Below are 109,342 nucleotides of genomic sequence, written 5' to 3'. Positions count from 1 at the left end.
ACTAAAGGCCCGGAAAGGTCCAGCAGAGAGAGACATGTAGCTTCTGTTTCTAGTGTGAATTCTTCCTCAGAGGCGAGCTACTGGAGAAAGACAGATAGCCTTTTCTAGAACCGGATCTGGTTAAGATGTTGGTTTTTGCTGTCTTTTTGGTCATAGTCCCACATAAGCATTGTGAAAGAAAGGCTGATGCTGGTAGCCGGGAGTTTGTCAAAGGCTAGCGAGGATGAGACTCACAGGAGTCCCTCACCTCCTTGTGTAGCCTGGCCTAAAAGAAGTAGGCAAGACCTATAGAAGAGTCTTTTCTCTCCACAAATTTCCCAACAAGGTACATCATAGACAATTTCAACCTTATCTTCTAAAATTTTGTCCACTCTTTTATCTGAGAAGCCACTGATAAGCTTAAAATAAGGTACTCAAACTGTCAAAATGGGCATCATGACTGAATCTTTAATGTCTGCCAGGGATGGTGTGGTCATGTTTGTCGGAGTCCTCCTGTTATTGCAGAGATCTTGGTATTGCATCAGCTTTGCAAAGTCTGTGGGCTCCCCGAGGTGCTCTGGTTCAGTTTCACTTTTCAGCTGTTGGCCCTCTTTGGGGATTTTTTGTCAGTGTTAGATACTCTGCTTGACTTTGCCTGTGGACTTTTCAATAGTAAATAGTGAGCACCTGTTCCTTCCTGGTTTTACCATCCTCAGACTGGTCAGAAAACACGTATTACTTGAGATAAGTGAAAGAGTTCTCTGAGGATCCCTCCTACAGCCTTCTCCACCTTCTGCATGTCCCTTGTCAGAATTTCTGATGCACCCTAAAATCTCAGAACACCTGAACCAAACTAGAAATAGAAGTTTCTCAGACACTGGCACAATGTTTTGGGTTCCTGGATTCTGTACATTCTGTATGTTCTGTACATTGTTGTACATTCACACTAGACGTCTTGTCCCAGGTGCCTATGCTGGGACTACTACTAGGTCCTGTTCTAGCAGAAGCACTTGACAGCCAGTGTCTGGGACAGGCTCCCTGCAGCACCATGCTCTGCAGCACTTACTGCGGAGGAAACTCCAGTAAGAGTTCCCCTTGGGCAGGCGAGGTGATAGAGGCCTGGAGATCGGTCCTCCCTTTTTCTTTGCTAGAGTTAGTTAGGAAGTAGCTGTTTAGCAGCTGTTTTCAGGAGACCCAGCCATTACCTACCTCTTTCTCTACCTCAATTAGACACTCCTCAGTGTTGTTTAGTTAGACTTGTGTTTTGTTGAGTTTGGTGTTTTTTTTTTTCCTTGTGGGCAGACATCATCTTCCATAGCCTTGGTGCTACCATAGCCCTTCATCCCCAGGTCAGACTTTCCCAGGGGAACTGCTCAGGAAACATCAGTTCAGCCTCTGCAGAAGCTAACAAAACAGTCCAGGTTTAGCCACTTTCAGACCAGATTTCTCAGTTTTGGGACAAACAGCCAAGGTTGTTTGTCTGATTCAGGGTCTTTTTTTGCCAGACACAATGTTAATGGGAATGCTATCTTGTGTCCCTTCACATTTTCAGTCAGAAGAGTATTGAGGGTAGATTCCTAATCCTAAAATCATTGATGACCAAAGTAATTTTCATTCAGCGAGAAGCTGTAAGACTAGAACTTAACTATTGTGCATTTTTGTGATATGTGTGTGTAGAAGGGGAAGACAGGTCATGGGTACTGTGAGTGTATAGTGTCACCTCCTGCAGTTCTGAAGTGGTCATTTTGTAGCAGATATCTGGGCTTATTAGCAGCTGGACCTGTGCAAGAGCTATTCACCTGCGTATCTGCTGCTGCACAGTTTTCTGCCAGAAAATGGAAAAGTTGTGTGTCATTTTTATATCATAATTTGATGACACTGCATCATGTTTAAAACATCTAGATGTTAGCGTTTAAGATGAATCAATGTATGCCCTAATTTGGAGGATAATTTCTTCTTTTTGTCTTGGTTTACTCAGAAGTTTTGTGTTTGTGGAAGGGTTCTGAAAGCAGGAAAATGTATATCCACCTGACAAGTATATGAATGAAAGTGGGGAAACATCTACCAGCAAGCAACTCAACCCCCTCTACCTTCAAGAAGAGGAAAATAAATAAAATTTTGTTGAAATAGAAGGTTTTTCAAAGTTAGTTTGTCCTCAACTGGAGTGCTGCAATGGATGGCTATAAACTCTTCAAAGGGATAGGCAAGGAAGGAGAGGCGGTGGGGTAGCCCTGTATGTTAGGAATGTTTTGATTGTCTAGAGCTTAATGATGGTGACAGTAGGGTTGAGTATTTACGTGTAGGAATCGGGGGAAGGCCAACAAGGCAAATATCATGGTGGGAGTCTGTTATAGACCACCCAACCAGGATGAAGAGGCAGACAAAGTATTCTGTAAGCTGTTGGGAGAATTTTCACGATTGCTAGTCCTTGTTCTTGTGGGGGACTTCGACTTACCAGATGTCCGCTGGAAATACAATACAGCAGAGAGGAAACAGTCTAGGAGGTTCCTGGAGTGTGTGGAAGATAACTTCCTGGCACAGCGGGTGAGGGAGCCAACCAGGGAAGGTGCTCTGCTGGACCTCTTGTTTGCAAACAGAGAAGGACTTGTGCGTGATGTGACGATTGGAGGCCATCTGGGGCATAGCAATCATGAAATGATAGAGTTTTTGATTCTTGGAGAAGTATGGAGAGGGTTCAGCAGAACTGCTACCTTGGGCTTCCGGAGGGCAGACTTTGGCCTGTTTAGGAGCCTGGTTGACAGAGTCCCTTGGGAGGCAGTCCTGAGGGGCAGAGGAGTCCAGGAAGGCTGGGCATTCTTCAAGAAGGAAGTCTTAAAGGTGCAGGAGCAGGCTGTCTTCATGTGCCAAAAGATGAGCCGGTGGGGGACAAGACCGGCCTGGCTGAACAGAGAGGTTAGGCTGGAACTCGGGCAAAAAAGGAGGGTTTATGACCTTTGGAAGAAGGGGCAGGCAACTCAGGAGGACTACAAGGAGGTTGTGAGGTTATGCAGGGAGAAAATCAGAAGGGCCAAAGGCCAGCTGGAACTTAATCTGGCTACTTCTGTAAAAGACAACAAAAAATGTTTCTACAAATCCATTAGCAACAAAAGGAGGGGTAAGGAGAATCTCCATCCTTTATTGGATGCAGGGGGAAACATAGTGACAGAGGATGAGGAAAAGGCTGAGGTACTTAGTGTCTTATTTGCCTCAGTCTTTAACAGTCAGAACAGTTGTTCTTGGGGTACCAAGCCCTCTGAGCTGGGAGACAGGGACAGGCAGCAGAATGAAGCCCCCATAATCCAAGAGGAAATGGTTAGTGACCTGCTACACCACACAGACATGCACAAGTCTATGAGGCTGGATGGGGTCCACCTGAGGGTACTGAGGGAGCTGGTGGAAGTGCTCACCAAGCCATTTTCCATCATCTCTCAGCAGTCCTGGCTAACCGAGGAGGTCCCAGTTAATTGGAGGTTAGCAAATGTGACTCCCATCTACAAGAAGGGCTTGAAGGAGGATCCGGGGAGCTACAGGCCTGTCAGTCTGACCTCGGTGCCAGGGAAGGTTATGGAGCAGATCATCTTGAGTGCCATCATGCGGCACGTACAGGATAACCAGGTGATCAGGCCCAGTCAGCAAGGGTTTATGAAAGGCAGGTCCTGCTTGAGTAACCTGATCTCCTTCTATGATAAGGTGACTTGCTTAGCAGATGAGGGAAAGGCTGTGGATGTTGTGTACCTGGACTTTAGTAAAGCCTTTGACACCAATTCCCACAGCATTCTCCTAGAGAAATCAGCTGCTCATGGCTTGGACGGGTGTACTCTTCGCTGGGTAAATAACTGACTGGATGGCTGGGCCCAAAGATATGCAGTGAATGGAGTTAAATCCAGTTGGCAGCCGGTCACAGGCGATGTTCCCCAGGGCTCAGTATTGGGAACAGTTCTGTTTAATATCTTCATCAATGATCTGAACGAGGGGATCGAGTGAACCCTCAGTAAGTTTGCAGACGACACCAAGTTGGGCAGGAGTGTACCCTCTGCTGGAGGGTAGAAAGGCTCTACAGAGGGATCTGGAGAGGCTGGATTGATGGGCCAAGGCCAACTGTATGAGGTTCAACAAGGCTCAGTGCTGGGTCGTTGCACTTGGGTCACAACAACCCAATGCAACACTACAGGCTTGGGGAAGAGTGGTTGGAAAGCTGCCTGGCGTAAAAGGACATGGGGGTATTGGTTGACAGCTGGCTGAATAGGAGCCAGCAGTGTGCCCAGGTGGCCAAGAAGGCCCATAGCATCCTGGCTTGTATCAGGAATAGTGTGGCCAGCAGGATCAGGGAGGTGATCGTCCCCATGTACTTGGGCCTGGTGAGGCTGCACCTCGAATACTGTGTTTAGTTTTGGGCCCCTCACTACAGGAAGGGCATTGAGGTGCTGGAGCATGTCCAAAGAAGGACAACAAAACTGGTGAAGGGTCTGGAGCACAAGTCTTATGAGGAGCGGCTGAGGGAACTGGGGTTGTTTAGTCTGGAGAAGAGGAGGCTGAGGGGAGATGTTATTGCTCTCTACAACTGCCTGAAAGGAGGTTGTAGTGAGGTGGGGGTCAGTCTCTTCTCCCAAGTAACAAGTGATAGGACAACAGTAAAAGGCCTCAAGTTGTGCCAGGGGAAGTTTAGATTGGATATTAGGAAAAATTTCTTCACCAAAAGGGTAGTTGGGCACTGGAACAGGCTGCCCAGGGATGTGGTGGAGTCCCCATCCCTGGAGGTATTTAAAAGATGTGTAGATGTGGTGCTTAGGGACACGGTTTAGTGGTAGACTTGGCAGTGCTAGGTTAACAGTTGGACTTCATGATCTTAAAGATCTTTTCCAACCTAAACAATTCTATAGTTCTATGAATCTATGAGTCTGAAAGTTTTGGTTGTTGATTGGGGTGCTGTAGAGGTCTGTTTTCTTCCAGCCTACAGGTAGCTGCTATGATCTTCTTTCATTTGTGCACTGCTTAGGCTGCCAAGTCATAGGTATCCATGCATAAGTGCTGTGTGCTATCACTTTCTTATCTTAAATAGCTAATAACTCTTGGCACCTTGGTGTGTACAGCCTTCCCCCAACACACACCTCTGGTGTTTAACTATCAAATATCCCTCCCCTTCTCCCTTCATACTTTCCCTTTCAGGCAATGAGGAAGGTGGGGCATGGATAAGCCACTTGCTCCTCAGCAGGTGCCTCCTTAAAGTTTGCAGAGGTACTTCGTGAGTCACTGGCAACTGTTGCCTCTAATGCTGAAGTGACATCTGCATCTGACTTGTACGCAGCTGGGAGCACGATGGGATCATACTGGAGTGCTCATGAGGTAAGAGTGAGGAAATTCAGACCATAATTCATTAGAAGCTGAAGATGACCTGAGGTGGGTTTGTGATTGGGATTCTGGTGCCTAGAAGAGGACTTGGGAACTGTTAATCCAAATTCATATATGTATTTACTTATTTATGTCAGGCTGACTGATAGCTTTGCTGATATTGGCTGCCCTGTGGAGGCACTTTTGGTGCTGGAAGGAAGTTCAGCTGCAGTGAGTGATCGATGTGGAGGCTGGGAAGCAGTCTGAGGTGCCTCATATAAGAGCTTGCTGTGATTTGGGCTGAATCTGTGGTTTGATGCAAGCATTATGTATGTTGGGCTCTTCCATAGCACAGTATCTGCCAGCTATGACTATTGTCACATACTGTGCCCCCATAGCTATGCTACCAGCCGCCTGGTAGTGGTGTACACAGGAAAGTCACTGACTAAAAACAGTGATTAATCATGGACACAAAGATGATCCTAGTTTGACATTTGTGCATGGCTGACACCCAAGAAAATATTGACCTGCCTTTGTTCATAATTTCTGAGACTACTTTTTTTATTATTTACTTTTTCTGTGGAACATAACCAGGTGGGAAAAGCCCTAAAATTGCTTGTTGGGCTCCAGGGAGTCACATATTCTGTCCTCTCCTCAGCTCTGAAGTTAATCTGCTCTTTGACTACAAGCAAGTTATTAAATCATTCTATGCCCTGCTTCCCCTGCGGTAAAATGGAGATTATAGGGCTTCTCTCCATAACATTGATGTGTGTTAGCATAAGTGTGCATTGATGCTTGGAGACCTCAAATGTGGGATCCCCATGGCTTAACAAATAAAAAGCATGTATGTCTAACAAAATTGGTTAAAGAAACACTAAGGATCTACAGGTTCATTCTTTTGAAAGGAGAGGGGAGTAATGAACAGAGTCTGGCAATGGTCTTTGTGTGGAAACTGCATGTACAAAGCAAGGAATGGGACTGTCCTCTCTCCTCATCCCTCTGCCCTTAACCACTGAAGCAACCTCATGAGAAAAAGTAGAAGCTTCTTGGTGACAGGGGGCAGGATAATTGTTTCAGCTGGAACCTGAATCCAGACAAAAGATATTAAAACATGCCCTCCTGTTTTGGAGTGAGACATAAAATAGGGACCAAGGTCGGCTTATTGTAATTCAAGAGTGATAGGGGAGTTTGCATCCAACTTCTCAGCTGGGTCAGTTCCTAACTGGAAAATGAAGAGGAGTGACATAATTCCCCTAATGGATTTAATGGAGTCTTTTTGCTAGCAGAGAGTGGGAGAGGGATTAGGTAATGACCTTCAGTGAAGGGATAGCTAAAGTTTCAGGTATCTGCAAGTATTAATAATTTGTTTGGGTGATGTCTAGTTATTTGTCTTTCCTTCTGTGCTTGGCATTTCAGCTAATGATCTTTTTGCAAATATCCAGCATCTGGTTTGGGTGGGGAAGTTTTGTTAACATCTCTTCCTAAGTTGTTTTCTTTGGTGCAGATTCGGCTGCATTTGTGCTGGTGGTGCCTCACCAAACAGTTTCATTCTCCTCTGGGGTCATGACTCTTTTGAACATAACTAAGACATTGAAATCTACAGCATTGTGATTATACGTTTTACCACAAATTGTTTCTGTTTCCTAACAGTTCTTTGTATCCCCTCATTCTCCTCTTCTTGACCACAATAGCTGAACACCTCACAACCTTTCATGTATTTGCTCTCCACCATTTCTGGGAGCAGTTCCTGATAAAGATTTTAAATGCAAAGTTGGAATTTTTACTAAATAAAATTATCTGCTTTCCATGTGAAATTTCAACTGTTCAAGAGAATTGAAAATTTATTTTGGTTTTGTCTACAGATGTTTAATGGAGGGGTTTCTTATGCACACTCATTCTTTGCTAGCTTATTTTTCCAGCTTAATTATTGATAAAGATTTCTTTTAAATTAAAATATCCTGCCATGTAATGCAAACATTAATTGTATTTAAAACCATTTTACCGTGCTATCCACTCTGCTGTTATTTCTCCCATCAATAGCCTGCACAGAGGGAGGAATATTTCCTCTTTTTCTGCCTTTTTTTTTTAACTCTACGTAGACATGGTTTTAATTTCCAAAGCAGTGCAAGTAGTTCATCTTTCAACTTTGCTGCATGGCTTTGAAAATTGCATCATGCACTTATGAGAGGGCATGTTTTATGAAGCATAAACAATTTAAAATTCATGAAGATAATAACTTTGTCATTTTTGCAGAGTGAAGAATGCCCATGCTGCTCACTCTCCGTAAAAATCATAAGAATGAGAAATCTGACAAAGGCAGATATGTGTGAGTATCACAGTCTTTCCTTGCAGTTCCCAGAAGTTCAGTTGTGAAAGTAGAGTATAAGCAAGCACAGTAACTTGTATCTGTACATGAAGTGTCACCATGAAACCAACCATGGTTTCAAATATTGATGCATATTTGAATTCAGACTATTCTTAGAATACACTTTTGTATTAACAATATATTCCAGTTTACAGAATGTTACTATTAGTGGAAATATAAATGTCTACTGTGGTATACTGTAAAGTATCTTAACTGCTAACAAGCTTCAGAGCCAGTTTTGCTGAACAATTTCAGCTGTTAATTCTCAGTTGCAGTTTTTGATGTGCTGCAATGCAGGCTGCATCTCTGCTTCTCGACAAAAATGCCGGCACTGAAGTTAAGTGGCTGCAAGAACCTGTGGGGTAACATGGGAGCTTTGGTATCATCTTCTGTACCTGTCTATTTTTTGCAGACAGTAGAAACACATACAGGTACCTCTGAATTTCTATTTGCTTAAAGGAAAAAAAAAAAAAAGAGGAGCATTATATAGCTTATTGAACAACTTTTTTTCTGTCAATTGTTTACTGAAATGTATTTGAAATACCAGGCTTTCAAGGCAAAACCAGTACTATTGAAATGTTTCTGGGGACTTGGTGGAATGGGTGGAAGTTTAAGTGAAAAGAGGGAATCTCAGCGGTTACTTAGGTAGGAGAAAGTGGGCTGAAGGTCAACTCAAATACCTGCCTCAGAGAGAAAGAACAAGACAGGAACACAATGGAAAGGAAGTGAATACATACCTTTTCGTATTAACTAAGACCAAGTGAAGTCAGCAAGAGTATTTGCCTCCATAGAGATTACTATTCAATTCTTGCTTTTCTACTGTTGAGCCTAGCACAGGAATATTGCCTTTTCTTGAAAACAGCATTTCTTCAGAGAAGAACGAAAGGATGGGTCAGCTCCTTCTCTGTGTTTTTAATCTCAGCTGAGCTGTTTTCTGGCATAAATGATACCAGCACAAGGAAACGCCTAAATTGCCCTGACAGGCAATAGCATGAAGATAACCACCTACAGAGTTGATAACCTGATAATTTGCCTTTGGTCTTAAAATCAGGGATGTTTATTTCTTTCTCAGCATTTTATAATGATTGGAAATGACAGCCTTTACATTCTTAAGGACCAAAGAACTTCCAGAAATCCATAGCTATTTATCTTAACTCTTTATCTTTTATTAGTCTTTATCCTGTATCTTTATTTTGAGCAGAGGTTTGACTGCCTCATTGCAGGTATGAAGCTATATCACTGGAGATTTGCTTCCAAAGCCAGATTTGGAGGAAGGTCTTTGCTGGCAAAAGCCAAAAGAAGCAGTGCTAGGTGTCAGGGTCTGAGAGAAGCAGCTTCAGCTATTATGCATCCCAGTTGCCTTTCTTTATCATGCAACAAGAGCACCACATTTTATTTTCCCTCTGAGAATCAAGAGCAAGTTACCTGTGGCACAGCAGAGAGCCAGTGAGATTTTATCTGCACCGTACCTGTATGTTCTCTCAGAGCACTTAATTTTGTCAGTGGATCCATGCCAGGTGGTGTGATACACATCACAAGAAAGAAGACTGTGTTAAAAAGCATTAAATTGAACTCAAAAAACAGTGTGAGACTGTAGTAGGAACCTTTACATGGCGGCCCTTCCATTCTTGACAAAAATGTTGTGCAGAGAGGTTTTAATACCTAAACGATGAGAGAAGTCCTTAGAGGAAAAGATCCAAAGCCACCCGTTAAAAACCTCTGCCATGGCAGAGAGAGGTATTGGCATGAACAGCAAAGTTCACTTTGTAGTCTATACCAAGTTCAGAGTGGTTTAGGCTGAAGTTCATTTATGGGCAGTGAGACAAGTGGAGACTTTGAAAGCAAGTTGGGGAATCCTATTTAATGCATTTCATTGCACATGAATAGAGTCACTTGAATGTAGCAACAATGATTTAAGAAGAAAGTTAAGATAACTAGTTAGGTCTACATATCTGTATTTCTGTACCTATTTACTTTCCTAAAACTAGTCGTTGCTCAAAAATGAATTTTTAAAAAATATTTTTGTGGGAATGTATTTGCCATGTAATTTGGCACTTATTCAAATATTTGTAAATAGTTGAAAGATATTTAGCTCAAATTATATTTTAGGAGAAGCAGAATCTGTTGTATTTCCCACTTGCAGTTATTTGTTTTAGCTACTATTTATGTACAACTTAAAGTTTTTAAGAGAGACAGAGTTGAGGACAGAGAGCTGGAAAATGGCACAGAAATAATTCAAACTGCAAAGAGCCATCAGCACTTTGCTGGAGTCAAGAGTCTGATTAGACCAAGCTATGGTTTATGGAAGACAGCCTGTCAAAGATGAGTACGCGTTGCTCTTCTTCAGCTGCAGCACTGTGCAGCTAAAGTGTCCTTGTGCAGAGGGACTGCTACCCACAACCCACAGCATCCATTCCTCCTTAGATCTTGCACATGTCATATAGTATAGGACGTGGGTTTTTATTACAGGATAGCTGTGGCAATCGTCTATAATCATGATCTCCTGACCTTTTCCCTTTGTGTCAGACAAAAGATTGTATTTGTACATGGTGTGAGCATAATAACAAGAATTAGGCTACTAGTGTGTGTTGAAATCTGATACAAACAAGGCTGCCTCACAAATCAGAAGGTTTTGCTTCTACATTATGTAGGTTATCAGGCAACTACAATCTGAGTAGTACATACCATTCCCACAACACTGCTGTTGCAATTTCTGGGCAAGTTTGAGTTTGGCTAAATTTTCCCTATCAAAAGTCATAAGAATAGTGATACCAGACTGGTCCAAATGTTCATCTGGATCCACAGTACATCCCCAGAACTGACCTATAATAAATGCTTTTGGGCAGGGCAAACAGCAAGGCATGCTTTTCCCTGTCCCACTCTCCCAAGAGATCTGTGATTCAGGAGGTCTGTGGCTCAGAGATCTGGCTCCTGAGTCAAAAGTAATGCTTGCATTTTATTGCCGTACCCAAAATGCTTGGCACTTGGAAGCCACTAAGGGATTTTACTTTGATATCTTTCAGCTCGCTTTGCACTGGACAGGAACACAGATGCTCTTTCTCAGTGTCATAGGAAAACATCAAGCCCAGTTTCAAGGTGTTATTCTTTGGGGAGATCTTTATATTTATATTGCTAATTAAATAGTTACAGATATTTCTTTATTCCCTTCTTTGCCTTGCATGGGCAGCAGAAATGCCTACTTGGGAAAAGCTGGCCCTTTTCAGGCTGGCCTGAGAAGGCCTTTTCTGCACATTAGTTAGGGTTAGCTCTTACACAAAGACAACTACCCCTTTGTATTTATTCCAAAAACGACAGAAAACTTATCATTAACAGCTGCATGACTGCAGCTGTCTCTTGCATTAAAACTGCAGAAGCTTTGTGGCTTTCACAAACCTTCATAAACACATCCATCATTCCTGCAAAATCTGGATTCACTGCCTGGATGGTGCTGTTTCTCTGCAACTGTACAGGATGGCATGAGGAGATTTTGGAGAGAAGTGTTTAATTGCCCACACTCTGAACATTGGTCATCCAAGCAGGCTGGCTTGAGGCAGAGGCAAAACAGGGAGCTATCGGCAGCATCAGGAACAAGAGTCACAACCTGAGGTGACTGGGCTCTCCACGTTCCTGTATCCTCATTGCAGTGCACAGGGACACAAGAACGGCTGCACTGGATCAGACCAAAGGTCTCTCCTGCCCTGTGTTTGAGAGTGGCCAGAGACAGGTGCTTGGGGAGGAGTATAAGAGTAGGGCAAAAGTATATAATGCTCTCTGCCCAATGTGCTCTCCCAGCATTTGATCACTTCAGAGCTGGTAACTTCCCAGGCCAAATACAGTTTTTCTATGAATGCAGCAATACCTCCAGTCTCCTCTCGAACCTAGATAAACTCTATGCATCAGCAACAGTCTTTGTCCAGCCTCTGGTTTCCATGTCACAAAAACCTTTGCTGCAATCTCAGTGCCTCATCCTTGTAATGGCAAAAATTAGTTTTTGCCTCCACTGCTGAAAGGCTCTGAATTTGTTCTGCCCTCCAATGACTTCCCATGATCTTCCCTTACCTTCCTTGTCAGTTGACATAGTGGAGATTGACTTTCAGAACGCTTCCCACGCGTGGGAAAGGATTGGTTGTTGCAAAACTCTTGTTTGCTAAGCGCTAGTCCACCAGCGAAGTTGACTGGAAGAGGGCGTAGCTTTCATCTCCAAGTCCCCCACCCATTTCTTCACAGATCCCCTTGAAGCCACCTTTATGCAGGGCTCTGCATTTCCACCATTAACCATGGGAGACTTTCTTTCTGGAGACACTGCTCTGATGGCCAAGTACCACTGCCTTTCACCCACTGAGTGCCGATTATAACAAGAATAAGACCCACGCAGAGTAGATCTCGTTTTCAGCATGGCTGCCCAGACCTGCCTCGCTGTGCACGGTCCTGTCAGAGCACACCGGGTGTTCGCTGTTCCCAGAGGCTGCCACAGCAGTCACAGCAGGGCACAGGCTGCCTCGTGAAGCTGGCAAATCTGGTTTAGCATGGCCCTTTTCTCGGTGGCAGAGTTCACTGGTCTTCCAGGAGGGAAAATAAATATCTTCTACACTGCAAATTGACTCCTATGGAAGAGAAACCTGTTTGTTTCATGGGCTACAAGTGAAATATAAAATTACATTTTCTAGGTACATGTATTTCACAGAAATAGTCTCTTCAGGAGACAAAAAATGTCTTTGAAAATACTGGCTTGCTCTACTTTGTATTTAGCAAAGTCCAAGGCTCCAGAAAACTTTTCCTGGAATGGCCTACAGCTACTTTTTTTTCTTCAATATGACAAGCTAATCTCAATCAGCATTCTCATTAGATAAAACCTTCGACTTGTCTTTAACTATAGTGTCAAATCTGGTTCTTGTTAAATCTGGGCCTTGTTGCTATGTAATTTCAAAGCAAACTCCCAATACTACACTGCCCATTGATTTTAAAAGCTGGAAGGCGGTATTACTAATGTTTTTCCTTCTATCACCTAAATCCTGTGTAACACCATCATAATAACAAATTCCCTTTTGTTGCCATGTTCTCCAAAGGAAACTATTGTGTGCGGAAAGGACTGATTGAAGACGTGCACACAACAAGCTGCATATACTACTACTTACCTTTTTCACTGACTGTAGCACCGATGTGAGGGGGCAGCAACAAAGAGGGTAGGCAGGTAGCACGGGCAGTACCAGCAGGCAGCTGCCTGGGCTGGCCAGCACTAATGGCATCTTTTCTTTTAGGGTGATAGCACTTCCCTGTGAAAATGGATGTGGTCACTGGCTTTTGCCATGGTTGACAGAAATGCTGGGACATGGTCTTTTGAAGAAGAGCACTAGTGTCTTTGCAAGGCATCTCATCTAAGTTCCTGGTGCCACTGGCTGCTCAGACAGGCTGTGTTTGCATTAACAGAGAGAAATCCTAAAAGCAGCCCAGGACAAACACTTGGCAATAGGAATCTGCACAAGGACAGAGAAGTAGTTACGTGGATATCTGCCAAGTTGCAACAAGGCCTGTAAACAAGGATTTCCTCACTGGTTAAGAAACTGAAATAAACAGGTATAAAAGCAATTGTTAATCACCAGAAGCTCCTCCCTGTGATGTCATATCCTGAAGCAGGGCTTTTCTTACTGTAATTGTAAGCTGGTTAGATCAAGATCAAGAGCTAATTGCACAGCTACTAAGGTACCTGTCCAAATGGAGCCCTGGTCCTGATGTTTATAATAACAAAGTCATAACCACAGTTAATAATATGAGTAACAAATTAATGGATAATCTCAATGAATATGATAGGAATCAACTTCACAGTTGCTGTTGTTAACAACCTCTGCTCCTTTCCATTCAATCTTCTGTTTGGTTGTCGTGGTTTAACCCCAGCCAGCAGCTAAGCACCACACAGCCGCTCACTCACTCCCCCCCGGTGGGATGGGGGAGAGAATCAGAAGAGTAAAAGTGAGAAAACTCATGGGTTGAGATAAAGACAGTTTAATGGGTAAAGCAAAAGCCGCACGCACAAGCAAAGCAAAGTAAGGAATTCATTCACTACTTCCCATCGGCAGGCAGGTGTTCAGCCATCCTCAGGAAAGCAGGGCTCCATCACGCGTAACGGTTACTTGGGAAGACAAACGCCATCACGCCGAACGTCCCCCCTTCCTTCTTCTTCCCCCAGCTTATATACTGAGCATGATGTCATATGGTATGGAATAGCCCTTTGGCCAGTCTGGGTTAGCTGTCCTAGCTATGCTCCCTCCCAGCTTCTTATGCACCTGGCAGAGCACAAGAAGCTGAAAAGTCCTTGACTAGTGTAAACTCTGCTCAGCAAGAACCAAAACATCAGTGCGTTATCAACATTATTCTCATCCTAAATCCAAAACACAGCGCTCTACCAGCTACTAAGAAGAAAACTAACTCTATCCCAGCTGAAACCAGGACAGGTTTTATCCACTCATGTTACCCAGCTCTGCTCCCACTCTTCCTCAGCTCATTGCTAGCATCTAAAGACATGCAAAAACCTAGTTTCCCTCAGATCACCCATTTTGTGTTTTCTACTCTAAGAGATTATTTCGAGGTTTTTCTCTTTCCCAAGTCTTTAATGTATTGTTGGCAGAAATGCCATGATGGAGTGTATTGTATAAAGTGTAGTGTATATTGTATTGTATGCAATTGTATTGCATTGTATACATAGTAAGAAGTGTGAAGATGAAAAGCCTGTGCTCTGCTTTCATAGTATCATAAGCTGCCACTAAAAAGGACAATGCTATGTATAATCAAGGAGCTCATTAATATGTTATTTGTTTAGGGATCTTGGTCAGGGCACCTCCTTACAGCTCCGGAAGTAATTGCATCTCTACTGCTAGGTGTCAACGGTTTGTATGTAGATACACGTGCACCTTCTTGCAGCCATGCTGGCTTCTGTGTACTTCTGTGTGCAAGAACAGAAAGCTGTTCTGGTGGTTAAAGGTATTATGTGTGATGTTCCCCCATGACTTCCTCCAGACTCTTGGTGTAACCTTAGAGAAGATGAGTTTCCTCAATACGTTAGTTCCCCATCTCTAAAGCAAGGAATGCAGGAAGGGCATTAGAAGCCCCACAGGGGCATTAGGAGGATGAACTGTTTACTGGCTGAAGGACTGGTAAAAGGAGTAAACAACCTTAGATAAATGTTAGGCTTATCTCTGGCTCAATGGCAAAGGTGAGAGCAGCTACCGTGCTCTAATACCATACCAGCACAGCTGGTATTGCAGCTGTTGTCCTTCATTGAACAGGAATGATCTTTAAAGCCTTTTGTGATGGTACATGTTCCTAGTAGACTTCATTATCCTCTTGTTTAGAGGAGACTTCTAGTTAACAAGTAGTTGAAACAGGTTTTAAAATGTTTTATAATTTTTTAAAATGTCAAAACCTGTTTTAAAACAGGTTTGAAAAGGGTGGAGGCAATGGAAATGAATAAGGGAAAAGTGTGGGTGGAGAAGAGAGGCTGAAATGAGTAGGTGATAATGGCAGCTATGTAGAACCATGCAGTGCTTTGAGAGGACACAGGTCCATGCAGTCATTCATGACACTTCACTCCACTTCTACCACTTGGCTTGCAGAGTTAAAAGGCAGTGGCAGACTCTGCTCATGACATGACTTTCTAGTTTGCATTTGGAAAGCTCCAGCAGAGGTGGATGGATGTTTCTGCAAGAGCTGAGACACATTTCATGAAGTGCTGTGCTAATAAATAACATAGATAGCACAAGACTAGTATGCAGTTTCTTTCAAACTGATGTAAGCAACTTCAGCAGTTGTCAACAGATAATGATGATGAAGTATGTGCTTTGACTTCTGAATAGGCTTTCTGTACTTACAAACTTCTTTGGGCTGAGCTGTGTAACACCTCACCACTTATGAAACTAGGTTGGCTACTTGTATATCTGTGAAACTAACTTTCTTATTGTGTGCTAACCTGATGTATGTAGAGTATTTGGTGGTTAGGATTCTCTCTGATACTGCTAAGAAGATGATGGTTTTTCTAGCAGGGAGCAGTGCTGGGCATCTGCTCCTAAGTGCATGAAAGAGTTGATGTCTCATGAACCTGTGGGGATAAACTGAGACCCTGAAAATACAATGAAGAGTGGTGGGACTTGCTCTCTCTACACTGTTCACCCTTTCCAGCCCTCCCATTTGGAGCAAATCTGCTGTCCTTCAGTCCTATACACTGTTTGCACTTATTTTTAGACAACAGACATTTCTTTTGTCTGCTGGGCAACTACAGCTGTCTCTAATATCTCCAGCTCTAAGAACTTGTTTTGTAATCACAGTAACAGGTCAGATTTGAGTGTAATAACAGGCAGTTTGGTACTGTGGGATACATGCTGAGAGGCAGCGTGACCAAGTGGGTAACGTGCTGGAAAAGGTCTCATGACATGTTAGCTCCAGTCCTAGCTCTGCTCCAGGCTGCTAAGTCACTCTGGGCAAGTGCTTCCATTTAAATTTATCTTGCTTCTCTATCTGCATTTCCCCATCAATAAAAGAGTGATAACGATCCTTTCCTCTTTTATAATCTGCTTTGACATCCCATGATTAAAAGCATTATACAAAAAATAACTACTGTTATTAATATTTCCACATGACCCACAAGACGAGTGCCTTATCAGTAATTATGTCATTCTTTCTCTAGCAGTCTCTTGGTTTTCATTCCACACTTTCTTTAAACTTGTGGTGTAACCCATGTGGCAACGAATAGGTGTTGCTTAAAGCAATTTGTGCAATCAAGTTTTGTATGATTTATCTTTCAAGTCTTCTGATACTGTGTGAATGTGAAACATCTTCCAGTTTTTCAGCATGCGTTTGATAGTTTCCCCCTTACTGTCCACAGCAGGGAAGAAATGACTTTAAAATCACAAATGCAGATGTCTATAATTCTTGTAAGTAATATTATGATATTTTTAGACTTACTACTGCAATTTTAAAATGCAGAATATGTGCATATACCTGTAGATAACAATTTATTGGTAAAGGTGGTTATAAAATAATTTCTTTAGCTCTCTCCCCCCCAATATTTTCTAAATTCTTCCATTGTTTTTTAACATTTGAAAAAGATAATATTAACTTTGCATAGTTATTTCCTCAGATGCTGCCAGAGAAGCAGGTAAGAGAGAGAATATCTGTTTCTTCAGCAACTGTATCTATCAGTTATGGAATACTGATATACATGTGGTTTAGAGAATTCATTCATTTATGGTCTGGGATATCTCTTTGTTGTACGTACTAGCTATGAATCATGATTTAGAAGACAGGCATTCGATATATTCAGAGTATCAAAGAAGCTCTAAACTTGTGACTTATAGTCTTGTATCTAGATAGAGCTGTGGTGGGATCTCTGTTCAGTCCTTCATCCTCTCTGAACACAATAGACCTATAGACAACTTGAGAAGTTAGTCCAGTCTTTACCAAGGCTGTTCACCCTTAATAAGGCCAAAACCAAAGTCCCTCAACCTGATGAGCCACATGTAACACCAGCTCAGTTAGCAACCAGCGAGGCCTCAGTCTCAACATAACCCAAAGCAAGAATGCAAGTAGAACAGAATAGAATAGAATCATTTAGGTTGGAGAGGACCTTTAAGATCATCAAGTCCAACCATAAACCTAACACTGCCAAGTCCACCACTAAACCATGTCCCTAAGCACCACGCTACCCGTCTTTTAAATACCTCCAGGGATGGGGACTCCACCACTTCCCTGGGCAGCCTGTTCCAATGCTTGGCAACCCTTTTGGTGAAGAAATTTTTCCTAATATTCAATCTAAGCCTCCCCTGGTGCAACTTGAGGCCAATAGATGCAGACAGGGACAAAGATATCTGAATCTGAAAACAAGCAGTTACAGCCAGGCCACTGCATGAAGAATAACAATTTATGGCCCAGAACTATAACGTTTCAGGACTTACCTGGTAACTTATACATACAACATAGATTTAGATAATTTTTGGACCAGATCCCAAATACACAATGTTAAACCTAAGTGCAGGTGATGAGATTTATCACTGACATCTCTTTGCATACACTCCCAGCCCTGGACAGGAACAAGTGGATGCTCAGTGTCTCCCATGTTCCAGTTCTCTTCCACTCTATTCCTCCCTCCACCATAAAAGGCTTTAATTATTACCAGCTATTAAAATTAAACATGGCCAGATTAAAGAGGATTGCTTAGACAGCCTGGCATATGAGAAAGAGCTGAAAGAATTGAGTTTGCTAATTCAACGACAGCAACAAAAAAGACTGTTAAACAACAGGGTCATAGTCAGTTCTGTAATGTCCAAATTATTGATACAAAGAGGACAATGATCAGTGGCTCTGTGTGGCCAGAGGGAAATAAATAAATAAAACCTGTTCCAGCTCTAAGAGATTTTATAGATTTTCTAGGTAACTCATTTCAGAGGGTACTGGTACCCAGATACATATCAAAGAGTGACAGACACGGTAAACTTGATCCTGCTTTAGGAGAAGAGGACCAGCCCAGGTGAACCTACAAGGTGTCATATGGAGTTGCTGCCACATGACGTCCATGTTTATGCTGGAAGGCAATAAACAGGATAATCATGTCACATCAATTACATTGCATGGAAACCAACTAACCAGTCTCCCTGCCAGCTTTGACTGTCAGGGAAGGAAGTGATAGGACATCCTTATACTGTACACCAGCCCAAGAGATCAGTTCCCAGATATCTGGGTGCTGCCTCCAAAACAATTGCAAACCTCCTTCTTTGACTTGTATAAAGTAAGACTGTAAGTTCATTGGAAAAGTTGCCACCTTCCCTTTCCAAATGCATACAGCATCCAAATAACAAGGCCTAAATCCATACCTAGAGCCTCTGTGTACTGTCCCAATATAATCATCAAAAGGAAACAATACAAAAAGCAACACAATATAATGCATAGATGCCCACAGACAGCTGTGCTACAACTTTTACCATCCACCCCAACTCCTCCATGAAGCAACAGGGGACAAATTATATTACCTAAGTGGCATTTTGGGTATGTGTAGCTGTTCTTGGAAGATTTGTACATGCTAACAGAGGCACAAATGTCATTAGATCACCATTATATATGCTCTCTTTTGGTAAAGTGGAACGAGAAATCATATGTTTCCATAGGTACACCTGTTTTTCAACTTTTCATAAGCATTGCCACTATTTCACTGTTCCCACTCTCAGAGTGTCAGCCAGTAGGAACTAAAAAGCAACATATTTTGGCCAAGAGGTATTATTAAGAGGTCAGACTTCCTTTGTTCACCTCAGACCCTCTTGCAGTGGTATGTGGTGCAATCTCACATCTATCACTGGAAAATATTTTGTAGAAAGTTATTCGTTTACATTTAAAGATAAACTAGCTGAAAATTACATCTTGGCCAGACATCAATACTGTTGATGCAGACACTGTGGGCAGTTAGAACTGCTGGGCATCTGAAGAAACCATTATCAAATGGAAACACCATGGAAATAGACTTGGAAACAAGCTGCGAGCAGTACACAGAAGTGCCTCAGATTTCAAAGAAAATGGGAGTGGGAACAAAATCAATACCAGAAGCAGCTGAACCAACAGATTAACACTCACAAATTTTCTTGCTTCAGAAAATATTCCCAAGAATGTTATTCACCCAGGAAGGGAATAGAAACAAAAATGTTTTTAACGTGTAGCTAAAATTAATATATTTTTTTTGCCTTAAACATCATTATTTTGACTCAGAAATGCCTCTGACATGCTTTATAAAACCATGTAGTTATGGTACTTTTTCTCACATTCTTGTCCAGGGGGATTTTTCTGAAAAAGCAGGAGCAATACATCATGGGAAATGTAATCTTCTGCAGGAACTGAGGCTAAGCTGCAATACCAACAGTGCACTGCAGCAGTAATTCCAATTTGCATTTTTTGATTGAGATTCAGAGTTTTGAAATCAAAACTTTGCTATTCAATAAACAAAGTTTGTGGCAGGGACACTTCTAGATATCTTTTCTTTCAAGTAAAATTTGGTACTGAATGGAAAGCTACCAAAAAGCTGTAGCTCAGTATGATAGTGAGGACAAGGTCAGCTGACTGGCATGAGGTGTTCCTCTCTTACTGAGTTTGGAGTTTCTGAAAACCAGAAAGTATTTGCAAATATGAGTGAAGTTAAAAATATCCCAAAGTCTCACTTAAAGGAAGCAACTGGCTCTGATAATCCATAGGAGTTTATTCTAGATTCTGTACACAAAAATAAGAGTAGATACCTGTAGACATTCTTTGGTTTTTTTTATGGTGGGGATGGAAGAGTTATGCTAAGGAAACAGCTTGGAAATAGTAAGGCACATTGTCATAACTAAGTAACTAAAGTAGGGTGCAATAAGCCACCTCATTCCCTCACATGATGGTTTGCAGCAGCCAATATGAAGGTATAGACATCAATGTTGATGAGTTAATTTGGTAAGAAAAATTCCATAACATACTGGAACAACTCACTGAAAGCAAGAGTGTTTACCCCACAATGTAAATGGGTCTTCATGTGCCTGAGAATTCAGCCCGAAGTCTGTAAATGTCAGTCACCTTTTTGTGAACTAAATTTTGGAGCTACAGGGCATAACGCACAGGTGAAGATTAGAGTTGGATTGGTTTGGTTTATTTGTTAAGAGTTCATTCAGCTTGAATTAAAAGCTTACATTGCAGCAATGGTTCGTCCTGACATAAATACTATGACTTGGATGTGTTGCTAATATGCGCTTTGCTTTTGGCAGCCAAGCCTTCCTATTTTGTAAGTCTTTTCTAGAGAGATACCACCATCAGTTTCTCTCACATCAAAGTAAGCCACAGATAAACACACAGCCTCCAGACTGTCTTTTATCACAAGACTACAACTAATCCTATTTTCACAGTGAAATTAAATGAGCTCATGTTCTAGCTGGAGTCCTCCAGGACTCCCAACTGATCTCGCAGTCTACAGCAACTTTCCTGTGAGTAAGAATGAATGAAAGCATTAAGGATAGATATATCTGACTCACAAGGAGCACTTATACCCAAGACCCCTTTTGTCTAGTTTTCATTCTTGAACTGAAAGGGAACTCTTTAAAAAAGGGTAGTCAAGACTGGTCCTGAACAAACAGGAAAAGATGAATACCTTTGCCATGCAGACATTCAAAAAGATTGCCAATTTAATAGCAGAATGCACATGGGAGAGAAGCCATAGTCTCACGTGGACACTCTCATGTGTCTTTTCAGCAATGCGGACTATCATCACATTAAATCTAGCCTCTCTACTTTACATTGTCCTCCCACATAATAACGAATCACATCTGGTTTCTTTGTCCCTATCTACAAAGTACTCAATGTCCTTAGTTCAGCAAAAAGGTTGCCTGAAGCTTCTCTCTGGAGACCATTGCTGATAAATGTCCTCAAGCTCTGTGAATCTCACCTGTGGGCAAGGCTTTCCCTGGCACTGCTCTGAGTCTTCAGAACAAACCTCCATGGGGACTAAGACATACCACAGGCCTTATCACATTGTGCTTTTAGTGTACAGCTCACCTCAGCAGCATTCATCTAGATGCGTGTGAAAGAGCACTAAGAGAGCACAGATGCATAAAACAAAACAGGTGTCTGCTCAGAGTGTACGGGAAAGAATGAATCACTGATTACAGATATATCAGTCACACCGCTTAATGCATAACTGGATGAACTGCAGATATTGCTGTCTTGATGAAACAGGAACAACCAGGACAGAACTAGAACAGATTCTGCAGGTTGTTTAACATTGTATAAGAAAATCTATTGGGAATCAATGAACAAAAATGCATTTAAATGTATTTTTCACAATAAAATACCAAAGATGAGAAGCTGTGCTGCCTTCTTCTCATCAAAGGATTACCTCAAAAATCCTGAAGCAAGTCCTGCAGTAAGTAAACGTCTGTATCAATTTTCATATTCTTTATGAACTTCTTTGAATGTACCACATAACCACTAATAGTCCTGTAAACACAGGTCTGCTGATATTCAATTTGTGGTTACTGTTCAGTGTCAAGCAAAGCATACTTTGGTCTTAAACTCAATACATCATTGTGCAATGGTAAGCAGGATACAGAGTAAAATATGGTCCCTATCAGGATGATAAAAAACGCCAAGGTAAAATAACTTTTAAGAAGATGTGGGAGACTGTAAGCATGGGAAAAGGCACTGCTGTCTCACACAAAAACTCTGGCAAGCCTTGAGAGACAACTCATCAACACCCTGTGACGCTGCCTGGCATAGCTGTGCTCACCTGGCCAGGAGGCTGTTTGCCTCAGCTTGCAGCTGGAGGCAGTTCCTGGGAGCCCACCCCAAAGTAGCCCCCATGTATTATGAAGATTTAATGCCATACTTATAGGTAACTGTGCAACCTTGTGTTACATTAACACCTCTCTTAGAAATCAGAAGTTTCTTCACTATCAAGGCTCAGAGTTTAAATTAGTAAGATAAAGTGCATTACCATTTTTGCGTATTTGTTGATGGTGAAGGGATGTGACTGCATGTTGGGTGAGACAGTCGGCTCATTACATGGACTGGGCTACAGCTAAGTGGAGGCAGCAGACCAGAGGGGGAAGATCCTTCATACCCAGACCCTCTTTAGCCCTTCTATTCCCTTCTCAAGAGCAAAGGACAGAGTTAGCTCCTTATCTAAATGCTCAAAGAGTTAAATAAGTATTTTACCCTTTAAAAAGGTTCTCTTAAAGTTTAAACCTTTTTCTTCTCCATTACAGAAATCTGCCGATTTGCTGATTGCAAACAGGGGACATACCAATAATGGGTTTTGTTAAGTAAAACTGTCTCTGCATATTTTTTTTTCTTACCAGTTGTCTTTATTGCAGTAGCTTCTTTGAATCTCCATTAATGACCAGAGCTCCCACCTGCAAGAGGGAACAAATAGTAGTGAGTGCTATCGAATAAGGACCTGTAAGAAAAGTAATAGAAACAACATCTCCTTTTTGCAGCTTGCTGTTTATACAGTGCTATAAGGCTATGCTCTAAGATATTTATAGTAATCTGTTAGTTACAATATATCTTTTCAAATACAGTTAGTCAAACTGATTGCTATGTAAGCCTGTCCTTGCCCACTGCTTCCCCTGAGACTGTCCGGACCAAAACCGTCAAGAACTGCAAAGATCCAGTGTGGAATGAAACATTTTGCTTCAGGATCCAGAGCCAAGTAAAAGTAAGATGCAGAGTGCATTTGTTTTTCTTTTGGGGTGGAGATCTCATTGTGTGATTGGTATGTAGGATACCATAAAAATAAATATGTGGGCAAGGGGATGTGGAGTAGCATAAAAGATAACCAAGACATTTCGCAACTGTTCATATAATGTTTTGTGACTTTTCACTTTTTTTTTTTTTTTTAAATCACTGCTTTTCAAGAGTAAAGGTGAGAATTTCAGAGTAAACTGAACAGCATAGAAGACGTATTAGCTAGGTAGTGGAAGTATCACAGTGCTGTACTTTTTTGCTATTCCTTTGGAACGACCTGCAATAAAAAAAAAATCACAAAATAACATGTTAAAGTTTGCAAAAGAAGACCAGCTGGGCTTTTACCATGATGATAAATGTTAGAGCTTAAGAAGATTTGCAAGTCCCCCTATCCACTCCCTCCAAAAGACAGCATCAACATTAGAGTCCAGAAATCCACAAAGATCAGTGATAGGCCAAGTAAGCCAAGCTTATGTCACACCTGGAGCAATCAAACTCTGCTTTACAACTTGCACCCTTCATTTCCTAGTGCTGGTGGCAGAGCAGGACAAAAGCACTTCTGCCAGGTGCCAAATCAGCAGGCCAGTCCCCTGGCTCTCTTGAGCATCGATAAACTCCTCCAAAAGAGCATTCAGAATAGCTCAAAGTGTGGCTACACTGCAGGGTCTCCAGTGAACAATCCCTCTTGCCTTTGTCTGCAGAAGTTGTCCATGATACAAGTTCTCAGGCTTCCTTCCACGGAGTTAGGTGGTACTGGTCCTGTTTGGTATGGCTTTCGGCTTTAACACATCTGTCCATCTGTGGCCTACATCCAGTGCTTTCCCTGCAGATCTAAAAAAATTCCAACCTCTTTCAAAATACCAGTGAGTCACAATTTCACTGAGCCCTGCAGGTTTATCGGGAAGGCAAAAGACAAGGGACAAACATTGCAGCATGGAAACAAACACCCACTGATCTGCAACTCTTGCACCAGAATACCTGCTCCTTGCAATGGTTCGTGGCTGACAGGTCTTTCAAAACTGCAATACCACATATAACAGCTGAAAAAACCATCTTGGCCACAGGAAGCTATTTGAACTAGTCCTTCACAGAGTAGTATTTGGGAAGACCTTATGTTTACTTTGCAGTACGTTTACAGCAGGAGACAAGACATGTGGCATTAGCCCCAGTAATTTTCAGTGTGTGGCCACAGCAGCAGTGGTTGCTGTGGCTTCAGTGTGGGCTGCACAAAATGTGTCCTGGGGATCTGGGACAACCAAAGCACTCCGGTGTGTCTGTCACTGCTGCCTTGCTGCTGTCTGGACTCAACAGACGAAGTTAAGGCTTTCACAGGTTTCTCTGCATACACTGCAATTGCTCTGCTCACCCTCTGAGCAGAGACAGAGTCTGCTGGTCTGGTTATTTTCTCCTTGCCTGTCTTGTGTATCGTTGAGGTATTCAGCTTGCTAAATAATGGGAGACAGAGCTCAGTAAAACCATATAATACACTGTCTCTATGGAACCAAAAAACTTGTTTGGGTATGTCGGGCTGGTTCCCATTAGGAACGGGAGTGTTTACTGAAAGGCATCTGTTTTAATGAACATCTTACAAAGCACAGTCAGTGAGGAAGGGCTTCCCAGGTTGGTGCTGTGGGCAGCGCTCCCCCAGCTGCAGGAGAGCCACCCTGCCTAGAGCTGGCGACATGCAGCTCCGCCAAGGGCTGGCTCTGCTTGGCACCTGGCTCCCAGCGATGCTGCCCTCATATCCTCTGTCAGGAGGGCCTAGAAACGGTGAACTGCCCAGAGCCCCAGCTGCTTCCCACATAGCATCCCAGTGGTACAGGCAGTCGTCTCTCTTAGCCAGCCAGCACTCTGTGCATGCCCCTCCTGGCTAGCTGGGAGTAACTGAGGGACTTCAAATCAATTGGTCACTAAGAAAATAAGCCAGCCATTTTAGCCAAATAAGGACAATCTGTTGCAGTATCACAGCTACGAAAACTGATCTGCTCTTCAGTGTAAGCCTGCCTTCTACAAACTGCAAACTATTGCTTTTAAACATATCCCCTCTATCACCTTCCATAATCCTTTACAGGCTATTTATGGCTGGCCTGTAAATCAAGTTGTTGTGACTGCTTCTCTTTGCCTCTTGTCGATATGCTTCTCTTAGCAAGCGTGGTGGGCAGGAACCCACTGTTGACCTTGTCAGCCCCAAACAGAACTGTTTTTCTGTCTGAAGCACAACGTGATACATTTATGTATATGTTCTTAAAGGGCAGCAGCCTTTCTGTCTTCTGACAGCAAACTGCAAACTCAAGTTCGCTACAGCTTGCCGTATCTCACTTGCTGGTTTCTTACAGAAATGATGGATGTCAAAATTGAATACTTGGATTGTGGATCATCTTCCTTTCAGTATATTTGTATATTCAATCACTTATCAGATTTATTTATGGACCTTCCTGTGATTCCTTATGAACTTTTAAGACAACAAAGCTCACATGCTCACTCTTTTTTGTGCATGTGTTTGTGTGTGAGACCATGTGCCTATCTTTGTGTCTTTAATAAGCATCGAACCTCTTTGCAAGTTTCAGTTATATCTGATGGATAAGTAAGAATCTCTGAGCTAAGAGGTCCCTGCAATTTACGTGAAAATGAGCTGTTGAATATATGGAGAGAGGCCTGAATTATTTCCCCACTGAGAAAACAGCCATTAATGTTAATTTGCTCAGCACTGTGGGAGGCACCTCTGAGCCAGTCCATGTGCGGCAACCAACCAGGCACAGCAGGGCCTGTCCATCCAAATAGGCAGGTGGCAAAGGAGGCAGAAGAGGAGATTTGTGCGGTGGGAGGAAGGAAGAGGAGATTGAGAGGTGTAGGATATAATCCAATGGAAATAGGCCTTTGTTCTGCTGCTTTCTGTGCATTTTGTCACCAATTTAACAAAACCACATCAGTTTCTGTAGATTCCGTGGTAATTATCTCCATGTGATCTGTTTAATAATTTTACAGGATATAATTATGCAATCATGCAGTAGTTATATGCCACTTCCTTAACATATTTTAGTCACTGCTTATATCCAAGGATTAATTTTTTTTCACCAATAGCAATAAAGTCCTGACCACTAGATGGTTTCCTACATTTCAAGGAAAAGTGGTGACCTCAAACCAAATTAGAGGTCAAACATGTTTTTCAATATGGGAGCTATATATTCAATGATTCTATTAGCCTTTGTCATTTAAATTACTCTGCAGGGGAAAATCAGCAACAAAGCCAACTACTTTAGGTTCAGAATACATTTCTTCAGCTCTGTGTGGGTAAAAAGGTTATGCATGCTCTCTCACTTCTCCCCATCCTTTCTCTGTCTTCCTTAACATGCTGAGCACGTCATCTTGTGCCTCCGTAAGGTCTCAGAATAGAGATGTGCCTAATCCTATACCTCTATTCACAGAATATTCTTGAGCTGAAAGTCTATGATGAAAATGCAATCACTAAAGATGACCTCCTCTTCACTGTCCTCTTTGATGTTGCTAAAATCCAGCTTGGAGAAACTGTTCGCTTGACTTTTCAGTTAAATCCAAAGGTGAGGAATAAAACTGCGTTGGCCACAGGAAGGAAATAAATTTTTGGTATTCCCTCCTAAATAGCTTCTTGTAACACAACTGTAGGTGGGAGGGTTTATTTCCTATTGGTTTGCACTTCATGTATCCTATAAAATACCTCACAAACCATGTTCAGCAAAGTGGACAAGGTTTACCTCCCTACCTTGGACATAATCCTGAAGGTTTTTGCTAGCTCCTCAAACCTCTTAGCAGGGTTTTTCTGAGACCAGAGTTCCCTTTTTTCATCTTTTTTGACTCTGTTGCTCAAATAGGTTTTGTTGGAGACAAAAGACTTAATCCCTGTTGCACAAAGTTTCTCTGTTAGAATTTCTTTTCCTGGGACCAGCATTTGTGAGTTTGGGCATACTCTGGCACAAATGTTGGAGTATTCACTTAAAAACTGATATCTTGCCCTGTATTTCTTTTATGTATACCTGAATATAACAGAAAGATCCATGCTGAGGTGCTAAAACCCATGATGGCCAATTACTGTACCTATCTCATTACTTCAGTGTGCCTGAATGCATACATGATGACTTCAACATGGGATCTGGATGTCTGATTTAGATACTTTTGTACATATGCTCTTTCACTGACTTTTCTTATAGGGTATCTATTAGTATTTAGCTCTACAGTGGTATTGGCAGGCAGTCTATATTAACTTGTCTGGTGACTTCCCAATGTATTGTCCATGTTATAGGAGTCCTTTTGATCAGAAGAATTGAGAATGCCCTCTGCTGTCCAAAAGTATCAGTCTTCCGGTAATGTTACACAACAAAACCAAGGCTTTAGACAGTTTTAAGCCAACAGGTATTGCATGCTTAGGACTGGGCATTGCCTGTGTGACCATTTTACTCTGCCTCACCACCAAATGGACAAGTGCAGTCCACCTGAGAACTGACGGTTAAACGAAGGAGGAAGAATACTTTCCAAAATCACTCTAACTCAATTGCTTTCACTCCTCTGAGCATACCCTAGAGCAGTAGGGAAATTTGATTTAAAGAGCCATTGCAGGAGTCAAAATAATCATTGACAACCATAGCTAGAGAGAAAGAAAATGAATTCAAATGCTTATAATGAATTAATCTTTTACAGACACAAGAGATGCTGGAGGTTGAGTTTGCATTGGAGAGTATGTGAGTAAAACCCATATGGGGACTGAAGAACTGTACTTTGCAAAAGCAAGCAGTCAAATATATGCTAGGATTTACTTAATATAGTTTAAAATGCTCAGCATCACAGCAATAGCTGGTGTTTATCAAGTTAGTTGCATATCGGCTAAAATACCGTGTTCCTTATCTACCAAGAATACTCCTGGATACTAGTTTATCCCATTATTTGCTGGAAGAGGGGGAAGGATAATAAGAACTGCAGTCACTGTGCTTATGACTACTATTGTTTACCATTATCATAAAAAAAAATAAGGAAGCCACATTTCAGATGTCTCCCAAAATTAAAAGTCAGTGACGTATTTGAGACCATGCTGGACAAGGCAACCTTTAAGGAAAGTGTTATTCCTTGGTGTTCGTTTAAGGACGTATTTAGGTCATATTAGTTCTGGTTGCATTTTTTTTCCTCTCTTTCAGTCCAGTCCCTCCTGAAAAGCTCGTCACTAATGGTGTATTAGTGGTAATTTTAAACTATTTCTCTTCTATGTTCATTTTCATGCTAGTGATGGGAGTGGTGAATCTGGCAGGTGCCCCAACACCTCACTGCAGGCAGAGCTGAAGGGGAGGGAGATGGTGTGTTGGACACTGGCAGCCATCCTGTTGTGCTGCTCCCTGTGGGAGGATATACTAGGAAAGACTGAACACAGTCATTGGGGATACCCAGAGACCTGTCCACCATCACCAGCTGATAGCAAGCCCCTTGACAAAGCCTGAAGTGCTGCTTCCTTGACTTACTGCCTCTGTGTCATTCCCTCTGGGCACTTCTCTTGGGATACCCCACAGCCATCTTGTTTTTCCCACCTCTATAGGATGATATGGAAGTTGCTTTCTTGACTGCCCCTAACTCACTATTTAGAGGAGGTAGCACTTGGCTGTCCAACTTCACCAAAGCAGGGCTGCGAGGACAGCCCTGTGATTTGTCTGACCCATCAGTCTACCTCCCATTCCCTTCCCTGTTATTTCCCCTCCCTTCCCAGCCCAGTCTCCGTGGATGGACCACAGCACCACAGCCATTTTCCTTTCAGCTGAAACCTGGTACATCTTCAGAGTGCCAAGGTCTTTCTCTTATCAGCCTAACAAACACAGGGTGGACAGTTTTCCAGACCCTAGGGACCCAGGTGACCAGAGATAGGTAGCAGTGAAGTGACTCAGATATGGCATGTTTTGTATACTTAATTCTCTCATCATTCATCCCTGCTCCAGTCTCGTGAAATTTCCTGCTTGGAAGTCCTGGTGGACAATAGACAGATGAAGAAAGAACCTTCAGGTTAGACTTTAAACTAGAACCAAAAACTCTTATTTTACAGTAAACTGAAAATTTCTCTTTTTTTTTTTTTTTGTCATTTTCTTATCTGGTAATTTCCCTACATTGTTATTACAATTAGAGCACAGGAATTGGATGATTAGGAGTATATACAGGATCATAGATCCAACAATTACAGTGTCTATGCTAATGAACTATAAAAAATGAACTTTGAAATTAGAGTGAATGATTAGAGTGATAATGAATCTTATTAGTGCTGTAAAATAGAAGTAAATACATATTTCTGTCTCAATAATTTACATTTTTCCCAATTTGCCTGTATGTCTGAGTTTTTAAAACAGCTACTGCTGCTTTATAGATTCTTTGTTTTCTTTTTCTTTTTCTTTTTTTCTTCCTGTAATGTTCCATTTGTATAAATAGAGTCTGAGAGTTTTTAAGCATTGTTGAATGTTTTGTATATTAAAATGACAACTTCTGAATGCCCATTTAATGTTCTATTTCTGACATCACAATCATTAACTTCTCTGTATGCTTTTCATCTTTTTTTTTTTTAGAAAAAGACTTTTTATTTACAATGAAGGGATCCTACGAAGAGAGCCAGACCCTGTCACTGCGCTCTCCCCGGCAACTCGCAGGGCCCTTGGACTTCCATTACATCAAGTACAACCTGTCAGAGCTGCACATGGCTCTAGCAGAGAAGAAGCCTCGTTTCTACTTGGTATGTGATCGTTAGCTTGAGTAAGCACAGTAAACTCATGGTTTTCCATACTTGACTGAGGCAAATGGAAAGAATTTATATTTTTAATTAAAAGCCATTTCTCATGATCTTCTGCTCTGGAAGAGCACTGTACCCCCTAAGACACCTGAATATTAGATGCCAACTTGGAAACTGCTGGACAGTGACCCCATTTGAAAAAATAAGTTGGTGACAATGCTTTTTTGTGGTGTATACATTAAATATTTTTCTATGTTATCATTTACTTTTCAGTGTACCTTAGGTGAAGAGAAAAAAGACTGCCATGCATCCCTCACTATTCCTCTGGATTCACTTCCCTTCAAGGAGAAAGTAGCAGTGGCAAAGGTGATCAATATCAATTTTTTAGAATAAACATGAAGCTGTGGACCAAAGATCAGTGGGCATGAGTTAATTAGATTGGTGTGAAGTAGGGGTTTAGATATATAACTGCTAGTGCCCTTACATTCCTAACAGAGAGGGTTATAGACCTGTACATTTTCATATGAACCAAGTAGAAACAAAAACCACAGCCAAACGTTTCAGAGAGGGATTTCTGTGACCACCTGGAGGACTAATGCAGGTCAGAGCAAATGTAAACAATGAGGCAAGATGGGCCACACTGGCAGGGCTGGTGCTGGTTTTTACTGTATAACTGCTCTGTGTATCTTCAGATATTGTGTTCTTTTTCTAGGATGAAACAATTGATTTACATGTGAAGTCAAATGACTGGTAAGAAATTCTGTCTTTGCGTTTTGTGATTGTGGAAAAAAGGTGCTGCCCAGCTTTTTTGCCTTCTTATCTTTTCCTGTAACTAAGGGAGAAAGTATTTAGTCAATGATTATATTTACCCCTATTCACCCCATGTTAGTTACCCATGTCCAGAAGGTGAATGTTGTCAACTGTGCTGGGTGAAATTTCCTGTTACACTACTATGCAGGAGTTCAGTTTGGATGAGGAGAATAATCTTTTCTGGCTGCAAAATCCATGGAGCTACGAGTTTAGAAAAATATGTGTTTATACCTCACTTTCCTTACTTGTAAAGAATCTAGAGTATTTGTATGTCTAAAACCCAGAGGTCTTCAGGCAACAAATCCTAAATATTCCACTGTTTATAGTATCTGTATATGGATTGCAGTATTTATATAAGACTCTTCTCAAAAATCAGTGTAGCAATAAACAATATGTCTGTGGTTTTTTTTCTGTAAAATTTTACAACTTTTTAACTTCCTCAGCCTTTTCTCTACCTTGTCTATACCATCTGTGATGTGCTTTTGTGGGGCTGCAATAGCAGCTTTTCTAAGTCTAATAGTAGAGTTTATGACTTGTAAGCATGGATCCAGACATTAATTGTAAGTGATCATGCACATCTTATTTAACCCTGGACTTTGTTTGAGGTCAAGAAACTTAGATGTTCGCTTGGAGTTTGATCTGTGTATGGAGGAGAAAAATTTCCTACAGAAACGGAGGAAGTTTGTGGCTTCTGCTCTGAAAAAAGCACTTCATTTAGAGCAAGACCTACAAGACCATGAGGTATGGGGAGCATCATAGGGACTGGACTGTGCTGTGTAACAGGAATGTGTTATGCTTGTAGTTGTTCAAATATTGTTCCTTAACCAGCCCTGATGCTTTACATGGGGCATTGAATACATCAAGAATGTTTAGATGAAACAACATAAGAGCATGTGTAGTATCAAACCCACTTGCTACATGTTTGCTCAGTAACAGAATGTCATAAATCAGCATTATTTCCCTGCCTTATCTCTTTTTCATCTGTGAATTATAGACTTGGATAGTCCTACTCTCTTAGCTGAGCACTCAGTCACCAAGGCCCCATAAGGTATTTTATATTATCAGATTTTGGAGGGGGAAAACCTAGCAGTTAAAGTGATACATAACGCTGACTGATGAGGATGTTTCTTATCACAGACTCTCTCCTCTGGTGCTCATCATCTCAGCTGTATTGTCACTGTAACAGCACAAAGACACTCAACATTTTTCTCTTGTCTGTCTGAGTTAGGGTTTGTATTTGTTCACGTCCATGCTGGCATGGGGATGGTTGGTGCTTTAGGGAAGGAACATGGTCTGTGATCAGGCACTTCAGAAATGAAGAAGTTTTCATTTTGAGAGGTTTTTCTTCACCTGTGCTTTTCCCTTTGTCCAGGACAGCTGGACCAAAGACATATTAAACATCATATGACAGAATGGCTTTGGATGCTATAAATGATGTGCCTGCTCAACAACTGATCACATCAGTATATTATTTCTCATTAGCACACTAGTTTCAGTGGAAAAAAGCAGTTTCTTAAGTATAAGAATTTTTTAGGGGAAGTACTTCTAACTACTAATTTTCCAACAAGTGAATTCTTCTTTGTAGTCAAGTAAACCCAAATCAGAATACTTTGCTTTGACCTGAAATGCATGATTTGAATCTGGTCAAAGAAGCACTGCTCAGTATTTCCTTGATGCAATTGCCTGGAAACGTGTTTGGGAAATGTCATTCGCCTCCTCTCCTCTCAGTGGGTTTCTTGGAGGAATTTATCTTCCTGTAGCACAATTTAAATTTCCATGCAATTTGCTTTGTGGTTCATCACTGCAATTATATACTCTAGGCACTTTATAGGAAAAGTAATCTAGTCATTATACTTCACTTACAAGAGGATGAGCTTTGCTGGTTCTCAGAATAGAACTCTCATGAGATGATATTCCACTAAGGAAAATGCAGTTTAATATTGAAATGCCTTGCAACAAGTTTTGAACTGTTTTGGTAAGCCAGCATGTAACATTTTAGAATCAAAATTGATTGATTTTGATCAAAAAAGTAAAAAATAGCAAATTGTCAGACCTCTTTTTTTTTTTTTTTTAAATTATTTTTCTGTGCAAAATACCAGGTTTTCATCTTTTTCTCCCCTGCTTTGGGAAATGGGGAAATATTGGAATTTCTTGTGGGACAGAAATGCTGTAATTTGCTCAGCTCTGACCACATGCACTGGTAGACTAAGTCGTTGCTTACCACTGCTGTGTTGATATTTAAACAGGTACCAGTTGTAGCAGTCATGACAACAGGAGGTGGTACCCGGGCACTGACATCTCTGTTAGGAAACCTGTTGGGTCTTCAGAAGCTGGGTCTCTTAGATGCTATTTCATACATCACTGGGTCATCTGGTTCAACATGGTAAGGAGATCCTGAACAAAGACATAATTTGTCATCTCTATAGTCTGCTGTGCGAGAGATTTATTCTCTTCATTTTGGTAAAGGAAGGTGTACTACTTCAGTCTCGAGCTTTTTTATTACTGCATTGGGAACACATTGCCTGAGCCAGTGTATGGCCTAGGCAGTGCTTACGGGGAATAATATTTTGCTTGATCCTTTGTTTCATCTCTGGGATCTTTCCTAGTGAGTGACCCTGGTGCAAATCACAGCCTTGTGCATAAACCTACATAGCACAGAGGGGCTTTTTGCAAGTCCTCAGGTTTCACTAGGATTTGGGGGGATCCTCTAAATTAAAAAATCTTCTCTCTTCAATAATAAACTGAGCCCAAAAGATGTTTTTAATGAATCTCAGCTAGTTCATTTGATGTGGTCCTTAAATACAAGTCTAAAAAGTGAAAGTGTCTTGAGCATATGACAACATACTTTCTTTTCCCCAGGACCTTGTCACATTTGTATCAGAGCACTGACTGGTCACGCAAGGATCTGTCTAGGCTGATTGGTGAAGTCCGCAAACATATGACCAAGTGCAAGCTAAGCTGCTTTTCCTTGGAGAGCTTGAAGTACTATGACAAGGAGCTAAAACTGCGGAAGCAAGAGGGATACCAGATCTCTAGCATTGATTTTTGGGGGCTTCTGCTGGAAAAAGCATTAAGTGATGGGGTAGCGTGTCTATGTTTACCCTAACAACTACTGAATATTGTTGTACGGAAAATGAAGGTCCAGGGACAGATGCTAGCCTGAGAGCATGCAAGCATTATCCAGCAGATGATTTCTGCTGATGAACAAAGTGGGTTTGTCCCCACATATCTCTCAACACATAATGAGCAGCCCAAGGAGCATTCTGTAGAGCAGAAAACCTATGTCTCCTCCTAGCAGTATGGGTATCTGAGCACCTAACAGCAGAGTCCTGCTCTTGGTTTCTTTTGCTTTGTTCCTCCCTGTGAGAACTTAAATAATCCATGTAAAGTGGATGCATTTACTGGGAAGAACAAGAGGCCATTGTACCACAAAGTGTCCTCCAACTCACCCGTAATTAAATAAGCTTAAGTGGATGTGTAAATGTTTAGATCGTTCTTTAGTTAAGAAAATGTCTGGAGACAAAATGAGTGGAGAGAATAAGAAAATGAAGATGGAAACAGGTATTTATTTTGCTGTAATCTTGCAAGCCTATACACCATACCAAGAAGGTCCCTTGGTTTTGATCTTTCTCTGTTTCTGGTCAATTCACAGAAAAACAACCACAAACTCTCAGATGAGCGACAGGCATTGAATCAGGGCCAGAATCCCCTACCTGTCTACATGATCCTCAACATCAAAGAAGACTACAGCCTTTCAGAGTTCAAAGGTGATGGCAAAACTGAGCTTTATCTGGACTTGGTGTTCAATTGATCTGCATTATCAGTTGTTGCATGTCCTGCAACCCCTTGCACTGCTGAACCATAACATTCATAACCAGTTCCTTTTCCTCCTTAACTTCCTCTTCCATTTCTAGACTTTGTGCCTAGGCTCTGGGAAGAACCCATCTTCTATGGGACAGGAGAACTCTGGGGGAGGTGCTTAAGGACAGACAAGGTACTCCCAAGTCAAAGTCTTAGCTCCACATGTGGGGTAAATTAGGCTGACGCCTTTGGTATAAACTTCACTTATGTCCTATCTGGAGAAGCTCGTTGGAAAGTTCTGAATTAACAAACTGGGGAACTGTTACTGAGTGAGCAGCTGAAACCAGCTGAATGATAACTTCTTGCACTGAGGAAGGCCAGTCTGTGATCACGCTGCTGATAGGGTTTGTCCTGCAGCTACTTCTTGGTAATTTTAGAACCCTTCCTGCAGGGAGGTAGGGATAGGATTGAGATGTAAAAGTTCATTTTGTGCCTCTGCAGAATGGGTGGAGTTCACCCCTTATGAGGTCGGATTCTTAAAATACGGTGCCTTCATTCGTGCAGAGGATTTTGGCAGCAAGTTCTTCATGGGCCGTCTGATGAAGAAGCTCCCTGAATCCCGCATCTGTTTCATGAAAGGTGATGTGCTGCATTGCGGAGATTTGAATTGCATAAATATGTACTTTATTTTTAATATAATACAGACCCTGCATATTGCAACCAGTGCCCTGCAACATGCAGGACTGAAGCAAAGTGTACAACATGTTGTTCTCACCTCTGGCTGAATTCCTTAGACACTGGAGATGGGCTAAAAAGTACTTAGAGGAAATTTCAAATAACACTATTCTCTGTTGCTTTTGTCTTGAATGGTGACTCTCATGCCTGAAGTTTCAGGGCTGCTTAAAGAGGTTAGGTTTGTTTTGAACAAACAGCAGAGTTCCACATGGAAAACATTTGTATTTTGAAACTGGAATCTTAAAACCAAATTTGTCTATGAATGGCATGATTTTATAACAAAGAGCAACATTGTTACTGAGTTCGTTATAAAATATGGCAATTTTGAGTAGTTTTCTGAACTGTTACTGATATTTTTGCAAGTTTAACAGTATTCTAAATCCTTTGTAATTTTGCTAGCATGATTAAATCAGTGAGTTTTGTCATCCTTATTTCAGTAAGGTGGGCAGCTCCCAGTAATGCATGAAAGACAGCTTTGCAGTTTTTATGCAATTCTTGTTTTAATTTTGCGTGATGTTAGAACTTTCTACCAGACCCCTTTGTATGCTGGTTCTCTGGGGTGAAGCTGTCTGCACAAGAGCCCATCTGCTCTTAAAGTCTGAACAACAGATGTGTTACATGTAAATAAGCACGACACACAACAGGACACCAAGGATACCAGTAAGAAAGGATTTACTTATGGACTGAAAAATCCATACAACCAGCAGCACCATGTGGTATTCCTTATTTGGTGTGCAAACAAGTTGTGTACCTCAATGTATGATGCAGGAGGAGTCCAGAGTCATATTGGTACAATCATGAGAAAATAGCTGGGCATAAGGACCAAAGATTGTGCTTAGCTGCACAGACACTAAATGTCAGAGCTTTAATGGCTATGATTAGAACTTTTAGTGATGTCATGAGTTAAGAAAAGAGGTGGCTGAGGAAAAAGAGGAAAAGACTCAGAAGATAACACAGGATCCAAGAGTATAAATAGGTCTGAAAAGAGAAGGACAAATTCATGGAAGGTAGTCCCACTGGTGGCTCTGAAACACAGTAGTTCAGATTCAGCCACCAGCACTAGAGGTACCAAATCCAGAACCTTGAGATGCTGGAGAGTACACCAGAGAAAGATCCCTTCATACTTTCCATTTTCTTGTGTTCTTCCACTAAGCACTCTGTGCTGACCACCAGAGGTAGGAGGTAGATTACAGAGCTAGATGAGACTACAGAGCCTTCTTCTAACATTGTGCCTCCGTTGCAGTTTTGCAATGACAGTGGTGTAGTGTGTTCATAGCCGAGGTGGCCAGGTAGCAAGCACACCCAACACATCCAGTCTGAGTTGAGCTCTGTGTTCTCACCCTCAGCACCTGAATTAGGCTGGTGACCCCAGAGCCATAGGTGTATCTTTAGGAAGGATAGAGTGGAGAGTTAAAGCAATGTTGCCATCTAGTGATACAACACGTAATGCCCTCCTGGGTTGCAATTAAAATGCACTATGAGTTACAGTGTGATAGTTTAAGGATAAAGTCAAAGTGTCATTTGCAGGGAGAGGTAAGGCCTTTTATAACAGCAATAGCTAGAGCTGGAAAGATTGGATGAGCTTATGGAGATACAAGACCCTCAGGTTTCCAGAAGAAAGGCTGGGGTGCATGAAAGCTTGTCTGCTATTTTCAACTCTGTCAGCCTAGTAAAAGATACCATCTCTCCTCATAGCTCTTACTTCAGCAAATATAGGTACCATGAAAATTCAGTTTAAGAGGTTATGGAAACATTGCTGTGTAATTACGACCAAGTTCTGGGAGGACAACAGTGTTTGGAAGACATTAAAATGCATGAGCAGAGCGTAAATCCTGGGGCTTGGGGAGCCGGAGTTATGGAGTGAGAAGGCACCAAGTGAAGACAGGAGAAATGAGAGGAGTTGCCCTCTCACAGCAGGCCTGGACAGAAGCTTCTCAAGCTGCAGGGAAATGAGGTGGTATTGGTGGAAACTGGCCAGTAATTATCTGCAAATGAACTCTGGTTGCCACCTAAGTGTAGAGCCAGAAAGCCCCTGTCTGATTTCTTAGTTATGTATTTCTAGCGTTTCTCAAGGGAGTGCCATTCTTATGTGGACTTCCTATGAAGCAGAAGACCCTTCGCTTCTTGTCCCACTTCACAAACAAGCCATGTTTAAAAGGGAATTGTATTTCTGTTACTAATTTATGGAATGCATAATTATTATATTGTGCAATTCAGCTTATTGCATCCTTTGCGATGTACAGCTTTTCCAAAGCTTTCACTGGTAGAGATTTTCAAGGCAAAGCTCAGCACTGCCTTCTCTGGCAGAGTTCCTCTCAGGGCCTGCAGCAGAGCTGTGGAGGAAGAAATACTTTTCAAGATCCAAGAAGCTTTTGGAGATTTCTGCACTGGGGAGACATTTTTAGGTGTTCTTATAAGTGGGAGGGCAAAAGTGGAAGAAGGACTATGGGGATGAGAATAACAAGGAGAGGAGTCTCACTCAAAAGAACTTGTGGCAAAAGAAATCTTACAAGGGACAGTGAAGATGTCTTATTTTAGAGGACTACTCTGAAGACTATCCCAAATTGTGCTCTAACCACTTGAATCTTGGCTGTTCAGGATCAGTGTCCAAACCTTTAACTGAGTATATGGTTGTATATGGCATACTTTGTAGACCAAACCCTTATTTTATGGGAAATGGTGTGGTTTTATTCTCTGATGACAGTTTCTTATAGATCAGAAAATGTTGGTTTGCAGTGTATCAGCAATAGCTGTATGTGACAACAAATTCCAGTTGCTAAAGGCCTGGCACGATGTTTAAAACTATTTAGGTTCGTCTTTGAGGACAGAATGTGAGCTGCCGCAAAAGGACTTCATACAGTCTTTGGTGAGAGTTTGGAAACCTTGAGGCTTTCCGATACCCCTTTCAAAATTGAAAGGTTATTTTTTTAAAGGGATGTTTTGTATTAAAATATTTTCAAAGCAGTTTCCCTGTTCTCTACTATTGCACAGGCCTGTGGAGCAATGTCTTTTCCTACAACCTCTTGGATGCCTGGCATTCATCAGATCCTACAGGAAGGTGCTCACTGAGGTGTACTCAACACAGAACTGTTGATGTCGGTTGGTTACATTTCTGTTTCTGCTTTACTTGTTGTCTTATGAATCTTTAAATGAATGTTACATTCAGATGCATATAGTGTGAAATCCTTATTAAGGCTTTTTAAGTCTTAAAACTGAGGCCAATGCTGCACTGCTTTCCTGCCCCCCCCCCCCCCCCCCCCAACGTGGCATGTTACAAGTGATATATAATTAGGTTTCCTCTCTGAATTCATTCATAGCAACATTATTTGCATTAGTCTCCTTTGGAATGAATTTATGCAAGTGATGATTTGCCACCAGATATAAACCTACTGAAGCTTTTTAACAGATCATCTTTGCCAGGGGCCTTTCAGTGAACCTACATGTTGTAACAAATATCTCAGTGCTGTGTTCTCTGTCTGCCTTGGCAGATGGTACTTTTTGTATGTTGTTGTTGAAGACTTGGATATATCAGTTATGTGGAACTCCATTTCAATTTTCTTTGATCTTGTAAACCTGCGTTCTCCTTAGAGGTGTTGGCTCTCCTTCCTGTGTCCAAATGTGGTTAGCGAGTTTGGTTTATGGGCTTTTCATCACTTTCTCCATGGAAGTGTTGCAGAACTCTGAGCTCAATAAACGCCTGTGATAGAAAGTCATTGGCCCTCTTTGCAGTCTCATGAGGTGCCATTTAGCATAACTCTTTTTCTCTGTTCTTTTCTGGGTGTCTAAGTCTCCTGACAGCATTTTTTTTCCAAAGCTGGTTTGGACTAATTTTGAAAGAAACTGGTCCAGATTCTCAGCCTACCCTGACCTTCACACAGGGAATCCGCCTATGACTTCTGTCAAGCAGTAGATCACTTTTTCCAGCTTTAGGAAGATTGTTGACACTTCGTTTTTCATGGAATATGCTTTACTGAAGATTGACTTTCTTCTTGTTCCTACTTTGACATTGATTTGATTGTATGTTGCCATGTCTTATTAGGATCTTCTTTCCTCTAGCTAATATTAGATGCCTTTTGGTATTTTAAGTATTGCAAAGAACTGTATCAAAACAACAACTTGTTCATCTCCTCTACCCTTCAGAAGGAGATGAGCCTTCCCCACCATGCAGGAGCCATGAGTTGGAGACTTACTTAGTCACCCCTGAATGTGGCATCATGGGCTTCATTCGGCAGGTCCTGTCCGAGCGGGTGATGATTTCAAAGTTCTACAACTTCCTGAAGGGATTCCAGGTGCACAATGAATACCTTCAGAGCAAAAGCTTCTATATATGGAAAGGTAAATACCCCTGAATATTAGTTTTTATCTGCTTAGGTGGTTGATGTTTTCATCAGTGAAGAGAAGGGAGAGGATGAACAGGATTTATTCTTCACTTTGGAAACAAAAATTTCAAGATAACTAGTTAAATTTCATCCAGTCAAATCAGCTCCAAGAACTCCCTTGATTCCAGGGAAGGGCAACTACTGCTCATCAGGGACTGAAGAAGAGCAGCACAAGAAGTGAAGGAGCTCTGTCTTTTTATCTTGGACAGGTCTTTCTTTTCTGTGTTAAGGTTGAGCTTCCATAGTGTGTCAGGGTCTTGGAAAGCAAAAGTGATGGGGAGAGAAGAGACATTTTTTCTTCCTTTATTAGCAAACCACAGATATATTACTTCATCAGTGAATCACTTATCATTACAAATATTTCTTTTTAGATACTGTACTAGAGAATTTCCCCAATCAGCTGACAGAAACAGCAGAGTTCATGTGCCTGGCAGACACAGCGGGATACATCGATATCAGCTACCCACCGCTCATGAGGCCAGAGAGGAAAGTGGATGTTGTCCTACACTTAAACTATTCTTCTGGATCACAGACATCGGTGCGATGACCACTCTATTTTCTTCATAATGACTGCTGTCTTTTAGCCCTTTTATCCCTCTTTAACTCCTAAGGAGTCAGAATAACTTATGTAGAAGAAACTGATTCTGGGAGAAAAGGATTCGTGGTGTACAGCTCCCATTTAGTAGATGTCTATGTCTCTCCATGATGCTGGTATACCATGGCAAATCCACTAATAACAGAAGTAGTATCAGTTTTCTACATCTTTTATTTTAATCAACCCTCTGATAGGTAAATGCTGTCTCCTAGACCTGTGTGCTCCTGGGATCTCAATATGGCTATCAAGGCTACACTCCATATGGAGTGTTTCTCTGGAACTAGTACCACCACTGATGAACTTGTTTCATTTGTCTTGTGATATCCATCTTAAAGATATTCACATGCAGTTGAATTAGAAGTAATTTGTCCAGTTGTCTTTAGAACTGTAACTGGATTTTTTTGTTTGTTTGTTTTAAATTGTGGAGAAGAATTGTCCTTTTATGCCGTATCTGCTGTTTCAAATACCATCTAACAACCTGGTCCATAATTCCAGTTACTAGGTATGGATAAGACAGAAGTTCTTGAAAACTAAAATTTTCATACGCGCCACCAGATTCAGGAATAAAAATCCTGTTTTCAAAACTGAGTTACACACCCACAAGATTAAATTAACATTTCAGTCAACATGATGTTTGCTCCCAGATGCCTACATCACTTTTCACAACCATCTTGAGGCATCTAAGGCAGAGGATTTTAAATATTTTATGCCAAGTCAACAAAACGTTTGTACCTTTGTGAATCCATATTTAAAAACCATACCATTTCTGGTTCCTGTCTGTTCTGCTCATTTCAGGATTTTCTCCAGTAAGGGGCATGTTTCTGTGTTCTAAGCGGCTAGGCCACCCTTATCTGCAGCCATGAACATCTTATTTATCTTGCAGAAAAAGGCAGAGCAGGAGGATGAGGCAGGACAACCATCAGCAGTGCAAGTTGGAGGCTGGGTTCTTGAACTGTTGTTCTGTTACTAACTAGAACTTAATATCTTGCACAAGAGACAAAGGCCAGAAGAAATACTGACGGCAAATGCTGCTCCTTCATCTTTGTGAAGGGCCTTTGTGCATTAGGAAAAGTTGGGGGGGCGGCAGAATTTCTGATCTTTTCTTTTTTTCTGTCTGAATGCAGCCTTTGGAAGAAGCCTCCAAGTACTTCCTAAAGCAGGGAATCCCATTTCCCAAAATCCACCTAAGTGAAGAAGAAAAGAAAAATCTGAAGGAGTGCTACATCTTTGAAGACGCAGAGACCCCAGAGGCACCAACAGTGGTATTTTTCCCACTGGTGAATGACACCTTCAGAAAATACAAAGAGCCTGGTAAGCCATGGGACAGAGACAGTCCTCCCACCGCCTGGCCATCCTTTGGCCGTGTTGGGATTGGAGGCGTGGTCTGGCGTGGTCTAGCGTGGTCCCCTCCCTCCCCTGCTGTGGCTCCCATGGGAGAGAAATGCAGGTGTCCGGGTAGTGAGGAGTAACATTGTGCCCCATCTGTAAAGCGGGACACGGGACCACATCTATACTCCATCAATGACCTTTCTTTATTTGTCAGGTGTAGAGCGCAGTCCCATTGAGATGGCACAGGGCAACGTGGACGTTTCCAGTGTTTTTTCCCCGTACTGCATAAACACCTTTACCTACACAGAGGAGGATTTTGACAAGCTGGTAGAACTGACCAGCTACAACATTCAGAACAACAAACACCTGATCCTTCAGGCTTTGAGTTCAGCTATAGAGCAGAAACGACAGCACAAAAAATAAATGCTGTCCTGAGTTTCAGAAAGATATCCAAATAATATTTTTTCCTGCAGAAGAATCAAGACCTGTTTGTGAATGAACATGACAGACTTGGGAAAGTACAAAGACTTGTCTCAGCCTGTGGCTCCTCTCCTCCATGTGGTGATCCCAGATAAACTGATCAAACAAAGTTAAGATTAGTCTCGTGCTTTGTTTATGTTGGATTTCACTGTGGTGAACATCTTTTTCATATACATACATGTATATGCAGTAAATCAAAGCCTAGTAAATATGGGGCTTATTGACGAGTTATTTAAATGCATGAATGTGGGACAGCAATACCAATTCTTTCAAAATTTACTGTACTAGTAGAAGTTATATGTGAAGTGAAGACAAATGAGTTACAGATATTTAATTTATTCCAAAACTAGTGCAACAGAAAAATACATAATAAATGTGGACCATTTCAAAGAAAAGAGAAAACTATATTTTCCTATAGAGTCAGCAAGAAATTTTGTTGGAAATAACATGCAAAACTAAACATAAAAGATATAGAACATCTGAGATTTCACATGGAAAATACAAATTTTCTATACTTCTGAATTTGCAAGTTTTATTACACCAGCAATATTTAGGTTTGGAAAATCCCTTGGAAGTGACTGTTCTAAACCCTGTTATGAGTCAGGATTGGCTGTTCTGGTCAGTGTGTAAGTAGTTAACCCAGGGTTGTGCTTTTCACTGAACACTCATGGTATTTAGAGGATCCAGCTCAGCATCTGCATCCCATTAATTTCAACAGGTTTAACAGTATTTCTTGTTATTATAGGATGGGATGCTGTGAGAATAAAAACATAAAAAACTGAGAGACATTCAGATTTTGTGGTAAGAAGGCAAGCTCTAAGTGCTTTCCACTGATATCCATGGCTTGTTCATGGGTAATTGCATAACTTAGTCCCTGACTGTATACAGTCAACACACAGTCTATGCAACTACTGTAAATAGCACAAGGCAATTTGTTGAAACTGCTTAATTTTGAGATGAAGACCAAAATAATTATTTGCTTTATGAAGGATTTTAATAATACAAATACTCTGTAAACCTGTTTCATTACAACAGAGATGCTAACCTAAAAAAAGATATAATGCTTCAGTCAGTATCAGCTGTCCTTAATTACTTCAGATTTAAATGAAACACAGTAACTTGTCTGTGCTGAAGTAACATGTATTGGCACACACAGAGCTATGCATAATGCAGTCATAGCCAAAACAGAAAATAAATCCTTAATTCAAAATTAAATTTGAACCTCTAAAAGGCTGAAAATTTCTCTTCCCTCTTGCTATCATCATTTGTCTCTCTCTCTTCCTTCAAGCGTTCCTTGATGGCTTTAAGCCTTTGTCGTCTTTAGTCTCCCACACTGACTTCCAATGACCTCAGGCCCCTCAGGGATGGTGTGTTCTTGCCTCAGCTGCTTTTCCAGGCCCTCACACCTCCATCCAGTTTGAAGCCCTGGTTCAAATCTCCAGTGTGCTGCAATGGCTGTTTACTTGCCAGTGCTCATCAAGGGCTCCTCTTTGTGATCTCTGCTGCTGAGTCACGCAGTGCCTTTTGGCATTGCCTCTCCTCTGCCCCAGCTGTAACTCTCTCTCAGCCTTCCCTGTTTATCATTATGGCAAACCCATTTGGGGTGACACATACATTTGCTACTTCTCCCACCCGACCATCTTCCAGCTGGGGTTTCGGGCATCTTCAAGAGCTGCCGTCCAAGGCTGTCAATGACACCAAGTTTCAAGAACCCTGCCTTTCTCTCCCCATCCCTGCCCTTAACTGTATCACTTTGCTTCCCTTGCTGTCTTTTTGTTTGTTAGTTTCTTTTTAACAGTGGGAAGACCCATTTATTCCAGGCGTGCCACTAAGGCATCCCTTGCTCTGCTGTACGCTCTAGGGGCTGAGCCTGTCCCACCTGCTGGCGGTCTGGCCAGGCCCACATGATAGCTCCTAGTGGTGCTTTCAGCATGGGTAAAGCTCTTGGACAAGAACTGGATCTTGTCAATTCTCCCCTTGCAATCCTCAGACATCCATGACTTTCTTCTTTTAGATACACCCACAGCCACCTGAGTCCCACAGCAAGGTCCTTGCTGTGAGTCTGAAAACACCTATATGTCCTGTGTTACTGTAGACCCTGGAAAAGGTCTGGCTTAATCCTCCATCCAGCCATCCTTCTCCTGGGGCACTGGGGGCCTTCACTCATAGGTATTGTAGCAATCCCACACGTAATGTTCTTGAGGAGGGGAAGGACATCAGCCCTATCATGCCATCTGCAGTTGGTTTCTTCCTCTCTGAGATATTGTAGAGGTGTCTCCAGGTGACTGCTCCGCAACAATGGCCTGTTCTGAATCCTATCTAGTCAGCACTCCTGGTCCATGTTTAGTAGAGGTGCTTTTTTTGTGACTTAGGGGGTTGGTTAATTTGTTGGGCTCAGCTTGCTTTTTATCATTAAATTTATTAATTAGTTGCACAGAACACTTGCAGAAGATCCTGGTCATCAGTTCTTGCAGGCCAGCATGGAGGCTTTGTGTGGCTTTGTCTTCTGGCGTTTTTTGTTCTGGTTCAGCTGCTAATGGGGTGTGTTGCACATGCTCAGCCTCTGGGCTGTGCTGAGGCATTGAAAGAATGTAGGTAACAGCTGCAGATGTGGGCATTTAAAAGCCCTTTTGGTTTTGCAGGTTGGGAGTGTCCATTTTTACAGGAAATAGGAGTAATTTCATGGAATTATCTGTTCAAGGGAGGAAACAAACTAGGGGGGGAGAAGCATTGCAAAAATCCAGGCCCACGCTGTATCACAATATTGGCACTGACAGGAGTTAGCATAATTTTTCCTAAATGTTTTAAAAGACAGAACTCTTGGTAGCTGTGGTAACAGGAACTACAAACACTAACATGGTGACCTCCTTAATTGTAATGAATATGTTCTGCATTTTTTCCGTGTCTTGCTTTTCCTTCTTACCTATTCATTATCTGTAGGTAAGTGAAGGGATTAGCATGCAATTGCACCTTTGCCTCAGCCCTTCTGATTATCACAAAGGTGCATCGAGAACTGGGCAGCTTGGTGAGGTGAGTCAGCCTGTAGGAACCTAAGAAAAGCAGCAGTGGGGTTTTTGAACCCTCTGCGAGGCATGTGAGTACTGAGACAGTCCTGTCGGGTGAGTGCCGTTGAGGAAGCAGAAGTTAATGGGATGGTTGGCAGCACCATTTTACACTGTTCTGTAGCCCAAAGAGTGATCAAACAGAAGATTACTGCAAACAGTTTGAGTGAAGCGAGCTATTCATTTGTGAGACTACAGGTTGCACCACATGAATGACGGGAAATGCGTCTGCCACAGCGGATACAGGAGAATGTGGGTGGTAGAGGAGGACTTCCGTCTGAGAAACCCTGTACCAAAACCTGTTCACATGTAAAACTCTGCTGGGTATGTGCAATATCCCACTGTCTTACTAGATTGATAATGCTGCAGGGGAGGCCATCAGGGCCTCATTTCCAGCAGGGCTGGTTTCCTCATGCCCTGATCATGGTATGCTGGTCAACAGGTAGCAATGGGTGAGAGCTGTGTGTCTTTCATGCCATTGAACTTTTATACCTTTAAGCTCCTCCTGAAAGTCTGTCCCTTGCAAGGTTCCCACTGTAGCCCAGCACACCTGCAGCATAAAGCACTTCCCCAGCACTCCTCCCACCCCACCAGCTCTTGATATCAAAACTCTGGGATGTCTTGTCATGTCTCCAGTTTCTTCCTCCTTGGGTCCTGAGGTCTCCTTTGCACTCCCTTCAGCCCACTATTGCTTATCCCCTTTTCTCCATGCAGTTTGGTGTATCACCCAGCTGTCATGGCCTGATCCCAGCTGCCCTAATGCTTGTGGTATTCATGCTTGTTCCAAATACGACCACACCACCATCATTCAGAACTGAAGCTTCTGGAGTTACCACTGCAGTATGGTGGAGACATGTGAGACAAAGGGGAAAGATTAAGAAAAGAGATGGTATAAAAAGCAAGGGAGGGAGGAAGGGGAGAAGGAAAAAAAAATTTGTATAATACCCAAATAAAAGTGAAAAAGGGAATTATAGTTATGTGGTATTGAGATGGACCAAGGAAGGAAACGAATATTTCGGAAAGCCAAGAAGTCAGTGGGAAAGAGAAGATGGCAGGGAATGGAAAAAAGAAAGAGGAAATCAGGAACAAAAAGGTGGTGGAGACAAACATTTAAGATGGAAATAAAGGTATATCCCTCCTCTAGTTTCTTCAAAGCAGTCTTGATAGACTGTTCCATTAAAAAGAAGAGCAACTGAAAAAACCTAATCCAGAAAACGTAATGGCATTAAATCCTACTGCCGAGATTCTGAACGCTATGGGCTTGCAGATGCCTGATATGCATACTATGACTGTGTATTGGATTTGCATGGCAAGGGTTTGGTAGTGGGGGGCTACAGTGGTGGCTTCTGTGAGAAGCTGCTAGAAGCTTCTATGTCCAATAAAGCCAATGTCAGCCGGCTCCAAGACGGACCCGCCACTGGCCAAGGCCGAGCCCATCAGCGACGGTGGTAGCACCACTGTGATAACATGTTGGGGGGGGGGGGGGGGGGAGGAAACTGCACAACTGCAGCCAGAGAGAGGAGTGGGAATATGTGAGAGAAACAACTCTGCAGACACCAAGGTCAGTGAAGAAAGAGGGGGAGGAGGTGCTCCAGGCGCCAGAGCAGAGATTCCCCTGCAGCCCGTGGTGAAGACCATGGTGAGGCAGGCTGTCCCCCTGCAGCCCATGGAGATTAATGGTGGAGCAGACATCCACCTGCAGCCCACGGAGGACACCACACCAGAGCAGGTGGATGCCTGAAGGAGGCTATGACCATGTGAAGAGCCCATGTTGAAGCAGGCTCCTGGCAGGACCTGTGGTCCCATGGAGACAGAGGAGCCCACTCTGGAGCAGGTTTGCTGGCAGGACTTGTGACCCCGTGGGGGACCCACACTGGAGCAGTCCGTTCCTGAAGGACTGCACCCCATGGAAGGGACCCATGCTGGAGCAGTTTGTGAAGAACTGTAGCCCATGGGAATGACCCATGTTGGAGAAGTTCGTGGAGGACTGTCCCCCATGGGAGGGACCGCACACTGGAGCTGGGGAAGAGTGTGAGGAGTCCTTCCCCTGAGGAGGAAGGAGTGGCAGAGACAACATGTGATGAACTGATTGCAACCCCCATTCCCTGTCCCCCTGCACCACTCCGTGGGGAGGAAGTACAGAAATTGGGAGTAAAGTTAAGCCCAAGAAGAAGGGATGGGTGGGGGAAAGGTGTTTTAAGATTTGGTTTTATTTTGGATTACCCCACTCTGATTTGATTGGTAATAAATTAAGCTGATTTCCCCAAGTCGAGCCCATGACAGTAATTGGTGAATGATGTCTCCCTGTCCTTATCTCGACCCATGAACTTTCCCTTATATTTTCTCTCCTATGTCCAGTTGAGGAGGGGAAGTGATAGAGTGGCTTTGGTGGGCACCTGGAGTCCAGCCAGGGTCAACTCACCTCAGAGTGCTTTCTAGCTCCCAGCTCTCTCTTTTTTTCTCTGCCCTTAAACATTGGGAAAAGACAGTCCCTCGGTCCCTAGCAGTACAACTTTTCCTGCCAGCTGCTGCTTATTGCACCCTTCTCTCTCTCAACTAATAACCTGTAAATTAGTTGTAAATACATGAAATGTTTGCTTCCCTCCTATTTCCTTTCTCCTGTTGAGGTAATGGAGCATCCTTAGAGGCTGATAACTATCAGGTAAGAGGCTGCAAGTTTCTACATATATTAATATGCACTTTTAAATCTTGAGTAATTGATAGTTATTTCTTTAATTTTGCAATTTCTGCTACTCTGCTGGCTGGCATCCAAAATTTTTCCAACCAGTCTTGAAATCAAACCATGCTCCAAATTCCTCCTTGAGCTGCAGTTGTTTTGGTTTGGTATCTGCTTTGTAAACATATGATGTAGTTTATTTTTGAGATTTAACAGATGATATGATATCCTAGAATTTGTTACAGATTAAATGTTTTGGTCCTATGTGCAGAAAAGTATTCAGAAAATCCTTCATAGACCCTTAAAAAAATACCCTTTCGAGTCACTCAAGCTCTGATCCATGACTGCTGCTCATACAGGAGCTGATGGCCTGTAACCCACAGCTGGTTTGGGGCATGGGAGGAAGCACCGTACTGGTCATACTGCCCTCCTGCTGGTTTCCAGCTCATGAGAAGATGATAAACTTGCATGTAGTCTGCAGATATGTGTAGAGTGAACAGTGATTCAGAAAACTTTGGGAACCACTCTTCTAGTTTACTGTACTCCTGGGAAAGCTTCTCCAAGTACAGAAAACATTTCACAGTGAGACAACTCCAGGCACAGAGAACTTTCTCGCTGTACAGGTAACCATTGAGGACTGCACATTTGCAACATGCATAAAATCTGAGAGACATAAAACGGAGCATAAATCTCCACTTCAATTAGGCTGCTCTAAGACCGGTATGGTAAGTGTTGGTCTTTATCCAGTGCATCAGTAACTGTAACATGAAAGAAACATAGACAAGCATTTAACTGTGAGTGCAGTGATGTAAAAAGTCATTAATGATGCCAGTCTTTCTACTGGGAAAGTAATAACTTTCTGTATCAATCAGAGCTGTGTACTAGTTACATGCTGGATGCATACAATACATGTAATGGATATAAAGTGCCGTACTTTTCTCAGTATGATCATCATGTCCTAACAGGAATATGTTCTAGTACTTTTAAACTCTTTGGTTAAAGACTTGCTTTAAAATTAATTTTCCAGAAGATTCTTTCTTTTACCTGTGACAGAGGTAAGACAACAGAGAGCAGTAGTGCCCCTGCCTCCTGTGAGTTTCCTCTCCTGCTCCGCATCTCCTTCCTTCACTAACTGCACAAGTGATGGTGTAAGACACCACTCCTCCTGCAGGAAGAGGACGTAGCAGAGCCAGAATGCCCGTCTGACTCTGCTCTCCAATGCTGGTTTTTGTATAGAAGTATCTATATGTCTCAGAGCAGTGAGGCAGTCACAGGCAGTCCTGGTTGTGTTTCTAGCTTGCCAGAATAACCCCAGGCTAATTTTGCCTGGCCTGTTCAAAGGCTAGGCAAGCATATACTGTTGCAAGGCATTTAGGGGGACACTGACTATCAGCAGTTTCGGTCCAGTCCAAGACAACGATAAAACAAATCACAAAGCTATATTTGAACATGTTGAAAAATGTTAACTTTGTCATGGAGCTCCATTTCTCCACAGCCTATCTCTGCAGTCAGATGTAATACAGGTACCTTTCCCAAGTGATTGATACTTCTACAAACAGGGTTGTAGTGTGAATAAGAAACCTAAGTATTAGAGGGAGTGTGAGGTCTAGCAAGCACTAAAGGACAAGAGTAGTGTGCTGTTTGCTGCCAGGGCAACTACAGTTGGATCTTTGAAGCAGGTAGGTTATTTTGTTTCATCTATCCTTAAATTACTGAAATATGAAATGTAAAGAAATAATCATTCCACTTGGAGCCTCTGCTTTTCATTCTATAAATTAAGACCATCCAGCTTTATACATTCAGATTTTAAATTAGGTAACACTAGGTCAGTTGTTAATGAGAGCCTCAGAGTTTTCTTTCTTTATGGCGTTCCCTGTGGACTCACTCAGGTGGGAGCTGAAGGCCATACAGATCATTCCAGATGGCCAAGCATGCATATAATGGGGAATTAACTCCGCAGACGTGGAAGTCTGTATACAGAACCTGCCTGTTCTTCTCCACGGGTTTCCTTGAGGACAGGGAATCTCAACTTTCTTAAGATTTGTCACCTTTAGAAGAGTTTCTAGGTGAACATCACCACATACGCTAATGGTCCTCTGAACTAATCAGCCTTGGGAAAACTGGCCTGGTCTAATAACAAGTATACCGGTATTTTTAGTGTCCCATGGCAGGTCTTCCAAGGTCAGACAGGTCTTTTTTTCTGGTGAGGCTAAAAAAAAAGATGAATGATTGTTCTCTGAATTAAGCTGCAAGAGGAGTTCTCCAGGATGCAGCTCAGAGAGGCCGTGAACTGAGGCCAAAAATGCTCTTGTACTTCAAGTGTGGGCAGAGCTATTTTTCATGCTGGAAATGCAGATGCTATGACACAGTGTACTGTTACTGGAGCTGCTACTTTGTTATTCATTTGTTTTCCTGTGTTTGAAGATGATAATTTCCGCTGGGTATGCCTGGAGATGTTCATGTGCTCTTTTGTTCATGCCCTTTGATTGAACAAAATCTCTGTAAAGTAAAACTAATAAGACTAAACCACTGGATACTATATTCCATTCATCTTGACATGAGTTTCCTGGAGTTGCCATGTAAAGTTCATTTGCCTTTCTCTGGAAAATGCATGAAAGCGTAACTCTTATCTGCTTTGCACAGCTATTATATATTTCCTTGCTCTTTTTGTCAAATTTAAGGTATTGCCAGGTGCAGTAGTAGTCCTGGGTAATGCTTGTAGCCATAGGCATTGAGCTCAAGATCTCTGCTAACCCTTGCAAATGTCCCCCTCCTTCTCCCCTGCCATCCTATCACACACAATCTGGTACTGTTACTCCATGCCTCTCACTCACCTCCCCTACCTACTGATCACCTCTGCAAACCAAAGATCCAGCCCTGTGCCCATGCCTTGGCCTTGTTCCTCTGGGAAGAACAAACTGGAGCAGCCTAGGAGGAGCTGGAAGCTGCTGGTCCCTGCAATAACCTGTTAGGTGTGTGTGGGGGTGGCCATTTCCAGGGGGACTGCTGCGTAGTGCAGGGCAGCACCTCTTTGCAGGCAGCGAGTTCGGGTCCCCCTGCCTATATGGAGGCTTTGACCAAAGTGGACAAGTGTGTGTCTGCACACAGGCAGGTCACTGGTAGTTATTTACACACGGAGGTTTTTTCCAGGGCTTAGTTTCCCCCACACAGGAGCTGCCATCGCTCTCTGCTCAGTCCCCGTGCCACAGATGGGGAAGAGCTGAGTTTGAAGGAGCAGGCTCCAGTGGTGGTGCCCTCTGTGCTTCTCTGCTTGACTGGATGGCCTGGGACTCTGCTCACCACAGAAAAAGGGTGGCAGCATTGTAGGACCCAAGGAGCAAGCACAGGCTGGGAGAGGTTCCCAGCCAGAGGAAGGTACCGCATCCCTTTTGGCTGTTGTGCTTGCCCCATAAGATCCTTCCCTGGAGCAGTCATCCTTGGCGCTCCACTGTCTTCGGCAATGGGAGGGGAGTCCTTTACTTATAGAGATGAGATGGGTGGGGCCTCAGGTCATTTTATAAAATAACTTGTCATTGACTCCTACAGGAGTAAATCCTGCAAACATGTCTCAGGAAGTGCTGCCCGTGAAGGTGCCAGAAACACTCTATTACCTGAATCCAGGGAAGGCCATGATGCCATCAAATGCAAAAGCACTACAGGTAAGAAAATGGCTTTAAAAGTTTGCTTAAGGTCCACTGCATTTGACATGCATTTGACAGAAAACAAAATCCTGCTTTGTGAGTGTGCTTATATACAAGCTACTGTACAAACTTACTGTCTGATGGGACTAGGTGGCAATGTCTCTGCCTGAAGGAGTTTAAGATGAAATGTTCTCTGTGTGGCTATCAGTGGCAAAAGTCCTTCAGACTCCACTGGAGCCAAAGATCTCAGCTTCATAGGCAAAATGAGAGAAGTCAGCATAGCAAGGGGACAGAAAAAGAAGATAAAGTGGAAAAAATAAACAGGGAAGGAAACCATTTTTAGGGGACTGAATTGTCAGCCTGAATCCAGACCCATACTTAAAAAATCCTTTTTCTTCCATAATTAAATGCTACTTTTATTAAATAATAATATTTCTGTATCAATAGCAAAATTTTGACATGTGTATTAATGTGATAACCCCATTTTTTGTTATTGGAAAAGGGATAAGGACAGGATAGAGAATAGGGATAGGGAACTGAATTTTATTTCCACATTCTCATTTTTGTTCTGAATTTTCCATTTTGCTTTGCATTCTCTGGGTCATGTCAAGATTTGCATTTAATTTTAACTGTGGTATGTTATAGATTGTTCTGTGTGCTGTTTGACTGGACAAAGGCATATTGCTTCAGGAAGTACTCTGGAAACAGAAACATAATACTTTCGACATTTTTTATAGGAACTGTCCTTTAATGGTGTTTTTCTACAAAGCATTTCAAAAGGGGCACCCTACATTGTAGAAGTATTTTGGAACTTCTATTTCCTGAAAAAAATTTAAATGTTAGATTTAAAATTTTGCAATTGCAACATGTTTCATGCTCTGGGTTCAAACACGGAGAAGAGATTCTGGGATTTTTTAAACCGAGATTTAATGCTCCTGAAAGAAGAAGCAGCTTGCGAAAAGATCACATTTGACACAAAAATCAAACCTTTATTCACAGAATAAATGCAGAGGCAGCTTTTGGATATCTCACAGCTGAAATGCCTCTTCCTTCATTGAAAGGGTACCCATGGCATGAATTTTGTACCAGTGTGTGCCAAACAGCGCGGTGGTTTGTTCATTATGCAGAGCACTGTAACATAGCTGGGTGTAACCAACAGCTGTTCTAATTGGGGTTTCAGCATAAGTTATTTCAAGTAGGAATTAATTATCTACCCTGATAATGCTGCTGTTGTTGTTTTAATGTTATCATTTATAATTTCTTTCTTTCTTTCTTTCTTCAGGATGAAGACTCAGACATCGATTCTTTGGGAGATGGTGAACCGCAAGAAGAAAATGAAGAAAGTACTGTACCAGACAAAGGTGATTTCAAGGTATTATGAACAAGAGAATTTTGAACCAAAGAGGGCTGAGGGTTTGGTTTTGCTCAAAAGGAGAGAAGGCTCAGGTAGATAAATAATGATGGCATTTGAAGTGTTACAAGGGAAACGTCCTTAAGTTTATTGTTTGGGTCATTTTATTCCACTTATATTTGTGATTTTCAGAATTTCTTGTTGTATTTCTCTGTTATGTTTTATTGGGAGCATGCAGAATATCTACTGTTTTAATCCCTCGCTTACTTGTACAAGAAATCCATTGGTGAGCTTTCTGTTCCACAATGCTTTTTGTAACTGAAAGGGCCAAAAGTAACAGTGATGCATGTTCTGCTGTGATGGCTTTGGCAGTGCAATCTCTATCTTAACAATTTATGGAGGACTCCTGGATTATTGAACCCTGATTTTTCACCACTTCTGTGCTCCATCAGAAAAAATCTATAATGGGATTCTGTGAAAGGAGTGATGTTTGAATGTGCTAGAGCTATTTCTCTTGTTTGAAGATCAGTAGTAGGTTTATTTTTGTTAGAAATTACTGATTTTGATAGGGGTTCTCGTTCTGCTACTTTGCTATCTGTGCAGTAAGTACAAGCATTGTTTCCTGTGAGGATTAGAGAAGTTGAAATGTGACTCGCATAACAATGTTGTCCCAAGACTGGCTTCTGAGCCAGATAATTCTATGGAAATTTGCATTATAATCCATGCAGAAAACTTATGCTGAGACAAAATGAAGCTGAAAATGAGCTTTATCTGGAAGTTGAAGTAATACTGTAAACAGGCAGACAGGTGAGCTTTTTGATAAGCTAGTTACCAGATAGTCCTGGTACAATTTAGGCACCGAGAAATTAAAACAAATTCTTATTCGCATTCAGAGTATTTTTACTTTTTCACATACACTTTGCAAAGTTTAGCTTTTGTGTTTGCCCAGTATTAGGATTTTTATTAAAAAACAAACAAACAAACAAACAAACTGTGGCATTAAAAGATTATACTGTATTTTCTCAGGGTATATTCAATCAGCCTTGGGTCTTTGTGGCATTTCATCTTGCAAATATTTAGCTTATAATGTCTGGTATCTCCAGCCTGTGGAGATACCGAAATTCTGGACCATGTATAGGATGAAGAACTTTGTAGATACTAAAAACAGGCCAAAAACCTGTTGATCAGACTTGATTGAAATTGATCAGTCTTTGCAGTAACATTTGCTCCTTACAAGGGGTAAGGAACCCAAAATCATGATGAGGGAAAGCAAAGAGATTTGAATGCCTGGGTTATAGTTACCTATGATAATTACGCATATAACAGGTAACTTCTTGTCTCCATTTCTTATTCCCACACAGCGATGTGTTTGTTTTTCCATTATCTGCTCAGGATATAGGCTTAGATCAAAGACATTTAAGGGTCATGAAATTTTGAGGGAGCAGGGATGATGGTCGTGGACCAGAAGAATCATCTTCTGTGTAGGGAACCATAACCTTCTTCTAGACCACTATATTGCCCCTGTCTCTCACTGAAGGATTATTTTTCACATTTCAAAATTCATGACAATCCATTGGTGATGGACTAAGTTGTTGTTCTTGCATCTGGCTACATAGTCACTGTTTTTTTTCTTCTATGATCAGAACATAGCACTCTTTCCTATGCACTTGCATGATCGTGACTTGATTGCTGCAGCATATCATGTGTTTATGTGAAGAACACATACACGCTCTTATCTTCTGCTCAGTTTTTCTCAAAGGTAAATTTTTCATCACTGAAACTACCAGAAGACTTAAATATGAGGGTCTCTGCCTGCTAAAAGGGATCATCTGTTAGAAACATACCACAGCATATCCCAGCAACTGCATGTGCCTTTACGCCAACTTGTTGATTTTTATCTGCATTAAGAAATATATATTATTCACGCCTTGACTGGTACTTTGCCCCATGCTAAAGCAGCAGGCAGAGCCAGCTCTGGTATTTCAGACATCAGTGCTTATATTAAAATATTTAAGGATTGCAGCAGGTCTCATACAATAATTAATGTGAGGGAAGGGGAGGGGATAAATTGGATGCATAGTTCTAAATTCAGCATGAGCAATGTCTTAACAAGGCTAAGATGCTTTATACCTCAGGTCAAGTGGTACCTCATTTCCCTGCCAGGCAAGGGCTCCTTGTTCTTGCAGCGTTTGCGCAGCTGTGAGAACAGCAGCCCTTTAACAGAAGAGGGGCAGGTTAAACTCTCAGCCTTGTGCAAAGCAGGAGCTCTGGCTTCTGCTGGGTTTTGGAAGCTGCAAGTGGCTCCTGAGATCATGGGAAGAGTGCGGACCTGCCACACTGCATGGTGAGGTTAGGAGGAGGTTGCAGCTGCTGCCTCTGATAAAGGTGGGACTCCACCATGTGAACCAAGAGCTGAGGCAGGAGGGCTGGGTCCCTACTGGTGCTGCACATGGGGTCCCTGTCTCCCACAAGGGCAAATGCCTGCTCTCAGGAGCACCTCCAGCCCCAGGCTCAGCAGCAACTGAGGAGGAGGCAACAACCCCTGAGCCACCCCCAGCCCGAGGTGCTTGCAGGAGCGTGGCACCAGCAGTGGCTCTGCTCAGCTGCAGAAGCTGTTCTGAGCCCAGGTGCCTCCCATGCCACCCTGAGTGATGGTATGGGGATGCCTAAAACACAGATTACTGAAATGATGTGCTCCAGCATGCCTCCCACTTCAAAAATAAACCTTGCAAAGCCAAAGGATGCCACTTCCCATCATAACTTTGAAATATGATTTGTCTTATCCATATTTGACATAAAAAATGTAAAACATCTGTGTCTGATGCAGACCTCTAGATTCCCCTGAGAATCAGCAGTCAGAAACAGAGATTTTCAGGGTGTGATGCACACCCTGTGGTAATGTCTACCTTAGGATGAGACTCCAGAAATGCCTAACAGCTGTCAGATGTAAACACCTATTTTACAGCTATCTGGAATCAGGTGTGATGAGTCTCAACCCTCAGATGGTTAATGCTCAGTCTAGTTTCTTTCTCTTTTATTTGTTCTGGTTGGAAAGGGCAAAGCAGTATAAGAGTGCTCTGTCTTTTCACGGATGGACTACACTGGCTACAGTTCTACATATATATTCAAATAATTTTGAACATGCAGCTGAATGCTCTATGTTTTCAAATGGACCTATTTTTCAAAATCAGAAAAAATCTGGCTGTTAAACATCTGAAAACACTGAAAGATGGAGGACAATGTTAACAGTACTGAAACGGCTATGCAACTAGCTTGAGTTACCAGTCAAATAATAAATCTCTGCAGAAGCTGGGATCACTGTGGACTGAGGATGTTGTGTTGATCAATATTTGAAGTTCTGCTTTTTGGAAATGTGTTTCAAGCACATTATCAAGTGCACAGTCTTATTCCTCAGAAGTGTTCGGAGTCCTATGATGGATATATGTATGAGGAAGCAATGATCTGAAGGACACAATTCTTGTGGCCTTGCATATACCCATCATGCTCCTGTGGGCACAGATAAATTTTCCCTGCTGAAACCAGGGTTACTGTGACCATATGCATGGAAGGGGTGTTTCCATCCAGCTGTGTGAGTTTTTAATTCACCGATACCCAACCAAGACTTCTGCTAATGCTGGTGAAAAGGTGGTCTGATTAGAAGAAGTTATGTTACTAATAAAAAACATGAAACACACGGGTTGTAAAAAACAGCCGGTGGCAGCAGTGATCCTCAGCACCCTCCCAGCCCCTGTGCAGCCCTGCAACCATTGATGGAAGTGCCACAGCCCCAGCGCCTGGAGGAGGTGAAGGAAGGAAGCAATTAGAGTGACTGCTTTTCCGGCTTGGAGCCCAGGTTTGTCCAGAATGAGGAAGAGCTTCAGAGACATGGCGAAACACAGCAGCCGACTGCGCTCAGCCCAGGCAGCGTGCCACAGTGGGGTCCCCTGGCACATCCCACAGCAGTGGGAGATAGGCTCCAGCAGGCTGGGGCAGGGCTTGGCTGAGTGATGTTCACAGCCTGAAGCATCCCGATTACAAATGTAAAAAACTTGAGGATGCACATTCTCTAAGAAGACCTGACTCTCAGACAGCTCAGGATAGGCACTTCTTCACACACTACCAGCTCTATATACATCGTAAGCAGCAAGGTATTTTAGTTCTTTTGATTTGGTCCCTGGCTACCATCTAGTTAAATTAGCACCTGGAGTTGAAGAAAGGAGTGCCCTGGTGACATCCTGTGAGTGATTTCATCTCAGCAGAATGCTTCACCGGGCCAGGAATGCAGGAGGACCTTAGTCAAGGCAGGGAAGCTATCTTTGCCAGGAAAGGCTGCTGTGCCAGCAGATGACATAGAAACGGATAGAGGCATTATTATTGGGTGACTGCAGGAAAAATGTGTGGGTGGAGAGGAAGCTCTTTTCATGGTTTTCATAGATAACACAAAATTTTTCAGGTTGGCCTGTAGAAATGGCCTTTTTCAACTGTTGAAAAAGTAAATTGATTGTCCTCAAGGTATTTTTAAATCTCATCTGATCTTTGCAGGATGGCTTGTGGAACAGCATGCAGTGCAGTTGCACTGAAATAGGTAATAACACCAGCACAATGTGGCACATAATTTTCTCTGCTTCCTCATCACAAGTTTTCATCCAGCATGGCAAAGGTAGCCTCCTCACCAGACCACATTTCATGTAGAAAAGCAATAGCTGAGCACCTGCTTGGAGGACAGCTGCTTTTTGGTGATGATACAGTTTTCACACACACTGAAGATGAATTTCAGGATCTCTTCATTAGCATTTTTCTGTTAGTTTATGATTGTTTTGGAATAAATACCAATCTAAAAAGGGCAACAATCAAGACCGAGAATGTGTTGGTTGCCCCTGGAGGTTCAAGAGTAAATTCTCCTCTCTGGATCAGTGGTGTAGGATGACTGCTCTCTGTTTTGGGAAGGCAGCTACAATATTCTGACAACTGATTGAACATCTATGGTAAAACAAGGAGCTAACACTGAAAACCAAAATATGCCTTGACCCAGCGTACATTTGACTGTACTGTTGTGGAATTGTGAGACTGGGGTAATCTACTGTAGGGATGGTGCAGTGGTGAATGTCTGTACCACTGATATCGCAAGCTGGGAAGATGCTACTAGCAATAGGCCATGCTGGAAGAGTCTGTTAGAAGAAGAAGCCTAGAGGCTGAAGAAAGGTACTGAGAGAAAAGCAAGTAAAAAAAAGGTAAAGAAGAATAGCTATCCTCTGGTCTCATGGACTCTTGTCTCATTAAGGAGTATTGTCATTTTGGAGCTCCACAGCCACTTGTGATGTGACAGGATGTATTATACAGCTAAACTAGTGGAGTAATTTACAGCAGTGCTTCTCAAGATGCATGCCAGACATACCTACATCTGAATATAAGCGTGACTTTAAAGAGGGCTGGGATAGACCTAGGAAAGCACAAATCTGCCAGGAATGCAGACAGCCTGCATACCCAGAGTGCTCAGGACAGAGAAATTTCTGTGTTCAAATTCTTACTCACCCAGGTGGGAGAAAGTTGGAATCATTCACGTGACAGAGGAATCCTTTACTTCCACCAATGTAGTAACTTTGTGTCAAGTATCATACCATGTTATTCTTTTTTATGGGAAGTGGTGGAAAATTGGAAGAAGAGACTATGAGGTCTGCTCTACGTTTGATGGAGCTGTTGTTTGGAAAATCCCAGTAAAACTTTGTTTGCCTGGGAGTACAGAGAAACTAGCAGTGTACACCCTGCTCGTGCACTGGCATCGCAGTGTGCTATATTGCATGCCGGTGTGTTATACGTGTGTGTGCATGAAGCACACATGAACACAATTTGAGAAGCACTGAATGGAAGACAAGCCAACAGACTGACAAGCAGTGAAACAGTCACAGAATGACCACATCAGTATTGATTTTATCAAAAGCAAAGCTACAATGTGACAGTGTTAAATGGTTGTTGTAATATGTCCTTGTTAGCCCCAGGGCAGGACACTGCTAGGGGTCTTCTACCACTCAAGGCTGTGGTGGAAACCTCTCTGTATGTGGAACTTCATGACAAAGCAGCAGCCTTTTTTTTGTTAAAGAGATCATAATAGGTTTTAAGTAAAGGGAATAACAGAACTTCTGTCCTTTGCTTTATGCATGCATAGCTGCTCTTTTCTTTGTATAACTAGACCCTAGTACATCATGTTATGGTTGTCACTGTTGCTATTTAAATACATTTCTTTTGTTTTTTATGTTACTGGAATTAATTAAAACAGTAAATCCTCCTGGGAGCAGTAGAACTAGTGAGGCCTGATCACTGGGTGATTTCTGCTCTCCTTCTTGTCTTCTCTACGGCCACCGGCACGTGCTGAGGCTGCCAGGACAGCTAATGCCTGGCTGCTGCCTCTTCCTCAGGTAACTGGCTGGTAGTATCTGCCTCTCCCCCAGGGCAACCACAGATCCTGATTTCTGTAGCTTCTGTGAAGACACTGATTTTTTTTTTGTGACACTTCGGTAAGTCTTTTTGTGAAACCTGTGTCTCTCAAAATTGATTTCCCCACACCAGATGGGGAAATTTGACTTACACATTAGAAAATCGTTACATGGGAACCAGGAGACAGGTTATCAGATGGCAGAAATGGTGTAATAATCATTAAAAAAACTCCAACCCACTGCACTTCCTTAATGTCTCCTAATTAAGAATCTCAAACTGCTTTGCAAATATTGAATCCATCGGTTCTCACTCAAGTAATGTCATTTGCCTGAGGAAGCATAGCTGGAGTTGATCCAGGAGCTGGCAGAGCCTTGCACAATCTCCCGAGATAAATGGCTGCAAGAATTGCCCCATGCTTATGCAGATCATACCAAACAATGAGTTTCTGCCTTCTAGGGCATATGCTAAGGTGCCCAGGCTCATTCCTAACACGTGAGTGTAGTGATCCATCTTTGCTAATTACCCAGCTGAGAAGAAGGGTTAATTAACTGGGTGGAGAACTGTATTAATATGGCTATGCTGTTTCTGAAATGTGAACCAGTGTTCTTGCATGGGGTAGTTCTGAGGACATACCCCTCCATCAGTTGTTGTTTGCAAATTTTGCAGCTTCTGTTAGGCTTTTTCTTCTTTGAGAACACTTGAAATAGAAGGTAGATGGACTGCTGAGGGTGAATTTTATTAAGAAGTACTAAAAAAAGAAGAAAACAAAGAATTCTTGAGGCACATATAGGAGGGGCAAAAGCAGAAACCCTCTTTAAGATCTCAGCAAAAACTTTTTAACATAACATGATGTGTTAGGAGAGAAAAGAGAGGATTTTAAACACAAATTGAAAAAGTAATTTCTTGTGACAAAGAAGGCCTAATTGTCTTCCCATCTGAAAATAAGGTTCTTTTTGCTCTGTTCTGCTAAAAAAAATTGGCAACATTACACGTATTGTTTTAAGTGAGATTCTTCCAGCTTCTCTTTATCTGCCTTAACATCTATTTTGTCTGCTTGTTTATAGTCATTGTAGGAAGTCTCTGAAGTGCTATAGAAATAGAAGGATGCTTCTAAATGAGAGGAAATCAGTTGATAAAAATAGCAGTTGTCAAAAAGAATTATTTGGAGGGCTCTGTTGTAACCACTTATGCAGGTGGAAATGTTTCTAGGAGTGTGAGGAAATGACCGTGTGTCACAGCCACAGGAAATGCTGATTTATTCATTGGCTTTGTCAGAGTAGCCTTTTGCAGATAGGTCTGAGCCAGAGACAGCTTTATGGAATAAGCCAGCAGGAAATCGCCTTCCTTAGAAGAAGGAAATCACATTATCCTCTAATAATAAATAGGAAGAGGTCCCTGCAGTCACAAAATCTGGAGAGACTTGTTTTATAGAAGGTTATGGCTGAGACATTCAAAGGGACCAAAGGATGTTAAGCACTTTCAAACTTAAGGGTTTTTTGGAGGGGGGTATTGTTCTTTGTTTTTCCCCAACGGCAGCCCATACCTAATTCCTTACCCCCTAAATCCTCTGGAAACAATTCTCAGCCATTGATTTATCTCATAGTCATGATTTACAAAAGCTCAGATTATTGTTACTGTTTTTCCCATACAACTGTAAAGGGAAAAAAGAGAAATCTATGGTTTTGAAGCAGAAGGCAAAAACACCTCTCTGAGAGCGGTACTTCGGGCTTACCCCGTCAGAGTCAGTGGCAACAGTGCTCTTTTCAATGCGATGGGACCTCATGGGTGGTTACTAAGTGATTGACTGTAACTTTGAGTAAGACTGCCTGTATTTTGACAACTCCAGCATGGTGTTCACCAGTGCATTTACTCTGTTCAAGAGACTTATTGTAGCTATGTTGTAGAGCTAAACTCTGCAATTTCAGAGCAAGGGTTTTGCAAGCGTCTCACAGACAGTATCAGTTGACAGGGATTTAACCCTTTCTTTTCTGCTATGATGAACAATCCAGACTCTCAGACCAACACAGCAAAAAGACAGTGAAATGTATAAAATATTAAAACAAGACTTCTTTAATAGCAGAAGTTTATGTTGCAGATTTTCATCTGCAGAATAGTGAGATGGTTGACACAATTTTTACCGACTGTATTATTGTTTTGTAGCGCTTGATTAGTTTGCACATTTGATATTTTCCCCCTCTTATTCATACTCCATTTTGTACTGTTCTTCTCCAGATAGAATCCTCTCCCTGCTACCTGCTGACTGTAAGGATCATCCGGATGAGAAATCTCCAGCGAGTGGACACCTGTAAGTATCTCCATTCTTAGTGGTATCTCAGGGTACAGGCAACAATTTTTCTTTTATAATTGTATAGCAACATTTCCCAAGTGTTTCTGAAATAACCCAGTGTTTATGTAAACTAATTGTTATAAAACAGGTCAGCCCTTGCTGTTTGCTGCTGTTTCATTTAATGTTATTGCTGTGCATTCTGGTTGGTTATAAGACTTGAATGTGTTTTTGGGGATAAGTACTTTCTCACAAAGAAAGGAAAGTTTCTGACACAGGTAGATGAAAAAGACCACATCCTGTGTTTTCAAAAGGAAGGGACCACTTTGCCGTTGGATTGTATCACCTTGGGAACTGTGGCTGGGAGGAGCAAACTTTTTCATCCCCCCAATCTTGGTTCTGACACAGATGAAATGAACAAGAAAAAAATTTCTAAAATCATTACCACCAGGCTAATGCCATTATTAGTTACCCTGAAATGACTATTGAAAAATATGCTTACTGAGAGCTGGAAGCCCTGTCCTTTCTAACACTCGTGCAGCAGTCTTGCAGTTGTGCAAGTGTGTGAGTCACACAGCAGGAAAGTAAGTGGTGGGAAGTGAGTGAGCAGGAAAGGAAAATACCACTGTTTAGTTAAAGGACATGCACTACTCACATGTGCAGTGAGGAGGGGCATTTCACACAAAATAGACAATTTAACAGTTTGTTTTCTTTTGAATCAATACAGCTGTGTGACCACCTGTGAAAGGATCCTGAAACTAGCTCTAGGGTGAGCATGGAAGGGAAATGGTGTAACCCTGCTGTCTCTCTTGATTCTTCTGTTTCACTGTGAGCAGCAGCCATCAGCACTATAGCCTCTTGCACAGGAAGAGCCAGGGAAGATGTTCTGAAAGATGAAGATCTGGATTTACCATGCAGTACTATTCCCACCTTACCCTGTGTTTGTGACATATGTTTCTGGAAGGTATATCAGAGGACTTCCCTGTGTCACAGCTCCGAGTGAGGGATATGCTAGCGGTATCTATGGTCATATCATTGGGTCGCACCCTCTGTGCCTGTACCTCCCTCCTGGTCCATGGCTGTGGCACACATGTAATGATGCAATAACACAGAAAAGTTTCATCAAGGATTCATCTCAGATCTTGTGCGTGTCAGGAGGCAAGACAAAATCACAAATAAGTAGGTTGTAGAAAGAGATTGTGCAAGCAGAACTGAATCAATATTTTGCATTAAATACACAGCTGACTAGTTTGCCTGCATCTATGCATATAATTAAGGTTTGTTTGATATACTTTGTATCTCAAAGTACAGTTAAGATACAAGAATGATGAATCACATCAGTAGAACAGAGTACTTTTGCCAGCCAAACAGCCAACAGTAATTGATCTCCAATGATAAACCTAAAGTCATGCAGTAGTCATACAGAATTACTTTTAAAACATTTTAAAATCAGTATCATTACTTCTAGAATCTCCAAACATAATTGAATACTTATTTTTGCAGTTTCAAAATTCTTCAAAGCATTATTATCTGCATAGAATTTCCCAGATTAAAAAAAAAAACCACACAAATCAACAGTCATACAGAACCAAATCAATGCTAATACAGTCCTCTGAGGGGGGTATGTTCCATAGGTCCACTGCAAAAGCCTCTAACACTGAGTAACAAAAGAAGCTGCAGAAAGGCACTATGATGACAGACCTGAAACAACTTTTACATCCAAAGGGACTAAGTAGGCTACAGGTGTTAAGAGTGGAAGGGAAATTATTGAGGACGACATGGAAGCTGTCTCTACAAAAAGGAATAGGAAGGAGAAGGTGAATAAAGAGTAATTTTTCACCATTTTTCACAATACAAGAATAAAGGAGCACCCAATAAAATTATCAAACAGGAAGTTTAAAATTAATAAAAGGAATATACATGTAAACTGTGGAAATCATTGTCACAGGACTGTATGGATGTTAAAATATATCCATTCAAAAAGAAATTATTCATGGAGTCTAAGTCTAGCAAGCGTTATTAAACACGGTATTCCCAATGCAAACTCTGGTTTGGGAGATCCTTACTCTGGCATTGCCTGAATAATGGATGGTGGAACAGGTGCAATACTGCTCTAGAATTAGCTTGTTTCTTCTAGTCTGGAGCAAGGTGTAGAAGGGCTATTACCTGGCAGTGAAATGATTAAGCATTTCTTTTTTAATATGAAAAAGCGTAATGTTTTTTCTTCTGTCTTATCCTTGGAAAAAAGTTAAACTCTTCCAGATGAGACTTTCCCAAAATGCCCAGTCCAAGCCAGACATGATTCCTGGAAACACATAGACTGAATGCTGGAATTTGACAAGTAGTAGGCAGTTAAAAGTGGTGTCTTATAGACAGAAGGAGGGCAGCCTTAAATTTGCCTCTTAAATCAACTCTGTCTATAAATGAAATAAAGACAAGCAACTTCCTTTGCAAGGAAAAGATGCAGATGAGACACTTTGTTCCTCTTTCAGAGAGATACTGATGTGCCTAAGTAAGGCAAAATGTGTAAGGCAGCCAGACTGGCCAGGCTGACTTGACCTACCCTTACTTGGGAGACATTTGGCATGAGCAACCAATGTTTTCATGTTAGCAGTCAGTCTCCTGGCAGCCTGCTGCAACATGCATCATCTCTGCACTCCAGTGTTTCTGCATTCTTTATGAATAGAATAGAATAGAATAGAATAGAATAGAATAGAATAGAATAGAATAGAATAGAATAGAATAGAATAGAATAGAATAGAATATTTGAGTTGGAAGAGACCTACAAAGATCATCTAATCCAACTGCCTGACCAATTCAGGGCTGACCAAGTTAAAGCATGTTATTAAGGGCATTGTCCAAAAGCCTCCTAAACACTGACAGGCTTGTGGCATCAACCGCCTCTCCAGGAAGCCTGTTGCAGTGTTTGACCACCCTCTCAGTAAAGAAATGCTTCCTAATGTCCAGTCTAAACCTCCCCCAGTGCAGCTTTGAGCCATTCCCATGTGTCCTATCACTGGATCCCAGGGAGAAGAGATCAACACCTTCCTCTCTACTTCCTCTCCTCATGAAGCTGTAAAGAGCAATGAGGTTGCCCCTCAGCCTCCTTTTCTCCAAACTAGACAAACCCGAAGTCCTCAGCCGCTCCTCAGAGGACATTCCTTCTGGCCCTGTCACCAGCTTTGTTGGACTTCTCTGGATGCATTCAAGGACCTTCACATCCTTCTTAAATTGTGGGGCTTTTGATGCTGCTTATTGTTTATCTGTACCCACAGGACTGGTAAAGACCTGGGTATGTCTTCCAGACCTTAATGCAAAGTGGGCATGGGTGTAAGGAGAGCAGGAGGCAAAAGAGTATAGTATGCAACCAAAATGTCTGAAGTGAAAAGGCATCCCTGGGAATCATGATTCTGAGTCATCAGTCTGCAAAGCCCATCATGCCATCTGTGTGAGGGAATCAGATGCTACTGGGGTCATTTCTGATGTTTCCACCTGTGGGCTAGAACACAGAGCAGGAAGGCAGCCTGTAGCAGAGGAAGGGGCGGGGGGGGGGGGGGAGGAGGAAACCTGAATGCGGGAGGTGAAATGTCCTCTCAGCTAACACAGTCAGGAAGAAAGTACAGGGAAGGAGGCTAAGAGATAAGAGTGGTGGAAAGGTAGAAGTGAATTAAAGCAGAAGATATGACTCCAGACAAGGACAGTTAAACTGCTGTCAGAACCTTTTTTTTTTTTTTTTTTCCCAAATAAGATATGGAAGGTGAAAAAGAGCAGGAAAGGGAGAGGGCTAGGGCCTGCTGAATATTTTCCAGACAAATTTTTCCACCAGAGGAATATTGGTTTTTTGACTCTGCAGAAATGTGTTGATTTCTCCACAAATTTTTAGGAACAATTTGACAGAATTAAAAATGTTTTTCCGTTTCTGCATTATAATGTTAAAAAGTAGAAAAGCAATAATTAAGCTGTCAGTTGACATATCACACAGCATTATGTAATTTCTCAAGCAGTTCTGAATTTCAGTTCTTCATTCTGACTTGGACAGAAAAGCAGCAAGCTTTTTTGAACAAATACACTTTCAACAACATAAAATGCAACCTCCACCCAGTTTGAGACAGGGCCAATGGCTGTAGGGTGACACCTGGCAAAACCTGGTGGAGAAGGAAAGAAAAGGAGAAGACAAGAAAAAGCTGCTGTTGCAGCCAGGCGAGTTTTTCCCTTTCCCCACATGTCAGCGTACAAGCTCTTGTTCCCCTGATCTACCTGCAGAATCCTTACCTGCTGCTGAAGGGTCCTCTCTATTTACTGCTGCCATCACTTGTGTCTCTCAAAAGTCTCATATCAAAGGACATCCATTCTCAAAGTTAGTTACCTTTTGCATTACATGATATCTGATCATTTTATTGTTAAGAACTGTGTAAGAGAGAGTTTCAAGGTGCTGAAGTATTTTGCGTAACCTGCATGAAGAAACATTGCATTCTCCTGGCACACAGTATACCGCATTTTTGTCTGTAGCCATTTGAGATATACTTTAATTTAGGTGCCTTTGAGATATGGGATGGAATATCCTTCACTAACCTTCTCCCGGTGCATTTCTGGAGAAAGACTTGGTCCCTCTCTTCCTGGAGGTGGCAGTTAGTTAAGATCCACTGTCTAATTCAATGAGCTCCTTCTGGAGGAAGCCTCTGCTGTCTCCTACAACAGGGGTAGTTCTGTAGCTGCTTTCACAAACCCTCACCAAGAAAATCACTGAAGGCAATGCAGAGATGGAGACCTTTTGCACTTCTCAAAAGGTGGAGGAGGCTCCCAGGTCTGTCTCATCAGAGAGCAACTGAGGGTTAGCGTGTGTGTGCGTGCACACATGCACACAGGAAAGCTTGTTGGTTGAGAAACTGAAAAAAGTGGCTGACTAGAAGAGGAAATTCTCACCTTCTTCTTTTCTGCACAACATTGCTGTTGTCTGTACGTCATGCAAGGAAGAACAGAAACCACCTCCTGTTCTAGATCATCTTATGGTCTGTGCTTTTCCCCTCTCAGAAGGATATCTTGAAAAGAGTTGCATTACATCAGGCATTCTGCCTTTAAATAACTCATACTTGCTGTTGGTATCACGCAGTAACCTTTCCAGTATCATGCAGCACCACTTACTTTGCCACATTACCAATTGTTTTGCCTCTTTCCCTACCCAGTAAGCCAGGCTGATTGCTATGTGTCATTGTGGCTGCCGACTGCAACGTGTGAAAAGTCCCGCACTAAAACTGTGAGAAACTCCAACAACCCAGTGTGGAACGAAACCTTCTACTTCAGGATCCAGAGTCAGGTCAAGGTAAGGAGCCAAAGTTGCCTGCTTGAAGCAGCCTGAAGGTTTTGTGTATGGTGGGTCCTATCTATCTCCTGAACTGTGCCCAGGAACTGTTTAAGAGATGGCACAAGATAAGGGACTGTTCAAACTGTTTAACAGCAGAGATTACTGTGTTCCTGTGCCTGTTCGATGGTGCTGTTTAGGAGGGCCAGAAACTGAGCTCAGTATTGAAGTTTTAGGGAAACCAGAGACTCATATGAATCAGTGCAAGATGGATACAGAATTAGGAAGTCAACTAAGCTGTCGTGTAGGTATAGCCAATGTATTATTCATGTTACAGCAATTAAAGTGAACTAGGGAAGAATGAATATTTGATTTACAGTATGTTTTTCCAAAGGGCAATGATACTTACTTTCTCCACTTTTCTTCTCAAGCACAACACCAACACTCCTTCTTCACCCTAGAGCTAATGATGTTCAGACTGTAGAAACTATAAAAAACCCTTCTCCCCTGTTTTCCAGAACGTGCTGGAACTGACAGTGTATGATGAGGATTTTGCTACTCCAGACGACCATCTCCTCTGTGCACTCTTTGATATTGCTAAACTTCCAATTGAAAGAACAGTGCTCCTGTGTTTTAAGCCCAGCGCGAAGGTGAGAGCAAAAAATAAAGCAACTAAGAAACCAGTGGAGAGTTATACAACACTTTCAAAATCTTGGGGTGAGCTTTCTGAATCTGACATGGATGACTTATCCCAATAATGGGTACATGAATTGCATTCAAAATATAAACACAAAAAATGTGGTAAAAAATATGGATGTGAGAGCCTGAGCCCCTCCTCCCAGTATTTTTATAAATTATTAAAGAGCATATGATTGAAACAGTGCAGTAGGTAGGGGAGGGACCTGACTGTGAGGTATCTCTGAGCAACACCAAGGCTGCACAGCTGTTGCAGGGTGAATAATCCATAATTTTTTTTCCCATGTAATTCATAGCCACTATCCCCTGCCCCTCTGATTGTATCTACTTTCACCTCAAAGGCAAAGCTGAAGTTGCCCCTGTATGTATTGCAGCACTGTCCTCTGCAGTGATATCTCAGCTAGGGCTGAGCCTGCTGAGTCATCTACTGGAGTTAGTGCAGTTTTGGAGCTCTGAATGACCGATTTACTCTGTTTCTCAGTTTTCCATCTATAAAATGAGAAAAAGAGTCTTGATTCCCTTTGAGATCTATGGATGAGATCAGTGAAATACATTGCACACAACTTCTTGCTACCATGGGCAGATTGCTTCTGGTACCCAAACTAGGTCACTCACAACTAGCTCATACGTATCAACACTGCCTTACAGGGGGTTGCATAACTGTAACTCTGAATCACTCAATAATACCAGTCTCTGTTTATTATGTTAAAGTGATGGGTGGAAAATATCTTCCAAGCTAATAGCAAGGACAGTAAGTCACGGCAAGACAGTGCCAGGAATAGTTAGGAGAAAAAGGTAGAATTCAGAAGACAAAGCAAGTTGCAAATTGTCTTTCTGCAGAGCTTCACACTAAGAGATAAAAGTACAGGTTGTTTTGAAGATACCTTGAAGAAGGAAGGAGGTGAGGAAGGAATTGGTAAACTACCTGGTTTGAAATGTTGTTTCAGACCTTCCAGTCTGAAGTATTTATCACAGGCTATACATTGCAACCAGTTACTTCAATATTGCACACCAGGGACCTGGGTTTAGACAAGGGAGAAAGCATTAAGTAGATACTTCATCTAATTTCTTGTTCTTTCTTTCAGGCCAAGGAGGAGCTAGAGGTTGAATTTAAATTGGAGGCTGCGTAAGTGATATACAGATTATTTTAAAAATGAAAAAATCATTAAATGCTAAAACAAAGAAATAGCATTAGAAGTCACATTTTGTGTGATTTCTTTGAAAAAGTGCCAGACTTCTCCTACATCATTACTGCAGTCTCAGACACCTGGCTGATCCCTCCAGTCAGCTTGTTCTGTAGTTTAGTTGTTCCCAAAGACACACCTCCCAGCATTGTCTTTTCTGTCCACAATGTCAGACTTGTCTAGCTGGGGACATTTCAGAAGACTTTCTGAATGTGTGTGCATGCGCTTGTATGCATGCATGTCTATCAATCTTCCCATGCCTGTTTCAGCTTATGCATTGGATAGACTCCTAATGTTGAACCATCCTGCTTAGATTTTCAGTGTATCTGACTCCTTTGATTTTCCCTTGCAGCACTGTTTTTGTCTTAGTAATTCTGTTTTCTTTCTGCCCAATACAATGACAATGTGTCGGAAGCTCTAGTGCAGGGTTTTTCCTCCAGCATGATCAGCCTGCCATCCATATGAATCGGTATTTTTGTCTCTGTGTTGTCACAAGATAACTAAGGCATGGTAGAAATAAAGTGACCAACCTAAGGTCAGCCTTCATACTAATGGGGAGCAAAGACCAGAATTCAAGTCACCTCACACCATCTCCTGACTTCACCTGAATGATCTAGAAAGCTTTTTTTCCCCCCATGTAATTGGTACCCACTGTCCTGTGCCCCTTTGATTGTATTTGCATACCAGCAAATACACAGAACTGGGCTTTCCAATGGGGATATGCTGATGTATAAGCATATTACCACTGAAACACGTATACTTTACATGTTATAGTGAGGAGAAGAATTTGACTGCCTAACCACAGATTCCGTTTTAGATAATCATGAGACTGCACTGCAAAAAAGTAGCCATGATACACATTGCTCAGTTTTGGTACAGAGGCAAGTCCCCTCAGAGCAGTGCTCAGTCCAAGCAAGCATGGAAAGGAGCTTGTTACATCCCTGCTGGGGTCCCTCTGGCTGTCATTCTTCTAAACAGGAAGAAAGGGCAACACCCTGGGCAAGGATGAGCGGGCATTTTTTTCATCTAAAAAATCCATGTTTTTAATTTTGTTTCCCAGTTCTGGTCCTCATGAAGCCATTGCTACCAATGGAGTCCTGGTGGTATGTATCTTTTTCCCAAGAAATTGTCTATAAGTGTTTCCTTAATATAAAGGGGAAAGGAGTGTGGGGGTTAGAGAAGCCCGTTGGCCAGTTCTTTCTCTTTCTTCCCTCTTTTCTATTTAGATACTTTGAGAATGGGATATTTTGTTGCCCTGTTCATTGTTGATGTCCCATTATTTTCCATTTGTCCTGTGTTTCAACACACAACATACACAGAGCTTTCCTCTGGTACCAGTACACTCTCAAAAAAATGTACTGCTGTCTGTCAAAGCAAAATGGTAAAAAGACTGTGAAGCCACTTGCTGATAACCTGCCCAGACCTTTCCTCCCCTGGGAGATGAGCCATGCCTAGTGGGTAAGCTCAGTACTAAGTATTTTGACCTATCATAATTACATGAGTGAGTGCCATAAAAAAAAACAACCCAAAATGGTAATAGCAATGCTTCTTCAGAAAACCCTTTCTACTATTTACTCTTGATCTCTCAGCAACATATCTTTCATTTATGTTTTTCCCAGTTTAACGCTTTGTGTCTATGCTACTATCCTGAAAATGCTCCTGTTTTTCTTTGTATCTTCCTCTTACTGTGCCTAATTATATGTCATTGTCACTGGAGCATGCTCTACAACTCCCTCCAAAGCTTTTCCTTTTTCTTAGCCAGTGGCTGCTGGTCAAAAGCCAGAAATGCCAGGGAATTGGGCATTTCAGGTAATTAGACATGTCCAAAAGCTGAATGATTCACAGTTCCCAGTAACGAGGTTGGGATGTGATGATCTTTCTCACAGATTCCTGTTCTCTGTCTTCTACAGTGTCGTGAACTTTGCTGCTTGGAAGTTGAAGTGGCAGAGAAGATGCAGCAAAAATCAAGTAAGGTTATTGCTTTGTTATGTATCTACCAATAGTTGCATGCTTACTGATGTGTTAGTAGAATAAATAGTATGTACAGTATTCAGTGCAGTTAACACCAGGTAAACACATTAAGTTCTTACAGACTTCAATAACTGCCTCTTGTACTCCCTTAACTATATGTAAATAAGGTCTATTAGACCCGATTAAAGTTGAAATTCCTGTTTTATATAACAGTGAGAACATTCAGAATCCCCTTCCTATGAAAATAGCATCCGCTTTGCTCCTTTCCCTTTGCTGCCAGCACTCCCTTCAGAGCACTTTCCACTAGACAAAGTTGTGGTTCAAACTCTACAGCTCTGCTACCCGCACCGCGTTTTTAATCAAGCCAGCACAATTTTCTGGTTAAATTATAGTGACATTTCTCACTACCTTTGTTTTGCTTTTTTAGAGAAAGAGCTTTCCCTCACTGTGAAGGGCTCCTTTGAGGGGACGCAGGATATCACGCTGGGCCCCGATGGAGTGGCCAGCCCATCAGGTCCCACCAAGTTCCACTATATCAAATATGCGGAGCCAACACTCGATGTCATGTTGCCAAAGAAGAAGCACTACCACCCTGTATGTTGGAAGTGGCCTTAATGATGAACCAAGCATGAGGGCCTCTCTAGAAAGTGGGAGGAGGGGAAGAGGGAACCCATTACTGGTTTTGTTCTAAAGCATGTTGTTTTCCCAGTGGACCTGTAAGTACAGTACAGAGACGGGCTCCCCAGTCGTGATGCTGAATTCACTGCCCATGGGAAGGAAAATGACAATTGCAGAGGTGAGCATCACTTTCAGTTGTTAGGAATAAAAGGTCACTCAAGTAGAAACCATTCCGCATAATATTGTCCCAGATGGCTGCTAAGAGGGTCAGAAATGTTCTGATTTTTTCTCAGACCTTGAACAAACAGGAGCTTTGTTTCTCCACCTATTTTCTCCACAGAAGCAGGTTGTCCCTCCATTTGATTCATCTCCATTATGTGCCAGCAGTGGATACAGAGACCAACAAGGATGTCAGAAAATACGATGATTCCTTCAGTAGATCTCTGCCTGTTTACCTAAAGACTCACTGACCCCTCCTTTGCTTAGGGTCCAAACTGAAATTTGCTCCTTGGACAGAAGCTTGGAAAAAGTCAATAAACTTGCCCTTAGTAAACCATGTTCTTCAAAGGACAATATATTAAAATATATTGAAAATATTAGACATAGCATATGGATTTTTAAGAATGTAATGAGAATATTGCTTGAAATAAATCTATATGTGCTCTATAATTTTGAATGAAATTAATAGAAGAAAAAGATCCTTACTATAAAAAAATGTGTTTCTGCTAAGAAACATCTACAGATGTCGAGATTATTAGGGACAGTCTTGTCCAAATATTACTTGTTATGTTGTGAAGAGAACATCAGATTTCAGGGCCATTAAAACATCCTCTCAGAACAGAGCACTTTTTGTCAGTTAATATGAAGGTTGCAATAATGATTTTAAGACAGGGTGAAGTCTTGGCAGAAGCAAATGCAGAATTGCAGTGTCTTCACTGTGAGACTGTAGCCAGGATGTTAAAGGTCTGCTGTGTATTAGAGCATAAAGAATAGGAAATGCACAAAAAATGGTATTTCAGGATGCTGCAGAAAGCTTGTGAATAACATGGGAAATGGGACCTACTGCCTGAGTCTCAGAAACCTCCTATACCAAGATTGTTAATGGTTTCTGTAGCCTGGAAACATTTGAGATCTGTGGGTAGGGATGTTCCACTAAGGATAAGTGAATGCTTTTGGAAATATATGCTGAGATCTCAGACATTTAACTTTGCGATTGCCAGACCTTGCTGGGGTCTAAATCTAAAATCTAAAGCTCTGGCCCCAAGACAGAAAGGGAAAAAAGAAATTTTAAAATGAAAATTAAAAAATTACAGTACATATTCTTGTTTTCCAGGAGAAAAGGTTTGACTTGAATGTGAGAGCACAAAGCTGGTAAGAGATCTTCTTCTATTCCTAAAGACTTGGGTTATTGATTTTGATATTGTTTTAGCCACATGGAAATGACACAAGCAGGCATTCTCAGTCTGAAAACTAGAACATGCTTTTAATAAAATATAAAATACATGCACAGGATATTATACATAATTAGCCTTAGGAAGATTTGGCTTTAATTAATAAATGTTGATAAACATGTATTTATTTTAGCATTATCCCTTCCCTTCTGACCACATAATATTATTTTTGATCAATGTCAGTCTCTGAAATTCACAAAAAGAACAAAGCTGACTAAAAAAAACGAGAAGAGACAGGAGTAAACATTAAACTTGATCAGAAATTGTGAACACTTATTTTTTTTCTTAACTGTGAGTATTCAGTAGCGATAAACCATGTATTCTGTTAAGTCCAGTTATACTGTATATTGAGTAGAAACTAAGGTAGACAATGTGGTTGTTGATTTGACGTCTATAGACATGCACATTAATACTCATCAGTAAACATGAAGATATTTCATGTTATCCATAGATATATGTAACACACAGAACTGGACAAACTGATCTTTTTTTGTGTGTGCCTGACTAGGAGATAAAAAGGAAAAATAACTTAATTTTGAATTCAAACAGAGTTTTCTATCATTCATTTCAGAAAGGCAAGTGATCAATGACAACAGGAAAACCAGCATTATTCCAGGACAGGAAAACTGCTTCCCACTTACTGTTTTTTTTTTTACTTTCAGAGAACTTTAAAAGCAGTTTGTTTGTATTTTGATTTACAATGGAAACTGGCTTTTGCAGCTCCACCTAACTCAATTCCCCTTGCATGTCTTCATTTACAAATACAGTCGTAATCATTTGGCTGATTTTATCCAAACCCGATGGTGGAGAAATCTCATAAATAAATTTCATTACTAGGTTCATTGAAATTATGGAGTCAGTAGAAGAGAGAAGTTCTGTCACTGAAAGAAAAAGCAAAACCCTGCCATTTTGCAATGCCTGGCCAGAGCTAACTGGCCAGCCAGGGAGTCCACAGGTAGCTCTGGCCTGAAGACACCATGCCAGATCTCTTGCCCATTGATGTCTTGTAGGTGCAGGGCAGGAAGAGACAGGAGGGAGGTTAGTGAGTGGAAGAGCACAAATGCCCAGGGAAATAAGCTACAACAGTGGAGTTTTAAAGAATGACTTATTAAAATTAAATCTTCCTCTGAGGAATATTATGCTTTGCAACTTTTGAGTCAAGGTTGACATGAAATAAAACTGCCAGTGCTGACCCGTGAGACAGCTTGTGCAAGTGCAGACAGATCAGAGCAGTGGGGGTGAAATCCTGCACCACTAAAATCAGTGACTCATCTCCATCCATCCGGGGGCTGGATGTCACCGAGGTCATTCCTCCAGCAAGCATGGTGACACGGCCACCCGCGCCTGGCAGGCGGGTGGATGAGTTTCCTCCCCAGCGATGCTTACCACTAGAGGGGGATGCATTCCCACTCGAGTTGCTCAAAATAAGAATTTTCCTTGACGTTGGAAATGCCATCATTTGAAAATTGGGTTTTATTTTACATCTAGAATGAGAAAATATCCCGTGAAATGGAAATCAATACACTCACTTTCGACCATTTGCACAGATTTTCTAAACTCGTAATTCTTTGGAGTTTAGAATATTCATTTAAATCTTTTGTTTCATTTGTAGATACTGTACATTGTTTCTTCATCAATTAGTCGTAACGGGGTATAATGCCACTGGTTAAGCTTACTAATTGAAATACGTTTTCTTACTTTTAAAAATAGTTAGAATATTCTCTCTTGCTCCTGTCACATTGCATCACCCTGTTTGAAGGGAAGGGTGCTGTAGATTATCTTTGATCGAAGTCCTAAGATTGATATGGGTGTGTTAATATGTAAAATATGTGCCTGTTTTTATCTTAGTAATTGTTCGTGCCACCAAGACCTGGATATGCGCTTTGGGTTTGACTTATGTTCAGAGGAGATGGCTTTCCTGGGGAAAAGAAAGAGATATGTAGCAAGTGCCCTGAAAAACGTTTTTCACCTACAACAGGATCTGCTGGACCATGAAGTATGTCTGTGCTGGGGTGGTGTAGATTTTGAATATAAAGTATATAATATAAAAAAAAATATAAAACATAATTTATTTTAAAGTAACTTTACAACACTGAAGAATAACAGCATTGATGAGGGTAGCTTAACAACACTGGCTCTGAACTGAGTGTATTTCTTCATGGAGTTTGCATGTGGATCTTCATATAGTAGTAACAGATGTAAAATAAGAAAAAAGTGGCAAAGGAGTGGGAAACGCAGAGAAAAGACATTGTTGCCTCCACAGAAGGGTTTCTTCTTGTTCATCTGTGCCCCTGTTTGCCCTGGAGATGGGCAAGAACCCAGGCTTGGGTTAATATCTGAACCCATGTTTATCCAAAGGGAAGCAGCAGTAGCAGTCATTGCTTTGCTTTGGAGCCTTTCCTTCTGAAAAGGGACCCGGGCTCTGAGATAAGGACCTGGGCTGCGTGTGGTGGCCAGACCCTGTTGCAGTCTGGGGTGCCGTGTTGAACGCTGTCGGTGTGAATGTCCCATCCTCCTCTGCCCTACAGGTCCCTGTTGTGGCTATCATCACGACAGGTGGAGGACTGAAGTCAATGACAGGACTATATGGCAGCCTCATGGGACTCAAGAAATTGAATCTCCTGGACTGTGTAACATACATCAGTGGGCTGTCCGGCACCACGTGGTAAGCCAGCTTGTGCAGGAGGCTTGACCAGGCCTTTTGAGGGTGACACTGTTGCAGAGGGGAGCTTCTGAAAGCAGACCAGGACATGTTCTTCAAACACTGTAGAAACAAGCTGTTTCTCAGTAACAGGTCATTAAATATTAGCTTGATCTGATGAACCGATTTTTTATTAGCAGTTCTTTATTGGGCTTTTCAACTCCACATTTGCAGCAGTTAAATATGTATATGACAATTACACTTGTCAAAATGGTTTCTAAGTAGTTACTGTGGATGTAACTGTGATGCCCACAGCATCACACCTCTTCATCTCTCCACTGATGTCCCAGTTGTTTTTGTTCCCAGTAACTTCTGAGACCGGCTCTGCTTTCTAAGTGGTCACACAGAGAAAACTGCAGGACAGTGCACACTTACCCCTGCAACCTGTCAGTTTGGGAAAGGACTGAGTTCCCCTGGGCAGTGTTATTCTCTGCTCACAGGGCCTACAACTGCCCAACATCTGATGGTCCCACATAGGGAAGGCTGGTAGAGGCATTAAAATAAAGCATAGAGATACCATAAGATTAACACTAAGCGATACAAAGCCAAGAGACAGCAGCTGGTGTGAACGGATTTATGGTTCTAGAAAACAAGCAAATAAAATTTATTATAATTTTCTGCCTAGTTTGTGCTTCAGAAATGTACGGATATTCACATCTGACAATTTTATCCCTTAAGTTGCTGCCAGTTCTGTTTAAAAAAAAATCAAGAACATAAAAAAAATACCTTATCATTCAGAGCCATCTTTAAAACTGTCATAGAAACCCTGGAGTGTTCATTCTGCTGGATGGAGCAGCAAAACCAGAGTATGTATGAGCAGAAGTGAATCCCTAAATGTAAACCTCTGTCCCCAAAGGCACAAAATTTCAAGTCTTTTTTTGCTCCTTTTGACTTTTGCTGTCTGTGTTATCTTTCTCCAGGACCATGGCCAATTTATACAGAGATGCCTACTGGTCGCAGAAGGACCTAGACTCACATATTGGTGAAGCCCAGAAACAAGCAACCAAATGCAAGATGGGCTGTTTCTCTATGGATCGCATGAAGTACTACAACAAGCAGCTTTGTCAGAGGAAAGAAGAGGGATACAGGACATCATTTATAGATCTTTGGGGGCTCATGATTGAGTACTTACTAAATGATGGGGTATGATGTATATTTCATTTCTTAGAGAACCATGTATTTTTCTCTTAGTGAATGGAGAGGAAACTAGCCCATCATTTCAGAGAATGTACCTCAAAACAGAGTGGAGTTCTCCATGTCAACAAACTCTCAAGTTTTTTTTTTTAATTTCCTTTAATAGTCTGCCTAGGGAGAAACACACTCTATATGTTAATAAATTAGGTTGTAGATGCAGCCGTTTGAACTCTGGTTGGTATTGAAATAGAAGTGGAGGCAATCTCGGGCAATCTGCCTAAGATGCAGATTACAAATGCAAAAAGAGTTCAAGATGCAAAGCAGAGTAATCTCAACAGTGTTAAAACTATTCAATGCAAGCATGAAACAGCTGGAGTGCTTGGTGATTTGCATCCACTGGCAGGTAGCTTGATCTGCAGGTACACTGGAGGCAAGTGCATATTTTACTTTTGATGAGAAGGGCTGCTCAGACAGTAGTTGGTTTAAGTGATATTAATTTTTACAAGCAATAACAAATTTACTTTTCCGTTATTTGAAGTGGTCTCTACCCCTACAGTACAGCAGTCCTCCTTTCCAGCTGGACCACAGTTCAAGGATGTGTGCTTTGGCACTTGGGAAGTGGGAAGGGACGAGTGGTTGAGGATTGAATAGAAGTGTCCTCCAGTGGGGGCAGAAATGCTGCAGTCACTCAGCCATTCATTCATTTGGTTTTATTGATTTGTTTTTATATAAGTACATATATAGTATTACATATATGTAAACAGAAAATAAATACATACAGAGAGGAATACTACATATTAAACAAAGGTATAAGCTGAATAGCTGCCTCTCCTTTAATTTCAGCTAGATGAGGTCCCCCTCACAGTCTAGCCAAGCATCTTTGCCTTTGAGCAGTGCTGACTATTGCTATATAACCATTAACCTCTTCCTAATCTGCCAGAACTAGCTGCTCTTAAATTTGTCAGCAGTTCATTAGATTTTATGTTTTTTACAAACTTCTTCAATGAGAATATGTTGTTCCAGAAAAGAAGCTGGGTGGGATGAAAATAACTTGCTGCCAAATTCCAGTCCCCTTGCAAGGCTGGACTATGATAGCTGTTGTGTACTAAGAAAGGAAACTCAATGCCAACATGATCAAGGGCTTCCTTCAGCCCCAGGAGAGCAAGGACTGCTCACTACGCTCCTCATGCTAAGGGGCAGCTTGTCCCTTCTCCTACTTGCCAGGGCAGTACTTTCTATTACGTACAGATATGTATGCAGAAGTAGTTTTCCCTTTCCTTGTCTTTTTGTGAACCCGTGCACAAAGTCAGGCCAGACCCTGGGAGACTGGTTTGTCACCAGCGGGTGGGTGTCTGCAGTGTTCTGTGCAATGGAGCTGCCATGGCACATCCTGCATGCTGCGGGCAGAGTCGCCCGGCCCCTCCAGCACTGGGGGCATTGAATTCGCCATGCGTCATTTCCATCTCTTCTCACATAACCATTTTTCTTCAAAACCAGAAAGACCCCCACAAACTTTCACAGCAGCAAGAAGCACTCTGTGATGGCCAAAACCCACTGCCCATCTATGTGTCGGTCAGCGTCCGGGACAACTACAGCACCAATGATTTCAAAGGTAAGGATGATGTTTCAGATCCTGTGGGGCTAAAACTGGCAACTGAATTCCTGTGATTTGCTCTTCTCTGCTTGGTAGCACTTGGAGAAAACAGTCCTGGTGTGTTAGTTGCTTTTTGGAGAAATAACCATTATCTCCATGTCTTACAATTTTAATACAAGAGCTTTTTGAGATTGGCATTTCACTGTCTAGACATATACAGTCAAAATCCTGCCAGCAAGGCCATTTTTGAAATATTATCTGATCCACCTAGAATAAGAAGTATTAGAATTGTCTGAGAATTAAATACTGCTTTTTGTCAATGCCCAGTTATAGTGTCAGCATGAAGAAAGACCACATAGTTATGATAAAGTTTGGGAAAGCATCCAACCTACTCCCAATTGAATCTTTTCCTTCGCTCATTGTTTTGGTTATTTTTTTCCATGAGGAGAAGCAGCTGGAGGAGGAGAAGAGGTGGAGAAGAAATTCAGATCACATTTTTTATGGTTGAAGTGAAAAAATCAACCACTTCTGAATGAAAAGGAAATTATAATTCATGACCTTTCTGTCCCAGTCTTTGCTGACACTGCAGTTATATCAGACAACTGCACTTCACTTGGAGAAGATATCTGAGAAAGTTAAGGACTAGTTCTGTCTTCCTTAGTACCACACATAAAGAGTATAATTGGCCTCTTAAAAAAAAATCATTTCTGAATAGCTGAGTACCTGTCTTTGTACATAACCAAATTATTCAAGGGAAGTTAAATTAACTGTATTGGTAACAGTGGAAGTACTTTCACCTAGATGTGGTGTATGTAAGGACAGAGCGAAACCTCATGCATGCTGGAGAACCCTGGGCTGGTGCATGCACACAGGGTGTGTAAGAGCTGGAGCTTTGCTGTTCTCCCAGCATGTGCCTTGTGCCACCGGCAGCACCACCATGAGCAGCGTGACTGGTCCTCCTTCCCCTTTGTCACACTGGCCCTGCAGGCGATCATTTATAAGCAAGGCTTTGCAAAGGCAAACAGAAGTCAGACCAATGTACGCTCTAGCTGCCCCTCTCTCCACACCCAGCTGAGATCCCTCTGAGTGTCCCGCTGTGCCTGTATTGCAGAGTGGGTGGAGTTCACCCCCTACGAGGTGGGACTTCTGAAGTATGGCGTGTTCGTTCGCACAGAGCATTTCGGAAGCGAGTTCTTCATGGGACGCTTGTTAAAAAAGCTCCCCGAATCCCGGATCTGCTACCTTCAAGGTGATGTATTGCATTGTCCTGGCACAGAGGCACTTTGGAGGGGTGCAACGCTGTTAACCAACGGGTGGATTTTTCTGGTCTAACATACTGAACACTGCTATGATATCACCTGCTGGGAAATGGAGGTGTGTGGTAGTTTGTCCAAAAGAATACAGTAAAAAATCCCATGTATTTTTTCAGTTTCTTGTCACTGTTTTGGTATGCACAAACTTTTTAACATTGTGTCTTATAGATGGAATAGATAAAGCTCGTTAATTCTTTCATTGTGAGGAATAGTTCCCACTTCTTTGGTTATTCTTCCAATTCATCTCTGAATGCACTTTAACTTATGAAAATTTTGAGACAGCAGGAAACCTGCAGCTGTGCTTCCACTGCAAGGTTTTACTTCAACTCCATGTAGAGAATCCCATCTACTAAAGATGCAGGCTGCCCAGGACAAAAAATGAGACCAGAAGCAAAGGGACTCTGAATCTCTCTGGTCAGTCCCTGACTTGTACTGATGGGTTGTGTGTAAAAGTAATAATATCTCTTTACCAAGGAGTCAGAATCACTGGCAGGTGAACACAGAGCAGTGTGAGTTCAGTTTCAGTCATCTCTTCTTACACTTGTGCTGCTTAGAAGGTCCTTGGTTTCAGTAAACATGCTGTGATATTAAATAGTCCGTAATCCCAAGGAGTATCTTTAAAATACTACCTCTTGGTCTGGCCCTTTTTACCTGGTCCACTATTGGGAAATTCATTTCCTACATACTGTGTATGCTGTACTGGTTTCTGTGCCCCACTGAAAATTAAGGAGTCCAATTGTGGTAGACTAATTAGGACACATATTTAAATTTACAATGGCAGATGAAATGGTGGCATTGTGTTTTGTCAACAAAGCCACCAGTGCCCCTGTGGAGAGGCAAAGAGGGGCAATCCTGGATGGAGAAAAGAGTGCACAGTGGAGCAGGAGCCCACTGCATCTGTAAGCCTTTACATGCTGCAGTGTGAGATCTTCTCTTACAAACCAAATGGCTGAAGAGCCAGTTCATCCCACTGTGAAACAATTCAGGGTGCGTGAAAGCTGACGAGAGCGTGTGCAGAAAAAGAGAAGCTGGAGTAAGGAAGACAGGGATGGAAAGGATGTTTTTGTGAAATCTGCATTATCTGAGCTCTTATTTTGCTTCTCAAGGGAGTGTTTTTTCTCCTTACTTCTCTCCCATTCTTCTCTCTCTTTACCGTGAGGCAGAGCCATGCGGTAGGTTAGGTGCAGAACTGATGGCAGCATGACCTGAACCAATGCCATAGAAAGTTAAGAGGAATTTAACAGCCCAAATGTTTAGAAAAAATTGAATTAATCCCATTCAAAAATTAATCCAGGAGGTCAAAATAAAAGGAAAAAGGCAGTTTCTTGTTAGAATGTGTCCTTGTGTTCACTAATTCCTTTTACAGGTATGTGGAGCAGTATCTTTTCTGTGAACCTATTACAAATATGGGGACTGTCCCACAGTTCAGAGGACTTCTGGAAGAGATGGACACAAGACAGAATAGAAGAAGTTGGTGAGAAATTATTAAGCCTTTCATTTATGGACACTTAGTCTTCTGGATGCCTTTGTGCATCATCCTGTCAACTATGTGGAAGCCAGCATCATAGGATCCTCCTAAGAGACAGTGACTTCCCCTCCCACCGTAAAGACTAAGAGGAAGAGGGTAATCAGGGAAATGCTGATGTAATTACTAGACTTACTAAAACCCTACTGATTAAAAGGCTCTGTCCTTAAGAGGAAATTTGAGAGGCGTCACACATTTCTCAGGAAGTGCTTTGGCATTGCCCATTCTCACTCAGCCATACAGAACCAAGAACCAGCGGCAGAGAATACAGTTATTTTTACTTCCTGTGCAGAGAATAAACCTGAATATCAATTGGTTAATCAATATTTCCTGGGTTTTTATTTTGTTACTCAGTACAGTAATTACTGCATTTGATTCATTCTGGCACAAAGATAAATGAGGCCCAGAGGGTATTTTCTGAAGCAATACAGAAACCATGGTTTTATTGCTAAATCATTTAATATGATAGTAATTATAATTACAGACATCCCGAAAATAAAGAAATACATCAGTGCAATCACGGAAGCCACCAAGTCTCTCCTGCTGCACTGTCAGCCACTTGGTCTGGCAAAGCAGGTTGTGATTTCAAGAAACCACACCTTGTGCCGTTTCTACTTTTCACCCACATATACTGCCATGTAGTCACCCTGAAAACTACCTATAGTTTCTAAATATGAATGTAGGCCCCAGGTTTTCCTGGGATGCTCTCGTTCTACTGATTAAGCATGTGCTCATCTGGCCATGGGTGATTATCAGGTAGAAGCTGTCACTGTTGCAATAGACCCCACGGTGCCCTGTTGTTGCCTATCTGACTGAGTGGGAGCATATGCTTCAGCCTCATTTTCTCCATGCTTGCCTCTGTTTCATGATATCTTCCTGTGAGGATATGTAACTTTCTGACAGGACATTCTCTGAATTGCTTAGTTTCCTTAAGGTGTCCCTTTTCCAGGACTAAAGGCCGCTTCTAACGAACTGTCTTCAGGCCAAAGCTTAAGACCATCAACAGAGCTTTGTCCAGCAGCCACTCCTCTCCTTCAGAACAGTTTTTGTGTGTTTAGTGAATCATCCCAGAACAACCCCGAGATCTCCTACACACCAGGACAACCAGAAATGAAAATCAATTAACAAACAGTTCATCAATTTTTGTCCCCTCTTATAGATGAAGACCCGGTGTTGCCTACAAGACCCCACGAACTGAGGACTCGCATGTACACTCCTCCTGGCCCCCTGTCCAGCGCCCTTCGGGGGGCATTGACTGACCGCTTCTCCGTTGCCCAGCACCACAATTTCCTGAAGGGCTACCAGCTGCATAACAACTACCTGGAGAATGAGCACTTTTGTCGATGGAAAGGTAATGGGGACTAATATTTAACAGGCATCGTTTTCAGGTAGTTTTGGGGTGGAGAATTTAGGAAAGAACCCTGTTGGGCTTGACAGGGGCAAAAAAAATCTCCTGAAAGAACACTTCTTTTCTGAACAGAGAGAAGAGACTAAGACTTCAGTGTTGTCAGGTATTTTAGGCTGTTTTTAAATATAAGCATGTGTTTATGTGCTTTAGCTGAGATCCCTGTGGTCCAGACTGAGAGGGCAGGCTTGCAGCCAACAGAACCAAATTTAAAGTAGCAAAGAGCAGAGTGAACATGGGAGAAAGTTTAATTTGGCAAGACTGTGCCTCTAACTTCAGATGCAACTGGAATACCCCAGAAAATATGACCTATGAGAGAAAGCTGGAAAGGAATGGGGCTTTGTAGTCCAAAGAAGAGGAGACTGAGAGGGAGGCATAAATCCAAATGTAAAAAAGGATGGGAATATTTTGTTGTCCCAGACAATGATGAATTAAAGATGAAATAATGATTGAAATGAAGCAAGGCAAATTTAGGTTAAGTATTAGAAGTAGCTTACTGGCACTAATGAGTATGATAAGTTACTGGAATATATTGCCTGGAATCTCAACATATAAGACTTTTCAGAACAGGAACTTAGGTGGCGTTTTGCAGTCCCTCCCATGCCTATTTGACAATCCAGTAATGTGGCAATTAAATTAAACCAGGCCTCTGGGATGGTCTGTTCCACCTTGCATTTCTGTTTTCAGTCAAAATAGCTACAGATCATTTCTTATTCCAAGAAATATTTTCCTTTTAGACACTGTGTTAGACTCACGTCCCAACAAGCTGATGCACAATACCGATCACCTGGGCATGATAGATGCTGGATTTTTCATCAATACCAGCAGTCCTCCACTTTTAAGGCCACAGAGGGAAGTGGATGTCATCATATATTTAAGTTACACTACTGGATCACATACGTCGGTGAGGAGGATCTTGTTACCGTGTATTGTCTCTCCTTTTGCTTGTAAATATCTAGCCTGTAGTGCCTAGAACCACTAGTTATTTCAGCTGTTCAGTTTTTTACTACTGCATTCCCCTACATTTTTCACTGTAGTAATCACCAGTGGTGTTCCCCAGGGCTCAATATTGGGGACAGTTCTGTTTAATATCTTTATCAATGATCTGGACAAGTGAATTGAGTGCACCCTCAGTAAGTTTGCAGATGACACCAAGTTGGGCGGGAGTGTAGATCTGCTTGAGGGTAGGAAGGCTCTACAGAGGGATCTGGACAGGCTGGATCGATGGGCTGAGGCCAACTGTATGAGGTTCAACAAGGTTCAGTGCCAGGTCCTGCACTTGGGTCACAACAACCCCATGCAATGCTACAGGCTTGAGCAAGAGTGGCTGGAAAGCTGCCCGCAGGAAAAGGACCTGGGGGTATTGGTTGACAGCCAGCTGAACATGAGCCAGCAGTGTGCCCAGGTGGCCAAGGCAGCCCATAGTATTCTGGCTTGTATCAGAAATAGCGTGGCCAGCAGGATCAGGGAAGTGATCGTCCCCCTGTTCTCAGCACTGGTGAAGCTGCACCTCAAATACTGTGTTTAGTTTTGGGCCCCTCACTACAGGAAGGGCATTGAGGTACTGGAGCGTGTCCAAAGAAGGGCAGTGAAGCTGGTGAAGGGTCTAGAGCACAAGTCTTATGAGGAGCAGCTGAGGGAACTGGGGTTGTTTAGCCTGGAGAAAAGGAGGCTCAGGAGAGACCTTACCACTCTCTACAACTACCTGAAAGTGGGGGTCAGTCTCTCCTGCCAAGTGACAAGCGATAGGACAAGAGGAAATGGCCTCAAGCTGCACCAGGGGAAGTTTAGGTTGGATATTAGGAAAAACTTCTTCACCGAAAAGGTAGTCAGGCTCTGGAACAGGCTGCCCAGGGAAGTGGTGGAGTCTCCATCCCTGGAGGTATTTAAAAGATGTGTAGATGTGGTGCTTAGGGACATGGTTTAGTGGTGGACTTGGCAGTGCTAGGTTAACGGTTGGACTTCATGATCTTAAAGGTCTTTTCCAACCTAAACGATGCTATGATTCTATGATTCTATGATTAATATTGTTCCTATTTCTTCCTGCCACTCCTGGAATCTCTCTTGCTGGTTTATGAGCATGTTGAATTATTCAAGACGACATCAGCACGGTCTATTCCAGAATGATGGGAAGAGCATCTTCTGCTTTATGCTGAATCAAGCAGGTTTCCAGACCCTGCACAGGAATATGCATAAAGATGAGGGAGCAACTTCTCCTGACTTAAGTTAGAATATAAAAGGGGTGAAGTGGACAGTCAGAAGTAGATAATTTCTGGGCTGACAAATAAGATGCTACTAGGAAAATTCAATGACCAGCATCTTCCTGCAGAAACTCCAGTCTCATGGAGATAAAGTTAATTAGCTGCCTCTAAGGCCTTGCAGAAAATAAGTTTGGGTCTTTATGTCTCAGAAACTGAGGTTAGTTAGAAACTCATTATTAAGCATCTTGGCCCGCTTAAGTGTTTTTTGTGAACGAGAACAGCTGTGCTACAGTTAATAAGCCATATGATGCATGAGGCTTGCATGTAATGAAGTTTCATTTCAGCTTCATACATTGTCTAGATTAATTTTACAAAGAAAAGCTGCTGCAATTTTAAGGACTTTAGTAGAAACCATTTCCTATTTGATAGTGTCCACTATTAGATGGTGCAGAGTAAATAACACAGTACAGAGTAGGACATGATATTGTATTCAACCTTTCCGGGAAAAGGTACAGTATAGCCTAGTACTTCAGGCTTTGTCAGTAAAATATCAATCTCAATTAACACTGTGCCATAATGCCTGCACAAGCAGAGACATAATTGCACATTCAGACTTAACTTTCTTATCTCCTGACTTCCAAGCACGTAATAAGATACCTTAAACATTTTCTTGCTGTGGTTTTCTTTTCTAATTAATTCTATACAATATATTAAACACAGGCTCATTCATTTACTAAAACTACATGCTTTACCCTGAAGTTCTGCAAGTTGCTTCCATTTTTTAAAAAGCAGTGTCCTGGATGAATTCTCTAACTCTGAAATTGTGTTTACAGCTTGTGATTAACATTCTGGTTACTATGGGTGGTAATTATGTGTAGAGTAACCCTTGATAAGAAGGAACTCACCCTATGGATCTGAGTCACTAAACCTTAATACTAGATAACAATTTGGGGGCTTTAAGACAACCAAGTTGAATTCCAATGCTGACCATTTTTGTGATACTCCAGTCTCTAGATAAGGCATGCAAATACTACTCAGAGCAGAAAATCCCATTCCCCAAAATTTCTTTGACTGATGAAGATAAGAAAAATCTGAAGGAGTGCTACCTCTTCCAAGATTCAAATTTGCCAGGATGTCCGATCGTGATTTTTCTTCCCCTTGTGAATGATACCTTCCGAGAGTACAAAGCACCTGGTAAGTTGCAAGTAGTGTGGCAAAGCATTAAACAAAAGACACCACTACCTGTTTCCCTGACTCAGACAGAACCTTTTTCTCTGCTGCTGGCTATCTTTGCTGGCTGGGTTCATGGAGGAGCACTTTAGCTCATTAAACTTGTTTTCCCCACCCCTGCCAAAGCTAGTATGTTCATTCATGTCATCCTTATGGCCTTAAGAAGACAGACCCAGCCCTTATCTTCTGGATGCTCTTTGCCTTCATCTCTCTCCCATTTGTAAGACAAAGTGTTGCTAGCTAATTGTAAGTTTTTTCCTGGGAAAAGTATAGCGCTCTCAGATTATTTCCCCCTACATATATTGTCTGTTGTCCAGGGATTTCATTCTACACTTGACGAGGCATAGTGTCATGTATGAATGGTGGGGGAGCAAGAACCTGGCTTTCAGGCTGAACTCCTGCAATGTCAATATCAGTGTGTCTCCTTTTGGTACAGCATCAGCCCAGGAGTCATTTTGCTCACTGTGCTGTGCTCAGGGCCTGTCATTCTTTTTCTGTCAGGCCACCTGCTTTGTATTCCTCTCCTTTAGTGCCAGTTACCAGGATGCCTTTGCTTCGCTCCTTGGTAGCAGGGAGGTAAAGTCTAAAATTCTGCTTTTGTGGAATTTGAGAGAGACAAGAAATGGAAAGACAGAGATGCATCCTGGTGGGAGGCCCCCTGAGACTGCATTCGGTGCAGGAACTTGAAATTTCCATATGTTTCTATTACTCCTTTCTCACTTAAATTCTATTCTGTTACTAGCAACTCCCCTCCCTCAGCTGGGGTTTGTAGAGGTCCCAACTACTCAGGATAAGACCGGCAGTGTACTGGTGGTGGCTATTGGAGTGCCCTTTCAGGCTGATATCCTTGACTGATCCATGGCTTTAATGAGACAGACGTTTATGAGTAAGCTGTAGATTACCATTACAATGCCGTCCCTCACTTTTCCCTTCTGCCCTCATCACTTCAGGCACACAATGTCCTCTTGACATTGGGTGGGGATACATGACCCGCATTATTTGTGCATTTAAACACTATGAATTTTCTTCTGGAGAAAAACCCTCCTCTTCAAGCTGCTGTGGACAGCTTGTCACTGACTGAGATATACGTCACAGCAGCAACTTCTCTTTCTCTCCAGGTGTCAAGCGCTGTTGCTCAGAGATGGAGGGAGGACAACTTGATTTGACCAGTCGCTGTTCCCCCTACTGCATGTTCTCGGTCAGGTATACTGATGAGAATTACCGCCGGCTGCTGAACCTCAGTGAATACAATATCTTGAACAACTCGCAGATGATTATGCAGGCCTTGCAGATAGCGATGGAAAGGAGAAGGCAAAACATGTGCTAATCACCTGTTCAACTGCCCCTATCTTCTCAGAGGAATTTTTCATGCTCTAGGACACAGAAGGGACATAGCTTTTTGAACACTGGCCGTTCTGCACTACAGAAAGAAACTGCCCCAGGTGGCTCAGTGGTTTGTTGGGTTTTTTCCATTCCCAAGAAGTGGCCTCTATAGGTAAAGACATTGCCTTGGAAATTTTTACATATGCTTTGTTCCCTAAATTAAGGTTGTCTGTAGAACACTCTTTACCTAAAATCCTTGTTAGATTTTAAAAATAATGTTATTTTAAGCTTGACTTATTATGTATGACATAGAGGAAAATAATTTTTTACCACCACAGTGCTACAGTAATACAACCCAGCCAACACACCTACAGGCTGTAAGAAAGGGGTATAAACTTCTGCTCCCCACAATTCTTCATGGAACACAAGGTGCATCCAACCCTGGAAAATGAAGAAAACCTGAGACGTGACTGGAAGCTGGCATTGGATCCCTGGGTCAACTCTGTTTTGCAAGTGTCCTGAAGAGCAGCTGCAGAGGTTGGAAATGTAAGAGGGACAAGTGTGTGCACACAGCCAGCCCTATGAATTGTGTCCACCTCCTGGGCTCTCTTGGGCTGTGAATAAATCATATGTAGATGGGAAGGAGAAACTTGAGAGGAAGTGGCATAAGATTTTTTCATGTAAAATTTTTTTTAAAGTGAAAGGTGTCATTTGAGCACATCAAAATTTCCTGTGAATTTATGTCAGTTTTGATTGTTTTGTGTTGAGACAGTATATAAAAAAGTTAACATTTTATTTTGAAGCTTTCAAAAGAAAACACCCCAGAATTTTTTTTCCCAGTTGAGTTACTTCTTATATTAAACTTCCTTTCTTAAATTAAAAAGTGCTTGAAATGAAAATATTTTACTTCCACTAGACAATGAAAACTTTGTTGTTTTACTCAATGCAATTTGTTTAAATAGTTTAGGACATATGCTCATCAACAAAAATGCTTATTTGTTTAGTTCTGCCTGTTCAAACTGTGCAGATAAGCAGGAGTGAGTAGTCTTCAACAACTAAGACCATCTTAAAACAATCTGAACAGACTCTCCATGGGAACTAGCACAAAACCACTAATAACATTTGTTGTGGGTTTGCATTTTTAAACTTTCTTTATTTTCCCTTTTGTGGAATGTGTCTTTTCTGAACTGTCGAAAGTGCTGAGGGTGGGCTGTAAAAAGTATAAATCCATAACATTTGCATTCCAGGAGCAAGTCAAACTGAAAATACACTTTTCTATTAATAAGTTTTGTGTTTTAATGACAAGTGGGAAAATATTGAACAAAGAGTCTATTCAGTGAAAAAAAATCTATATCAACTAGATGTCATAATCTGGGGCTAAAATAAACCAGGGAAAATGCTTGGGTAAGTTGAAACATTTCATGTTAATATTTTACAAAATGTCTTTGTTTTGAAACATAGCTTCTTTTTCATAGACTGCCTACCTCGTCAGCCCAGGGAACCCAACCTGAAAATAACAGGTTTCATCTATAGTCAAATAACATGTTTGGCTTGGTGCAAAATGACACTCTGAGGATTTTCATTTTGGCAACAAACAATGACAAATTATCTTTACAAATTGGTTCACAATGACTTTTTCCAACAATTTATGGTGTCAAACTAAACCTTACTTTTTTGTGCAACTGTAGCCTGAAGTGGCAAGCCTAAAGATCAGAGCATAAATATTAACATTTGAAACTCTTTAGGTTTTGAACAAATATGTACTTCTGCTGGTTTTTATTTGTTCCACGGTAGTTTCACTAGTCATAGTCAGAAATATGGTGCTATGTGCTCTGCATATAACCCTGGGAATTGCCTCCATTTGAACCTGAAATCCCTGGTATGAAAAAATAAACATAGTTTTTGGCCATAAACTCATGCCACGTTCAGCTCTGAAGAAATGTTATTTACGTGCAAATATTTCGTGTATACAATACTGGATAATAAAGGCTTGTTTGCAAAATGAAAATTCTGCTTTGCTCCACATATTCAGGCATTTCAGTAATGTGCTCCAGGTTTACAGTGTGTTCCTTGTTCCAGGAAAACAAAACTGTTGTTATCTCTGCAAAGAGCACAAGAGCATACCAATTATTTGCTGTGAGCATCGTGGATAAAGGAATGTCTCAGAGACAGATTGCAGGGGTACAAAGTGAGCCACGGTCCCTCCCTACAAGAGCTTTTTGGGCACTGACACTGTGGGAGTGACAGCCTCAGAACTCCAGTCCTGGTGGACAGTCTGGTTTATAGCGTAACCCTCCAAGGAGATGTCATATTAAAGCACTGCCTTTAACTACGACTGAAAGATGCCGATGCTGCCAAGGGTTTTCTGTGACGTGATGAAAAATGCATTTCATCAAGCTACGTCATTGCAGCTGGCACACAGAGGAAACATGCCATGTATGTAGACACAACCCTTCATGGTGTTGTGAAATAACATAGCCTATGGCAAAAATTTATTCTACCAAGTTGACCGTGATGACTGTTGATATTATTTTGCATGGGAATGTGCAAAGGGGAACTGTGCTGGCTGGTAGCAATATTTAACCAGTAAGCTCAAGAATGCTCAGGGAATGGGTAACTTTTTGCTCACAGACAATCCACTGGGAGAGCAGGGAAGACAAAGGATTCCCTTCCCCCAGAGATTTTGATTCATTATGACGTGCTGAACATACAACAGTCTTTTGCTGCCCTTTTTAATCCTGTTCCAGTGAGCTGGGAGCTGTGCCGGTTTTGATGGCGTAGGGGTCAGCTGGGTGCTCACAGGGGCAGGTGCAGGTGTCCTGCCCGTGGCAGTGGCTTTGCAGGTGTGCTGAGGATGGTACAGAGGGCGGTGTGCAGTTGGTGCTGAGTTTTGCCTCTGGCTGGCAGGGTTCATTGGGTCACACATGGGTGCTTAAATGCAGCTACATTACAGACAGAGTCAGTCTGAGCTGGAAAGTGGTGCAGAAGTATTCACAGGGAGTGGAGCTAGGCTAAGGAAAGTCATTGCTTCAGGACTCTTCATCTAAACAAAAATAATAATAACAAGCCATAGGAAAGAAGGGGGAAAGGATACAATGACTTTAGAAGAGACCCAGCCCTGCTAGACCAAGGCTGAGCAGATGTAAACCACCATATAAGTGCGTCTGCTCTGCACACCTAGACCTGGGATTGCAGGGACATGTAGTACAGAAAGCCTTAAACTGGCTTTTGCAAGAACCAGTTTAGTCTGACAGCAACAGTGTTGTCCCTCTTTTTTTTTTTTTTTATTAGCTTTTTTATCCTGTCTGCTTACTGTCACAGATAACCTAAATCCAATTAATGTACTGTTGCTGCATCTTATTGCAGAGTATGTATTTCTGTAGGCTTTGAGGTCTTGCTAAGTGGACAGTTCAGTGCTCGGATAAAAGGGCATTCTTCTCTTACCATTAGTTATAAACCTGCCATTGGTCACTATTGGGCAAAGTGGCTCAAAAAGCATACTTCCACCTACTGTACAGGCAAAGGTATTTTTTCCTACTTATTCAACCACAGGATTCAGCTTCCTAGCATAAGAAAATGGGAGGGGAATAACTGGGTTTAAGAAATCCGGCAGAGGTGGGGCTCTGAGTCAGTTTATAAAATAGTTGCTCACCTGCATGTGAGACATTTGAACTATTGGTGTCTGTGGAAGCTGGGAGATGTGAAATTGCATTGCTACAGATAACACTGGATGTGTACGTGACAGCGACCACAATGGAGCAAGATGGCATTTTGTCTCAGGTAAGAAGGGTGCAGAGCAAAGCAAGGCATCTTGGATCTCAGCTGGTTATGCTGCACACAGTGCAAAGATGTTACTACTTTCTTGACCTACCGTTGACTGTAAATGACTCTGCACAGGATGAAGGAAGTCAGTGTTTCAAGAACTCATTATCAAAATTTAAAAAATGATAGCAAACCATAGGAAGGAAGTGAAAACTACTTGGGGAGTGAGAGTTTATTTACAAAGGGAGCATTTTGTATATTTAGGGGTTTTCTTCATTTTAGAGATGTGATACATGCAACTTTGGAATAAGTATTAAACAGCATGGAGATGTGCTTCAAGGTGAAAGATTAATGACAGGGTGTGTTTACTGGAGACAGGTTTGCTGTTCCTTTAACAGCCAGGGCCAGGAGCTGCCTTCCCTCCCCGTGTGTCATGCAAAGGGTGGACCTTACCTGGCTGCTATGCCTCTGCTCAGGCTCACTGGGGCAAGCATGGCGCAGGCAGTGGCACTGGGCACAGCAGGAAACACCTGTACCTGCTGAGGGTCTATGGCCAGCACTGACTGTGAGCTCCCCTTCACTGCTGTTCTGCAGTTCTCAGTTCCTGATGACGATTGCTTTTAAGAGACAGGATGTTTTTTCCAGGGGTAACGTTGGCCCTTCTTCTTGCAGGAGGTGATCACTCAAACCAGTCAGCTAGGAGAAGGAATTACGCAGCTCAATTCTGATGGAGAGCAGTGGACTCCTGTTACGAAGGTATCGCAAAGGAGAATTTCAAAAGAAAACTGTAAAAGAGACTTTCCTGCTGGGTGGAGCCTGGATGAGAACAGATAGGGTTCAGCATCTGCTGAACTGTCTAATTAGCTACCATAACCCATCCAGCTCCTGCTGTGAAACACCGCCCCGCTTATCGTTTTGATCACTTCACTTAGGCAGTCTTGCTTCATGTTAAAGTCCTAGTGCTGTTTTCTATCCTTGGCACATGGGAAATGAACCCTGTTTTAACAAGACTAATATCTTTAAAAGCATGGATTTGAATAGGCTTTCTGTTACATGTGTCTTGCTAAAGTATAAGGGCAAATTTACTGCCAGTGTAGGTAGTGATAGCTGTGAAATTGTGCCACTTTCTTTGTGACACAATCTTGAAGTGGATTTTCAACACCTGATTTCCTGGATTAATCCTTCTTCTAGCCTCTACAAAAAATGAATAGTTTTCCAGGAGACTTCAGACACATTATATTAAATCTTTCCTCTAGGAAATGAGAGGACCAGATGTGCTGAAAAAGATTCTTTGAGATTATTGTCTCTAGTTTGAGGCCATTTAGTAATAACTCTCCCTTGTTCTGTTTCGAGCTAAGCTGCTGAGCAACAAGTGTTGTGCTTACAGTTTAAGGAATAGCCAACCCTTTCTGTTGATTACTTGAATGGAAAACCCAAAGATGAGAAAATATGCCCTAAACCGCAACTTTCTACATTGCAGGGATCACAGCAGGTTCAGAAGAATAAACCAAACCTCTCACATTTTTTAGGCAAAACTCACACTGCTGACGGGATTTGGGGCATTTGTTAGTTATACCTCTGTGACGTCTAAGCCAAGGCTCTCTGGTTATGACAGGGCACATCCACATGCCTGAGTACTTTGTTCAATCTGCTGTACCTCCCTGGCTCTTTGGGATCACCGCAAGCCATGAAGGTGGCTCCAGGGGACCTGATCCCTGAAACTGAGTTGAGCCCTTCCAGGAAAGTGCCTTCTCCAAAGCCAGCCACTGGCAGCAGCAGTTACTGGCTCTGTAATTACTGAACACTTTCCACCTCTCCCTGCCTCATTTCTGTGCCTTAGGAGTTAGGCTTTAGACATGAATACAAGCACCTTTGATGGTCTTATCCACAGCTACTGTTTGGACTCTTAGCAATGGTTTGACATCCTTGATTTTCCCACCTGGTCTCCTGCTGTGCAGCTGAACAGCACCAATGTCGTTGGTGCCTTTTCCTAGAATGGGGTGCTTTGGTTACCTGGAGGCTAATTTTACCTGTTTCTTCATTAGCCTACTTGCTAACCGCCCTCAGTCTCAACAACATAATATTCATCAGCCCCAGCTGCATGCATTAATACACTCAGGTTAAACATTATGAGAGACATCTCATGGACATATATTGCATTGGGCCTGTGAATATCGATGCACTTCACTTCTTATGGACTGTAAGCACAGCACATTAATAATACAGTACATACCAAATTCTTTTGTTCAGACAGGCCAGCTAGAGCAAAAGTCCTGCTCTTCTTTCCCTCAGTACCTGTGTCACACATCCTTCTCAATGGGACTAATGGGGTCAGTTTCATGCTAATGCCACTTTAGGACTGCCAATGGTCTTGTAGTCATTTTGCAGTATAGGTAGAGCGAGCAGGTGGTGCCACTACCTGCCCATGGCTCTGTAGTTGCACTAAATGCCTTTTGCATTTTAGAACTTTTGGAGCAAGATTTTCCTCCTGATTTATATCCCAACATATTGTGTCTTTTCCCCCTTTCCATGACTATAGAAATAAAAGGTTAGGTGGAAATGGAGATTAATGGTATTTTATGGTAAAAGGAGAAGGGATATGGACTCATGTTTGGGCTCCAACATGAGACCAGCACAGCAACATGAGAGGCTAAGAAGTCAAGCATGAGGCCTTAATGTTGGACACATGGGCTAACATGAAAGAGGGAAGCCAAAGGAAACAAACTGGAGTTTCTTATTAGGCGTAAAACACTGCGTTTGCACTTCTTATGCAAAACAGTGCAAAGAAACTCCAGACACGAAGAGTTTACATGGTTCAAAACTAAAGAAAAACTTCTCACAAGAAAAAGTCACAGGTGACCTCAGCTCAAGAGGGGCAGTTATATCCCTGTAAATGAAAAACACATGCGTAGTGAGTAGCATGGTGGAAGTGCAAAGCAGCGATCTCTTCCTCTGACATTAAAAGAAGCATGGGGATCAGAGGTCAGCATTTAACTCTGGGGAGTACTGTACGTTTAAAAGAGCAGGGATATGAGAAAATCATATCCTGTAGCCCAGGAGACTGAACATGTGTAATGACTGGATGGGAGGTGATTCCCATGACAATAATTTTACCACTTGCCAAAAGCCTAAGGCAGCTTTTCATTTTCTACCTTCGTAATTTAACAAGTAAATCTTCTCCCAAGCTGCGTCTGAATCTTACCACTTTGTGCAGCTAGATTTTAGTTAGAGAGCAAATAAATTCTCTATAATAATACAAATCCATATATCATGCTATAAAAGTAGAGACGTCTTTCAATCTAGTACTTGATTTAGATATTAGTAGGAAAATAAATGTATTGGCCATTTCATAGTCACATAGAAAAATTCAACTACGTTGTTCATGATTTGGGTATTTCTCTCTCTTCATCATTTCTATCTTCTAAATATGCTATCTACCTTTAGCATTCATTCCTGTCTTTTGCATGGTTTGTTTTTTTTTTTTTTTTCCTGCAGACAGAATCATCTCTGTGTTACTTACTAACTATAAGAGTCATAAGAGCAAGGAATATCCACCAGACAGATGTCTGTAAGTATCTGTAGTGCTCTGTACAGTCCCCTTAACCTTCATGGGTTACTAGCTAGTCCTGCTCCAAGAAAAAGTGCTTTCTAGATTTCTTGCATGGGTGGAGAAAGTCCTCTTACTGGTGTGCTGGTTCCCGCAATGAACATAGTGTGGTGTTCTTCTTTGCATCAGCCCTGTTCTGTGCAGGGGTAACTCTATAAGGTCACAGCTGTACCTATTGCACGTATTTTTCTGCATCCCCAAAAGGAGCAGGGAAATCTCTGCAGTCTGTTGAAAGCAAGAAATGTGGAAAGATCTCCTGTGTTTTCCTCTGGACTATATTTATGTTACACAGGACACATACTGATTGGGATAATGGAGCAAATACTGAAAATGGAGTAGCCTTATCTCAAATTTAGCTTGTACTGAAAGCTTTCTCAAGGCTAAGTAATCCAAATTACTATACCCCGATTCCCTGTGTACTAGCTTTCACAGATAAAATCCTGTTAGGTGTTGTTACATTTTGTAGGTTCACTTCTGATGGCCTGCAACTGAAATATAACAGAAGATTATAGCTTTACTTATGCAGAAATCAAGAATAATTTTTTTCTATGTTTTGGGCTTTTTTTTAATGTTCTGTCTGGCTAAAATAGAAGCTATCACTTTGTTTCCTTAACTGTTGCAGATATAGGGTGCTGTGGTTGTCCCGAATTATTTTATCCTGGGCTAAACTGATGGCTTGATGACATAGAAGGAAGAGAAAATCCTTTATTTAATGCATTTATTGTATCTCTAATCACGTTTATTCAGAGAAGAATCATGTCCCTCTTCTTTTTTCTCCATTCCTATTATCTAAACTGTAATGTTTATGTTGGACAAATATGTGATCATGTATCATAGTGTCTCTCTTTGAAAGAAAAGCTTCATGTTGTTGTTGTTCAATTCATTCTTTCTTCTAGAGCAAACCCTCATTTTAGATGTGTTTGTGTTTTCTGACATACAGTAAGCCAGACTGATTGCTATGTGAGCCTGTGGCTGCCAACTGCTTCAACCGACAAATTTCAGACTAAAACCATCAAGAACTGCAAAGATCCAGTCTGGAACGAAACCTTCTACTTCAGGATCCAGAGTCAGGTCAAGGTACTGAGCTGGAACTTCCCTGTTAACCTTGACCTAGGGAGAAAGTGTCAGGTTTTATCCTTTTGCAAAGGGGACATAAGTAATTTTCTCAAGAGGCAAGGAAAGATGCACAAAGATGTGAGAATAACATATATCCTTATGATGGTTTTCCATGCCATGAAAGACAAGTATCTCTCTCAGCCACGGGTAGAATATGACCTTTGAGATGTCTCTGACTTTGTCTCATTCCTCCTCGTAGGCAGATGGCTACATGGAGTTGATTTCCCCTCCACCTCCTTCCCTTCCTGCTCTTTTTCTTTACGTCCTCCCACTCCTCACAAACAGCTGACTAAAACAGCTGTCCTCAGGATCTCCTGCTTTGACTGAAACCTGACACATTTTAAAGTCCTTCCCTTCCCTTCCCAGAATGTGCTGGAGCTGGCACTCTATGATAAGGATGTGGTTACTCAAGATGACCACCTCTTCACAGTATACTTCGATATAGCCAGACTTTCCCTGGGAGAGCAAGTCTTCATGCACTTCAAGTGCGATTCACAGGTGAGGTCTGGAATAAGAAATGGGATAGGCTGGCAAGAACGTGTTTGCCTGCTTTTCTGTCTAAAATGTTATTTGCAAAATCTTTCTTTTTTTCCTTCTTGTGTATGGACTGCCCAGCCACATAAAAGGGAGTTGTTTTTCACTCTGACATGGGAAAGCCTCTTCACACCTGGATCTGTAGGCACACTGAAAGGTTTGGTGTTGGCCACAAAGGCTCACAAACTTCAGGTGTCCCTGCAAAATTGTCACTTTGCTGAGTCTGCCCCCACTGAAGATCAAGGAGTGTGTCCATGCCAGTTCATGATGCTTTTTGTCGTAACTTGTTACTTAACCTAGCAATTAAGGAGGAATAACTCTGTGATCAGAACAAAGTGTTGAACCAGACTAGTTGCTAATTATGGACTGTGGCCTGGGTGTTTAAATAAAGCGTCTAAGTCATGCCACTCAGCTTGGCAACAAGAAATATTCCTATTTTCAATGTCCAGGGAGGCTCTGAAAGTCGCATATCCCACCTCCTGTATGTTCTGTCCGTCCCTCTCCTTTTCCAGTTTCCTCCCAGTCTCCTGCATCTGTCATGCACCATTCAGTTGATTAATTACTTTATCTACACACACCCAAACTCCACTCTGCAGTTCATTATCTTTCAATGCCTTATTTGACCATTTCTTTCTCTGCAAAATATCAGAGGAGCAGTGTGTGGACTTCCATTAGCCCTTTGTAAAATAGAAACATTCGGCTAGTTGCAACCCAGCGCATTACTGTCTGGGTGGTTACAGGTGTCATATCCAAGCCTTTCATTACTGTGTTTGCACAGCTACAGTAGTTAGAGCTCATACTCTTCAGGCCTTCGTAAATTTTTTTGTCCTATATTAATATCTTTTTGGTGTTAACGCAATAGGTAATTTGAGCAACTAAGTAACCTACAGCATGATCTCACTTCTCTGTTCATCATCCCTTCTGTCCCCAGCTTTGTTTTCCTCTCTCCTGTGCTTTCTTCCTCCTAGGGATTATACTCTTCACCACCACCCCACAAACCAGGCCTTAATGTCAGATTTACTTCCTCCCCAATGCCCTCAACAGGTTGCCAAACAAAGTGGTTGTCCTCTTCCACAGATGCTTTGCATGCCCCCATTTCCCCTCCTTACAACAGAAGGCTTTGGCTGCTCCCCTCAGCAGATCCTCTTTCTCTTTGCTGGCAGACTCGGTATGAGACAGCATCTCCACCTGGGTCTGTCCCTTGTGTCCCAGCAGAAGCAGGCAAGCCAACTACTTTCTTTGTTAAAAACTGGTACCACAGCCATTCCAAAACTTCCTATCAATAAAGAATCTTGAGGATCCAGACACACAGATGTGAGGTGGTGGATGCTTCTATTTTAAATGTTCTGCCGGTCACAAATAGTGCATATGTACCTTATATTGCGAGAGTGAGAACTTGCATTCTAAGAACTGCCAGTAGACCAGTGCCAAAAACGTTTTCCTTTCTTTATTTTGCAGAGACAAGAGGAGCTAGAGGTGGGATTTGCATTGGATAATATGTGAGTAAACATGAAATGCAACATAATCTGCAGCAAAAAGAAACAGCAATTCAGACGCATGAAATAATCTAGTCTAATTGTCCAGAGTGCATCATTCCTTGATGATGCTGATGATGAACACGGTTTCCCGAGGAATCTGGGCTATGAGCTGTGTAACAAATTGGTGCATGCCAGAATGGCCTCCTATGAACTTCAGGCAGACAGGGAGAACATCCTAAAACCTTTTCTTTGCCTAGTGTAATGAATACTATTTAATACCAGAATACTGGGACTGCTGTTCTGTTATGCATTTGTCTTTGAGATCAGCAGGGGGGTTCACCTCCCTTCAAAACACAACATGGAATAACGCACTGGTTTTCTGATCTAGAGCTCTTCCTGTCCTATCCTCTGACAAACTGCAATTTTTAAAAAATTGGATTCCGTTAAACCATCTGCAGCCTCAGCTTGGGGCTCAGCATAAAATCACTACATGGTTTGGCCCTGCAGTACCTTTTTTTTTGCTGAGCTCCAGAACTGGATGAGCCGGTACGATGCCGATTGTGCCTTGACAGAGTAGACTGAGGAAACTTGTACCACGAGTCTCCTGGGACTTTTCTTTGAAATCCAATACACAGCTAAAAATAAGCAACAGGAAAATCAGGAGAAGGGTATGGCTCATGAATTATACTGTAATTACACTGAGTTATTAAAAATATTTTTTTCTTTCTGTTTCCTAGTTCAGGCCCTCCTGAAACCATCATTACTAATGGAGTACTAGTGGTGAGTGTTATGTTTTGTCATCTTTCTTGTCCGGTTGCCACACTTGTTTCATTTGACTCACAGTCATCAGGCCAACATACCCTCTGACTGAGCAAAGCCAGCACTGAAACACTGTGGTTTCCCACTTCATCATCTGCCTCACGACACATCCTCATGGATGGCACCTGTGGAGAGGCTGTAACTAAAACACAAGGGAGATCCCCTGTGCTAGCATCCCTCCGGTGTTGCAAAAGCAACACATGGAAGTGGCTTAGGTCTGAGACATTGGTGCAGCAGTGAACTCTCTCTTGGACATCAGTCCTCCCTAATTCTTGTATTGCCAAAGCGATGGAGTTTGTCCCATCCCAGGCACACGTCATTTCCTGCATTCATAACTGCACTTTTTACACAGGGACTTTCTGACCATGCCATTTGCTCATTTATTAGCTTTGTTTCCTCATTATTTTTGTTTAAATCGGTCCTCTGCATGTCTGTCGGGATCCTGGGAGCGCTGTTTTTCACTTTGCCCTTACCTTCTCCCTTCTGCAAGCCCTGTTCATCTATGCTGCACCCCCAGCCTTGCCCTGGCTTCATCCAGTTTCTCAGAGACTCCTGTTCCAGCCAGCATCTGAAATCAAGGTCATGGTTGAGAGAAAATGTTTTCCTTGGGAAAAAGTGCACTGCCTGTATAGCATTCCTATCAGCATCAGTAGGAGCTTAGACTAGGAAACAGAATCTCAAACTGGAAAACTCCCTGCCATGACGTATTTTATTGCTCATGTCTCTTACAGTCTCGCAAAATCTGCTGCTTGGAAGTCCAGGTGGTTGAGAAGAAGAAGAAGAAAAAGGAGAAGAAACCTTTATCAAGTGAGATTATTTCTCCATCAGCTATTTTTAAATCATGATGTGCTAATATTATGAAGGCAATTGACTTAATATAAGAATGAAAAAACCCCAACAAATCCGAAACATGAGAACAGCCTTGTGATAGACTCTGTAAGAACCTTTGTTTCCAATTTTGATGAGAAAACTACTCTATGTCTGCTTTTGTGTCGCTTCCCTAGAGAAAGAATTCTCCTTTAAAGTGCAAGGCTCATACGAGGGCACCCAAGACATTATGCTGGGATCTGATCTTGTCTTCAGCTCCTCCTCTCCTGCCAAATTCCACTATGCCAGATACAAACAGCCACGGCTGGATGTTACACTACCAGGGAAGAAACAACCTCCCTCCTTTGTATGTTATAACTGGACTTTATAAAACATAATAATGGCATGCAAAGTAACATGCACCATAAATAGTAACATTAATTTGCATTGTGGAAATAGAATATTGTTCCTTACAATATAAACTTGGATATATTTGTATTTTTTCAGCACTCCCGTGTGTATGATACAGACTCTCCAAACATAGAACTTCATTCCCTTCCAAGTGGAAAAAACGTGATCTTAGCAGAGGTGAGTGCCTGCTCTTTTGTGGGAGAGGTTGAGAAACTTAAGTGTGGAAGTCTGCATCCCTCTCATGATTACCAGGGTACTTTCTGATGATGAAAGCCTCTAGACAAAAATGCCACAATCTAACAGTGGCAGGTCTTTAGGTGATAGGGCCAGGTTGTGCCTTACTCTGTTTGAATGGGTGTGGGAATACAGGAGATCTTGTTACTCCATCCTGATCTTACTTAATGCTAAATTTTGAGGCTCTGCTTTTCCCCTTCTCACGCACCGGTGGAGCACCTGAACTAACTGAGGTAGCGCCAGTCTCTTGCTGATGCTGACCATGCTTTGCAAAGCACTTTTAGATTCATGGTTAAAAAAGTCCATATAGAATGAAAGGATCATGCCGGGTATAAGCCCCAGAAAGGGAGGAGCAAATGCTGCTGTGTAGAATACTAGTGTGGCTGCAGCCTGGCTGGCTGCCTAAGAGACGTAAAGTTAGTAGACATGGTTAAGGTACACATTCTCATTACTTTTCTCTGTAAACCACTTCCCTGACAATAAACCACTGCAGTCAATTCACATATGCTGCTGGGTTATTCAGAGCTCCCCATTTGTACCCACATTGCTAGGATCACACAAGCTAAAACTCCTGGGGCTGCAGGGGAGGGGTGCTAAAGCAGGTTGTTGTGCTTACACTGTTTGCATTCTTGCTTTCCAGGATAAAGGATTTGATTTATATGCAAAGGCAGAAGACTGGTAAGAGACTTGGCCACTCTTGGAGGCTAACTCATCCTTAGCTGAACTTGTCTCACCCCTTGGCCGTTTACTGGGGAGGAGGCACTCACAGTAGGACAGTAGGTTGTGTGACCAAGTGATGTGGAATACACATGAGCTGAAAGCAAACTATATGTGTAAAATTAACAATACATGTAGATAATTCATACTGAGACATGAATAATGAAAAGGTACATAAAATAGAAGAAATAATATTACAAGCCAATTATGCTAGTCAGTGTTATGCTCAGCACAGTCTTTAACCTTTTCTTTAACATTGTGTAAGAGTGCAGCTGATCACCTGGTACTGTTGATCATGGAGTAGGTAAACTTTGCTGCCTACTTCAAGACAAATGTGTGAAGTTTTTCCTACAGCTCTCAGTGCAGGCTAAAGTATGAAAGAATCCAGACAGCAGATGTCTCAGAAATGATCTGCAGGAATGTCTTTCCTGAGGTTTTCTTTTGATAACTGCTTAGAAATTTATCAGTCCCTTTTTCTATCATTCTTTCACGCAGCATTGTATACCTGCTTGGGAGTGTAGGAAAATTACTCCTGTAAACGCAGTACTTTGTGGGTCTGGTTTATTTCCTTGTATTGGAAACTCTGAGCTTGTCTACCTATAATAAAATTGAATATTCTTTTTTCCTGATCTCTGCTCCAGCCCAGACCACCTTGATGTGCGTTTAGGGTTTGACCTCTGTGTGCAGGAGCAAGACTTTCTATGCAAAAGGCAGAAGTACGTGGCTCCTGCTCTAAAGAAGGTCCTGCAGCTGGAACAGAATCTGCTGGACCATGAGGTCTGTAGGGCAAACATTCAAAACATCCAGCAAGTGCTTAGCAGTGGGGGCATAACAGCATAATATGACTGCTTTTTCTTCCCAGTTGAATTTTTTTTCTGGTCTTTCCTCATCTTTAAACTTATGTACACTTCCAATACTGCCCCATACCTCTAATCTCACCCTGCCTTTTGTGTCCTTTGCAGTTGCTATCCTGAGTTCAACTCTTCTCCTGGTATACCTTCATTGCAAGCCAGCCTAGATATTCCTTATATAGAAATGGCTTCTTCCACAGTCTTTGCGCTGTGATTGTTATCCTTGTTGATAATCCTTCCTCCTCTCTTCAACCTGTGAGATTTCTTTTTAATTCCTGCCTTTACAACTGATTTTTTCTCTCTTAATGTCTGTTTTGGTTTGAATCATCTGGAAAGAAGTCTGTGTCTGGGCATGTGTGGTGGTGTCAGGCTTTGTGTAGTAGGAGGTCTCTGCTGAGAGCCACAGTCAGCTGCAGTCTGCTGTCTGACACCAGCCCTTCCTGTTTGTGTGTTGCACAGACCCCAGTGATGGCCATCATGACTACAGGAGGAGGGATGAGATCTTTGACCGCGCTCTATGGCAGTCTGCGGGGGCTCAAGAAACTCAATGTCTTGGACTGTGCCACATACCTGACTGGCTTATCTGGTACTACATGGTAAGCAGGACTGGGCAGCTCTTGGCTGGAGTCTTCCTGATGACACCAATGCGCTGAAGTAGGCTGGAGCTGACATGCAGTAGTCTACCTATAATACCTTCTCAGCAGTCTTATTTTTTTTAATCTTCTTCCAAAACTGACAGATTAAAGTCTTTTCATGGGGAAAAGTCACGTAATTTGCAACAGCATGGAAACAAGTGTTTTTTTAAGAACAGCTTATGTAAAATTGCTCAAGCCATTTTGACAGGGATAATGACTGTGACTTCAAAGGGAACGTAATAGTTTCTTAGGGAACTGAAGACAGAAAACCTTTACTTAATTTCAAATCAAGAACTTAAAATAGAAACATAAAATGTAGCCATTGCCTACTTCAAACCTTGGTGTGGTTTTTTCTCTCTTCAATGTATATTTCTTCTTCCTAGGACCATGTCAAACTTGTACAGAGATGCTGACTGGTCACAAAAGGATCTTGACAAGCAAATCAGTGAGGCTCGAAAACATATGACAAAATGCAAAATAAATTCCCTTTCCTTGGACTATTTGAAGTATTACAAAAAGCAGCTGTGTCAACGGAAAAGAGAGGGCCGCAAAACATCTTTTATAGATCTCTGGGGCCTTGTCCTGGAATCTTTGTTGCATTATGGGGTACAGTATGTCATAAAGCAGCATTTACTGTGGCTTACAATTTTCTGAAAATTAATTACCAGAGAAGATATATTCCTGTTTGTTCTGAAAGAAGTAGTTTGTTACAAGACTGTGTATACAAATACACAGCTGTTTCCAAAACATTTGGTAGCAGTCTTTTAGATATCCAGCCATGGTGGAAATCAGCATTCTTGCTTGTGAGATTTTGGATATGTTTTTCTGAGAAGCTCCAAGATTAGCATTTTGAAAAAATATTATATTTTAAGATTTTTTTGGCATATTCTGAAAGTATTTTATTTAGAAATAGCAAAATTACATGTATTATCTTAATGCCCATGAGAGGTACTAACAAACAGACCTGCAGACTTTTGAAATATGTGACAGGTCTTACATAAACTTGCAGCATAAGACGTTAAACTGGTTTATACCAAAAGTATTGCTTTCTGCTCTTCATCATTTCCTTCCACTTTCATCCTAATGGGTCATCAAATAATCTGGCATCAGATTGGATGCCTGCAGATATTTCAGTAACAGAACGCTTACAGGAATTTTGAAAAATTTGGAACATTTCGGAATTTAAGCCCAACACACATTATACATTAGAGGCAGAAATCTTTCTGCCCTACAAGCTTAGATGCAGAGAAAACGTTCCTGTACTAATTTTCGTCTCAGTGTAACCATATTTCTGGAATCACAGAAAGACAACCATAGACTCTCTGATCAGCAACGGGCCATTGATCGTGGTCAGAACCCATTGCCTATCTATACTGCAGTCAATGTCAAGAACAACTATAGCACTCTGGATTTCAAAGGTAATTATGAGACTTCTGAGAGTCACTTGTCTTTATACTTAAGCTGGTAAATCCTGGGACAGTCTTTTTAGATAGTCTAAAAAAAGCCCTCTCATTTAAAGACTGGAACCTCAGCTGATGTGTATTCGTATAATGTCCTTGTGGTCAGGTAAAAGTTTGACTGTCTATGCAACAGACTCAAAAATATTCCAAAGACTTTTCATGTTCATGAGTTTTCATTTGTACCATGCTTATAACTCATTGCTATTGGTCTGAAATATTAGACTTAACTGCAGAAATTATTTTAATTTTTAAGTCTGTTCATTCCCATGATAGCAACACCATTTTTATGTAAAGCTGTAGTAAAACATTGTTCTCTTCTTTGTGTTCCTTTTCACAGAATGGGTGGAGTTCACCCCTTATGAGGTGGGATTGCAAAAATATGGAGTTTTTGTTCGCACTGAGGATTTTGGCAGTGAGTTCTTCATGGGTCGGTTGATGAAGAAGATCCCTGAATCCCGGATCTGCTTCTTAGAAGGTAAGCCCTTAAAAACATCTGAATGATTTTTTTTTTAATTGTGAGCTATATAAACTAAGCACTAATAAAGCACTGGTACATAACTGACAGGGCAGTTTCACCGGCAAGGAAAAATATCTCATTGCTGAATTAGTACTTACTATGATGGATTTGGTTTACTGTAAAAAAGAAAATTCAAAGTGACCAAAAAACAGTGAGAACTTGTGCCCTAAGGGATAACCAAAGAAATTGTTTCTCAAGCTCAAAAATGCATGGTCAAAACTGATCCCTTGGTGTGTTAACAGGCTTATTCTCAAAAAGGGAAGCCTACAAATGCAGAGGCTGTAAGATCATGTTGTACTTAGACCCTTATCAGTATAATTCACCACCAAATCTATCAGATTGCAAACTTTCATCCTTTCTTTTTATACAAACCTTGTGATACTTGAGTGTTTTTCTGAAAACCCAAGCTCCTTAAATCATATTAATTCACAAAAATCTCACCATTCGTTAAAATATATATCCAGCCCTAAGTACCATAAGCAAAAAGGGGATACCAAAATAAGGTTTAAAAGCAGCAGCCAAATAAAAATGACACATCATCCATTTAAACCAGACTAAGGAAAAGCATAAACCTCATGAATTTAATCTCATGATAACAGTTTTGCGACTCCTGATGTGTGAATGTTTGAGTTACAAAGCTCTTTCCTTTTACAGGCATGTGGAGTAGTTTATTTTCATTTAATGTGTTATATATCTGGAATTTGTCCCATTCATCAGAAGATTTTTGGCACAGGTGGACCCGGGACAAAATTGACAATATAGGTAATTTATCATACTTCTTCCTTACTGTGTATTTATTGTCAGATAGAGTTAATGTTGGATAAACCATCACACCCATCTGCCATGTGAAAAGCGCACAGTATATTTGGCATTTTTGGAGTGCTTCTTCAAAGGCCACATTGTCTTTCTGGAAGGAATTGGATTTAAAGTCCCATAATGCAAAGCATAATTGGATAATATAAAAATCTCCAGTCCTGTGATCTATGTGCTCATTGAGGGCTCAACACTGATGTTGGCAATAATGAGATTGATCTGTAAACGATTAATAAAGCACAAAAGATTTTGACTACATTAAGTAGGAGCTACCGTAATACAAATAAGTACAACAGTTCCCCTTTTCCAAAGTGTGCAGTCAGTCTGTTCCATAAGTGTGCGTTATGTCTGGTGCAGGTTTTTATTGCTGCCTGATACTGGGTCTTGTTTTTTATCCAAGTCTGGACTGTGTAATGAAATGGTATTTGGCTGGTAAGAGTAGCATTTTATTTCTTTTTCATTTGGTCACTTGTGCTCATCAAGTCTTTTCATCCTAGGCCTTTTAAATAAAGAAAACACTAATTTTTATTAATTACCTTGACATCTTGGGGGATGACCTTGCTCTAGGCAGGTAGAATTTAACAGCCTTTCTCTGTGCAGAGGAGGAACCCCTCCTACCGCTGAAGCTGCATGAGCTGAGGACTCACATGTTCACCCCTCCCGGCCCCCTTGGCAGCGCTCTTCGCAGCGCTCTCACCGACCGCCTCTGCATTGCCCAGGAGCACAACTTCCTAAAGGGTTTCCAGATGCATAATGACTACCTGGAGAACAAGCACTTCTGCAGATGGAAAGGTAACAGAAGACCTGTGTGCCTGGGGAGAGAATAAACAAACAGAACAAAATGAAAAGCCAGGTTTGATATTAAACCCATTCTCCAAGGTTAGAGGCCATGTTTGGGCAGAATCACTATTTGATCAATCAGTTGTGGCACACCAGGATGTAGCATAGCGTTGTGTTGAGCTCCATGCCAATGATTTGCTTGTGGCACACACCTCCTGAGGCAGGGGCACCAGGTACTGATGGTTGTTCTCCCTTTCTCTGTTTGAAGACACACTCAGTGAAGAGGCACAAGAAACCCCCTTCATTAATGTTGCCACTGCAGGTCCAAAACTGCATGTGGCTGGAGTTGGGAGGGCAGAAGAGAAGGGATATGATGAATCTCCCTTCCCCAAAGATGGTAACCAGTTAGGGCTCTGTAGTCATAGTGTAAGAGTGGAAAACAGGCTAGCCAGTTTTGCACTATTGCACTTACAGCAAGAAAAATCTTCCCTTTTAGATACTGTGTTAGACACATTTCCCAACCAGCTGACACAATCAGAAGAATTCCTGTCTCTGGTAGACACAGGATTTTTCATCAATACAAGCATCATGCCACTTTTAAAACCAGAGAGGAAGGTGGACATCATCCTGCATTTAAATTACAGTGCAGGATCCCAGATACAGGTGAGAGGAATTGAAGCAGTCTCTATTTCTTCTTCAACAGCTGTATATGTGGAAAATTTTAACACTTAGGTGCTCTCTATATTGCCCCTGCTAAAAGTCTTAACCACTAGCATTTTTAGCTTAACGCTGCAGTGTGATACTTCATTTATAGGCTGTACATATTCTCATTTGTTTTTCTTCTACGATACAACTGTTTTGTGCTAAGAACTCAGGGAAAACAAAAACCTTCTGTCCAATGGCGCAGTGCTTTCCAATAGGGGTTTCAGAGCTTTCACACAGCTAGCTTGGAAAATGCCCCCTTTGTTACTGGGCTCCAAGAAATCCTGAGCCCTGAAACCCTCTTCAAGTCTCAGTACTGTTCTGTTCATTGATCCAGGCTCTGGACCAGACCTGTAGGTACTGCTCGGAGCAGGGAATCCTTTTTCCCAGGGTGGACTTGACTGAAGAAGACAGGAAAAACCTAAAGGAGTGTTACCTCTTTGATGGTGCTGAAACTCCAGGAGCACCGGTTCTGCTATTTTTCCCATTAATTAATGATACCTTCAAAAAATACAAAGCACCAGGTAAGTAATCAAACATGTTAAAAAAAGGTTGACATCATGGCCAGCCTATTAAAGGGAGTATATTTAATACTCCAACGCTTGAACTTCACTGTTGGCTCATTTCAATATATCAACCTCTCTGTTGCTTAAAGTTACTTTTTTAGCCATGTCTGATTTGATGCTGTGGCTGTGCTGCTTTAATCCCTAAGCTAGTTAGTTTGCAGGTAACTGATGTATCTACATGAGCCATAGGTACAGCTCAGAACTGCAGTGTAGACCCATGTAAGAGGAATAATCACCATTTTTCTCTCCTCATTATGTGAAGCAGCTGATATCCACCTGAGTCAGGGACTGAGCTGACAGTCTGAAAAAGAACTATTTGTTTAAAAAAAAAATTTAAACACACAAGAGTAATTTAGATTATGAACTCTCTCTGTGGAGAGATATCTCCTTTCCCTGCTCTGTTAAGAGTTAGCTTGCTTATGACCAGAGTAACTCCCATCTCTCAGCAGTGATCTGTTGCCCCTTCCTCCTAGGTCAGAAGCGCTCAGAGTCAGAGATGGAAGATGGTGAAGTTAATCTCTATGGCTGCTGTTCCCCTTATTCAACATATTCAATTCAATACACTGAGAAGGTGTATGACTGTCTGGTTCAGCTGGGTGAATACAACATCCTGAATAACAAAGACCTCATTATGCAAGCCTTGCACACAGCAGTGGCACGGAAAAGGCAGAAAAAGAAATAATGTCAGACAAGGGAGGATGCTTTTGTGTCCCTTAACCTGCCGAGAGACTGAAGCTCCCTTATGATCAGCCAGCAGGCTTCAAAGGATTCCTGCTCAACCCCACTAAATGGCAATCTCAGATGAACAAAGAAGAGACTGAAAAGAAACTTTTTTCTCCAAAGAATTTCACTGCAGCAATTCATTGCAATTCAGCTACAACAGTGGAGTACAAGTCACTGTATGGTACAAAGGATGGGCAGCCATGAAGAGGGTGCTAAGATGATAATGAGCATGGTGCTTGTTGCCTTGAGAAAGAGTTTGAAAAGTTTGAGTTTAACATGTTCAGGGCAGACCACATTAAAAACACGTTTTATTAACTCGGCTTGTGTTTTGTGTTTGCAAGGTGGTGGTGAGGCAAGCAGCAGCCTGTGGGCCAGGTTTGTGACTGGGACCATGGCACACTGTAGGCAAGTGTTTAGAGAAAGAAAGGCACATGTCATTCCTGTGGGCACAGATCACGTCCAAGGGAGGCTTTGGACAGAGGCAGAGGAGACACAGGCCATGGGTACCAGATCAACCAAGAAAGCAAAAGAGTGTTGGTGAAGTTCTCCACTGCTAAGCTCCTCTGTGCACTTCCTCGCTGCTTCTTGGCTACCCGTCCCTCTTCCCACTCCTGGTGTGAGCGGTAGTAGTGTAGTAAATAGAAACACAAGCTGAACAGAATAATACTCTGCTGGCTTTAAACCCACTCAAAACAAGACCAAAGATGTGCAGGTCCTTGAATCCATCAGCTCTATCTGACTTGTGGTTGGCTGTGTCTTGCATGAGCTCAGCACCTTAAGAATTAGAAGGTACTCATATTGGGAAGAAAGGGCTTTATATGGTCTCAGTGCAAGAAGGAAGATTTTGCGTTTTGCAGTAGGGCATCTAAAGAGGAAATCCTGCTCTGGGGATGTTATTTTTCCCTCTTGAGATAGCAAAAATTTATTTTAACTATAGTGTTGCTGTGAGCTTTGTGCCAGTTGTGAAGACAAGAAAGTTACAGACCTATAGAGATCCCTCGAAGCTCTGGAAAGGTTTGCTATAGCAAGTACATCCTTCTGCATGGCAATCTGCTGCAGGAGGATCTGTGCCTCCTGAGCTGTAATTTCTCAAGTGATAGGATGAGAGGAAATGGTCTCAAGCTGTGCTAGGGAGGTTTAAGTTGGATATTAGGAAAAACTTCTTCACCGAAAGGGTAGTCAGGCACTGGAACAGGCTGCCCAGGGAAGTAGTTGAGTCTCCATCTCTGGAGGTATTTAAAAGATGGGTAGACATGGTGCTTAGGGACATGGTTTAGTGGTGGACTTGGCAGTGACAGGTTAACGGTTGGACTCGATGACCTTAAGGGTCTTTTCCAACCTTAACAATCCTATGATTCTATGATTCTCTTGGACTGGCTCTGCACCAAACTCAGCACAGACATGCACATACATGGCATAAATTGCACATTTGGGCCAAATGTGCCACGATGAAAGTTTGTCTAACCTAGGCTTCTGTCACTGTTGCCAGGAGGGAGGAGACAGAGGAGTACTTTGGTTGCACCCATAGCAAAGATTCTCCAGCTCCTCTTGCATGCCTCTTACTGCCTGATTTGTTCCCTAGGGTTAAGATGCTTTACTTGTTCATTGAAAAAAACCACCAAAACAGTAGAGAAATGGCCTTATGAGGTGAAAAAACATGCAAACCTGGATCACACAGTCATAGCAATATGAGTGTGCAAGAGTATTTCTTTCCAAACACATGAATAATCTTATTTTGATTAAGTTCATTACAGGTAACCCATGCTCTAGGTTGAATTAATAACATAAAACACACTAATACTTTACAGACCAAATGAGTTATTTTATGTTTCTCTCAGAGAATTACCAAAGTAATACTGAAAGCAATAATAAAAATAGGACCATCTTATTTTTACAGCATGTGACAAATATCTCGAAATAAGTAAAGCCTACTCAACATATGCATGCATTTCTTTTTTT

The 109,342-nt window shown here is 41.9% G+C and overlaps 3 protein-coding genes across 3 annotated transcripts; all 3 read left to right on the top strand.

Moving 5' to 3' along the window:
* The first annotated feature begins 5,295 nt into the window (after nucleotides 1-5,295).
* Nucleotides 5,296-41,702, top strand: LOC104020347 (cytosolic phospholipase A2 epsilon). The gene is made up of 20 exons (XM_009473763.1): nucleotides 5,296-5,322; nucleotides 7,561-7,633; nucleotides 22,741-22,877; nucleotides 26,332-26,463; nucleotides 27,578-27,618; nucleotides 28,069-28,111; nucleotides 28,855-28,918; nucleotides 29,470-29,633; nucleotides 29,904-29,996; nucleotides 30,343-30,380; nucleotides 31,046-31,181; nucleotides 32,687-32,823; nucleotides 33,300-33,522; nucleotides 34,093-34,207; nucleotides 34,743-34,880; nucleotides 37,968-38,075; nucleotides 39,117-39,311; nucleotides 39,727-39,893; nucleotides 41,075-41,261; nucleotides 41,494-41,702. The coding sequence occupies exons 1-20, from the start codon at nucleotides 5,296-5,298 to the stop codon at nucleotides 41,700-41,702; spliced, it is 2,427 nt and encodes an 808-aa protein (XP_009472038.1).
* Nucleotides 41,703-51,061: 9,359 nt separating this feature from the next.
* LOC104020442 (cytosolic phospholipase A2 epsilon-like) lies at nucleotides 51,062-86,855 on the top strand. Its single transcript, XM_087746785.1, has 21 exons — nucleotides 51,062-51,157; nucleotides 52,422-52,511; nucleotides 61,155-61,227; nucleotides 66,390-66,526; nucleotides 67,024-67,155; nucleotides 68,287-68,327; nucleotides 69,446-69,488; nucleotides 70,296-70,353; nucleotides 70,784-70,950; nucleotides 71,066-71,152; nucleotides 72,308-72,345; nucleotides 74,274-74,421; nucleotides 74,954-75,090; nucleotides 76,047-76,269; nucleotides 77,758-77,872; nucleotides 78,966-79,103; nucleotides 80,534-80,641; nucleotides 81,852-82,043; nucleotides 82,835-83,001; nucleotides 85,306-85,492; nucleotides 86,647-86,855. Exons 1-21 carry the CDS (start codon nucleotides 51,062-51,064, stop codon nucleotides 86,853-86,855), a joined length of 2,586 nt encoding a protein of 861 aa, XP_087602911.1.
* Nucleotides 86,856-90,595: 3,740 nt separating this feature from the next.
* LOC104020443 (cytosolic phospholipase A2 epsilon) lies at nucleotides 90,596-107,342 on the top strand. Its single transcript, XM_009473873.2, has 21 exons — nucleotides 90,596-90,631; nucleotides 91,286-91,369; nucleotides 94,109-94,181; nucleotides 95,161-95,297; nucleotides 95,703-95,834; nucleotides 97,329-97,369; nucleotides 98,086-98,128; nucleotides 98,899-98,974; nucleotides 99,172-99,341; nucleotides 99,482-99,562; nucleotides 100,260-100,297; nucleotides 100,978-101,113; nucleotides 101,647-101,783; nucleotides 102,206-102,428; nucleotides 103,126-103,240; nucleotides 103,620-103,757; nucleotides 104,454-104,561; nucleotides 105,213-105,404; nucleotides 105,889-106,055; nucleotides 106,432-106,618; nucleotides 107,134-107,342. Exons 1-21 carry the CDS (start codon nucleotides 90,605-90,607, stop codon nucleotides 107,340-107,342), a joined length of 2,514 nt encoding a protein of 837 aa, XP_009472148.1. The 5' UTR covers nucleotides 90,596-90,604.
* The last annotated feature ends 2,000 nt before the right edge of the window (nucleotides 107,343-109,342 follow it).

The sequence above is a fragment of the Nipponia nippon genome, unplaced genomic scaffold (assembly GCF_047370975.1).
Source record: "Nipponia nippon isolate SJK-2023a ecotype South Korea unplaced genomic scaffold, ASM4737097v1 scaffold_10, whole genome shotgun sequence".
In the NCBI taxonomy this organism is placed as follows: domain Eukaryota; kingdom Metazoa; phylum Chordata; class Aves; order Pelecaniformes; family Threskiornithidae; genus Nipponia; species Nipponia nippon.
This window is presented reverse-complemented; position numbering and strand designations above follow the sequence as displayed.

Excerpts from the sequence above, each read along its gene's own strand:
- LOC104020443 (XM_009473873.2), top strand. The coding sequence starts at position 90,605 with ATGGAGCAAGATGGCATTTTGTCTCAG. Across the intron at positions 98,129-98,898 it reads TTACTAATGGAGTACTAGTG|TCTCGCAAAATCTGCTGCTT; the intron begins GTGAGTGTTATG and ends TGTCTCTTACAG. Across the intron at positions 104,562-105,212 it reads GGACAAAATTGACAATATAG|AGGAGGAACCCCTCCTACCG; the intron begins GTAATTTATCAT and ends TTCTCTGTGCAG.
- LOC104020347 (XM_009473763.1), top strand. The coding sequence starts at position 5,296 with ATGGGATCATACTGGAGTGCTCATGAG. Across the intron at positions 29,634-29,903 it reads AGAAGCCTCGTTTCTACTTG|TGTACCTTAGGTGAAGAGAA; the intron begins GTATGTGATCGT and ends TTTACTTTTCAG. Across the intron at positions 34,881-37,967 it reads CCGCATCTGTTTCATGAAAG|GCCTGTGGAGCAATGTCTTT; the intron begins GTGATGTGCTGC and ends ACTATTGCACAG.
- LOC104020442 (XM_087746785.1), top strand. The coding sequence starts at position 51,062 with ATGTCTCAGGAAGTGCTGCCCGTGAAGGTGCCAGAAACACTCTATTAC. Across the intron at positions 70,354-70,783 it reads GAAGATGCAGCAAAAATCAA|AGAAAGAGCTTTCCCTCACT; the intron begins GTAAGGTTATTG and ends TTGCTTTTTTAG. Across the intron at positions 82,044-82,834 it reads GCACTTTTGTCGATGGAAAG|ACACTGTGTTAGACTCACGT; the intron begins GTAATGGGGACT and ends TTTTCCTTTTAG.